The sequence below is a fragment of the Myxocyprinus asiaticus genome, chromosome 42, assembly GCF_019703515.2.
Source record: "Myxocyprinus asiaticus isolate MX2 ecotype Aquarium Trade chromosome 42, UBuf_Myxa_2, whole genome shotgun sequence".
In the NCBI taxonomy this organism is placed as follows: Eukaryota; Metazoa; Chordata; class Actinopteri; order Cypriniformes; family Catostomidae; genus Myxocyprinus; species Myxocyprinus asiaticus.
Genome location: NC_059385.1, coordinates 11798033 through 11942211, shown reverse-complemented (window position 1 = coordinate 11942211; position 144179 = coordinate 11798033). Strand labels below are relative to the sequence as shown.

General features: G+C 38.6%; 5 protein-coding genes across 7 annotated transcripts; all 5 read left to right on the top strand.

Moving 5' to 3' along the window:
- Window positions 1-34208: 34208 nt before the first annotated feature.
- On the top strand, window positions 34209-74526 carry lhfpl6 (LHFPL tetraspan subfamily member 6). The gene is made up of 4 exons (XM_051684441.1): window positions 34209-34429; window positions 36223-36752; window positions 72352-72450; window positions 73529-74526. Exons 2-4 carry the CDS (start codon window positions 36368-36370, stop codon window positions 73645-73647), a joined length of 603 nt encoding a protein of 200 aa, XP_051540401.1. The 5' UTR covers window positions 34209-34429; window positions 36223-36367; the 3' UTR covers window positions 73648-74526.
- Window positions 74527-79087: 4561 nt separating this feature from the next.
- On the top strand, window positions 79088-85757 carry LOC127432904 (cytoskeleton-associated protein 2-like). Its single transcript, XM_051684420.1, has 7 exons — window positions 79088-79221; window positions 79870-79917; window positions 80636-81474; window positions 82714-83047; window positions 83134-83194; window positions 83782-84022; window positions 84401-85757. The coding sequence occupies exons 2-7, from the start codon at window positions 79897-79899 to the stop codon at window positions 84687-84689; spliced, it is 1785 nt and encodes a 594-aa protein (XP_051540380.1). The 5' UTR covers window positions 79088-79221; window positions 79870-79896; the 3' UTR covers window positions 84690-85757.
- Window positions 85758-86306: 549 nt separating this feature from the next.
- On the top strand, window positions 86307-93823 carry LOC127432900 (52 kDa repressor of the inhibitor of the protein kinase-like). Its single transcript, XM_051684414.1, has 5 exons — window positions 86307-86565; window positions 87250-87370; window positions 90131-90211; window positions 90664-90703; window positions 90832-93823. The coding sequence occupies exons 1-5, from the start codon at window positions 86477-86479 to the stop codon at window positions 92721-92723; spliced, it is 2223 nt and encodes a 740-aa protein (XP_051540374.1). The 5' UTR covers window positions 86307-86476; the 3' UTR covers window positions 92724-93823.
- A 389-nt stretch (window positions 93824-94212) lies between these two features.
- LOC127432896 (uncharacterized) lies at window positions 94213-121094 on the top strand. Of its 2 annotated transcripts, XM_051684406.1 has the most exons (15): window positions 94213-94714; window positions 95275-95395; window positions 101206-101313; window positions 103603-103639; window positions 103750-105608; window positions 105720-105747; window positions 106185-107953; window positions 108036-108084; window positions 108366-108409; window positions 109207-109255; window positions 109419-111259; window positions 111456-111492; window positions 112947-113030; window positions 113168-115243; window positions 115478-121094. In XM_051684406.1, the coding sequence occupies exons 1-15, from the start codon at window positions 94626-94628 to the stop codon at window positions 117934-117936; spliced, it is 10650 nt and encodes a 3549-aa protein (XP_051540366.1). In that variant the 5' UTR covers window positions 94213-94625; the 3' UTR covers window positions 117937-121094. The 2 variants fall into 2 exon arrangements, with proteins under 2 accessions (XP_051540366.1, XP_051540365.1); XM_051684405.1 differs by having other exon boundaries at window positions 113168-121093.
- Window positions 121095-128582: 7488 nt separating this feature from the next.
- Window positions 128583-141358, top strand: wnt11 (wingless-type MMTV integration site family, member 11). Of its 2 annotated transcripts, none has more exons than XM_051684434.1 (6): window positions 128583-128805; window positions 130289-130502; window positions 131891-132117; window positions 133962-134242; window positions 135312-135604; window positions 140080-141358. In XM_051684434.1, exons 2-6 carry the CDS (start codon window positions 130420-130422, stop codon window positions 140252-140254), a joined length of 1059 nt encoding a protein of 352 aa, XP_051540394.1. In that variant the 5' UTR covers window positions 128583-128805; window positions 130289-130419; the 3' UTR covers window positions 140255-141358. The 2 variants fall into 2 exon arrangements, with proteins under 2 accessions (XP_051540394.1, XP_051540393.1); XM_051684433.1 differs by having other exon boundaries at window positions 130286-130502.
- The last annotated feature ends 2821 nt before the right edge of the window (window positions 141359-144179 follow it).

Here is a 144179-nt window from a genome sequence, read left to right as displayed (position 1 = left end):
AGCAGACGGAGGCTATATAACACATCTTGCCCCGGCACGGCTCAAGATCCCATATCCCGTCTGCTCGCCAAGGGCGTCCCCCTGCGGTGGCAAAAGCCCAGGCAGCTCCGCCTCAGCCCGAGCCCAGTCCTTGGCCCCAGCATAGAGCACCCCGCAGGAAGCTGACGCCCCCTGCCTCACGGGCTGGCACGAGGACCCGGAAGGCTCCTAAGCGCCACTGAGATGGATGACCCAGGGAGCGGGATGTCTGCTGCAAACCCGGAGATGGTATCCAGACCACTCCATCCCCCGGTGGAGGGCCGGGAGGTAAATCCTTGGTTTCCTTTTCTTTTATGTTCGCCGCACCCCGAACGGGCTGTGGTACCCACATTCTCAATAAAAGAGCAGTTTCCACACTCCCTGGGTCACATAGCTAGTGTTTACAACCGCCGTTATCACGGCAACCGGGCACTGAGCACCTGCGATTTAGACGCCGCGAACGCGGGTTCCCCGCCTTCAAGTGTCCGGTCACACCACACTCACACCCATGGCCAGGTGGTTGTGATGGACTACGAGGTCGGTCAAAAAGTCCCTACTCCCCCGTCGCGACCCCCCCCGACGCCGGGTACATGGAGCAAGGTAAGTGTTTCAGGGGTCCCCTCAGCGCAGCCACGAGTTCAAGATGAAGTGAGGCTCCTCGACGTGGCATCCCCTGCTCCCTCCCACCGCGTGGCCCCACCCACAGGTACGTTAAACGCGATCGTCCCCTTAGTGCCCCTCGCCCGGAGCTTGGATGTATGGCTAGCGCTTTCCAACCCATCGTGGTGGTTGGCCAGGACCATCCGACTTGGCTACACGATTCAGTTTGGCAGGCGCCCGCCCCAGTTCAGCGGCGTCCACTTAACTGCGGTGAAGGGCAAGAAGGCCACCACCTTGCGTGCGTAGATCGCGACCCTTCTGCGCAAGGGCGTGATAGAGCCTGTTCCTCCAGCCGAGATGAAGAAAGGGTTTTACAGCCCTTACTTCATCGTACCGAAGAAAGGTGGTGGGTTGCGGTGAATCTTGGACCTGCGAGTTCTGAACCGGGCCTTGCACAGGCTCCCGTTCAAGATGCTGACGCTAAAGCACCTTTTGGCATGTGTCCTGCATCAAGATTGGTTCACAGCGGTAGACCTGAAGGATGCATACTTTCACGTCTCAGTTCTACCTCGACACAGACCCTTCCTATGGTTTGCTTTCGACGGCCGGGTGTATCAGTACAAGGTCCTCCCCTTCGGCCTGTCCCTGTCCCCTCGCGTCTTCACGAAAGTCACAGAGGCAGCTCTTGCCCCGTTAAGGGAAGTGGGCGTCCGCATACTCAACTACCTCGATGACTGGCTGATTCTAGCTCACTCTCGAGAGTTGCTGTGCACACACAGGGACCTCATGCTCAGGCATCTCAGCCGGCTAGGGCTTCGGGTCAACTGGGAAAAGAGCAAGCTCTCCCCGGTTCAGAGCATCTCTTTTCTCACCATGGAGTTAGACTCAGTCTCGATGCCTGAAGTCATTCAAGCAGAGAACAGCAGTTCCACTGAAACACTTTCAGAGGCTCCTGGGGCATATGGCATCCTCAGTGCCAGTCACGCCACTAGGGTTGATTCATATGAGACCGCTTCAGCACTGGCTTCAGACTCGAGTCCCGAGATGGGCATGGCGCCGCGGCACACATCGCCATCACGCCGATTTGCCGCCACTTGTTCAGCCCTTGGACAGACCTTGCATTTCTATGGGCAGGAGTTCCCCTACAGCAAGTGTCCAGGCGCGTCGTCATTACGACAGACACCACCAAGCGAGGCTGGGGCAATGTGTGCAATGGGCACACAGCCGCTGGCTCCTGGACAGGACCGTGACTGTGTTGGCACATCAACTGCCTCGAGTTGCTGGCAGTATTGCTAGCCCTGAGGAGGCTTTTGCCGTTGATCTGGGGCAAGCATGTGTTGGTCCGGACGGACAACACAGTGACAGTAGTGTTTATAAATTGCCAAGGCGGCTTACGCTCACGTCGCATGTCTCCTCCAATGGAGTCAGCGGCGACTGAGGTCGCTGTGGGCCACTCACATCCCGGGCAACCTCAACGCCACAGTGGATGCGCTGTCACGGCAGGTGACGCTCAGGGGAGAGTGGAGACTCCACCCCCAGGTGGTCCAGCTGATTTGGAGTCGGTTCGGCAAAGCACAATAGACCTATTTGCCTCCCGAGAAATCTCCCACTGCCCGCTCTGGTATTCTCCGATGGGGGCCCCCCTCGGCCCAGATGGTCTGGGAATAATTTCACATTTTTGATATTTCTTACTCATTAGACAAGATATTATTAAAGGGATAGTACCCCCTCCCCCCCCCCCCCCATAAATGAAAATTCTGTTATCACTTTTCATGTTTTATTACTCACCATCATGTTGTTCCAAACCCATTTGACTTTTTACTTCTGTGGAACACAAAGGGTAAATTTTTGAAGAATACCCCTGCCACTACTTTCAGTATAATTAAAGTGAATGAGGACTGTGGCTGTCAAGCTCCAAGCTTTTTGGGCTAACTATTCCTTTAAGTTTGGGCAAATATATAACTTATAGAACATGTCATAAACATGGACTCCACCTGGGATGAGACAGCATTGTTTTACTTGATGATCTCGTATTATCTCCTTAGTAGGTTTGGGAGAGCAGAGTGAGAGCATTACTAATATTGGCCACCTCTTGTGCATCAGTCTAGCTTGCTGTCACCACCCTCTCATCTCTTCCTGCTCTTCAATAACATGATAAGGGCTGATGACGCCTCCTGGACTGGTATCAGGCAGCGTGTTTGTGTGCATATCTGTTTGTGTGTGTGGGTGCGTATGCATGTTTGTCCCACATGGCACAGTGTTGATGTCAATCACCCCAGGTGACAGCCAGGCCTCCACCCTGCATCTCATAAACTCCCGCTGTCTCTCCCTGTTGTCGCACGGGGCTAACTGGGCAGCATGGTGAGAGAGAGGCCCGGGAGAATTGTTGGAGCCTGGCTGTGGCACAGCTTATGGGAATTAATCAGGTTTTCTTGTTGGTCCCACTCTAATGAGGTAAGCAGTGTGTACAGACATGAATTTACACTTTCAGACACTGAGTCTGCAGACGGAAGAAACAAATGATAGATGTTTTGAGAGGAGAAGACAATGGCTATGATGATATATAATGATAGATAGATAGATAGATAGATAGATAGATAGATAGATAGATAGTAATTAATCTACTAATCTAGATACATTACTGGGTAGAAATGGATTACATGTAATCTGGATAATGGAATCATATTACAAAAATCAAGGACTTGTAATTAGAATAAATTACATTTAAAATACACAGTTACTTTTTTATGGATTACATGTTTACATATGAATTTATTGATCCTTCTAATTATTTGTTCTAAATCAGCCTACAGCTAAAATGCATTTGCTAAATCTTCGAAGGTATTTTTGAATGGGGGGGAGAATTGCACACACAGACCTGATACTAGCAACCAGCCATAATTACACTGAAGATGAAGTAGTAATCTGATTGCATTAGTGCTATAGTCAGTTTTAGTTTTACAAATCACTTTTGTACTCAGCATCAAAAATGCACAGTAATGCAGTTTTGCTTTTGTAACAACTCTTGACACTTTTTTGTGACTGTAACTGGTCTGATCTGTTACCACATAAATGGCTTGTGGTTTTTTATTTCACTCAGAAACAGACAAATATAGAGTAAAACAAACACACAAAATCATACCAATTCTATCAGAAAGACTCAAGATTACTGGAATTAATATGAACAAAAAGATATTCTCATCATTTGGTGATGGTTCATCGCTCCTATGCTTGCTTGAACCAACAGGTCCTGCCAGAGGCGATGACGGCAGGGGAGCGAATGTTACACCAGCCCAGGACTGGGACCTAAACTGGTGGTGATGGGGTGGGGGGTGGGTAGTGATAACACAAAAGTATACGAACACTGACCCTGTTTCCACCTGATATTAAGATGCGTCTCGGGTGATCCGATCACATGTGGTCAGGTGAGACACATCGCTGTTTACACCTGGTCGTTTAAATGCATCCTGTGATCGGATTTGGATGGGAGAGACTCTGTTTCATGACAACATATATTAATCACTATGTCAGTGTGTTACTGCATGACATAAAAGCACAACAAAGTCAGAAAAGACAAAGAAAGCATGAAAAAACAGCACGCTATTTCTCCCTGATGCAGCTGAAATTTAATCTAAGCAAAAAAGCAAAATTTCGAGCAGAATTGTCTGTTATTTTAGTGGATTGCCTGTATTAACCTGAGCTGCAGAGGTTCGTGCTTCTCATATGTGTCCCTGCATGTTGGTATCAAACACACTGAAGAAGATCCCTGAAGTTCGGCAAAGTTTAAACACTTGTTTTAAGTGCAGCAGTTGATTGACAGGTGAGGCGAAGTGTTTTGCTGCTGATGGGACTCATACCGGACAGATTAGCATTTACACCTCAAATGTGATGCGTTCACATGTGTATTTGACCACATTCGCATGTGGTTTTTGTAATCCGATCACAAAACGTTTTAGGCCCTGTTTAGACTTGTATTTAGCACTGACCATATGTGATCCAATCACCAAAAAACACATCTTAATACCAGGTGGAAACAGGGTCAACGAGAGTCAGCTGAGCAGACTTATAAAGTGGAGGCTGTATTGTGATTGGATGAGATGCCTGATAGAATGAATCATGAGATCTTCCTGCTAGAACTACGCTTACGCTTACATTTCCCAGATTTGTATTTATTAAGTAAGTTTTCTTTAATGCATTTAACCCTTTCGCATGTACGATCAAACCGGTGTGATTACACTAGGCTGGGCTCAGATGCGTACGATCAAACCAGTGTGATCTGCATTCATGCTGCTGTTTACCAGCAAAATCGGTTGTCATAATGACTGAAGTGGTTGTCATAATCAGAATCAGAATGAGCTTTATTGCCAAGTGTTCTCACATACACAAGGATTTTATTTTTGGTGATAGGAGAAACAAGTGCACACAGAACATTACAGTGAGACACAGAATATAAAACAAGGTAAGAGTATAAATAGACATAAAAATAATAGGACATACACTATATTGCCAAAAGTATTCGCTCATCTGCCTTTAGACGCATATGAACTTAAGTGACATCCCATTCTTAATCCATAGGGTTTAATATGACGTCGGCCCACCCTTTGCAGCTATAACAGCTTCAACTCTTCTGGGAAGGCTTTCCACAAGGTTTAGGAGTGTGTTTATGGGAATTTTTGACCATTCTTCCAGAAGCGCATTTGTGAGGTCAGACACTGATGTTGGACGAGAAGTCCTGGCTCGCAGTCTTCGCTCTAATTCATCCCAAAGGTGCTCTGTCGGGTTGAGGTCAGGACTCTGTGCAGGCCAGTCAAGTTCTTCCACACCAAACTCGCTCATCCATGTCTTTATGGACCTTGCTTTGTGCACTGGTGCGCAGTCATGTTGGAACAAGAAGGGGCCATCCCCAAACTGTTCCCACAAAGTTGGGAGCATGGAATTGTCCAAAATCTCTTGGTATGCTGAAGCATTCAGAGTTCCTTTCACTGGAACTAAGGGGCCAAGCCCAGCTCCTGAAAAACAACCCCACACCATAATCCCCCTCCACCAAAATTCACAGTTGGCACAATGCAGTCAGACAAGTACCGTTCTCCTGGCAACTGCCAAACCCAGACTCATCCATCAGATTGCCAGATGGAGAAGCATGATTCGTCACTCCAGAGAACGCGTCTCCACTGCTCTAGAGTCCAGTGGCGGCGTGCTTTACACCACTGCATCCGACGCTTTGCATTGCACTTGGTGATGTATGGCTTGGATGCAGCTGCTCGGCCATGGAAACCCATTCCATGAAGCTCTCTACACACTGTTCTTGAGCTAATCTGAAGGCCACATGAACTTTGGAGGTCTGTAGCGATTGACTCTGCAGAAAGTTGGCGACCTCTGCGCACTATGCACCTCAGCATACTCTGTCATTTTACGTGGCCTACCACTTCGTGGCTGAGTTGCTGTCATTCCCAATCGCTTCCACTTTGTTATATTACCACTGACAGTTGACTGTGGAATATTTAGTAGTGAGGAAATTTCACGACTGGACTTGTTGCACAGGTGGCATCCTATCACAGTACCACGCTGGAATTCACTGAGCTCCTGAGAGCGGCCCATTCTTTCACAAATGTTTGTAGAAGCAGTCTGCATGCCTAGGTGCTTCATTTTATACACCTGTGGCCATGGAAGTGATTGGAACACCTGAATTTAATTATTTGGATGGGTGAGCGAATACTTTTGGCAATATAGTGTATGACATAATGGCATATGTACATGTGCAAGTGGTAATGTAAGTGCAAGGTAGGGGTATGTACAGTTATTTAATTAAATATGTGAATTTACATATGTACATGAGATATGTATTTACATTATTGCACTATGGGGGAGTCCTGAGGCATTTTAATTGTTCATGAGTAAAATGGCCTGAAGGTAAAAACTGTTCTTGTGCCTGGATGTCCTGGCACTCTGTAGCACCGGCCAGAGGGCAACAGTTCAAAGAGGGAGTGGGTAGGGTGTGTGGGGTCCAGAGTGATTCTACCTGCACATTTCCTCACTCTGTGTGATGGGATTTCTCCAAAGTCCACTATCATCTCCACTGTTTTGTTCGTGTTTAGCTCAAGGTTGTTGTGACTGCACCAGACAGCCAGCTGATCAGACTCCCATCTGTTTGCAGGCTCGTCATCATCGTGGATGAGGCAGATGAAGGCGGTGTCATCTGCAAACTTCAGGAGCTTGACAGTGGGGTCTTTTGCAGTGCAGCCATTCGTGTACAGGGAGAAGAGCAGTGGGGAGAGAACGTATCCCTGAGGAGCACCAGTGCTAATAGTGAGGGTCCGAATGTGAGTTTCCCCAGTCTCACTAGCTGCTACCTATCTGCCAGAAAGCTGGTGATCCACTGATAAGGCATGATTGTATTGAAGGCTGAACTGAAGTCCACAAATAGGATCCTTGCATAAATCCCAGGTCTGCCGAGGTGTAGCAGGATATAATGCAATTGACAGCATCATCCACAGACCTGTTTGTTCAGAAAGCAAACTGAAGGGGGTCCAGTGATGTCCTTTAGGTAGGCCAAAACCAGTCTCTCAAATGACTTCATGACCACAGACTTGAGAGCGACAGGTCTGTGGTCATTAAGTCCTGTGATTTTTTTTTTTTTTTTGGGAACTAGAATGACGGTGAGCGTTTGAAGCAGCAGGGAACTTCACACTGCTCCAGTGATCTATTGAAGATCTTTGTAAAGATGGGGGCCAGTTGACTTTCAGACAGGCACGTGAAACACCATCTGGGCCTGAAGCTTTCCTAGACTTTTGTTTCCGAATGACCGGTACACATCCTCCTCACAGATCATAAGTGCAGCTTGAGTAGCAGGAGGGGGAGGAGGGGGGTTCCAGGAGGTGTTGGTGTGTGTGTGTGTGTGAAGTGAAGATCAGAGCGGGGGAGGGGTGTGAGACTGGGCTTTTCAAACCTGCAGGAAAACACATTCAGTTCATCAACCATTAGTTGACTCTCTACAGATCGAGGGGAGGTGTCTTGTACTTGGCGATGCTTTTTAGGCCTTACCACACAGATGCAGGGTCGATGGCTGAAAACTGTTTTTTCAGCTTTTCAAAGTAGCTTCTTTTAGCCACTCTGATTTCATTAGTAAGTGTGTTCCTGGCCTGGTTGTACAATGTTTTATCCACAATTCTGTAAGCATCCTCTTTGGCACGACGAAGCTGTCTGAGTTTTCCTGTAAACCATGGTTTATTGTTATTGAATGATAAAAATGTCCTAGTAGGGATGCACATATCCTCCCAGAAAGTGATATATGATGCCACAGTATCTGTGAGCTCATCCAGGTCTGTGGCTGCAGCCTCAAAAACACTCCAATCAGTGCAGTCAAAGCAGGCTTGTAGTTCCAGCTCTGCTTCATTGGTCCATCTCTTTACAGTCCTTACTACAGGCTTAGCTGACTATAGTTTCTGCTTGTGGGTTGGGAGAAGATGAACCAGACAGTGATCAGAGAGTCCTAAAGCTGCATATGGGAAAGAACAATATGCATCTTTAACAGTGGTGTAGCAGTAGTCAATAAATTTCTTTCTCTGGTGGGGCATGTGATGTGTTGTTTGTATTTTGGCAGCTCACGGGTGAGGTTAGCTTTATTAAAATCTCCCAGAATAATAATACATGAGTCCGGGAGTTGTTACTCCATGTCTGTGATGTGATCAGCCAGCTGTTGCAATGTTGCATTCACGCATGCTTGTGGCAGGACATAAACACTCACGAGGAAACTAGTAAAACTCCATGGTGAATAAAAAGGCACCTTGATCAAGAGCACCTCTAAATTAGGACAGCACATCTTCTTCAACGCTGTTACATCTGTACACCAACTTTTGTTGATGTAAAAGCATGTTCCACCACCTCTCGTTTTCCCCGATAACTCCACAATGCGATCCGCTCTGAACAGCTGAAAGCTCAGCAGATGTAACACGCTGTTCGGGATGGCTTCACTCAGCCAGGTTTCCGTGAAACACAGAGCAGCGGAGTTACAAAAGTCCTTATTTGTTTGAGTGAACAGAAGCAGTTTGTCCATTTTGTTGGCGAGGGTGTGGACATTCCGCAGATGAATACTCGGCAGCGGAGTCCTAAAGCAGCGTTGATGAAGCTTCACAAGCACACATCTTTTGGATCATTGTAGAGCACCACTGCACCTCCAACTAAGATGTCTAATAAAACATCTGAATAATCAAACACCGGCAAAAAATTATCAGGTATGCTCTGCCAAATATTCAGCAGTTCATCCCGGGTGAAACTGATCAGGAAAGAGTGGCAAAAAACATGACAAACGCCACATAACAAACATAACAATATAACAAACGCATAACAAACGCGGTAATATATAATCTGACCTTCAGTGCACCCACTGTGATATAATCTGTCCTCCAGTGCATCTGCTTTGAAGTGTAAGGTGAGATTTATTTTAATAACAGCGCGCATTAAAGAACTCACACTGGGAGATCCACCAGTACAGGAGAAACTCATGTGCGAAAAGGAAACATTGTGAAAATGCTACAATCTTATCCTTCTCAAATGCATGTGACATCAAATAAACAAGAATTGTGCACATGCAGCGGCAGTCCTGTAATTGTAATACAGGCATGCATTACCTTTAATGTGTGCTGTCCATTATTCTTACCACCTTGTCCATCTTACCTCTTTCACATACTTAATTATGGCTTGATCGTTAAGAGGTTTTTCATTTTCTTTCTCTCTCTCTCTCTCTCTCTCTCTCTCTCTCTGTCTGTCTTTTGCTCACATGTTCTCTCTTTTTCTCATTCACTCTGTCACTCAGCCACTTTTGAATCTGAATTATTATTTTTTTCTGGCTCTTTTGTGATCCATTTTATCTGTCTCTGTTAAGAGTTCTGCATTTTAACCTCACACTGACTTTCTGTATGTTTTATGTTACACTATGATGAGCTTGGCTCTAGTACCTGGACATTTTTGGCAGACATCTCACCAAGCCAAGCAGCCAAGTTTGTTTGTTTGCTCTTAAAGGAATAGTTTACAAATATATACAGTATATTACTCAATTTGCACACCCTCATGTTGTTTTAAACTTTCTTTCTTCTTCCATGGAACCCAAAAGGAGATATTGGGCTGAATGTTGGCCAAACATAGACACCATTCACTTTTATTACATCTTTTTTCCATGCAAACAAAGTGAATGGAGAACACTCTGCCTTTTGTGTTTCACAGAAAAAGAAAGTAATACGGGTTTGGAACAACATGAGAGTGAAAAATTATTACAGAATTTTCATTTTGAGTGAATTATCCTTTTATGTGCATTTATGCGTCAAACAACTTGTTCAGATCCATTTTTTTTTTATATATAACCAACATTCATTTATTAATCCAATTATTTTTATTTTTCTAAATTTCCCCTTGCCTTTAGTTTTACCTCTGGGAGTGAAAGTTTCACAGATAAAGGTGAAAGAGTTCAGTTTCCCACGCTGTCTAGTGTAAACTATGCTGACAGGTTGAACAAATATGCCAAAGCCTTTTCTGATTGCATCACACTCTTAATGGGCTGATGGGGTTCTGCTGTCTATCCCATAGGAGCTCTCAATATATAACTTTTAATCATCATATGTTACCATGGTAACGACACACAAGCACTCCCACACTCTGCAACTTTAGCTAGGTTTAAGGAACATGAAATCCTAGAGGGTGGAATAATAAAAAATAAAAAAAAGATCCTATATGAAAAAAAAAATCTATAATTTATCACGTGTACATTAAACATTGATAGTCAGACTGAACTAAACACGATTTATATTGAGTTTTAGTTCGGCAACTGAATGCATCCTAGAACTTTATTTTTGCTTGTTCTGATACAGGGTTAGGAAAGAAAATTGTGATATATATCTGTTGTGATATAATGATAATTAGTGGTGCTTGCTAAGACAAGAATCACTATAACTTTTGCTCATACTTAGTGTTAGGGATTTGAAAAAAACCCTAATCCAACATATTAAACTTCGGCACATTACTCGTCTCGCACCGTTTGTGCCATGGACATGAATGATACCTCAGATCAAGTGGCTTTTTGAAAAACGTTATGCTATTACTTTTCTAAGCAATCATACTCACACTTTTGACTTAGTGGACAATCAGAAAGATGAAAATGTCCCATAGACTTGCATTGAAAGATGGACAAATCACATCAAGGGACCAAAATACAGTATCTAATACTTGGGAGTGGGCTGTTTTGACTTGGGCCACTAAGCAACCCCCTAACAACCACCCAGAACATCCGCATAGCAACATGCTAAAAACATTATTAACCAAGTAGCAACAACCAGGCAAACACCCTAGCATTGCATTGTGGCACTGAGTTCCACTGGAAATCACCACTCAATTCTTTCTTCAGAAAAAATTCTGGTTACATTGTGCAAGCATTTCTACATGCATTGCCACTGTATAAATGTCTGGAATTGTATGTGTTCATATATACAGTATATGATATATATTCCATTTTAACAATGCAATTCACTCCTCATTATGAGGAACAACTTGCAGCAGTGTTCAACCTGTTTTATTTTTGAGTGAATTGAGTGAATTAGTAATAACTCAGTATGAACACACACAGGCAAGTGATATGCAACACTTTTTGAATCATGCACAGTTTCCCATTCAACCAGGAAATCACAGTCATGCAGAAACCATTACAAATGCTCTGAGCACACAGAGAATGAGTTACCTGCAGGGATGTAAGAATTATTCAATAAGAACAACAAGTTTTAATGAGGGGTGTGGGCCACCTTGCTGTAATGCTGTACTAGATGTAGCTTGCATGCACAGATTCTATGTAACATTTGCATTGTGTCACCTGATCTTCAGAGGGATTAGGCACCAGCTGTGAGACATCACCTAATTACTTTACTTGAGCTGTGGATTACACCCAGATGAGAAGGTCCCACCAGTGGTAAGAGATCTCACCTCTATTTAGGCAGGCCTGGACAGGCCTGTTGCAGACCTGGGACAAAGTAAAGAGTGTCATACCTCCATCTCCTGAGAGTTGTGAGGTGTTTGGTGTTGACAATCACAGTAAAGGGAGTGTTAATGGTCCTTGAAGATGTGTAGTGGTTCTTTTACAAAAGGTTAGTTTTAAAACTCCAAATGTCTCATATATACATACATATATATATATATATATATATATATATATATATATATATATATATATATATATATACTGGTGGCCAAACATTTGGAATAATGTAGAGATTTTGCTGTTTTGGAAGGAAATTAGTACTTTAATTCACCAAAGTGGCATTCAACTGATTACAAAGTATAGTCAGGACATTATTGATGTAAAAAACAGCACCATCACTATTTGAAAAAAGTCAGTTTTGATCAAATCTAGACAGGCCCCGTTTCCAGCAGCCATCACTCCAACACCTTATCCTTGAGTAATCATGCTAAATTGCTAATTTGGTACTAAAAAATCACTTGCCATTATATCAAACACAGTTGAAAGCTATTTGGTTTGTTAAATGAAGCTTAACATTGTCTTTGTGTTTGTTTTTGAGTTGCCACAGTATGCAATCAACTGACATGTCTTAAGGTCAATATTAGGTCAAAAATGGCAAAAAAAGAAACAGCTTTCTCTAGAAACTCGTCAGTCAAACATTGTTTTGAGGAATGAAGGCTATACAATGCTTGAAATTGCCCCAAAAAACTGGAGATTTCATACAAAGGTGTACACTACAGTCTTGCCACAGTATGCAATAGACTGGCATGTCTTAAGGTCAATATTAGGTCAAAAATGGCAAAAAAGAAACAGCTTTCTCTAGAAACTCGTCCAAACTCGTCATCCAATAATAGACAGTATAGTCAGTCATTGTTTTGAGGAATGAAAGCTATACAAATTGCCAAAAAACTGAAGATTTCATACAAAGGTGTACACTACACTCTTCAAAGACAAAGGACAACTGGCTCTAACAAGGACAGAAAGAGATGTGGAAGGCCAGATGTACAACTAAACAAGAGGATAAGTACATCAGAGTCTGATGTAGTTTGAGAAATAGATGTCTCACATGTCCTCAGCTGACAGCTTCATTGAATTCTACCTGCTCAACACCAGTTTCATGTACAACAGTAAAGAGAAGACTCAGGGGTGCAGGCCTTATGGGAAGAATTGTAAAGAAAAGCACACTTTTGAAACAGAAAAACAAAAAGAAAAGGTTAGAGTGGGCAAAGAAACTCAGACATTGGACAACAGATAATTGGAAAAGAGTGTTATGGATCTTAACCCCATTGAGCTTTTGTGGGATCATCTAGACTGTAAGGTGCGTGAGAAGTGCCCAACAAGATAGCCACATCTATGGCTAGTGCTACAAAAATGGGGTGAAATGTCACCTGAGTATCTGGACAAACTGACAGCTAGAATGCCAAGGATCTGCAAAGCTGTCATTGCTGCACATGGAGGATTTTTTTTATGAGAACTCTTTGAAGTAGTTTAAGAAGTTCTGAATTTTTTTTTCCAAATTGTAATAGTAATTTTTCACGTTATTAATGTCCTGACTATACATTGTGATCAGTTGAATGCCACTTTGGTAAATTAAAGTACTAATTTCCTTCCAAAACAGCAAAATCTGTACATTATTCCAAACTTTTGGCCACCAGTGAATATATATATATATATATATATATATATATATATATATATATACATACATACATACAATGTATAAGTTAAGTGCCAGCCCTGCCTAATAAGCGACATTAGCAGCTGCATATGAAAATCTGCATAGGGCCCCCAAAATAGGGCTGGCACTGTGTGTAAACATAAATACCGATTGACTTTTACGTTTTCAACACTGTAAAAATTTATGCTACGAAATTAAGAAATGGCACAATTTATCCTTTAAAAATGCCTATTAAACTTATTTTTTTGATTGGGGGGGGGTTATAATTAATTATGGTTCACTCAAAAATGAAAAATCTATCATTATTTACTCACCCTCATGTTGTTCCAAACTCCTTTTTTTTTTCCTTTTTGCATGGAACACAAACAAATATCCTGGCCACTTTTTTCTATAAAAAGAAAGTGAATGAGGACTCCAAAATGACAAAACAGGACCATAAAATTATCAGATAAGACTGTTATTCACTCAAAATCTTGATATCCTTTGCATGTTAACTGTGAACAAACAAACTGATAAAATGTATGCCTTGAATGTGGCTTTGGATAAAAGTGTCTGCCAAATGTGTAAATGTATCGCAAGGTTTCAGTATTCCTCATCGTAACTTAATTTGAACTATAGTCAAAATTCAAATTTTAGGTATTTGTAATGCAATTTTGACTAGTAAGAATTCACATTGAAGAGATCTACAATGCAATTTTGACTAGTAATAATTTACATTGGAGATATCTGTATCTGTATTTTGACTAGTAAAAATGCAATTCCTACTAGAAAAAGAAATAATAATTATGACTTCCAAATTAAATTGCAGATATCTTTAACTGTAATTCTTACTAGTAAGAACTGCATTTTATTACAGTCAAAACTGAGTTTCAGATATCTTGAATTGAATTACAACTAATGCTGGGGTATTTTAGGCTAATTGTGCTTGCCATATAAATATACACATTATTATACTGCTGTTCCACCTCTAAAATCTGTTTGTAGAATCAAATATACAAATATGTATCTATTTGAGCTCACAACTTAAATTCATTAAATTACAGTACTTGTATTATTCATAGAAATTAGATTAGGAATTTTAGATGCAGTCACTAAACTTTTATTTTTTTTTTGAGTGACCTCTCAGTAATTTTACAGTGCACTAGCCAACGCTTCCAACCCTTAAAACTGTAGAACTTATGCAGTATTGTAAGACTGCAGAATCTGCCTGTAGAAGAACATTCGTTGCTTAAAAGTGCTATTTGTTGCTCTCACTTGGAAAGTAGGTGGGTGGATGTAGCACTTCAAATGCTGTGATATGATGATTTCTCATGTCTGTCTGTCTCCAGCACTCCACTTCTTTCCCGAGAACAAAAACGTGTCTATATAAAAGCACTGCTGGACGGAGAGTGAATTAAGCCAAGCCTGCTCTCCAGTGCCTAATGGAAAGGCCAATAATTGCTCTGTCTGTTAAAAGATACAAAGTGGGAAACATGGGGTAAGAGTGTGCCATTGAAAGTGTGAACAGGAATAAAGGGACTAATCACAAGGGGGGGGATGGGGGGAGGGGGGTTTTACAGCCCTAAAATGGTGTGCTAGTTAAAGGTCAATCTTCATTAGTGTGCTAGTTTTAGCTCATGCAGACCGAGGGCCCGGTCCCTCTCTTCAGATTGTAATTTAGTCTTTATGAGCAAGAGATATTATTTGAATCAAAGGCCATCTAAAAAAAAGCGTGCTGCCAATGTAATAAAGCTGTTACACAATAGTTAATATTCCTTTGTGGATGGCTCAGATAATGCCATCATGTGGTATCGTAATGGTTAATGTTACTCAGAGAAATTACCAAAATGGCTTTGATGTGGCGTTCAGGCTCTTAGGAAGATGGATATTATGAAGGTTATTTTCAGATGTCTTTTTCTCTCGCTCTGAAAGTATTTTGATAAAAGTTATAACTCATAAAGTTGAACACAGAACTACAACTTGAAACTTTAAAAGAATAGCTCACCCAAAAGTGAAAATTCTGTCATCATTTACTTACCCTTGTTTTTTTCCTCCAAACCGAATGACTTCCTTTGTTCCATGTAACACAAAAGAGGATGTTAGGTAGAATGTTAACCTTAGTCACCATTCACTTTTATTGTATAGAAAAAAGGTCCAATAAAAGTGAATGGTGACTATGTTAGGCTAAAATTCTGGAACACAAAAGGAGTTAGGGGCCGTACATCAACAACATTTGTACATCCATTCATGCTGTTTTTCCATTGGCAGACAGATGTCTTTGACCATTGTGCCATGTCTCACTGTTTTTTAAGCATCATGCACGAGTACGCTTTTATGATGCCATGTCATGTTAAAAGTGCAACACCAGCGTTCTCAGTTCTTAGATCAGTGGAACTGCACCAAGCCTTTTTTTTTCAATACGTGTCTGGTGCAAATGGCCACTTATTATAGCAAAATGTTCAAGCTGCTCTTTTACATATAATTAAAGTAAATGGTGTTGACCACACCTGTCGAGCTAGATTTTCAGTGAATAACGGCTTAAATTTCAGTCTGTTCCTATCGTCTGTCAGCTATCATATGGCTTATATAGTAATATATATTTAGAATGTACTGTGTGATTCTTATGGACTACTTTTATGATGCTTTTATGGAGCATTTTTATCCTTTTGGGAGCTTGACAGCCCATTTTCGTTATCCACTTTCATTGCATTGAAGAGAGCAGCATAAAATTCTTCAAAACTTCTTTTGTGCTTCACAGAAGAAAGAAATTCATTCAGGTTTTAATTTGGAATGACATGTTGGTGAGTCAATTATGACAGAATTTTCTTTTTTGGGTGGATAATCCCTTTAAACTTTTTGACCCTGTTTTCTCAGGGAAAAAAGTTGATATTTACATGAGGACATGAAAGGATCCAGTTTTCTTCTACCTGTATCTGCTGTGTCTCTCCAGTTTGACTGTTGTGGTGTATTTTGGTCTGATCAAATTCCGTTGACTGTTGTCTATCCCTTCACTCTCCAGGAAATTGTGTTGAATCTGTGATGTAAGGCAAACTCTCACAAGCTCAGTTTGATTTGATTATGGCTCACCTAATCTAATTTAGGCTTTAATGCTTTTCTCAATTTAATCTTGGCTATCAAAGATGCTCCTTCACTCCTCACTACTGCTACGGGCTGTAAAACCAAGGGCAACGTGCCTTCAAGATCCCCAAGAAAAGAGTTTAAAGCACCAATCCAGACTCATTAAGCCTTAAGGATGAAATGAGACCTCTTATTTATAAGATTTGTGCATACAATATAAGATTACCATTCAGGTAATAGTACATTAAATTGTGTGTATCATAATGGTCAATGTGAAATACGGTAGAAGTCGTCTATGCAGGTGTTGTGTTTTTAATGATATTAACTTTGTTGCAATTAAGTAAGGCTTATCTAAGAAAACCTGTTTGAATGTTGGCCTCTGACTCCAATTAAACACCTTTTTCTCATCACAGCTGAAGAAACAAGAGCAGAAATTTCATTGTGCTCAAGACATGTGTGATCATTTGTATAGCTATCATCTTGTAAAAGAATCTTATTATATCAAAGTCCCTTTCAAGGCTAGTCAGTCCACTAAGCGGCCATCTGTGGAATGTACCCGGGCCACTATTTTTTTATGGATCCAAGCAGCATAAATGTCCACCTCCTTTCTAATTGAATGGGGAAAGAACAAAATCTCCAAAATGATTGGTTAAGATTATGATCAAAGAACATAATTCAGCTCAACAGTAAAATCTGACAACAATGGTATTGTAAATTGTGCTGCTTCAGCTCAGATCACACTAAAAAAACTGCTTTTTCTAATGCGTATGTGCGTTTTCGAGTTGTATCTAAAAGGTGATTTGCTCTTTTATCTGTAAGGAGGGACTTCCTTTTCTTCACCCGCCATATTTGGCACTCAAATTTCTCCCATTAATTTTAATACAAGTGGTCCTTCTGTGGTATTTAATCATTTGCAAACTTAGAAATAATGCACCCAAAAATGAAAATTGCATTTACCCTCATGTAGACTTTCTTCTGTAGAAACACAAAAGGAGATGTTATGCAGAATGTTAGTGACTGACAGCCTGTCACCATTCACTTTCATTGTATGGAAATAAGTGCATTGCAGAATAGATTTTGGCTCCAATTTGGAACATTTGGAACATTTATTTTTAAGAGTGATAGTAGCCTGCAGTTACATTCTCCGTACCGTTACGCGATGTCCACCAGCCTTATAATTGTCCACAATAATAGAGAAACTTGAATCTTGAGCCGTTGACTCAATTTATTTGATTAAGAATAGCGCGTGACTGCAAATAGAGTATGTGTGCTTTGTTCTGCTGAAAATGAGGCAAGATAGTGCTGCGTGAAACAGAAAGCTCTCTCATAAACTTACTGTATGCCAACAATAAAGACGGCACTTTTAGCCAAAGCGCCGCACCTTAAATGCGATTACTGCCAATGAAAATATGATTGCAGATGGAGGTCTCGCCACTGAAGAGTGTTTCTTTCAGCTAGTGAAAATAAACTGACCTATAATCAGATTTCAGCTGTAATTAACATAATGCAGCGGTTGAAACCACTGGAAAGGATTTTAAAATGAACTATTTTCTCATGCAGAATATCAGGCAGCTCCTATGAGGCTTTGGAAGGTTCGTGTTCAACTAAACAGACCCGTTGAACCAACCTAAATGAATATATTATTCAAAGAGTAAAAATCCAGCTTTCTTTGCAATTTCAATTTTTCTTGATGTGTGTAAGAGAATACCTGAGACACATTATGAGCACCAACAGCTTAATACAAATTTGAGAAGATGGGCAAGTAGAACTGGCCAAACCAAAGATCCAGTCTCTCTAAATCTGTCATTCTATTGGGAAGTAACCAACATGATCACACAGGAAGTCGGCATGCTGTTTCCAAGAGTTCTAGTACCCTAGGATCAGCCACACTCTATCAACTCACTGACAAGTGCCGTGCCCATATGCCAAACAACACTTACAGCCACTGGGGGCAGTGTTTCACATTTCGATAAGCACAGAACGATTTCAGCTAAGAAAAGTCAACCCACTGTTTCTGATTTCACTGTGAGATTAGTGTGGAGTAACTCGATTCTTTGAATTTAACACAATGTTACAGGGACATAAAATTTTTTTAAAAAAAAAGTACATACACCATTTTAACATTAAACCCCCAAACCAAATGTACTAATGACTCAAAGTAACTCATTACTTTAGAAACGCTTCGATCTCAGCTTTGCTTCCATCTTCAAAAAAAAAAAAAAAAAAAAAAAATGTGATGAATGTTGTTTTGAATAAATAACTTGGCAAATTAATCAGTTAAATACTAATGTATAATAAACATCTTACAGGCCTTGTGTCAAGCTAGTACTTATTTTCTGTAGATGTTTCATCACTTAATCAAGAAACAGTTTGTTAGAAAATGCAAACATATGTGTCCTGTTTTTTAGGAAATACAGCCTGCGTATAATATTCACAGACACTTTATTGTAAGAACGTTACATCACAAAAGAAGAAAAAGGTTAAAATTGGTTATGTTGGTTGGAGCGTCTGGGTTTGTGGCTGTGAAGTGGCTTCAACTCTCTCCATAACAGCACAAATTGTGTGATTTACATAGCTGTTAAAAACTCCAATGTGGTGAACAGGCATATGTCTGACATATTATTTAAGCTTTTTAGCATGTTTCAGAAGAGATGGAACAAAGGGAGGTTCCATTTGGGTGTGTGAATTCCCCTTTATTATTCTGCAGCTTGGTTGACAGATTGTGAGCCTTCTGAAGGGCAAAGTTTTATAGTGGTTTTGTCTGATCTTAGATTTGGCTTTTGGTGAGTCAGAAATATGGCCACTTTGAGGTACATTTTATGGCTAATTGAACAACCCAAGGTAACAAAATTTGCTAACTCAAGAAATTTGCTGCCGCCTTGTCAAATCAGACTTTGCACAAAGCATGACAGTTTCATATGAACATTCATAAGGCTCTTCTTTTCATATGCACCACAAATGCAAAAAATCACCAGTATCCCATCCATTTCAGTGTGAGGTCTATTATTAATGAAAATCTTTAACCAAATACTCTGGGTACAAATGAAGCAGTAGTTTTGAAGCTAATGCAAACAGAAATGAAACCTGTCTGTACTTTTGTACTTTTTGTGTAGCTCTTGCATAAAATAGCAGGCAAATGGGGTCTGGCTTTTCAGCTAATTAAAGAGTGTAGCGTGACTGGAGATTGAGCTGACAAAGATGAAAGCATTTACTTTCAGTCTTTTACAGCACTGTCCATTGCCGAACATGGAAAAACATGTTTAAAACAAGACCTTTTAGTGAAGGTCAAGGTGTAAGGGTGATTCTATAGATAGGGGTATATTTGACAACAACCAAAAGTCAAAAAGTTGATGTTTGATGTTAAACTTCTTCACTGTACTGCTATATTTTCTAATTGCAAAGCTGGTGACCAAAAAGTTTGAATAATGTACAGATTTTGCTGATTCGGAAGGAAATTGGTACTTTAATTCACCAAAGTGGCATTCAACTGATCACAAAGTATAGTCAGGACATAACTGATGTAAAAAACAGCACCATCACTATTTGAAAAAAGTAATTTTAATAAAATCTAGACAGGCCCCATTTCCAGCAGCCATCACTCCAACACCTTATCCTTGAGTAATCATGCTAAATTGCTAATTTGGTACTAGAAAATCACTTGCCATTATATCAAACACAGTTGAAAGCTATTTGGTTCATTAAATGAAGCTTAGCATTGTCTTTGTGTTTGTTTTTGAGTTGCCACAGTATGCAATAGCATGCAATGCATGTCTTAAGGTCAATATTAGGTCAAAAATGGCAAAAAAGAAACAGCTTTCTCTAGAAACTCGTCCAAACTCGTCCTCCAATAATAGACAGTATAGTCAGTCATTGTTTTGAGGAATGAAGGCTATACAAATTGCCAAAAAACTGAAGATTTCATACAAAGGTGTACACTACAGTCTTCAAAGACAAAGGACAACTGGCTCTAACAAGGACAGAAAGAGATGTGGAAGGCCAGATGTACAACTAAACAAGAGGATAAGTACATCAGAGTCTCTAGTTTGAGAAATAGATGTCTCACATGTCCTCAGCTGACAGCTTCATTGAATTCTACCTGCTCAACACCAGTTTCATGTACAACAGTAAAGAGAAGACTCAGGGGTGCAGGCCTTATGGGAAGAATTGCAAAGAAAAGCACACTTTTGAAACAGAAAAACAAAAAGAAAAGGTTAGAGTGGGCAAAGAAACTCAGACATTGGACAACAGATAATTGAGAAAGAGTGTTATGGATCTTAGCCCCATTGAGCTTTTGTGGGATCATCTAGACTGTAAGGTGCATGAGAAGTGCCCAACAAGATAGCCACATCTATGGCTAGTGCTACAGGAATGGGGTGAAATGTCACCTGAGTATCTGGACAAACTGACAGCTAGAATGCCAAGGATCTGCAAAGCTATCATTGCTGCATCTCCCTCATGCTGCCAAAACAGCTCTGACCCGTCGAAGCATAGACTCCACAAAACCTCTGAAGGTGTCCCGTGGTATCTGGCACAAAGACGTTAGCAGCAGATCCTTTAAGTTGTGTAAGTTGTGAGGTGGGGCCTCCATGAATCAGACTTGTTGGTCCAGCACATCCCATAGATGCTCAATCAAATTGAGATCTGGGGAATTTGGAGGCCAAGTCAACACCTTGAACTCTTTGCCATGTTCCTCAAACCATTCCTGAACAATTTTTGCAGTGTGGCAGGGTGCATTATTCTGCTGAAAGAGGCCACCAGGGAATACTGTTGCCATGAAGGGATGTACGTGGTCTGCAACAATCTTTAGGTAGGTGGTATGTGTCAAAGTAACAACAACATGAATGCCAGGACCCAATATTTCCCAGTAGAATATTACCCAGATCATCACACTGCCTCCACCAGCCTGCCTTCTTCCCATAGTGCATCCTGCTGCCATCTCTTCCTCAGGTAAATGACGCACACGCACCCGGCTGTCCATAAGATCTAAAAGAAAACATGATTCATCAGACCAGGCCACCTTCTTCCATTGCTCCATGGTCCAGTTCTGACGCTCATGTGCCCATTACAGGTGCTTTCGGCAGTGGACAGGGGTCAGCATGGGCACTGTGTCTACGCAACCCCATACGCAGCAAGCTGCGATGCACTGTATGTTCTGACACCTTTCTATCATGGCCAGCATTACATTTTTCAGCAATTTGTGCTACATTAGCTCTTCTGTGGGATCGGACCAGATGGGCTAGACTTCGCTCCCCACGCGCATCAATGAGCCTTGGGCGCCCATGACCCTGTTGTCAGTTCACCAGTTGTCCTTCCTTTGGACCACTTTTGGTAGGTACTAACCACTGCATACCGGGAACAATAATATATATATTCTTTTATATATTATTGAATATATTTAGAATATATTCTTTTTTTTTTTTTTTTTGTTTTTTTTTTTACCCAATTTGGAATGCCCAATTCCCAGTGTATTTTTTAAGTCGTGGTGGCATAGTGATTTGCCTCAATCCAGGTGGCAGAGGATGAATCCCAGTTGCCTCCGCGTCTGAGACCATCAACCTGCGCATCTTATCACGTGGCTTGTTGAGCGTGTTGCTACGGAGACATAGCGCGTGTGGAGGCTTCACCTGGCTGGAGTCACTCAGCACACCCTGGGATTCGAGCTAGCAAACTAGCGAACTAGATAGCCAGCGTCTTTTACCACTGAGCTACCCAGGCCCCCCACCTAATATATTCTTAGCAGATGTCATTGTAACGAGATAATAAATGTTATTCACTTCACCTATATATAATATATATACAGTTGTGCTCACAAGTTTGAATACCCTGGCAGAAATTGTGAAATTTTGGCATTGATTTTGAAAATATGACTGATCATGCAAAAAAACTGTCTTTTATTTAAGGATAGAGATCATATGAAGCCATTTATCATCACATAGTTGTTTGGCTCCTTTTTAAATCATAATGATAACAGAAATCACCCAAATGGCCCTGATAAAAAGTTTACATATCCTTGAATGTTTGGCCTTGTTACAGACACACAAGGTGACACACACAGATTTAAATGGCAATTAAAGGTTAATTTCCCACACCTGTGGCTTTTTAAATTGCAATTAGTGTCTGTGTATAAATAGTCAGTGAGTTTGTTAGCTCTCACTGCACTGAGCAGGCTAGATACTGAGCCATGGGGAGCAGAAAAGAACTGTCAAAAGACCTGTGTGACAAGGTAATGGAACTTTATAAAGATGGAAAAGGATACAAAAATATATCCAAAGCCTTGAAAATGCTAGTCAGTACTGTTCAATCACTAATTAAGAAGTGGAAAATTCGGGGATCTCTTGATACCAAGCCAAGGTCAGGTAGACCAAGAAAGATTTCAGCAACAACTGCCAGAAGAATTGTTCGGGATTCAAAGAAAAACCCACAGGTAACCTTCAGGAGAAATACAAGCTGCTCTGGAAAAAGACGGTGTGGTTGTTTCAAGGAGCACAATGCAACGATACTTGAACAAAAATGAGCTGCATGATCGAGTTGCCAGAAAGAAGCCTTTACTGTGCCAATGCCACAAAAAAGCCGGTTACAATATGCCTGACAACACCTTGACACGCCTCACAGCTTCTGGCACACTGTAATTTGGAGTGACGAGACCAAAATAGAGCTTTATGGTCACAACCATAAGCGCTATGTTTGGAGAGGGGTCAACAAGGCCTATAGTGAAAAGAATACTATCCCCACTGTGAAGCATGGTGGTGGCACACTGAAGTTTTTGGGGTGTGTGAGCTCTAAAGGCACGGGGATTCTTGTGAAAATTGATGGCAAGATGAATGCAGCATGTTATCAGAAAATACTTACAGACAATTTGCATTCTTCTGCACGAAAGCTGTGCATGGGATGTTCTTGGACTTTCCAGCATGACAATGACCCTAAGCACAAGGCCAAGTTGACCCTCCAGTGGTTACAGCAGAAAAAGGTGAAGGTTCTGGAGTGGCCATCACAGTCTCCTGACCTTAATATCATCGAGCCACTCTGGGGAGATCTCAAACGTGCGGTTCATGCAAGACGACCAAGACTTTGCATGACCTGGAGGCATTTTGCCAAGACGAATGGGCAGCTATACCACCTGCAAGAATTTGGGGCCTCATAGACAACTATTACAAAAGACTGCATACTGTCATTGATGCTAAAGGGGGCAATACACAGTATTAAGAACTAAGGGTATGCAGACTTTGGACAGGGGTCATTTCATTTTTTTCTTTGGTGCCATGTTTTGTTTTATGATTGTACCATTCTGTTATAACCTACAGTTGAATATGAATCCCATAAGAAATAAAAGAAATGTGTTTTGCCTGCTCACTCATGTTTTCTTTAAAAATGGTACATATATTACCAATTCTCCAAGGGTATGCAAACTTTTGAGCACAACTGTATATATATATATAAAAATTCTTCCTTTTGAGATATACAATACATTTCATAGCACAGAAGCAGCTTTTCAGTCATTTAAATATTAAAGAGTGTAACAGTTAACAGAATTGGGGTTGCACTTTATTTTACAGTACGAGCACTTTCTGTATACTTACAGTGTACTTACCCAAGAAAGTACTGAATAATATTATATGTACTTAATATGGGTTAAGGATAGGGTTTGGGTTAGGTTTAGGGTTAGTACCTAATAATTACTGTAGTTGTTGTAATTATATAGTACGTAAATGTAGAACAGTACTGTAAATAAAATGGTACCGAAATTATTGACAGAAGTAACATAGTTAACCAGACATGTTATTGACAATCTGAACATTGTTTTATAACATATCAAACATAAGTTACATTTTGTAAAATTTCGGAAACACTGACGCATATACTGTAGGCTTAAATTATGACCAAAAATTAGATGTGAAATCTTATCTTAAAATTAGATAATAATAATGTGAAGAAAAAAAATCATAAATATTATCAGTGGACATCAGATGTAGCCCAAATTATAGAATCACCCTTATATTTTTACATGCTTATGTCCCTCTACAATTCACTCTATAACCAAGGCATCAATTATGTCTTCATCTGAGATGTGCTCTCAAAAAATCGACGTTTACAAGGGTTAAGTTTACCGGTAATTTAATTTGCAAAAAGATTACAAAACTTGCTGTTGAAAAGTGGTGGAATAGTGATGACTCAGATGATGTAATAAATTGTACAAGATGAGTTCAGAAGTGTTGTGCTGACAATTTGTGTTGCAAGAGAAACTTAGCTCCATTTGGTTTCAGAGTCCACAGAGCACCATGGCTGTTTGTAAAAGTATAGAATAGAATATAGAATATAGCAAAAACCTAAATGAATTGAATATGGTGCAAGATTAAAAGGCATGACATTATGTAGCAAGATACTCTGTTAAATAAATGGCAATAGTATTATCCTATCCTCAGTCTATCCATTAGTTCAACTCTTCTCCACAATGGTATCCTCCTAAAACAAATCCAAAATGACAGCAACTCCTCTAAATCCCAACATAACATTAAACACTAACAAGTAACAACACTACTTGTTTAATTTAGCATAGAAATACTTTAAATAACACTTAATTTAAAAATCTACTCCCTCAAATCAGTCCCATGCAAAGCATGCTGTCCGGTTTCAGCAATACATTGATCCAACACATATTATTCACGTAGTCTCAACACAATTGAATTTAGTAAACATGATGATTGTACACAATGAAATTAAGTTGAGACCAAATGCTAAGGAATTGTGTTGCATTAACTCATATTAATTAAGTTAATTGAGCAAGGAGTAAAAATCATTTTGAGTGCACACCATCCGTTAGAAGTCTGAATCCATTTGAACATTTCATAGCAATGTAATCATATCATTTTATGATGATAGTGTTGAAGTTTTCAAGAAGTTAAGGAGGAGTCTAATATCACTTCTGGATCATTCATTACACAGAAAATGGAAAGACAAGTCCAGCGAAAATGTGTATGCCTTGCACAGTATACCTACTATATACTGGGGGGGACTTTGTTTTAGTAGTATGGGTAGCATGCTATTCAAACATAATATAGTCAATCTCACACTGCCACCCACTGGGTTTGAAGGAGGAAATGCACACACTCACTCATGGAGGAAAATCCATGTTAAAGTATTGCTAAAGAGCTCCATCTAGCGGCTTGAGTCAGAGCTAATATCAGCCACATGGTTAGTTTCTGTGTTGATGGTTTTCAGACTAAGCAATAGGCTACTATATGGACAATCCTTTGGACAAACACACAAAGATGACAGTCAATGACTGTCATTTCAATTACTCTTCTTATAGTTCGATCTTGGTCTCACCCAGATGGGTGCCAGATGGGCTGGTTTGAGTATTTCTGTAACTGCTGATCTCCTGGGATTTTTACGCACAACAGTCTCTATAATTTACTTTGAATGGTGCCAAAATCAGAAAACATCCAGTGAGCGGCAGTTCTGTGGATGAAAATGCCTTGTTGATGAGAGAGGTCAACAGAGAATGGCCAGACTGGTTCGAACTGACAAAGTCTATGGTAACTCCGATAACCCCGCTCTGTACAATTATGGTGAGAAGAATGATGCAGGTTGGCGCTGTTTTGGCGGCACGAGAGGGACCTCACAATATCAGGCAGGTGGTTTTAATGTTGTGGCTGATCGGTGAATTATACATGCTATTTCTTACTTGATTTCCATTTGACATTGCTATTTCATGACAACGTGGAAACAACATGGAAGTAAACTATAGCAAGTGTAATACAAGAACAGTATAATTCGGCTGTTGTCATTTGGGTGTACTGCAGTTTGTGCATCTACAGTATTTAGACTCAGAAAATATATATGTGTAGCTTCTGTGTTTCTTATGCATTATGTGTAGCTCAATACTGACGGCCAGTTGCATCTCATGACATTTCAGTGTGGAAGTAATGAATCCTGTTCTATATTTGTTGCATCATCTCTTTGATACTGTATATGAAAAAGAAAACTATATATCAGATATGTTCTTTTTTATTATTTTCTGTTTGTCTTGAAAATGTTTTGAAAATTTATCTGGGCATTTTGTAGATCCATTTCGGATAGATACGTGCTGGGTTGCTAAAGACCCGAGTTTGTAATAATGTTTGGGGAAACAACCATGCGTTTAAGGGTTAAGGAAAGATGGGCCTGGATGTGCATCAGAAAACATGAATTCTAAAAGAGGGCCATTTCCTGAAATTGAACAGACATACTTGAAGCAATAAAACCATCTGCTTGCCCTTGTGTTTACCTTTCTTAGAAGGCATGATGTTTTCAAATGAAAGTTTTCTTTTTATACCTGTGGTGAATTTAAGATAGGAGGCTCTAGTTGTGCAATAGCTTCTGTGAATAAAATAATAATAATAATAATTAAAATCCCCAAGGGATTTAGAGAGATTTTCCTAAAAACCTGTGAATTCAACTCACACTATGTAAAGAGTTGTAATGTTTATAATCTTTCACTAAAAATAATTTATGCTGAAATGCACTAGTACTACACTAGAAATAATACTTTAGACCACTAGATGGCTCCCATTATTTAGAGAGATACCTCAGATCAGCTTAGTCACAGAGACAGCACTCCAAAAAAATAATAATTATAATAATAATTTTGAGATTTTTGTATTTAAGTTTCAGAACAAAATTCCACCAAATTAAATTGAGTAACCTTTAATGAAATAAAATAAAAACAACCCCTAAATTACACAATTCAATTTGAAGGAATTTTGTTATTAAATTGAAATTAATAATCTTAAAAATAGGCTAACACATTTTTTGGAGTGTATTATTAGATTAATTATATGACTAGATTGTTTACTTTTCTTGCTGAAAAGAGAAATATTTGTCAAAACCTGCTTAAATCTGACATTGACATTGCTGTCTGTGCTGCTAAACTAGACCTAAAGACACAGACCTCAAAGCAAGAGCATATTGTAAGATTTTTTTAATGAACAGGATTGCAAAATGAAAAGATACCTTCTAACTTCTAACTTCGCCCGTGGCCAAGCTAAACAAGTACCTTTTAGTTTGTTGTCCCCCCCCCCCCATAATTACATAATGTAATTATGTAGGAGAACTGCTGCCCCACGATTGGCTGAAAAGATAATTGCATGAATATGTAGGTGTAGAGGTGTTTCTACTAAGTGCTCGGCGAGTGTATATGCCCCAATATATTATCAATCATTTTATATATCTGGTAATACAGTATATAGCCATATAGCAGATAAGCTACACTGCAAAAAAAACATTTGTCAGGTAACCAAAAAAAATTTCTTCATGTGGTAACATCAAAATTAACTGTGATTTACAGTAATCTGACTAATTAGCCTATACACCAACATAAGTCATTTTTATGGTTAAGATCAAGTAGAAATAGATCCTTAAGGCAACAATTGCAGGTTACCACTTTTTTTTTTCTGTGTTGATTTACCCCGCTCTGCAATCTCTGCAAAGTTGTCTTTACAATCAGCTCCTAGTTCTGACACATTAACTTACATGAATGAGGCGAGACAATTGACATATGGTGGTATGACAACTGTAATCTTTATTCATTACACTTACCAACAGTGTTGGGTAACTTTACAGTTAAAGCAGAAGTAAAGCATTACTTTATATTTGCATTACTTTTTCCTCACAGCCACTTTCTCTTCTGCTGTGCAATGCATTCCATACAGATAACCCATGCATTCCAAACAAGAGACATTACAGGTCATGCTAGCTACTGTACAACACTCATGCCAAAACAACATAGGAAACAAAGAGATATTTAGAAAGTAGGTCTTCATGTCATATTTATTATAAAGAATCAATAACATGAATATACATGATTTGTTTTTCCATCAACATGGCAGCCAATATGAATAATGAAGAATAACTACTGTCTTACCTAAAGCAGCAAAGTCCAACACTTGAACCTGCATCATATCTGTCACCATGTGCTGTGACCATCGACAATGTCAGTCACCTTAAAATGTTTTTCAAAAGTCAGGATAAAATTCAGTGGGGAATGCCAGCCAAATAAATGAATATTTAGTGAATAAAAGTCATCTCAGTGAACGCTTGTTTTGAGTTGATCAAACTACTTGTTTATTATAAAACAAAAATGTAGAATATTTTTAGAAACTAAGACATTTTCTCTGTGTACACAATCGATGTATAACTTTGCTCAGAGCCACAGATTCAGAGTCTTTTCTCATCCTATTCTCCCAGTTAAGGGGAGCTGTAACGCGGAGCAGTTCGGCTGCATATGTCAGTGAATTGAGCGAGTATTTCACTCTGTGTATCATGTCGTGGCCAGTGGAAGACTAGTCTTATAATCCCTCTGCCTAAACATGTTTACTGATTTTTTAATGCAGCGTGTATTAACACATGAATCAACTGTGTTTCACTCAACTGAATGTTGACCTCATATTACTCTAAAACACGAAATGCACATGCACGTTAGCAAGTTGACTGACAGGCGATTTCTGTATCTAAAAAGTGATTGGCTCTTTTACCTGCAAGGCGGGACTTCCTTTCTACATCCATTGACTGTTGGGTGCTAGAGCTTCTTGGTTGGGCATTCCAGTTTCTCCCATTCATTTAAATAGAAGTGAGTCATCCCTGCTAAACAGTCTCTGGCCTCGCGCTCTATAGAACTACAATGCCCATCATGCACTACATCTCCTCCCCAAAGTTTGCACACATTTACTTCTAATTTCACGCAATACAGGGACAGTAGATGTGTACAAAAGCAACGCATTACTTTATTTAAAAAGTAACTAAAAAGTATTATTATGGTCTAAAATAAAAAATATTGCGTTATTTTACCCGTTACTCAATAAAGTAATCTGATTACATAAATCGTGTTACTTTTATCACATTACCCCCAACACTGCTTACCACTGGTGTTTAGTTGGGAAGCGAGCAGAAGTTGTCTGAGCTACAAAAAGACATCAGGGAGAACAAGAGGGTTATTGTTTGACAGAGGAAAGGGTAAAAATAAATCTGAGTACGCTGTGTGAAGGGCTGTTTCGTCCCTTTCTCCTCTACAGAGTGCTGTGTTAGCGTTTTATGATTTGAGCCTTGTGTTCTGAGGTTCATGGGCAGGACTGTGATTACTGGAGGGTGAATAACAGAGAGCCAGTTGTCTCTATACTTCTCTGTCTGACACTTACTCACTAAATGTATCTGTATCTTGATCTCCCACATCATGTTCAAACAAGGTGTCATCCTTTCTTATCAATAAATTGCCTTCTTCTGAATTATGGCTGAAATCAGTGAAGAAAGGAAGACCAACGATAATCAATTAATGACGTTAGTTGTCAGTCTCAGTGATGGGTTTCTCATGGGGAGAGATCTTTATTATCTTCAAGTATTCACTGTAATGAGATAAAGCTGTGTGTGACTGAGATCTCATTAACTCCTCGTGTGAGATTCTTTGTCAGTAGCAGGTAACAGGCCTGGTGTCTCTATGGACCTAACTTGTCAATTTAAGCAACGTAATGCAGCTAAACCTTGTGAAGAGAGACTATTTAACATGATTTTTTATCAAGTTTTGATAGGTTGCAACAAATGATAACCATCTTGTGTGTGTTTTGGGAGAGAGACAGCGTGCATAATTATAACAGTTGAGTGTAACAAGGGTTTTTGTTCCCTCCGGTCACAAACTGCCATCAAAGCCAGGTGTAGTGGTGATGAGTCAGGTGACTAGCAAGAGATCACACCTAAAACATCCACATGATGTCATTTATGAGGATGGTAAATGTGTCAGCCTGCCACGGAATCATCTAGTACATTTATGATGTAAAGGTGAATTCTAAGGAGCTGAATGCACACTTATATGCACATGAATGCACATGTGATCACCCATGTATGGTGCCTACTGCCTACCTGTCCCTCCCAATACTTGAAGCACACACACACATGTAAAGATCTTGGGTTACAGGGTTCACTGAATATCGAGCTAAAATCAAATCAATCAGATCACTCTAGTGAAAAAAGCAATATGGCCCATGCTAATTGATTTTGTGCTTAATTACTCATAGAGCTAATGGAACCATATCTCCATCAAGACACAAATATCATCAACTGAATTTTTTATATGGATTAGGTAAAGATTCTTATTCCTTGAGTTATGGCCAAATGAATTTGTGTTTGTGTGTATATATTATGTAATTTTATAATAAATATATATTAACAAATAAATGTTTTATAGTAAATATAATCATAAATATATCATTTTATATTTTGGGTGGTTTATGAGGATGACTTTTTAGGTTACAAACTGGTAACTACAAGGGTATTATGCTATAAACGTGATTTATGAAGACATTTCTAGTGTCCCCATAATTCAAATCACTTAAAAAACTTACTAAACAATGTTTTATTGAAAATTTAAAAATGCAGAAAGTTTGTTGTGAGGGTTAGGTTTAGGGGTAGGGTTAGGGTTTGGGGATAGAATCTATAGTTTGTTCAGTATAAGAATCATTATGTCTATGGAGAGTCCTCATAAGGATAGCCGCACCAGCATATGTGTAATATACTTAAGCCAAGTGACAAACAGGTGACAACCGCTGTGAATGTTTGAAACTTGCCCTAGAAACTTAAAGGAATATTTCACCCAAAATGAAAATCTCTCATTATTTACTCACTCCCATGCCATCACAGATTTAAGTAAGACTTTCTTTCATCTGCAGAACACAAATGAAAATTTTTTGAAGAATATCTGTGCAGTGCAGTTCAACAGGGTCCAAAACTTTGAAGCTCAGAAAAGCACATAAAGGCAGCATAAAAGTAATATGACTACAGTGGTTAAATCCATGTCTTCAGAAGTGATATGATAGGAGTGGGTGAGAAACAGATCAATATTCAAAGCCAAAGTTTGTAAGGATAGCCGCACAAACATATGTGTGTGTGTGTGTGTGTGTGTGTGAGTCTGTTTACACATGTATTTATTTTGTCTTTATAAATAAATGTCACATTTGATTAGTCTGCACTGTAGATGTTCATAGCAGTTCACATCAGTCATGCTGCTAAAAGGTCACTTTCGCACTTGTTTTAAATATTAACAGTGGGTTAGCATCTAATACTGAAATAAACTATTTTACAAAGATGAGAAATGGCTGTAAGCATTCACTACAGTTCCGTTGGCAAATAACGCATGAGTCTTTCATGTACTGTAAATTTAAAACGCGACCACATCAAAGTTCTTTGATATGCTAAACCTGACAGCTCATAATCTTGCTAATGAGTGTGATAAGTGAAATATTGCACAATCTTTTCTTTGTGTTGGTGCCAAGACCACCACCGGGAGCAGGATTGTGTGAGTGTGAGTAACATTAATGTAGTGACATGGGAAAAGAGACATCACACTGATACACAAGCATATATAGGCCCAACAAGCACATACTTCAATAAATAGAAGACAATGCAAGATTCAGCAGTGTTGTACTGAGCTTTATGATTATGGACCATGGTCCATTGAGAAGCTAAATGGTCCTTTATCTAAAAGGCTTTATACTCTGTTTCAATAAGATCTTGGTTGGACAGACATTGAGATAATAATGCATGGCTGCCTAGACTAGATTATGTTCTCTCTATGGCTTGACTGAGAGATTTCAGCCCACACTCAGAAAGTTCTGTGTCAACTTTGTGAACTTTGATAAGAGGAATACCCACACTTCTCCTTAAGAGTGAATTTGGATTACCGTATAGCCAAATATATCAGTAGCTAAGCAAGTATGCACTCGTTTAACAGAATCGCTGTACCACAGACTCCTTTTCAAATAATAAGTCTTTTAAGTTGGGATATTTTGTGTGCAAGAAGCCCTGTCCATGAATTCTGCATGACTGCTTATGGCTGCATCACTTTACACAAGGGAATGAAGGAGAGATGGGCTCTCCCAATTTGCATTTCTTATCAGGGTCAGAACAGCTTTAGCATGCAGTGAATCTCTGATGTTTGTTTAAGGTTTATAATAAAATGCATGAAACAGCAGTGATGAGATTGAATACTAAAATATCATTACAGCTACATTAGCCACCAATGCCACCAGAGAGATGTTGCTGACTGGAAATAACATCGCAGGGTGGGTACTATATTAATGGATCTACAAGGAGACTGTCAAACAGGAGGTGTTGACAGGGAACCCTCTCCTCTGTTCCATCCTGAAGGTCGTTGCTGCCCTCAAAGCCACTTTTATATGCAACATCAGTTTTTATGTGCCATTTAGGCAATGTGACAGCATACATGTGATCAATGTACTCGTGACCCTGTAACGTTGGTAGTTTGTATAAATGCTACAAAGACACAGTTCTCTTTTGCATTACATAGGACATTCAAAAGGTCTGAATCAAGACTTGAAAGCTTCGAAATACTGCTAGCTATAACGGTGTTGCATGCGTTTTAATAGCATGCAGAAAACCTGGGGGAAGGGAAAGATTAAACTTGATGTGACATAAACTTCCTAAATGTGAATAATCCATTGCTGGGATCTACTGTTCTATCAGGAAGACTTGCAGACTTGAGTGAAATTCAAGATGACATTTATTTGATGAATATAAAACAGAAAATGTAATGTCTCTCTTTGGCGTATGCCCTGTCTGGCGGTCCAAAGAAGTTGTACTCCGAACCGTGATATCCTGCCGGAGATAGGAGGCAGGGGCGACTCGACTGGTGGTGGTGGGGTGGTGGAGGTTGCCGTGTTAGCACAACTGAAACAGCAATATGAGCAGACTTATAAAGCATTGGCTTACATGTGATTGGCTAGGAGTTACCTAGCTAATGGTGCGATGATGTACAGCTGCTAGTCTTCCCGCTAGAACTACGGTGCGCTTACATTTCTGAGGCAGTGGGCTATTTCCCAATAAACGGTCAACCCTACTACTTGTTAAGGTAATTCTTGGTAGCTGTGATTATTTATCTTTGATTAATCATTGCATTAAAGCTTCTATCAGTGATTCTTTTTAAAACCACACATACAATTTCCTTCGACCTGACAGATACATGTCGAGAAATCACTCTTGTCTATGTGACAGGCTCGGTGCTAAAATCTGTAAACAAGCAAAAACAAGATTGCGGCCCACCCGTGTTAGCCAGTCAGAAAGCTTGAAGGCGGTTCTCTGCCAATGCCGGACGTTTTAAGTCGGGACAACTTCTGTTGGAAATATTTAGAAATTCAATTCCGATGCTGTTGGTCATGCAGAATTTTTTTTTTTTTTTTTTTTTTTTTTACAGCAGTTTTACAGTAAAGTAAACCACAACAATATTTGTGATGTAAAATCTTTTAGTTTCAACTTTTAAAAATTATTTTGTTGCTTTTTTCAACATGTTCTTCCCACACCACACAGAAATGACAATAAACAACTTTGACATTTGATTTTGAATTTTGCTTTAAAGGGATAGCTCAAAGAAAAATGAAAATTCTCTCATCATTTACACACACTCTATAGTAAAAAAAAGAGACTTAAATATTGATTTGTTTCTCACCCAAACCTATAATGTAGCTTCAGAAGACATGGATTTAACCACTGGTGTCTTATGGATTACTTTTATGCTGCCTTTATGTGTTTCATGGAGCTTCAAAGTTCTGCAGACCTACAGAGCTGATATATTCTTCTAGAAAAATGTGTTTGTGTTCGAAGAAAGAAAATCATACATCTGAGATGGCATGAGGGTGAGTAAATGATTAAAGAATTTTCATATTTGGGTGAACTATACCTTTAAAGGTCCTCGTCTTGAGTCCTGCGCCGTCTTGGGAAACGCAAAAAGACTTGCAAGCAAACCAGACCAACCCCTGGGCGGAGAATCCCAAGATTGATGACTCTAGTTGCGCTCTCTCACTTCTTCACACACACACACTCGGTTTGGTCTCGGGCAGAGAGAGGGAGAAACGTGGATGAGTTCGCGGAGTAAGGTGGACTTTAGACATAGCGGATAAGGGGACGAGCGCACGAGTTACTTCAGAGAAGCTCGACTCATGAACGGATAGAAAAATCCGGATATTATACGCTACATTTTCTTCTTTTTATTTTATTTACTCTTTAACAGAAATCAAGTTGAATTGGAGACCGTGAGCGACAGACATGTAAGATATCTCTCGCGAGCTTTACGTGACAGTTTTCTGTCTAACTTTTGACTCTGGTTTCTACATGACAGTCTGTTTTCCTTTATGTTTATATAACATATGTATTTAAATATGCATGTTTATGGCGTTTAAATACCAACACAAACTCTTACCCAAAAAATATACTTAAGCCAAGTGACAAACAGGTGACAACCGCTGTGAATGTTTGAAACTTGCACGAGAAACTTAAAGGAACAGTTCACCCAAAATTAAAATGTCTCATCATTTACTCACTCCCATGCCATCACAGATTTAAGTAAGACTTTATTTCATCTGCAGAACACAATTGAAGATTTTTAGAAGAATATCTGTGCAGTGCAGTTCAACAGGGTCCAAAACTTTGAAGCTCAGAAAAGCACATAAAGGCAGCATAAAAGTAATATGAATACGGTGGTTAAATCCATGTCTTCAGGAGTGATATGATAGGAGTGGGTGAGAAACAGATCAATATTTAAAGGCAAAATTTGTAACTTTTTCTGTGTTAAAATACTTCTAGGCCATTCAAAGGTTAATTTTCTCTAAAACTGTAAGCACTGTGTTTCGGTGGTGCTTTGAAAATTGTTTGTTGAAAATTGACCTGCTTAGATCCACCCCAGTTATGTTTATTTTGTACCTCCTACTCTCTTTTTCTGTGTGTGTGTGTTTGTGTGTGTGTGTACACACAGGAGGTACACACACACACACACACACACAGAAGAAGAGAGTAGGAGGTACACACAATGTTCGGTGGTGCTAGTTACGCAGAAATGTCATCAGCTTTAAGTCCATTTTTTACTATAAATTCTCCTCCCTGCCCAGCAGGTGGCGATATGCACAAAGAATGCAAATTGCCAAAAACAAAAGAAAATGAACTCTTAGGAGAGAAGAGCGCTTAGGAGGGCTGTTTGATAGTGGACCTATCATATCAGTTCTGAAGACATGGATTTAACCATTGGAGTCATATGGATTACTTTAATGCTGCCTTTATGTGCTTTTTGAGCTTCAAAGTTTTGGACCCTGTTCACTTGTATTGTATGGACCAACAGAGCTGAGATACTCTTCTAAAAATATTTGTTTGTGTTCAGCAGATGAAAGAAGGTCATACTCATCACAAAATTGTAAGAGAAGTTTAATTTTTGGGTAAACTATTCCTTTAAGGGAGACCAAGGTTGGATACCTATTAGCACAATATAACTTTATTCATGAATAAATGAAATAACAGAAATATTTTTTGATGTTGATTTTGTCATGTGTCAGTCTGTTTTTTGTTTTTTACTCAAGAATATCCGTAGGGGAAAAAATCCATTCTGTCATTATTTACTCACCCTCATGTTCCAAACCAGTATGATTATGCTTATGCTGTAGAACACAAAAGCAGATGTTAGCGTCAGTCACCATTGCATCTTTTTTAGCATACAATGAAAGTGAATGGTGACTGATGCTAACATTCTGCCTAACGTCTCATTTTGTGTTCCATGAAAGAAAGTAATGCTGGTTTGGAACAGCATGAGGGAGAGTTTCATTTTTGGGTGAATTATCCCCAAGCTTTCATTTGCACCTAGTTGGATTTTCTTCAAGTTTGTTCCACTAGAGATATTCAACAAAGAATGAAATTTGTCAACCATGGTCTTCCTTACATGAGAAAGGGTATTTTTCTCTGATATTTATTTCAGTTGTAAATAATATAAAAGCAACCTTGTCACCTCAGATTTATGGCTGGAGACAGATGTCCCAACGTTTTACTGACATTCCCACACTTTTTACTATTTCCTCAGGTGTAACCTCTCAGGAAGACACTGAGAGGATCTTGGTTGGTGGGCTTAGGAGTTCTTTATGGCAATGCAGAGCACTTAACCTGAAATCAGTGTCTGTTACGTCTATAAACAAGCTTGAGCTGTTGTGCAGCTGGGCAGCTCCAACATGGCATCCAGTCTTACCTGTCCTGGTGTGGTGTGGGCACTGTTGTCCTTCCTTTGTGCGGCTGCATCTTGCGTCGGCTTCTTCATGCCATACTGGCTGCTTGGATCACAGATGGGTAAGCCAGTGTCCTTTGGAACATTCCGGCGCTGTTCATACCCAGTAAGGGATGAAGCGCGTGGTGGGACGGTGATGTTGGAGCAATGTGGACGTTATGCCTCCTTCCAGGGCATCCCAAGTCTGGAGTGGAGGATCTGCACGGTAGCGACAGGGACAGGCTGCGGGCTGCTGCTCCTGGTGGCTCTCACGGCACTGATGGGCTGCTGCGTTACAGATCTCATCTCTCGGACCATTGGACGGGTGGCCGGAGGAATACAGTTTGTGGGGGGTAAGTCCAATTTGGAGATTTGGAGATTGTATGGAATGGATGGATGGACAAATGGTTGGATGGATGAATGAGTGAACAGGTAAATGTATAGATGATCGAGGGATGAGTAGATTGATGGACACCTACTGTTGATGAATGAATGATTGAATGGGCAACTGTCACAGTTTTAAGTAGTGATAGTCCAATATATTGGTCAGACCGATAACTCAGAGGATTTTTGTCTACTTTGAGATATTTTGATACGTGCCCACTTGGCCATGTAATAGAAGCGTTAAAGGAGTATTCTGCTTTCAAAACAAGTTAAGCTCTGTCGACAGCATTTATGGCATAATGGCGATTACCACAAAAAATTAATTTAGACTTGTCTCTTCTTTTCTTTAAAAAAATACAAATTTAGGTTACAGTGGGCACTTACAACGGAAGTTAATGGGGCCAATCTGTAAATGTGTAAATACTCACTGTTTTAAAAAGTTTAGCGATTAATTTTAGTAATAAAATTGCTTACGAACCTTTTCTTTGTAAAGTTATTTCAAATTGTACAACTTTGTTGCTCTGATAACATAACGCCGTAGACCCTATACAATTCACAAGTTTTAATTAATGTAAGCACTTTTATAAATTTATGAGCTTCACATTTCTGCCTTTAAACCTTACAAAAATTGGCCACTTTCACTTCCATTGTAAGTGTCTCGCTGTTGCTTTTTTTTTTTCAAAACAAGGGTGGAACGAGTCTAATTTTTTTTTTTTGTGGTGATCAACATTATGCCACAAATAAAGTCGATTGAGCTTAACTTGTATTGTATTTAGCTAAAATCGGTCTGTGCTTTCCGAAATGCGAAACACTGCCCCCAGTGGCCAAAGCGGTAAGTGTTGCTGGGTGTATGGACATTTGTGAGCTCCATTTTCCAGATGTAAAGTCCATTGAGGGGTGCCAAACTAGGCAAGTTGTGGAGCAAGTTGTTTTTTAGCTGTACAGGCAGTAATACAGGGAAGAGAAATGCATGTTTTATAAACTGAACCCCCCCCCCCGCCAAACCTAAACCTAACCATCAGTGGAGTAAAAATGTTATGTTAGAGGGAAAAATGCAACCTCCTAATAGAGCTCGTCACTGATTATGCTAACACTATTACTTCCTGTATTCAACGCGGTATCCGAACCAGGGTCTCTCACGCTGCTGGCACAACATGCTTCAGGTCGCACCACAAGTGAAGGTATACACACTGGGGCTGATGCAAACATGTCTTATAGGAGATGCCACTTGTCAGTGAGTCGGCATAATGTGGCCGATTCTACGGTACCGGAACTCTAACAACATGCCGACCTTCTGTGTGATCATGTTGGCACAGTTTCTGTTTTAAAAAAATGTTGTAGTGAATTTTATAAATATTGTGTTACATTTTTTACATTTTAGTGTACATGCATACATTTTCCTTGCCATCCTTAACCTATATTATTTTAGCCTATAACGGCTATATATTGACCATTTTCCAATCCGCTCTCTAGATATCATTATTGGCATTGGCCATTGAAAAATCCATATTGGTTGACCACTAGTGTAAGTGTATCTATTGAGGGTTTTGGATGTGTAGATGGGTACCTGGAAATGGATAGCCAGGTGAAACACTGCAGTAAACTTCACAAACACACACTTCTGGTTGTCATCTTCCCTTGATGTAAGTACTATCCATCTCCAGAGGGGGAACGAATAATGATGACATCCTTTAAGTAAACAGCTATGTGCTTGTTTTGACATTCTGTTGCTACGATTCATTCTGTGAGGAGCAGAGACTCTGACCTCTTGTTGATTTGGGCCAAGACACGAAACTGACGTCCTGGTGAAAATCAGCTTGTGTTTGTTTGGAACCAGGACAAACAGTGAAAGGAAAACAAGCGTTTCCTTTCATGTCTTTAAATGTCAAGAGAGAAGACATGTGCGTGGCACATGCGCACGCACACACACACACACACACCCACACACACACACACACACACACACACACACACACATGTTGGTGCAGCTATCATTATGAGGACTCTCCATAGGCATAATGATTTTTATACTGTACGAACTATAGATTCTATCCCCTAACCCTACCCCTAAACCTAACCCTCACAAAAAACTTTCTGCATTTTTACATTTTCAATAAAACATCATTTAGTATGTTTTTTAAGTGATTTGAATTATGGGGACACTAGAAATGTCCTCATAAACCACATTTATAGCATAATACCCTTGTAATTACCAGTTTGCAACCTAAAAAAAGTCCTCGTAAACCACTTAAACCTACCCACACACACATGCACAAACATACACACACACAGAAAAAGAGAGTAGGAGGTACATAATAAATTGCATGACCAATTGCCCCTTATTACTGTGCTTTTTCAAGACCTTTAAAGACCTCATGAAAGCAAAATGTAAGTTTTGTGCCTTGCAGTCAATGTCTATAAGCTCTAAAGCCATATATACTGTATGCATGTGTATACTTAAAAGTTGACGTACATTAACTTTTTAGTAGATACACACATTTAAAAAAAGATTCTCTCTTGAAAATGGAACAAAAAATATTGATGACTCATGTTGCAGTACACAGATTTTTGTCTATTCAAATGCTCACTACAGTGAGAATGTCCATCCACTTCAAATCACCTCCTGCAACCGTTCAGCAAGTAGCAAATCATGGTTCATAGCTGTGAAGTAACTAAAGCCTATTGGCTATTTTAAAAAAGTATGAGCCCTAGGGATGCCGCGGTGTGAGTTTTTGACTGTTAGATTACCGGTTTAACCGGTTTTACAATTATTTGCACATTTTCTTATTATGCAACAGCACTGATGCAAAAAATGCATATCATATCACAATTGAATGTCTTAGTGGGCGTATTTCTGGGGGATATGTGGACGCTAAGGGCAGCCCCACAATAAGAAAACTGATAAACACACAAAAAATAAATAAGAGGTATACAAGAAGAGACTTCTAGGGTGCGACACCGCTTTTGCGCATCCCGAGCTCAGTGATATGTGTAAATTTAAGATTATTGTATAGGTGCGCAACATGTAGTTCACGGCATCCAAGAGTTTTTTCTTCTACATTAGTTTATTAAAGCAATCCGTTGTTTGTCAGACACCCCAACATAAAGAATTGGCAACAGACTCTAGCCTATAAAATTACTCTCCATATCACCTCACAAATAAACCTGTGGATTATGCATAATAATGGGAGCATTGCTTCCAGCAGACAGTTTAAAGTCCGATAATGGCTAAAATTCACAAATATTGTTGAATGTGGTGAATTTGTACAGAAGCAATGCTTGAAATAAAGAGTACGGAAATTTTCAAAGTTTACTTACCTTTTACTCATCTTTTAATTCATCACTTTAAAATCACCATGGCTAAAAATATTAAACTTACTAGTTTGGTGTTGGACGACTAGTGGAACATCATGTCCCATTTGTGGGATGTGCATCTTTCTATGACTTCTGTCTGCATGTTTTTCATCCGTCGTCTTCAGTCAGTCATTTAAATGCTGACAAACAGCCACATTTTTTGGTGGATATGAGTGTGGTAGATGGAATTCCTCTGTTTTATTTTGGAGTTTGTGTGTAGTAGCCCCAGTTTAACTCGAATTGAAAGTTCTTGTTCAGTCCATGTCACCTGGCCAAGCACCACGCAGACACGTCCATAACCATAGCAACTGCTCCAGTACCAACACATGCGCAAGAGTTTTTCACATTTAGGCTTACAAAATCTTACGAATAAATCTTTTATATTATATATTTATATATTATATATAATATTTTTGCCACGTGTAAATAAATATGTCAACACAGGACAGAAAGCTGCATCTCGTCAAGTGATTTCATGTTGTCTTTATGTTTGCAAGGCAGTATCAGAGATGCTTATGAAGCTATCGGCCCTTTCTAATGAGCTGTGTGTAAAGGGAGGGCCGCTTACAAGCCCTAATGACTTACATCATCGTCTCTCCCTTTGTTCTGCCTCTGTGCAATGACTTTGCTCCATCCCAGTGAGAAAAGCTATAAAGGGGTTGATTATATGTGACCTCCCTATGAAGGACCCTTGGCTCCTTCTCGCTTTCATGTCCCTTCACCCTTCTCTTTTTGCTTTGTCTTTATTTTTCCTCGCATACACGGATTGATACACCTGCTTTGCTTTGTGTTTTGTGATGTATTATTCAAGGGCAACAAAATATTTCCTGCATGCACTTTTTCATTGTCCTGGAAAGCAGCCGCTTTGCTTTTATCACTTAATACAGTAAAGCAACAGAGACTCTATCACTTATGCACTGACTAAATTCTGGGACAAGTGCCAGATGCCATATTGGTATATCATGTGTTCAAGTTGCCCTTTTTGAGTGGAAACATTACTCGTTGATAGGTCAGAGTAAGGCGTGTGAAGTGAAGCACTCTATTGTATTCCATTCAGGTTTCCATATCAGTTTTTATTCTAATCTTGGATGATTGAATGGTATGGATACTGCATCCTTCTTTGGCTTGATTAGATTTAACTCTCACACCCGGTGTTTTCCTTCAAAGCATGTTTGTGGACGTCACGCATGCTTGAATTTACAATGGGATTTATTAGGTTTGTCTTGCCACTGTCAGGATCTCAGCCAATGAGAATGCAAGACCTTGAAATTAGTCTTATTCGCTTGAAAAGGCCCGCCGATATGAAGTGGTGGAATCGGGTGTGAAGTGTATTTTCTCAATTACTCTTTAATGTCTTCTTATCACATTATTACAATACTGAGGACATATAATTTCAGAACAACCTCAGCTCCTGGGAGACACTTCTCACTTTGTTATAATGACATTTCCTGATGAGTTTGTTACATTTTCGGAATGCAAAATTGAACTGTTCAGAATTCTCACATGCTTTTTTCTCCCTCACACAGCCTCTTATTTTACTTTCAGAGATGAACCTGTTCTTAACCTGGTCTCTGATACTCTTTCCTTATCTTTCTATTTCCTTTACTTTATACTGTTGCATCAGCTCTTTCTTTAAGTCCCTGTACAGTAAGTGGAGATGAAAAAGAATGCATTCATTAAGTCATATTGGCCCACATTTTTCACATTAGCATGATTTGTTTATATGGTAACACCATGGTTAATTTGTGGTACATGTACCATGGTTTTTAAAACCATGATTAATTTTAGTAAGGGTGTGTTTTTTTTTTTTTTTTTAGTGGAAACCATGGTTTTAAAAACCATATTGTACCACAAACCTTGGTGTGTTACTATAGTAAACTGTAGTAAACATGTAGTAAACGGAATTATTACAATTTTATTTGAATAGTTTTGGTTTTCCAGTATCATTACTATGGTTTTTCTGTAGACAAAATAAATATCATGGTTAAGATGATGGTTATTTTAGTAAAGTTATGATTACATTTTGTAAGGGATGAATAAAGGTATTGCAAGAGAATGCAGAACAATTGTGGAGGAGTGAACAACTTATTGCGAGGGAATGTAAAACCTATTTTGAGGGGATGCAAAACTGTTGTGAGGGGGGAAAAGCTATTTAAGAAAATAAATTCCCTCCCTGTCCTCTAAGGGGCTCCGTACATTGAAAACCTGGAAATATTGGGGAATTTTACGTTTGTGATTATCCTGCCTGGAAAAGTCGTACTTTTTGTTTTAATGAAAAATAATACATTCATAAAAAATCCATAGAAATTTAAATATTTCACAGTTCCTATTTGTGTTTATTGTGCCCCCTTAACTCCATAGTTCACATTATGCTTTCAGTGAGAAACACTTATACAACCTTACTCTGAAGAAAGCACAACCTAAGCCAGGTGACAACAACTGTGTATGAATGAGTGAGCTTTGGAACGTGACGATTCAGTGATCTAGCCTGTGGCAGTCACCTCACTGCAATCTTTCACTTCTCAAACCGTAAACTACAAACAAATACCAAAGAAGTAGGGTCAGTGAGCCTAAACGGCTTGTAAAAAATATGTACTTTGTCTATCTATGTTCGAGTCAAGGACCATGTGCAGCAATACACCTTTTTTTCTCTTATCTTTTGAGTCATCAGGCCGGCAAAGAATGCCAATAATTCTGAACTCTTTTCTAAAGATGTCCTTGACTTTGAATCTGGTCAAAATGAACTGCAATGTTATACAAAATAAGGTTTGCTTTCCCTCTTTTAGCTCAGATGTTAATGATGTCATGTGTGTGTGCATGTGTTGTTGTGTACATTTAAGTGTGGACGGAAGTGTGTGTGTGTCTGAGCAACATGCCATGTGTATTTATGGTTGTGTGGGAACAGCCCTGGCTGAGGGTGTGCGCTGGTTTTAGCTGACCCATGCTGACCTCTGGGTGCTTGGAAAGAGCTGGCTAGAGAGATGGAGAGGAGGTAGAGTGCTGTGAATAAGAAAGACAGCTGCAGCAGCAGGCAGAGACTTACTGACTCCAATATGAGGAGAAGACTGTTAAACATCTCTCACTATTTCACACTGTCAGTTTCTTTTCTGTATAAAGCATTCTGTGGGTCTGTCTATCTGTCAGAAGATTCCGTTGTCCCTTTGGAATGTTTGGAATGTATTGGAATGCTGCCAGAAAATAGGAGAAAAAGAGATGGAGAGAGTGACAAGAAAACCTTTTCCGGTCCCTCACAAAAATCAATGAGAATGTCTTTGGAAGTAGAATCAGATGGTATCTTGTAAACTCACACTGTGACCATTTACATGCATACCAAAATGCTGATTACTCCCAAAAATCAGTTTAATTTAAATTTAGACAAAGCGAGAAATCCACGTTTTCATGACATTTGAAATAATCCCAATAATCGTCAATCGTCTAACCGTGAAGAGGCATGCGCAAAACACTTGCGCACACTGGGCCAGTAAGAATGCCGGTTAAGATGTTTACATGCAATGCGAAATTGGCGTAATGAGTAAAAATCAACCTATGTCGATCAGTTTATTTGTACTCCATTTATTTACACCGATAAAAAAAAACCCTGTTTAATGCATTTACATGACCACACATTGATGGCTAATTAAGCATAATAAGTGTAAGAATGTGCATGTCAACACACTCACTGATGGGTTCAACACCAATTGGTTTTGCCCATTATGATAACAGATATAGGTTTCATACATCCCAGTTTGTTTACTGTTCTTTTTTTAATTTGTTTGCAAAAATAGTAAGCTCACGAAGTGAGGAGAAAAAGTCATTTAACAATTTTTGCATGTGACATTATTTGCAGAACTGATAAGCTCATTTCTGTGGCAATTCTCATTACTGTAATTTGTTTGGTGGTCATGTCTCTTTTACGAATCCATTTTTTTTTGTTCAATGGTGATTCTCCAAAAAGTGTTGGACAATATTTTTTATGTGTAAAAATAATGTCAAAATACAAAAAATTCTTTCAACTTTTTAGTTGAAGAAAATACTGAGCACATTTAATAAATTACATCAGGGATTATTAAATAACATCTTTATCAACTGTGCATTTATATCTAGTATATAGTCACCAAAAAGGTTTCCAGAATCCAATGGAAGGCTACATTTAAAAAAAATAAGTGATTGAGAAGAATCAAAGCAAATGCTTATGTTCAACTACAAAGTGAGATGCCTAATTTTTGCTTGGATTTAAAAACGATGTTGAGTAGATAAAATTTTATTTATTGATAAATTTGTTTTTATTGCAGTGGACATGGCAGGTCCACCATCACTTCGGACATAGTTTGAAGTCAAAAAAGGAACTTTCATTATTTTATCAGAAGTTTTTTAATCACTTTCCACAAAAATGTGTATACTGTGATATACAGTACACATATTGTTATCGACCACAAATGTAAAAATTATCGCAATATAAACATTTGCTTATATCGCTCACCCCTATTTTTAGAGTCTAGTGAAAGTATGCAAATTCGGATGCAGCCAGAGTATGATATTTTATGCTTACGAAAATAAAAAAAAGAGTCATTAGAGGCAGTATTAGAGCTGTTCCATAACGATTTTCTGTTTATGAGCAATTAGCCCTGGTTGAGACTTGCCAGTCTCTGTTCTATCCTGTTTGCAAACACACATGATTTAGGGCATATTTGGGGCCGAAAGAATCATTGCGGCAAACTGTTTGCAAAGATCCAGGGATTTCAGATTCCTCCGAAAACAATGTGCAAGCAGCTGGGCACCATCAGTTAGCTAATCTCATGTTTAAAAAGAAACCTCATGGTTTACAAGAAATGATCCCACCGTGGCTCCTTAAAAAATGACTCAGAAACCGAAGTTCCAACTGGCTGCAACTTTGGCACCTTTGACAAGAATTTACACAACACAGCTGTAAAGATATGTAGGTCACAGCCTCCACTGGTGTTCGTATGTTTACATTCTTGAAAGAAAAACGCTGAACTGCTTGACTTCTTTTTAAGCTCGGCAGTATCTTTGCCTTTGCTTTGCAGTAGGTGGGAATGATATTTTTTTTGCTCACTGTTTTTAGATGGATAAAAAATGCAAAGAAGGATTTTAGGGTGACAGTTTCAGGCCTGCACAGCTAGTAAAACAGGATTTGTGATGTATGCATGAACATGATATGAAATATTTACTAAAATACAGATAGCATGGCATATATACTGGAGTGTTTGGTTGGGATAAAAAGACATGGAATGAATATGGTATGGGTGTGTCAAATATAAAGAAGTTTGTGTTCCATTGTTTTGACTGTAAGTGTGGGTGTGTGGCCAGATAAGCTGGAGTCGGGCAGGCACGTGCTGGAATGGAGAGCTTTCATTCATGAATCATTCATTTTGACTGGGTAAAATTCAACCTTCAAATCCAGTATAATATTTTAGCTTTGATGCATAAATCTTGAAACCAGCTCACATAATTGAAAAAGCCAGTGAATCACGAGAGAGGAATTTTTTTATTTTATTTTTTTAATCCCCTTTTCTCCCAATTTGGAATGCCCAATTCCCACTGCTTAGTAGGTCCTCATGGTGGCACGGTTACTCACCTCAATCCGGGTGGCGGAGGACAAGTCTCAGTTGCCTCTGAATCTGAGACAGTCAATCCGTGCATCTTATCTCGTGGCTCGTTGTGCATGACACCGTGGCGACTCACAGCATGTGGAGGCTCATGCTATTCTCCACGATCCACGCACAACTTACCACGTGCCCCATTGAGAGCGAGAACCACTAATTGCGACCACGAGGAGGTTACCCCATGTGACTCTACCCTCCCTAGCAACCGGGCCAACTTGGTTGCTTAGGAGACCTGGCTGGAGTCACTCAGCACACCCTGGATTCGAACTCGCAACTCCAGGGGTGGTAGTCAGCATCAATACTCGCTGAGCTACCCAGGCCCCCAAAGAGAGTAGATGTTAAAATCATCAGATGCTCAGAATAGCACATGTGAGTGTGTGCAGTGCGTGTACATTTTTCTAAATAGTTTTTCATATTTGCCTGTCTTGCCTGCAACCCATTTTACTTTCACAATGTGACATATTACTGATAACACTGGACATTCAACAAGAACAAGTAGGATGGGACTTATCCTCTGGGAATTGATAGCCTGAAAAGTGGGCATTTGGTGCCAGAATGGAGCCAGACCTAAATGCAAGTGTTGAACACTACATTCATTTGTTGAAACTTCAGCAGCCTTGGTGACATAAGCTGAAAAGGAAAGTTGTTTCAAAGGCGGAGCAAGTTTGACATTTTGATGAAAGATAACGAAGACAAACATTTTGTTCTTTGAAACAATATGCACTGATGAGACGCAATAAGATGAGGAACCTGTATTAAGAAAGTAAATAGGGTCAATTTTGATTTCATCATGACTTAACGGTACATTTTATATCACAAAAGCTTTTTTGATTTCATCCAGAGTGCCAAGAGCTAGAAGTTATTAATTTTCACGAATGCAGACACATGCTCACTTGAACAAAGCCAGCTTTCCATGGATAAGCGAACAAAGGCGCCTCTGTGTTCCGAATCTTTGAGAAGTTCTGTCGCAAACTTGGCTCAGTCCACTTCCAACGCTGCACGGCTCCCTCCCTCAGATTGGAATTCAGGTCTGCATTCTCCTCAGGGCAATCATTCTGGAATGTTCCAGACTTCCAGATGGTCCTCTCAGGTCCACGACTGTGGCGGCACAGACATTCTTTGGCTAAATTAGAGGAAGAAATAAATGGTTTTCTTTCCTAGCTCTGAGATCGCTTCAATAGTGTGGCACATAAAGATTTTTTTTGGGATAAAAGAGAAGAGAAGAGGTTTGATTAACACAGATGGCTTATGCATTTTTGAAGAAAGCTCAGTAGAGAAGCACTTTCGTCTCTGGAGTCTCTTGTGACTTCAACATGGTTTCTCTGTGTCTGTACCATTAGAGACTTGAGGTTTTTTTTTTTTTCTGTTTATTGGTTTCTTGAATTTTAACATTTGTTTGTTCTTTCAAATACACTTTTATACGTATAAATGCCTCTTTCTACCACGGCGCAAGTGCAAATGGGTTCCTCATGAAGGAACTCATCTAATATAATTTTAAAGAGCAAATATACTGAGTGAAATGCAATTTGTCCTAAATGCATTGTTTTCACTAAAGGAATTATGCAAATCAGGCATTGCCGCAAAAAAAAGCCCACAAAATTAGCAACATACTGAACTGTACAGCATCGCTCCACCACGGTGATCCATGCACCTGAATTGACTTACTCTCTCATCTATCCCTTTAATTAATTTCCTCATTCCTGCCCCACCCATTGATTTCATGCAGTTCTTCATAGTGTGATTTAAGCAAGAACAAATTTTTGGAATAATCTTGTATTATGTTCATGAAAACAATGTGAGGCGTTAAGTGAAGTCATGAGCTTGGTTTTTGGAGGCACCAGTGGCCTTTTTGCTTCTCTCTGTCCTTTTCTCTCACCATTTCATTCATCTCTCAATCTCTGGCTGATTGAAATTAGAGTTATGGTCCGTGGAAGTCTGTGGTGGTCTTTAATGGATTGTGATGACAGCACAGCTCTACATCATGTGCATACGACTGATATCAATGGCAGGCCACCAACTTGAGCTGGGCACGGGTGCTGTCAATCATGTTTAGGGATGCAATGCCAAGTTTTATCATGGAATAGCACAGTGTGAACACTTAAGGGTCTACGCAGTCACAGCTGCTCTCCCCTACTGCTTTTTTAAAGGGATAGTTCACACAAAAATGAAAATTCTGTCATCAGTTACTCACCCTCATTTTGTTCCAAACCCTTATGACTTTCTTTCTTCTGTTGAACACAAAAAGAGCAATTTTGCAGTATGTCCAGAGCGCTCTTTTTTTATATAATGAAAGTTAATGTAGGCGGGGGATGCTGAGCTTCAAACATGACATGTTGTCCATACAACTTTTGCACTATATTCAAAGTGTTTTGATATCACACAATAGTTTTGTCTGAGGAAGATTATCAGTGAGTAAAGTCTGAAATTTCAGTCTACTCCTCACACAAAGCTATCATATGACCTCAGGAGACTTGGAATATAGCGCATGAGTCAAATGGACTACTTTAATAGTAATTTTTTGCCTCTGTTCCCATTCACTCTCATTGGGAAATTCATTCTGTGTTCCACAGAAGAAAGATTTTTGGGTGAACTATTATGTAGCCTTGAATAGAAGTTTTTAGTTTAGCTTAGGTACAAACTGAGTTCACATACACAAACACATCTAAACTTATGCACACAGAAACCCTAATAAAAGAAATTGTAATAAAATCCCTTAATGAATCCCACAATCCCATTTTTATCCCCTAATAAAACACTTACCAGTAGCAACAGGTAAGGTTTATCTAGGTGTGATTTATAACTCTTGCAAGATCAAGACCATAAATTTGCTCTTTGAAGCTCAAACAAGTAGGACAAATAATGGTTTTGTAGTGTTCGTGACTGCCTTGTCTGCATTGTCTACGTGCTCTAGCTGTATTCCTTCATGGTACAGTCCATGGGTTAAACCTACAGGCGATCCCTGTCGGGGGTCAGCAGGAGTAAGAAGGTCGTCTGGAGACTGTTGACCCTTTATTGCCCTCTTGCAGACTTCTGTCACAGAATCTTAGTCATGCTATGTCGCTCTTTGTTAAAAGGGTTTTCAGATGAGAGTCGTGCAATTCTCCAGAAAAGTCAGAAGATGGCTTTGAGTGGGACACACACACACACACACACACACACACACACACACACACACACACACACACACACTGTCAGTCTTTTAAAAGTTTTAATCAAATTAATTACATGATATGACAATTAATTAATTAATTAATTGAATTAGTTGCATATATCAGTATTTGCTGAGAAAGGACCCCAAATAAAGATAATCCAATATAAAAATACATAATAATTCAAGAAATTCTAAATATTATACACATAATATAATTATTTTGATATTCAGATTTAAATATACAGAATGTGATTGAAATGGCTATATGTAATATTGTGTCAGACAAGTAAAGCATTGATTAGACAATACGAAAGGTGGCTTAAGAAGTCAGTAGCCTATATTGTTCGAAATGTTCCCATGTCATTGAACACAAGCCTAACATTGGACTACTGTCCACAGCAATCCATTTTGAAACTGAGTTCATTAATATGTCCTGTTCTCGCAGGATGCTTTCTTGCGGTCCGTCTGTGCTATTTTTAATTGATAGTCTGGGTACATGTGTCAGATGGATGCTTTGGTGTGTCTCACTGGTTTTCAGTGTCATAAATGCAGCATTTTTAGGACGCTGCATCAAGTAGTAGTTGGAAAAAAGTAGTTGAAACATGTCTCGAGATTTCTGGATTCTGTCACTGGCTCTCATTCTGTGGCTGTGATGCCTGTGAGTTGCACTGACTGCCCTCTGCTGATGAGGCTTGTAAAAACATGAAGTTACATGTGCTTTAAAGGTATAATTCACCCAAAAATGAACATTCTCTCATCGTTTACTCACCCTCATGCCATCCCAGATGTTTATGACTTTCTTTTTTTCAGCAGATCACAAACAAAGATTTTTAGAAAAATATCTCAGCTCTGTTGGTCCTCACAATGCAAGTGAATGGTGATCAGACCTTTGTAGCTTTAAAAATCACATAAAGGAAACATAAAAGTAATCCATATAACTCCAGGGATTAAATCCATATCTTTAGAAGTGATATAATAGATGTGGGTGAGAAACAGAACATAATTTAAGTCATTTTTACTCTAAATCTCCACTCTCAGATGTGAAAGTGAAACTAAACAGGCACCACATGTAAAAGTTCAGATGTAAAAGTGAAAGTGGAGATTTAGAGTAAAAAAAGGACTTAAGTTTTTATCTGTTTTTCACTCACACCTATTATATCCCTTCTGAAGATATGGATTTAACCACTGGAGTCTTATGGATTACTTTTGTGATTTTTGGAGTTACAAAGGTCTGATCACCATTCACTTGCATTGTAAGGACCAACAGAGCTGAGATATTGTTCTAAAAATCTTTGTTTGTGTTCTGCTGAAGAAAGAAAGTCATACACATCTGGGATGGCATGAGGGTGAGTAAATAAGAGAATTTTCATTTTTGGGTGAAATTAAATTTTTAAGCTTCAGTCACTACAATGGTAGAAAAATACATACTTTTATTATGGAATTTACGTATGGGTTGGGGCATAATTAATTGTGTAATTTTTAAACACTATATTTTTTAAATAATTAGTCTCACTAAATTAATGCTTTAAATTAAATCTAGTCAGATCTTTTCTAATAAGGTTTGTTTAGACAGTGGTGTAAGTTAGTGCTGGGCAATATTGCTAAAAAACTTCCCATCTAACTGTCACTTCATAAACTTTGTGATCACTAAATAAGTTGTTTGTTTTCTCCTCAAATGTACCCTTCTTTTTTATGTTTCAGGTTGTTTACTAGGTTCCTGTTGTGTCCACACTTTGCTGGTTCCTTCTCGTGCAGCAAACTTTAACAAACAGCAGCTAATTCATCACTAAAGCTGCCAAAAGCAGCCAGTCATCCGTGGAAAATTCCATCTGCAACAGCAGGTCTGAGTCGGTGCAGGTCTGTCTCTGTGTTTTCACAGTGTTAGGTTTTGATAAGACAGGACGGCACTTCCTGGCAAAGAGCCTTGATTGGGCTGTTTCATGTGGCAGTACACAAACATCCACCTGCCCACCCACATATAGACACAACAGGATGGCACAATTTTAAGAAATGGAAGTAAATGCTATGCAGAGTTCCAGACTGTAGGTATGTGAGTTCTGGAACTTTTGTCTATTTTTTAATGACCAGTTCACTTGGCAACCCAGACATCAACAATGACATGACAAGCGTGCCAGCAGTAACCCTTCATCCCTGGCAGGCCACTTAAAAGAAAGGCTCTTGTAATTGAGATGTAATTTGCCTAGCTCAGTTATTTATAGACTGAAAATTCTCCAAGTGCGTCGTGGATAAAGTCAGATGAGGAGACGTCAAGTAACTCTATGTGCTAGTGTTTGCTCCCTTGTGGTTTAAAAACATTGAATGGTAAACTGCTAAAGTACTTACAGTATGTTCTTTACTAGTGACAGATGGTTAGATTTATTTCCACTGAGTTTTAAATAGGCATTGCATAATCTTCAGACTAGATGTTTACTTTTCTTTCTTTTTTTAAAGAAAATTTTTAGTACTTGCCCATTGCCTTGGCGTTGCAATGCGTTTACTAAGGTGTTTCAGAGTGGTTGCTAGCGCATTGCTTTTTGTTTGCTACAGAGTTCTAGGTGGTTGCTAGGTGATTACTTACAGTCACCTGCATTGCACTGTGTCATGCAAGCTTTATTGCAGAAGACTTGTTGTTAAAGAAGGTTCCATATACCTCCTGTGCATGATGTGAAAAGTATTGATTATCCATTTTGCAAGTGTGCTGTAATTATATTGTTAAAAAGCAAAATGGCATTCAAAGAACATCTAACTTAAATTTTCATTCAACCTCAGGAAGTGATATTGGATTTGAAATCACTGCATAAGACAGGCTTCATTGGTAATGCAATACTTACATTGATTTCGTTAGGAGAAATGTAGGAGCCAGACAGGAGAGAGAGAGGGATGAAGAGAACAGATCAGAAAAACGATGTTCTTCAGAAGGGAACAAACGAGCCAATGGTTTAATATGTGACATGTTTAGAATTTCTTTTTTTGTAGTTTATGATTGACTGTATGTGTGGACAAGCCATTTTACACTCAAACCCACAGTGCAAGTAGAAATCATTCATTCAGTCTATTAAAAGCAACTGGCCCTGGGTTTTTTAGCTCAACCCACTAAAACTGTGTTTATCTTTGGCTCAACACATTTAGACACACTTTTATAGGAACTGGTTAGCGATGATGACTTTATAAGTGTGTGTTTATGCTCTTGTTTTGTTATTTTGAAGCTTGTGGCTGCATATCTTCCAAATCTGACAATGATTATTTTATCAAAAGTAAGAGCTTGAATGTGCAGTATTTGCTGGTCTCTGTCATGTAGCCCAGGCTAGCTGTTCTCAAAAAGCTCTGAAGATGAAAAAGAAGAGAAGACTGTTAGCCTTTTCTTTAGAGATAAGGCGGGAGACAGCAGTGCTAGGGGCTGTTCACTAAGGACGTGTTCTTGTGTCCATCTGTTGTCCTTTTTAATTGTAATTCTATGTAAGCACAGCCCAGATGGATGTCTTTTACCACTGTGATGCATCTTGCTGTTTTTTCAGCATCACATGTCATTAGATCCATGTTTTTAAGACACTGTTAAAACACCTGCATTCTGTTCCATCACACTGCACTGCGTCTAGCTGTTTTTAAATGTAAGTATGTGTTCTGTGTGACCATCCCCCTACACTCATAAAAGAGTGAGCAGTGTGATGTGAAGGGACAAACACCCAATTATATAGTCCTCCACAGTCAGAAAATGCAACAAAAACACTCAACCTCTCTCATGTTCAATTGCCGGAGTGTTCTAGAATTTTCTGTCTGCACCAGTTGTTCAAGAGGCTACTTCACCGCAAGTTTAACTTTTCAGTTGCATGATTTTTTTCTGTTGTCGTGGCTCACAAGCAAAAAAGGATGAGTCACGGTCACCTTGTATGGCTGAAGGAAAAGACACAGTATTGATCATGACAGGAGAAAGATCAATGAGAAGATAATCACTCTTGACCCCAGTGCCACTGTGACCTGTAAGAGTGCATTGATGCTTCTTTGCACTGATAAAAAATTTATAAAGATGGTGTAACAGTTCATAAAAAGGAGAAAGCAGAAGCCGGGTGAACAGTCGACGTATCAATTATTTTACACTCAAAAAACAAAAAACAGCCTTCCAGAGACAACTTAAATCGGGCTTTCCACCACACACACTAGCACGTCTTTGGGCCCTCCAATATACACGCACACGCACACACACACAAAGGACAGGCGTGTCAGTCTCTCTCTCTCTGTCTTCTCTGGTGTCTGGCTCCCTTTTAAACTCTCCTGCACCCTCACTAGAACAAGAAACATGTGTTAGACTCATTATAAAAAGGTGACAATCCTTACCGTTCTCATCTCCCAATCTCGCTCTCCATTCACACACTAACGTTCCACCACACCCCCCGCCACCACAGATGGATTAAAGAAAATTTTAGTGTGTTCTGGAGTGAGAAATGTCAAAACACAGACCATTTCTAAATGCATAAGCAATGGAATATAAACTAGAGCTCCTGACCGAATATAAACTAGAGCTCCTGATTTTTACCGGTTGGGTAAGATTGTGTGGAAATCGTTGGTGCTCGTGTGGTTGCGACTCGCATCGTGTGAGAGGAATTATGAGTATATAATTTTTTTTTTATATCTAAAATGTTTGGCCACTGTCGGCTTGAATTTGTGAGGTGTGTGCTGTTGAATGAGCACATTTGGAGATCAATCCAGTTGACCAATCAGGAGAAGGTGTTACAATTCACACGATCAATGTTTATGAAGCTTTTACACATTTGGAGAAAATGGTTGTGTTAAAACAATTTATTCACAACCACATCACTGAGAAGGATTCTACAGAAAGTAATGCTGTTCTCTGCTCTTCAAACAAATGCACTTAGATTAAATCCAAGTATAACCGGCAGAAGCGGGGCACGAATTGTCTGCACATTCTTTTTAATCTTGTACATTTCGTGCACTTTATTATCATGCAGTAACTGGCAGCAACACACTAACATTATGACTGATGTATGCAGTCATGAAATCACACAGCCTCCCTTCGAAATCTGAATGTGTCAAATGTCAGACAATATTTTTATTTTTTTTAATCGGCAGATGAGTCTTCAGTTAATGTAGCCCATGGCCATGCCAGTCTTATTTTTATTTCTAAATCACAAGCTACAAGGAATTAAAGGAATCTCCGCCTCTGGCTTTAGGTCTTATAATGAAAAATAGCACGAAAATTCATGTAATTGCTTCGAAATTCGCCAGGTCGTAAAGTCATGTCGTGTACCACTGGATCTGTATGATTATCAGATAAACTGACTCGTAACGTGTGCTGGGGCTTACGACCTCCGGAGTATCAGAACTCGTACCCTGTACGCCCGGCCTTAAGTGCAGAGCTTGGTCGTGAAGTTTTGATATTTTTGCACAAGTATGTGCTAAGTCTAGGCGCAAGTGGGTTGGCAAAATCAATCAGTAATGGGCTGGGACAAGTGCAATTTAATTCTGTGGTTCTTCTCTGGTTATTGCACTGCCTGCATCCTATTATATAGTCCATTCGCTGTCAAACAACATCAATATAAGTGAAGACAGCCCATTTATAAGAATTTGGTAGTGTAAATAGGATGCATGCAATGCATCCCCTGCTCTGTGACTGTATTGCCTTCTTTGCTGCTCTTGACCACGATGTTTGTGTTGTATGTTCTCTGTCTGCCTCTCTGGGACTGTTGGCTCTCATCCTGCTTGCCCATATATCTCAGCTGCCTGAACTATGCTTTGCTTTTATCCCATTATTCATTGTTTTGTAATGAATATTTATTATTAGTTTCTCTGTTTAATATTTTATGTTTAATTTCTGAACAATGTCCTTGAGTTAGGAAAGGCACAATACAAAATAAACATTATTATTATCAATATTATTAATCATTTTGGTCTACTGACACGCAGATAATGACTAGTATTAAAAGTGATAGATAGCCCTTTGATATCATCTGCTGGTGGAATCCCCAAATGCAGGAAATGCAGGAAATTTAGACATTGTGCTGAGATTTGACATGCTTCTCAGATGTCTTAGTGCGACTTCGGAAAATAGCAAATTGCGCTTTGCGCCACTTTATTAACATACTATTTACCCACATTTTGCGCACATACCCACGCACGCCTACTTGTGCTTTGCGTTGCCACGAAAATTGCGTTTAGATTTAGCGCTCTCACGGAAATTTGATAAGCGTCATTGCGTGTAGCTCTGCACTTAGCGCAGTCACAAAAATAGAGCCCAAGATTTAATTTGCTGGCAGTCTTTGCATTACTTGTTCTTAGAATGTTCTGTGATATTTGACAATGCGGGTGTGTGCATTTTTTTTTTACCTCTTTTTAGTGCAGCTTGCTAAGACAAGCATCACTGTTATTATTGTTCATACTTAAACTTTGGCATGTAACTTATTCATCCTACACAGTTTTTGCTGCAAGCATGATACCTCCAATTGTGCTTATTTAAGCAATCTAACTCATGACTTTCACTCACTGGACAATAAAAAACAAAAAACAAACAAACATATATTATGTTGATGGAGCGGCCTTTAGTCATTTCAGTCTTCAATTTCAACCACCCAGAGCAACCGCATAGTAAAGTGTTAAAAACCACTCAGAACACCTTATAAACACATAGCAATGCCCTGGAAACCACCCAACACACCATTGCATAGTAACTTCAGAACATGCTAAAATTTCGTTCTGAAGGAGAGTAGTCCTTAGCGTGTGACATTCTGCATTGAACTCCCCTCCCCCTTACATCTCATTTTAATATTAATACCCCCAAGAAGGATGGTTAATTAATCGCCTCTTGACATCTATCACTATTTCCCATGAATATTAATTTTTCTTCTCTCGCTCTCTATTTGTCTCTCCACCCTTTGGCAGGTCTTTGAAGTCTCTGTTCCTGTTCACTAATGTTTTTTCCCCTGTTCTAATGGAAACCTTTGTTGCCTGAGTCTGTTTTCCACTATAACAGTGTTTCTATTTCCTGATCTGACTTCAGGAATCTGATCTGAAATTTTTTTTATGAAACGAATGGTTCAGACTCGTAAGTTTGTTTGGAGGAGCCACGTTCAAAGCCATTGTAAAATTACTATAAGTACACCTCTGTGACCACCACACATTATATATTAATGCACCAAGTTAAAACGTTGCTTGGCAGCCCACAGTTAGACTATAAACTATTTTGTAGAAGAATTGTCCAATTATTATTATTATTAGTATAATTATTATTTATAAAAATTGGCTATTGCCACTGTTTTGTAAAAGCAATTCACTACTCAGGTCTGTGCATCACTGTGATTTTACCATGGAGTTTTTGCTTGATTTTACCACATTGTGCCTCAGATCATATTACTGAAATACATTGCTTCTCATGGCCTTTTGTTTTATTTTAAGCAGAGGACCGCAAGGGACCCTCTTAAGCCTTTATTGCATTTTATGAGTGAGTTTTTGTCTTATGATATGAGTATCAAACAAATCACAGGAATATTACAAGGGGGAAGGAGAAAATGAAAGAGAAATTGTTTTGGGGTTTTTGTTTTGGGAGCTTAACTGGGATTTTCTTTCCTCTCTCCGAAGTAATGATGACTCTACTTGTGATGCATCTCTCCCAGGCAGTGACTTTGAATTCTCTCTCTCTTTTTTTTTTTATCCCCCTTAGTTGGTAACAGATTTCATTGTTCTGATAAAGAGTAAATTACTCCTCCTGCTTCTAATGAGGAACTTCATTTCACAGTGGCATTTGTCATTGGAACAGTTTTCATGTGATTTTTCACACATTCATCTCCACCTTTACATGTTTTCCATAGCCTTCTTTGATGTCACTACTTTCTCTTTTCCCAGATTTCTGCTCCACTGCTCTTCTATGATCAAAGACTTTTTCTTTTTTAAATCATGTATTGAAAAAGGGAAGATATTAAAAGGGTACAGGCTTTTAAAACATGGCAAAAACCTTACACGTGAGCTCTTAAGATCACATTTTAACAAAATGTAAGGCAGTGACCATAAAATTGAATTGAATTCAAATTGACTTGCTTTAAGGGTTAAGATGCTGGCTGTATAGCAGTCTTTTATGTCAGTCATGTTCTTAATAAATGACAGAAACTTGCTGTCCTATGTACAATTTCAGAGTCAAGTACAGTATTACAGTATACATGGAATAAGTTTCCACTGTTATGCAGACGATACCCAACTTTATATTTCTTCTAAACCCTACGAAAATTTATAATTCTCCAAATTAGCAGTGCGTATCAATGAAATCAAAGATTGGATGGCCAGAAATTTCATTCTATTCAATTCCGACAAAACAGTGGTACAAATTATTGGACCAAAAACGTCTAAAAATAAGCCGCTAAAATATAATTTGACTCTCGATGGATGTACTGTTACGTTGTCTTCTACAGCGAAGAACTTGGGTGTTATATTTGATGCCAGTCTGTCCTTTGATAATCAAATTTCCAATGTTTTTAGAACAGCATTCTTCCACCTCAGAAATATTGCTAATTTACGACACATGCTCTCTGTTGCTGATGCCGAAAAACTAATTCATGTGTTCATGACCTCAAGACTAGATTGTAGTAATGCATTACTGGGAGGATGTCCAGCAAGTTCAATAAATAAACTTCAATTGGTTCAAAATGCAGCTGCCAGAGTGCTGACCAGAACCAAGAAATATGATCATATCAACCCCATTTTATCTTTGTTACATTGGCTACCTGTTAAATTTCATATTATTTTTAAAATTCTGTTAACTACATACAAAGCTTTGAATGGTCTAGCTCCACAGTACTTAAGTGACCTTCTGACATGCTATATTCCATCAGGTTCATTACGATCACAAACTTCTGGCTTGTTAATAGTTCCTAGAATATCAAAATCCACAAAAGGAGGTAGATCCTTTTCCTGTTTGGCTTCTAAACTATGGAATATTCTCCCTAACACTGTTCGGGATGCAGACACACTCACTCAGTTTAAGTCTGGACTAAAGACTCATCTATTTAGCCAGGCATACACCTAATTTATCCATCAACTTACAATTAGGCTGCTTTAGTTAGGTCTGCCGGAACCAGAAACATCTGTCATGATCTATAACTCTGCATAAAATTGCATGACATCTACGCTAATATTATTCTATTGTTTCTATATGAATTCTGAGTTTACCAGAGCCGGCCAGATCCAGCTCCATTCCTGCTTGGTGTCGGACTCCACTGCTGAATGATGACGACTAAATGCAGCCGGTGGTAGCCAGACATCACTTCAGTCTTTTATGATGGACTTCAGAGGATGAACTGATGCCAACTCCAACTGTAAGACATTGGATACTTCATATGACACTGCCTGAACCTTGGACTTAGGATGGACCCCACCGAACCGCACCGAAATGACCTGCCGGTTGAACTGCGATGCACCTCATTGATCTCTGCCTGCATCACCTTTGACTCACAAGGGCAGAATAAAAAAATGGGAGATGGGGTCGACATCTGACCAATCACCATATAGATTATCTGGAAATCCTAGCAGTTTTCTTAATCCTGAAGCATTTTCTCCCCTTATTGGAAGGGCATCATGTTCTTGTGAGAACGGACAACCCTACAGTGGTAGTGTATATAAACCAACAAGGAGGTCTCAGATCACTCCTTCTGCACACACTGGCACGCAAACTGATTCTGTGGGGCAATGCCCACTTCTTATCCCTGAGAGCGACACACATACAGGGTATTTTGAATCGGGGAGCAGATTTGCTGTCGAGGGGCAATCCTCTTTATGGGGAGTGGAGACTGAACAAAGAAGTGGTCGTGCAGATTTGGAGCCAGTTCAACAGTGCAACGGTGGATCTGTTCGCATCTCAAGATAATTGTGGAGGTGGGGGCATGGTCGAGCGCCGATTTGTGAATGTAGAGCTAGACTGGGAGATGAGAGTGGTAAGGAGTTACACCTGTAGGCAAGTTTACTAACAGCTGTTGTGTTGCAGTGAGATGCAAAAGAGGAGGAGAGGAGTGGCACGCGCCATTCTGTGTATGTGTGTAGTTTTGTTGTCAGCACTGAAAAATGTAAAAACAAACTGAATAAATATGGAGAACGGAGAATTCACCTGGCTTCCCACTTCCTCATTGAAGTGAAAAGCAGGAACTTGTTACAGTGGTAAGCCCAGCTCATGGCCCAACGACTTCCGGTCACGAACATCATGGGGTACGCAGACCTAAAGCAGGCCATCTTGCAGCGGGTCGGCCGTAACCCTGAATAACACCAGCAGCACTTCCATACTCTGCCGTACAATGAATGCGGTCACCCGTTTGTCTTTGCCCATCAGTTCCGCGATGCCTGTCGGAGGTGGCTGCTGGCAGAGGATCGCGACACCGAAGCTGTCATCGACCTCATGGAGCATACTGGAGCAGTTCATCGTCCGGTTACAGAAAGGAATGGCCAAGTGGGTCCAGTGTCACCGCCTGGAGTCACTGACAGAGGCAGTTCAGCTGGCTGAGGACCATTTGGCGGCATATCCGGGGGCTGGCGAGCCCCCTGCTCTCGCTCTCTCTATTCTCTCATCTCGCCCTTCCCCCTCCTCTTCACCTTTTCCTATACCTGCACCCCAGAAACGGGGCAGCATTCCGCCAAATCTGGCACCGCATTCTCAGGGATTCCTTAACCCGCCAGCTTCCTCTCTCTCTCTTGCCTCCCCCACAGGTTGGTGACTTCACTGCCAGGGGTGCAGGGGGAAAGCCTGGGCAAGTCTGTTGGCGCTGTGGGGAACCCAGACTTTTTTAGGACCAATGCCAGGCGATGGAGTTAGGGGCGTTGGTTCGGGTCCCTGATGTGCCACAGGCTGCCCCCGATCGAGCAGGGACATACCGGATACCAGTGAGTATTCAAGTGGTTTCAGGATGTAATCAAACCTCTATACACCAATGCTTGGTTCAAGATGAGGCTTTAGATGCATCATGGAGGGTGAGGGTGCGGTGTGTTCATGGGGATGTGCATGAATACCCTTTAGTGGCTGTCACAATTCAATTCTGGGGCCTCACCCATCCACTAATCTTGGGTACCAATTGGCCGGCGTTCCAAACATTATTGAAGGGAATGTGTGTGGATGGGCCCTGCAACAGAGTAATACGTGTGGGGTATGCAGCATGCTGGCTGGGGAGGCGGTGCCGGGGCCATCCTTGTCAGCTCCTCATCAAGATGACGCAAGGGAGGAGTAGGGCTCGACTCTCCCGCCCTTGAGAGGGATTCCCCTAGGGGATTTCCTTCTGGAGCAGATGCAGGACGAAACCTTTATGCATGCCTTTGACTAAGTGAGAGTTATCGATGGGCAACAACTTCAGCCGGCGGTTGCTCTCTCATACCCATATTCCGCTGTTATTAAAGACTGGTTGTATCGGGTGAGGCAGAACCCTCAGTCACAGGAAGGTACAACCCAGTTGTTGGTACCAAAGAGCCGTCGGGAAATGTTATTTTATGTAACACCGGTTCTCTGATAGCATTAAGTGAGGTGTTTCACCAGCTCACCCTCCTTGCTGTGTGAAGCGAGAAAGAGGTGTGCTTGTTTTGAATAATGTAATGACGCTGTGTCGCCCCTTTTATACTGGGAAGCAGAGCCTCCTCCAGACTCAAGTGTTACTTCTGCCAGCCAATAAGGGCTGGCGTAATGTAATAGGGCTTCTAGGAATACGCGGAAGGGGCATATCCCATAGTGAGGCACCTCAATTAATGCTGTCAGAGAACCGGGGTTACACAAGTAACCTATAGTTCTGAAGCTTTCATGTGACTGAGCCGTTGAATGAGCCATGCCCCCTCATTCCAAAAACCCCGCCCTCCAAAGATAATTTTGAGACCAGTACGGAGCAGAAGAGCAGCATTGTTTGTTCCTGTGGCTGTCAAATTCAACAGTGGCACAATAGTGCCTTCAGCTGACAAACATTATGAATCATATCCTCAATGATCTGCTTCAAATAAGAACGAGCAAAATGATTGACAGGTGAAAAGTGTCGATATCCGCGGTCCGCTGACACATTTTTATGTGCTGTTTACAAAGTCTACAGCTGTCACAGAGACCGGTGAGATATCTCATGACACTTATTTCATTAATATCTTTAAGGGAGTAGGAAAAATGTTTTGCATACTTTTCCATGAAAAATCACTTACAACACCTTTACAAAATTCTTTACAATTTAGTAATGATCAGTAATTATTATTATTATTATTATTATTATTATTATTTGCATTGTGGTAATGAAAATGTATATTTAAAACAAATTGAATTGAAAATGTGCTTAATTGTCTTGAAAGTAATGTCACAATTCTAAACATGTGAAATGTGACCAAGACACGTTCTTCGTAGGTTTTGTGAAAATTCATTCACCCATATACAAATTTGCTGGTGGATCATTTGGTGTTAAACTGAGTTTAATTGAAAGCTCCAGAACTCATACAGCTCATAGGTATAATTGTAGCTTCATAAATAATGTATCCAAATTATTTTCAGCTCTTACTTTCAGCATGGCTCGGATATTCTCTTAATCACTTGATGAAATGTTTTATGACACAATTGTAGCGCTTCTCATAGAACAATGGAACTCTGTTCTTTTCCCCAAAACATATCAACTGTCATTTAGCATCTGTTATGAATAATCTGTTGTGGGACTTTTGGGAAGGTTCCTCCCATCAGATCACTTTCTCAGCTCTCTTCTGCTGATTCTCGAATGACGTCCTCTCCTATGTGTGGGAATGTACTCTGTCATAACTGTATCCAGATGTTTTCAATGTTGACTTCAACTAAATCGAATAAACCTCCTGTTCTCTCTGGGGTTAAAAAGAAAAGGAGTACATCTGCTTGAAAAAGTGTAGTTCAGGTGAAATCATTTGGGTTTTGAAAGTAGGACTCTAGAAGTACTTCAAATCATAACCCATTTCCAAAACACCAAAGCTTTGTGCTTCTTCTCTCAAAATGCCTGGCCTATGTACAGCTTAGGATAACAATGTCTTAGCTTTCTCTATTTTATCCTCAATCCTTAATCACTTTCAAGAGTTTGTGGGTGGTCTGGAGAAGTTCTCTGCCATGGTGTGTGCTTTATAAGTGATTTGGACTACCATATCCACCGTATACTGTAGAAGGAGGATATGCCATCTGTCTCTCTCTCTCTCTCTCTCTCTCTCTCTCTCTCTCTCTCTCTCGATATCTTTGGACAAACATTGTGGAAAAAAAAATACTTCTTTGATGCTGAAATTGGGATGCAACCAATCAAATTCTGCAAATAGAAGCAAGTATTGAGTAACACAAATTCATCTTCTTCAGGGTTTGAGGAGATCTGCTTATTTAAAATGCTAGATGATACTTAAGAAGGCAAAAAGTAGTATAGAAATTAAGAAAACTAAAAAAGTTCCAGGTTGTAATGTGGTCCCATTACAATGTTGTCTATGGTAATGTGAATTTAAATAAAGTATAGATGATAGAATCAGTGTGATTGAGAATAAATGTCTAATTTTCCCCACTTCTGATTTTCAGAGGTACAAGTTTTATTGTCGCAACAAAACATAGTATAAGTTAGTATACTTTTTTTCAACACAGTGCATTGGGCCTACAATGTTTAACATGAAACTGGCATTAAATATAAAGTTTGCATCATTCTTAAAAAAGCCCTTAATTTCAGGTTTGGGCATGCTTTGATGATCGGAGTGAATATGATCTTCAACCATATGCTGCTTTAATGGAGCCATCTGTGATCAGATCTTCTTGGCAGAATGTCACATACTAATGTTAATGACAGAGAGAACACAAGAACATGGAGAGTGAGTTTGGTCATATGAAGCCCTTAGGGCTCCATTTCCATAAGTGTCTCATCTAGATGGGTGAGACTAAATCCAAGAACTATCTCTGCTTCAGGGTTGTCATTAGCCAGGAATATTTTGATTTGAAACCTCCTAAAGTTTGTAAACCCATACTTAATTAAAGCATTGTTGGACTGCACTATAATTTAATTATTAACCATTGTGTTTGATCATATAATTAAACCAGTTGTTTTTATTTTAATACAGTGGTCCCATGCAAAGTGCACAAAATGTACTGTGGCGATGCCATGGTTTATTGATGGTATGCCATGGTAAAACCATACTTAATAAGTTCTTTGATAACCATTGTGCTGTTTAACTTAAAGAATATGTATCACATAGATATGGTAAATCCCATAGTACTACAATAACGAAACTACCTTTTAATGGACAAACCATTATGGTAATGCCCTGGTTTAATACCGTGATACTACAATAATAAAACTAAACCATTGGTATTGCCAAACAAACAATGGTATTGCCATCATAATAGTGTCTAAAATGCCATGTTATTACCATGATGGTTTTTGCATGGTATGTTTACCATGGTAATACCATTGTACTTTTTCTTAGGGATGGAAAGTTGTATTTATGAATTGAGTTAAGATGTATTTATTAAAATTGAGTTACTCTTGCAATAGTCTTTAAATATATATATATATATATATATATATATATATATATATGTATATATAGAATTTTTTTTTCTTTCTTTTTTTTTTTTTTTTTTTAAATATTAAATTTGTACTAAAAATGTCAGTGCTTAAGTTTATATGATGGTTCCTGAGTCAGTAGTAAACAGTATGTTCTGCTGATTGACATGGCACCAGGCCTGGAGCCTCATCATCCCTATGCTTAAAATTTTTATACTTAAATTGGTGCTGTCAATTTAGCACGTTAATTTATTAAACATAATTATAAAAAAAAAAATTGACATGTTTAATCATACACACCTCGCCAAACCACACTGAGAGGCAGCTTAATTTGGAGGCTTGTCTCAGCAAATATTGACATGTGGTTAATTGTGATTGATTAATCATGTAATAATTTAGATTACATTTTTATCAATTGACAGCGCTTACTTAAATACATTCAGTGGTCTGTAATCTGTATTGTATAAACCTACATTGCACTGACTATGGCATTAGGATCCTAAGCTAAGTGAATTTATTGCTGTAATCATCAAATCAGCAGAAAATATTTTATCAATAGGAAAAAGTATTGTCTAGTCCAGTAATAGTACAGTCCAAGATATCTGAGCTCTTGAAACAAATGATCAGGCCAGGAGGCTCATCTTTGAGCCAATGCAGCAGTATTCTTCATCCTTCCCAACCTTGGAGTGCATATTTTCCAGAGAAACATAGAGAGAGTGTGAGTTGGTGGGCAAGAGAGAGCAAGAGAGCAGGCAGGGAGCCAGACATCTAGGTCATGAAAGAGCTCTATGATAAACTATACCAAAGCCCTATAAGAACCACCAGCACTGTATAATTTTCTCCCTTCTTAGAAAATTACGGTTATGTCAGGGCAGCGAAATACACTTTTGTGGAATAATGGATTTCAATGTTGAAATGAGAATCAGCTGGGTTTTGTTCTCAATCAGAACCCATGGTAGCCTGCCAAAGGCTTAATAAAGAGAGGCAGATTTATGTTGACATCAAAGGGAGGTGCTAGGTGTCTGACATTTCTTGCCAGCCCGGTGCCAAATGGTACAGAAGAGCAGAAGATGATTGATGCTAAGTGGTAATACCAAAATTTTGAACCTAGAGTATAACTTTCCACAAGCCTTAAACTTGTAGATGACTTTCAAAGTACCCAATTTCTGTATATATATTTTGATTTTAAAATTAGTCTTCATTTCAGAAGAAATGACTTCGTAAAATGCAACAGCTGTCCTTGTACCAGAAAATGTTGTTTTCATATTTTACTCAGCCTAATGTCATCCGTTTTCTCTTTGTGAAAATCTAAGGAAGAATGTCTGAGCTGCTCTTTCACATACAAACAATATATATATATATATATATATATATATATATATATATATATATATATATATATATATATATATATACACAAAAAATACATAGTGATTTATACAGCCAGGCTTCAAAAAGGTAAAAAAAAAAAATGTAGTCTATATGACTTGTGCGCCTACTTCGGAAGACTTGGAATATAGTAGACGAGTCGTAGGAACTATTTTAATGATACTTTGTGGTCGTTTTTGGAGCTCGGTGGTATAAATCATCATCCACTTTAGTTGTATTAAAAACAGCCCAAGATCTCCTTGTGTTTCATGAAAGAAAGAAAAATGGAGTTAAAAGAACTTGAGGTTGAGTAAAAGATGACAGAATTTTCATTTTTGGGTGAACTAGCATTTTATATAGAGTATCACTTATTTCCTATGCTGCCCAATTCCAGAGGAACGGTCATGGGAATCAAACGTGGCAGCAGGGAATTGCCACACAACTGGTAAAAACTAGAATCTGCAGACCTCCATTTCCATATTCCTTTGATGTGAATTCCCCCACACTTTTGACATAAGAGTTTGACTAGACAGAGAGGATGAGGTGACTGATTGCAGTGGAGACTAAAGTGGAATGTTTTTAGACTCTTGTAGGCTGTCGGGATAAGAGATCCGTCTTATCATTATGTGCTAGAGTGTTTACTGAATCCATGAGCTCTATTGTATTTGATGTGAGATGTAAAGTTCAAATTATTCATCTTAGGTTATGAAAGATAAAGAAAACTCCTACCTGTGACCTATTCACAACTAATTTTGCATGCAATGTGACATATTTCCATGTGCAACTGGATCATTTGGAATAACATTCACAAGAAGACCGAACGTGCATTTATAAAGTAAATAGAGTTCATTTTGATTTCATGTTCAGTTAAAAGCTGTTTGAAGGCTGTTTGAATCTGCATTGCTGGTTGCTACTGCACTGCTGTCCCTTCCTCCATTTCACAGCATGCCTTGTTCATGGGGAAACAAACTCTTGAGAAGCCATGAGAACCCCCTATCTGTGCGAACTCGCTGAAAAGTGCTTGCGTTAGTGGCAATCAGAGGTGTTACTCTTAGTGATAAGACGGTTGTCTCAGCTGTCCTGTCTAGTGTCTACATCAAAGAGCCGTCTTAGCGCTGTCATTTGAGGTGTTTTTAGGCTGCATGAGTGCTGTGTAGTGTTGACAGTGGCCATCTGCTGTCGTGAACATTAACTACAGTTGTTTAAGCACATTCTTAGAATACGGCTTACTTTGTCACTTCATTGTTTTCCATATAAGGAGAAGTGGTTTGCCTGTGCGATTTAATGTTTAGTTAACATGAAATCCAAATTGACCCGATATACTTTTTTAATAAGCATCCCTTGTCTTACTGTGCACGATTTATCAGAATCCGGTCCGCCACCTCATTTCATGTGGCCCACAAGCTAATTTCAGAAACGTCGGATGGCAGGTGAACAGAATGTGTCACTGATCAATCAGTTAGCGCTTTTCTTGTGAATATTAATTAACATTCCCCTGTCATCCTTACCTTATTTTTTAAGTGTTTCACGGTCGTGCACATGCTAATTTTTGTAACTTTTCACGCAGTGCTTGTGTACTGCTTCAATCCCATTGGACGAATTCGAGGAAAGGGGCATGGCAGATCCCAGCTAACAAAAAAAGGTCCTCAGAACATCCCCTAAATGGCCTCTACGAACGTCCCACAAACATCCATGTGTAGGGTCCTCTTGCCGTCCTCCGGACGTTCAAGGGGACATTCTCAGGACGTCCATTCTGGACGTTTAGGGGACGTACACAGAGGCCATTTAGGGGACATTCTGAGGACCTTTTTTTGTTAGCTGGGATGATATAGGGACGGTCGCATACTCTGGCCCGGACGAAAATTGGACTTGTAGCGAACGTTCGGAATGTCCTCGGAACGTCTGCCAGCGAATGTTACAAAGCGGACCAAATGCGGACAACCTCGGAACGTATGCCAGCGAACGTTACAAAGCGGACCAAATGCGGACATGTTTTTTTTCCCACTTATTTGACCAGCAAACACAAACTATTTATTATCCAGCCTGATGTCATTATTATACGTAGCTATTTGTACATTAATAATTGTAACATTTAAACATACATGTTTATGTTTAGATAGACGCTAAAACGTACAATATGGACGTTTTGAAAGCATCCAAAACGTAAACGTTTACATATTTACAGCTTTAGAGACATAAAATATTAACAAATCCATTACAAATATATTTGAAATACACTAATTCATTATAAATATATTTATATCAATTAATTATTATATATTGAAACAAAATAAAATAAAATAACATTTTCTACACCAACCCCTAAACATAACCACTTTTCAACCACATAAAAATATAATTTAATATAATTTTAATACAAATTTTAATAAAATTTTAATAAAATATAATTTGGAATAAAATATATTAATTCTATATATATTTTACAGTCGCTAATCCCACCCTACCCCTAAAAATATCTAAACCATATAAAAAACGTAACTGGTAGATAAATGTAATCACAATAATTTATTCCAAAACATAGCTACAGTGGTGTGAAAAAGTGTTTGCCCCCTTCCTGATTTCTTATTTTTTTGCATGTTTGTCACACTTAAATGTTTCAGATCATCAAACAAGTTTAAATATTAGTCAAAGATAACACAAGTAAACACAAAATGCAGTTTTTAAATGAAGGTTGTTATTATTAAGGGAAAACAAAATCCAAACCTACATGGCCCTGTGTGAAAAAGTGTTTGCCCCACCTGTTAAAACATAACTTAACTGTGGTTTATCACACCTGAGTTCAATTTCTCTAGCCACACCCAGGCCTGATTACTGCCACGCCTGTTCTCAATCAAGAAATCACTTAAATAGGACCTGCCTAACAAAGTGAAGTAGACCAAAAGATCTTCAAAAGCTAGACATTATGCCGAGATCCAAAGAAATTCAGGAACAAATGAGAAAGAAAGTAATTGAGATCTATCAGTCTGGAAAAGGTTATAAAGCCATTTCTAAAGCTTTGGGACTCCAGAGAACCACAGTGAGAGCCATTATCCACAAATGGCGAAAACATGGAACAGTGGTGAACCTTCCCAGGAGTGGCCGGCCGACCAAAATTACCCCAAGAGTGCAGCAACGACTCATCCAAGAGGTCAAAAAAGACCCCACAACAACATCCAAAGAACTGCAGGCCTCACTTGCCTCAGTTAAGGTCAGTGTTCATGACTCCACCATAAGAAAGAGACTGGGCAAAAATGGCCTGCATGGCAGAGTTCCAAGACGAAAACCACTGCTGAGCAAAAAGAACATTAAGGCTTGTCTCATTTTTACCAGAAAACATCTTGATGATCCCCAAGACTTTTGGGAAAATACTCTGTGGACTGACGAAACAAAAGTTGAACTTTTTGGAAGGTGTGTGTCCCATTACATCTGGCGTAAAAGTAACACCGCATTTCAGAAAAAGAACATCATACCAACAGTAAAATATGGTGGTGGTAGTGTGATGGTCTGGGGCTGTTTTGCTGCTTCAGGACCTGGAAGACTTGCTGTGATAAATGGAACCATGAATTCTGCTGTCTACCAAAAAATCCTGAGGAGAATGTCCGGCCATCTGTTCGTGACCTCAAGCTGAAGCGAACTTGGGTTCTGTAGCAGGATAATGATCCAAAACACACCAGCAAGTCCACCTCTGAATGGCTGAAGAAAAACAAAATGAAGACTTTGGAGTGGCCTAGTCAAAGTCCTGACCTGAATCCTACTGAGATGCTGTGGCATGACCTTAAAAAGGCAGTTCATGCTCAAAAACCCTCCAATGTGGCTGAATTACAACAATTCTGCAAAGATGAGTGGGCCAAAATTCCTCCACAGCGCTGTAAAAGACTCATTGCAAGTTATCGCAAACACTTGATTGCAGTTGTTGCTGCTAAGGGTGGCCCAACCAGTTATTAGGTTTAGGGGGCAATCACTTTTTCACACAGGGCCATGTAGGTTTGGATTTTGTTTTCCCTTAATAATAACAACCTTCATTTAAAAACTGCATTTTGTGTTTACTTGTGTTATCTTTGACTAATATTTAAACTTGTTTGATGATCTGAAACATTTAAGTGTGACAAACATGCAAAAAAATAAGAAATCAGGAAGGGGGCAAACACTTTTTCACACCACTGTAAATCCAGTACAAAATAGTCCAAAGGGCGGAGCGCTGAATCCGTTATGCTCCCAGCCGGCATACAAGGTACGGAGTGGAATTTAAGTTATTAATCGCTGGAAATCTTTTTCTGATTCACTCTATGAAGGAGCAGTTTCATTCAAACCAAAACATGACGGAACATGACATGTCGCAATTAGTCACGAGACAGACGTGACAGCCAAAGAGCATTCGAAATCGCTACCGTAAAACCCGTGTCGTAATGCTTCTTGAGGTGGCCATTTTTGAATTATGAAAACGAAACCAATGTGGGTTACGACAGGCACTACGGTGGATGGAGATGGAGATCGCTGAATAAAAGGCTTGAATTTGGGTTTATTCCTCATACAAAGCTACCTGAAGATTTGGATCACAGCGAACTAATAAAATAGATTACTTTTATATTGTTTTTTTATTTTATTTTTTTTGCCATATTCTGAAAACTAATTTGGTAGAGCACACTACCTATTATACAGTACTTAGTGCAGACTAGATTTGTAGTATGTTTTTGTTGTGTACACAGTCTAGTGAATACTAGCTTAGTAGTGCACCCTACTTAGTGAGCATTGTGTTTTGTAGTGTATGCTTCCTATTGTAGTGGATACTATTGCATAACAAGTATGGGCACTACTAGAATGCACTTCAACTAGAATGCTCTAAAAAGTATATTAACAATTTTTATACTACTGCTTATTACCAAAAGTGCATACTTATTCTCAGTGTACACTACATAGTGTATACTATCAGTTATATATTACACTATGAAGGGCAAACTACCTTGTGAATACTAGATTTGCATTCTTATTTTAGTAGTGAACATTACCTATTATACACTTTGTGCATGCCAGTTTTGTTGTATGTTTTTCTAGTGCACATGATCTAGTAAAACTAGTTTAGTAGTGCTTCCTAGAATACATTGTGTTTTCTAATGTAGTGTATGCTAGTGCATGATTATAGCAGGCACTGTGAGTATGCATTTTAACTGGAATGCTCTACATAACAAGTATAGTTTTTTAGTACTACTTTCTACCAAAATTCCAAGGTAAAAAAGGTAAGAAGTGTTTGTAACAAAACCGACTACAAAAAACACTACATACTGCAGTGTTTAGGGGATGCTTGTTGACTGAATCTTAAAAATAAGTTTTTATTAGTGTCTGAATAGCTATCTCTTTATCTTATTAAATTTATAGGATTTTCAATGTTTCTAACTTTTTCTGTGATTAAATAACTTTTTCCTGTCACAGTATGGCAGCAGTCCTTTCTTTTATCTCAAATAACTAGAAGAACTGCTGTACTCAGAACTCTAGGACCCTGATAGAAACTTATCTAGGCCATCGCCTGCATCGCCCGCATGCTTTTTGACCCTGCAGGAGCAAAGGTCAAGGCTAACTGAGTGTGGTGCTGCATTCTGCAGGAGTTCATTTTCATTTGATTTCTGCATGCACACATATACTCACACATACATACAAACTCGCCCAATATCAACATACTGATACTCATTTAGTAAAACTAATCAAAACTTTTTTGATTGCTTCTAAATAAAATAACATAAAAGCTTATTTCCTCTCCCTCTCTATTCGTCTGCAAAAAGCTTTTTGAACTGTAGTAGAATGTCATTTTTATAAGTGCCTGACTCAATGTAATGCATTTTCAGTCCCGCTTTGGAGGAAATGGAGAGGAAAAATGAGGCATTTGAAGAATTTTAAAGATAAAAACATTTTGACATGCACATCCTACAGAAGTACTTGTGCCGAAAAACTTACGCTGGAATCAAGTCATTTTATATCCAAAAATGTAATGGATCAAATGGATGGATGAATTAAAAAACAACCTCAATAAAAAGTATGTGTAATTAGTATATTTCAACCAATCAAAGATTTTACTATCAATCAAATTACAGTATATCTAATATATATATATATATATATATATATATATATATATATATATATATATATATATATATATAGAAAATATATCTGAAAGAGCTTCTTTCTAAAACAATAAACCAATCCTCGGTCAGCCAGGGCTTTAGTTTGTTATTGTGGGAGTGCCCCTTGGTTCAATGTTCTGTTCTGTCATTACCAAAAACATCTGAGGACCTGACTCAATTATTGTAACTGAACACAGGGCGAACTGAACATTACCTCATACACATAGTATGCATACTTGATTCAGGAAAAGTACGATTGAAAACTAAGAAGCTCTGTTGTGCCGGAAAAATCGCACTCTCTCCCGCTTGTTGAGGATTAGGGTGCTTCAGCTCACATTTTTCCCAGTTGTCATGTTTGATTACTTGGGTCTCTAGAATACTTGGTTCTGATTGACTAATTACAGCATTCTACAGTCAATATTTTTGTATGATGACAGGTAAACTGTATAATTGATGGTTGTCCCAGGCAACCAATTTCCTAGCTGTAATAATCTCTCGAATCACAGTGCAATCTCTTTCTTCTCCCTTATCACAATAACTTCAACTCTAATCAATATTTCATGCCCTTTTATTTATTTATTTATTTATTTGGTAGGTAGCCATGTAATAAGTGTTGTAATGTACAGTCAGCCTGTCAATATTACAAAATAAACCCCAAGAGAATGGTATTGGATCATTCTGAAGGGGTTTGCTTTGACATAATGACAGACTGACTGTAAAATATCTGTCACATAGGTGCTTTTCTTGGGAACATGTGAACAATTTGCTTCTAAGGTTCTACAGTCTTTATGGCTCTGTCCATAAACTTAGTTTTTTACCAATTGAAGCAAAGACCAAATATGAACCATAATAGAAGGCATCAGTTTAAATGCTAAGAGGTATATTGTTTACCATCCTTTCGTTTTTGTTGTTTTGGTTTGTATTGTTTTAACATTTTATCAGGGATTTAGTGCCCTGTAGATGGGAGATGCCATAATCAAACCACAATTTACTATTTTTCTTGAGGGAATTACATGCCCGTTTATTTCTGCTGAATTCGTAAAAACATAAAAGAGAAAATATGAAAGAATTCCCAAGATACTTGCTCATAAATATAAGCACTCGCTGCATTCATTATCGTATTTTCATGGCTGTTTGGGCCTTGAGCTTAGATGAAAACAAGATTTGTGTTTTATCATCTGTGCGGAGGTGTGTGTTTGCATTTGTTTGTGATGGAGTATCTGTGTCAACTATTGGGAAAAAAATGAGCTAATGATCTGCGTTGTTTTCAGTAAAGCAAATAATAGCTTTGAAACATAAGATAAAATAATGTGAAGTGCTGCTTTTTATGGCTTTAATTTTTTTTTTTTTTTTAGATATTACTCTTCTCCTCACACACCAGGAAACTGTGTGAGCTCTCTTAGTCGTCTTCAATTTCTCTTGCGCACCGACAGTTTATTTGTCCTCTTAATGTCTCTCTTTCTTTGCAGGTTTGCTGATTGGATCTGGATGTGCCCTGTACCCATTAGGGTGGGACAGTGAAGAGGTCAGACAAACCTGCAGCAACAGTTCCGACCAGTTTGATCTTGGTATGTCATGCACATAAATAGGGTTTTGCACCATTCAGAATTTAAGTGAAAATGCCTTTTAAATTACAATTCAGTTGCTGAATTTGAAATGAGGTTGCAAATAGGATGCATAATTGTAATTTAAATTTAAATATTAGGAAATAAAATTAAAATGGAATGAAATTGAAAAGTAAACTGAGAATGCCTTTTAAAGTCCAATTTAATTGCTGAACTTGAATTAAATGATATGCACTTTTTATTTTTTATTTTAATAAGTTCCTTGAGGTTCACTTATAAAATAAGTGTTTTGCACCAAATAATAAATAAACAGTCATATATTTATAAAACATGATTATTTTCCACCCTCATTCAGACCATCTGTCAGAAATGTTTTTTGTGCTGCCACTCCTTTAAGAATTTACAGTAAATTCCCTCTGTTATGATTGGCTCTCTGCTCTTGACAGACCAGCTCTCTCTTTGCCATCTCACTGCTCACCACTACTGGGCAGGGCTATGGAAGTGATAAGGTAAAGCAAGGGCATAGCCAGGAAATTACTTTTGGGTGGGCCTCAGTGAAAATGGATGGGCCAAATGTTTCCAGAAAAGTAGAAAAGTGGCGCATTCAAACAGTTCTTTCACACTTTCAGAAAGCAGAATTTATGCATTGTTTAATTATTTTATAAATATATATTGGAAGTAAAAAATGAATCACTAATATTCTGGGTGGGCCTGGGTCTAATGGAGGTAAAGTAGGCATTGATGTGTTGTTGTGGAGGCGGTCAGATGCAAATGTCTACCACAGTGTGACATCACATTGTGGAGGAAGTAGAGAACAAGTCGTTTTGGCAGCTTGGTTTCAACAAACACCCTTTTTGCAGTGAGCAGGAAGAAATTATTAGTACGTTTTGTTCAATTTCTATAAATTACAATTCAGTAGTGGGGGTGTGGCCAATAATTTTTTTTGATTTCTTTCATTTTCAATTCTTATATCCTGAATTTTGCACAACCCTGATAGAGAGACTTACTATATAATGCAAGCATAGTCTGTTTGTGTTTGTGATTATGCTTTCCAGTAACTGCATTTCTGTGTCTATTTCAGGTTCTTGTGAGATCGGATGGGCATATTACTGCACCGGGGCAGGGGCCGTGGTGGCCATGTTGCTGTGCACATGGATGGCTTGTTTCGCAGGGAAGAAACAGAAGCATTACCCTTACTAAACATTAGGACAAAAAATGAACAGTAGAGAAAACAAACGCCACATATACAGAATGGGCATGATGACTGTCATTCTCAGTTTGAGAGACCTTCTATATTCAGTGTGCTTTCCATCCAAATGCATACCATATACTACAAGAAGACATTATATGACTCTTACAGAAGGGACCATTTTAGATTCCTATGACTGACCTTTGGCCTTGCTTTGGGATTTTTTGCAAAGTGAGCTATTGGGGTTCGGAAGAGAGTAGTGTGATCAAAATGGACCAGTTGTTTTACTCTCCATTTATCTGTGTTATATATGCTTTTTTATTGTGTATATGTAAGTGCAGTATTCATTGTGGTGGCTTAAGTTGTTGTGTTTTGGTACAGTGTGTGTTTTTGTGTATTATAATAACCTATTCTATATTGTGCATTCATTCATATTCTATTGCTGACCTGTTTTTGCCTTAAATATCTCAGCTGCAATAATATACGTCTCAAATGGATTGTGTATTTGCAAAAATCATAATGTATCTTTGACAATATATGTGTCTGATATAATCTTTTGTTTGGCATTGTAGAATTTGACACTTTTATATAACAGATGCATAAATGTCCATTATATTTCACTGCAGTTGTAAATAAATACAGTTTGAACAAGAAAAGTCATAGTTGTTAAGCATAAATAAAAGGATGTCCTTTTAAATTTTACTGTCTTTATTTTCCGAGACAAACTGAACAAAAATATTGATGATTCATCCTGCACTACACAGATCTTTGTTCAATTAAATACTCTCTAGAAAAAGAATGTCCCTCCCCCTGCAAAATGTCAGCAAGTAGCAAAATATATTTAATGTCTGTGACGTAACTAAAGGCAATTAGCTTTTTTAAGGATCAAGCCCTTCAAAATGTCCTGCCCAAACTTACTGTTTCAGCTGAAAGTATGTCAACACAGGGCAGAAAACTGTGCTTCTTAAGTGATTTAATGGGATCTTTAATTATACATTAAAAAATTACATTTTAATGACATTAAAAAAAAAATCTATTTTATTTGTTTGTTTTGTCATTTTTAATGCCAGATATTTAAACCCTACACAGCTTTAACAGAGACGCGGGTAATGTCATTTATAATCTGCATTATCTGTGTATTTTAACCTGAGTGTATGTTTCTCTTTTGGAATGATGGATTGCCTAGTGTTAATTTCCGACAGGGTGATACAGTGCTGAAGTGGTTGCTTGTGGAATGTGAAACCTCATTATCTGCAGGGATCCACACTACGGGCAGATGTAAAAGCTGATCAAACGTTATTGGCGATCTGCTGTTCCCATTTAGCGCTATCAGCAAACTGTCACACACGCAAACACTGCAGTCAGCTGTTGTGTTGGGAAAGAAATGCATACCATATGAGCCTGTCTGAAGAAGATGAACTTTTACTAATAATAACAGTATTTCATCAAACTTCACTCTGGTTCAGCACTTGATTGAGTGCACAAGATAATTCAGTTGCCCTCAAGGCTTTGATTACGTTTAACCTGTCAATAAGAAGAACAGGCCAATGGAGACTCTCAGTAAATGGAAGGGAAACGAAACTCAATGTTACACATCATGGAGTTTTGACAAATGTATTGCTTTGCTACATTTTTTCCCCCACAAGTTCAGCAAAGCCAATAGAATCTAATGGACTAAAAGAAAAACTAGCTGTCTGTATGTATTAAGCTCATCTCAGCACTGCTCTTTGATGCACACTTTTCTCAATAGCTCTTTGATAGAGAAAGCAGAGTCTTATAAGATAGAAAGTCTCATAAGCACAAATCCTCGATTTGTTTCCATAAACAGTATTTGGACACTTATGCCACACTTAAAAATATATGAATGTCACTGCATGAGATAACAAAATATTAAACAAAGTGGCAATGGGTTAAATAAAAAGATGGCCTCAAAGGAATGTTCAATACAAGTTAAGCTCAATCGACAACATTTGTGGCATCATTTTAAGTACCGCAAAAAATTATTTTGACTCTCGTTAATTAAAAAAAGGAAAAATTATGATTACAGTGAGGCACTTGCAAATGGAAGTGAATAGGGCTAGTCTATAAACGTTAAAATACATACAAAAAGTAGTTTCAAAAGTATAGCCACAAGACATCAACATTACACGTTAACATGATTTTAGATTGGTTGTAATAGATTGATTACCAAACGTTTCTGTGTAAAGTTATATCTAATATTACAACTTTGTAGTCATGACAACGTAAGGCTGTTATAACTGTAAACCTCACACTATTTTATCACACTAAAATCACTTTATCATGTATAATGTTTACCTCTTGTAGTTATACTTTCAAAACTGTGTGTATTTTAACGTTTATGGATTGGCCCCATTCACCTTTATTTTCAGTGCCTTTTTTTAAATTACGAGGGATGAGAAGAAATATTTTTTTGTGTGTGTGTGGAAATCAACATTATGCCACAAATGCTGTCGACTGAGCTCAACTTGTGCTGAATCTGGAACATTCCTTTAAGAATGACCCAATTAAGTCTGATTGTACACACAGAAAATGAATTTGGGGTTACTTCTTATCCAACCACTTTCACTTGTTGGTGCCCACTTTATTTGATTTACTTATTTATTTAAGTAAAGTCCACAATGGTGGATACGGTCATTATTAACAAAAATTACCGCATATGTGTAACAAACCTTGCATAATCATGCACTCAGCAGAATATGTCATGAATTAAATATCGGATTCATTAATGTGGACCCCCCAAGGGAAGCAATTTTGAGATCAACAAAGTTAGACTCATAGACCGACAGCTCCTCATTTACTCATTATCACACTGAAGTGAGGAACATTTGACATGCATGCTGTTTAAATGGGTATCTGGGGCACTTGACAGCATGCAACTGTCTGACTGTGGAATCTGCTGCTCCCTAGTGGCTCAATGTGATTTGTTATTCGCTTTCCCTATAAGAACAAGGAGAGGCCTGTTTTGAGAATGCATGAACTGTCTTTGCAGACGATTCACAAGCAATCATTGCACTCAGTAGTTACTAATCAAGAACAGAGGGTTCTGTTCAAAAGGGACTATCTAGCTACCATCCAGATGGCTGAGATGGTTGTGATCAAGCATTCAACTGGCAATGTACCATAATGCAATGACAGAGTAGTTTCTCTGAAAGTGTGCCTTTCACTATAACCCTGTGAAATGGCCATACGTACAGAGATAGCCTGACATCAGTTCAAAACCATTCTGAACCACTAGATGGGAGGAGTTGACACCTTGTATATGCTGGGTTGGCATATACAGTATATCAGTGGTTTTGATATTATAGGACCACCTACACAGTTCCCTTACGACTCAGTACACTTGACATTGCGTTTATACGCATATGGGGAACTGTCTAAGTCCTGACGCACGCCCTTCTCGGCACGCTCGCGCAGTGATGCCAGCCTCTCTAATGTGGATCATGGGAAGAAAATGGTTATGCCCAACTACCCCCTGTGGAGGAGGTGGTAGCAGCACACCTCTGCCCAGCGAGTAACAGGGCATGGAAATCACGCCCCATACATCCTTCCAAACCGTGTCAACAAACGTCCGCACTGGTGGGAAAAGCTTACTCAGCAGCAGGACAAGCTGGATCAGCACTCCATGCAATGGCAGTGCTCCAGGTATTTCAAGCCAAGCTCCTCAAGCAAATGGACGAGCAAGGCTTCGATCCAGAGACATTCAAAGAGCTCCACACCGCTACAGACTTCGCACTGCATGCCACAAAAGTCACTGCGCAGGCCATTGGCAAGTCCATGGGCACCTTGGCTGTTCTGGATTGACATATATGGCTGACCTTCACAGAAATGAATGATAAGTAAAAAGCCACTCTGTTGGATGCTCCAGTGTCTCCAGCCGGCCTATTTGGTGGCTCTGTGAATAAGTTTGCTAAGCGTTACTTCACGACTCGGCAGTCACACACTATGAGACACTTCATGCCCAAACGAAGTATATCACAGCCAGTTCGCCCTCGCTCTGTTTCGAGCCAGCTAAAAGCCCCATACCTGCTGCCTCACTGGCACTGCCCTGGCTTATGAGTCATAGGTAAGACTTGCCCAATTGGTGTTAAAGCACACTCAGCTAGAGGCACGGCCTGCTCATGGGCATGGATGAATGGTGTGTCCTTACAAGAAATATGTTTTGCAGCAGGATGGTCCTCTCAAAGCACATTCGCAAGGTTTTACAACATAGACGTAACATCTCTCTCTTCACAAGTCCTTTCTGTTTAGAGCGCTTGCTATTCATTGGCCAAATATATATACTTATGCTCCTCCCTCTTAGGACAAGCTCCCCATCTTTTACACAACCGCCTGCATTTGACCATTGTAATTTACCATAAGTCACAAGCACTTACATTATAAATAAATTCCTTCCTGACTGGGTTCGTGAAGGAGTTACAGTAATTCATGCTTTATGACTATAGTTCATATATTCATTCTGAGTTCTCCCCTCCTGGCCCAACAAGAGGGTCACTCACTGCGGCATACTAATATCGGTCGCTGTCCCACGAGACTGTGGCGTCATGCTTCCTTTCTGGGAGGTTATGTTGTGTACTGCAGCGTGATGGGATTCTGTTCCACATATGTGTTAATAAACGCAATGTCAAGTGTACTGAGTCATAAGGGAACATCATGGTTACGTACGTAACCTCAGTTCCTTGAGACGAAGGGAACGAAACATTGCGAATGCTAGCCGCACTACAAGACTCAGAATTCTTGAGGTACAAGTCATGCGCTCCTTGTTCTCAGTCAGAAATTCTGAGGAAATGATGTTTGTGCACCTGCTTTTATAGCAGACAGCTTCGCCCCAAAACGGGCGGGGCTCAAACACCATATCCAATGTTAGAATCTTTTAGCGTTCTTGTAGAGAGGTTTCAACTAGGTCGTGTAGGAAGGCACTCCCCATATGCGTTAATAAATGCATGTCTCGTTCCCTTCTCAGGGAACCGAGGTTACGTACGTAACTGAGATGTTTTGATTGGTTCAGAATTGTTTGTTTGAATATTTGAATCTGAATCTTTGTTTTCATACAGCACTTTTGTTTAATGTAATTTTTAGTTAAAAAATTCCAATATCCTCAGATTTTGATAGAAAGTCCAAAGTTTTCTCTCATATAAAATGTCCAGTATTAACATTTAGACCTTTTCTTAAAAAGCTAATGACAACTGCTAACTATGATATAGAATTAAACATAAATGTCACAAGTATGGAATTTAGGGCAACCGAATTCATAAAGGTCCTTTTTTTGAACCAAACACTGAACAGTATTTTGGTTCAAAAACAGCATCACTCCAGTTTTGAGTAAAAGAGGTGGAGCCAGACCGGTTTTAATCACGTGGTTAGAATCAGCCAATACAATTAGTCGGTAGGAGTGACTCACAAACGGTCATCGCCAATCCGCGGCAAAGTCAAATCAGTTTGAAAATGAAAAGCATGCATTCGGTTTGATTGTTTGGGAAAATTCGTTTTCCGCGCTACATATTCAGCGATAAACAGAGATTCTTACATTTGGTTTACCTGACTGTTTTGACAACCCGAATATTAAGGTAAATAGTTGTCATTTTGCCAACCGTCATTAATGACTTTTGAGTCTTAATATTATTTTGGTTCTTGTTGGGGCATGTAGTGTAATGGGCTGTTCACACAGAACACGTTTTTGCGTCCATCCTCACCGTTTTTCACTTGTTTTGCTATAGAAACATGCTTAAGACGTTTTTAGACGCCGTGTCAGTTTGGCAGATGCTGTTAATTTCATCAGACACGCTCAGAAATTAAATCTCGTTCAGAAAATGCTTTGTTAGTGTGTAGATTGTTACCATTGTGAAAGATAAACAGTTTCTTGGTCTTTATGGACAACCTGGAAATTTCCGAACCTGGAAAAATAATAGATATTGATAAAGTCTTGGTCAAAGAGTAATTTCTTTACACAATAATTTTTTATTTATTTATTTTTTTTTTTTTGTAGTTATGCTCCGCGCTCAAATGTTTAATCAGCTTCAAATTCCACATTGAGCGTGTAATCTCTATAAAAAAAATTAATTGTAAAACTGCTATTCAGAAATCATTAATAACTGAAAAACTCATGGTAAGTTATAGAAAGCAATTTGTCAAAGTGTGGGTAACCTGTGTAAACTGCTTGTTGACATTGATCTTTTTGTTAGGATATTATAACAGTGATATCTTATGTTCTGCAGGGGCGATCATCTCTATTGAAGAGAGAAATGGAGCAAGTGGTGAGAAAGGTAATAATTTTCATTGTTAACCTAGTTGGTCAGCAACACTAGATTAAAGGGTTAGTTCTCCCAAACAGGAAAATTCTCTCAATGTACTCACCCTCATGCCATCCTAGATGTGGATAACTTTTTTTTTCTTCAGCAGAACACAGATTTTTTGAAAATATCTCAGCTCTGTTTGTCTATTTGACAAGGAAATGGTGGCCAGAACTTTGACGCACATAAAGGCAGCCTAAAAGTAATCCATATGACTCCAGCGGATAAAAACCTTTCTTCAGAAGCGATATTATGGATTTGTTTGAGGAACAGATCAATATTTAAGTTAAAAAAAAAAAAAAAAATATTAAAAAAGAGCTTTAAATATTCATCTATTGCTCACCCTCACCTATAATATCGCTTCTGAAAACATGGATTGAACCACTGTAGTCGGATGGATTACTTTTATGCTGCCTTTATGTGCTATTTGGAGCTTCAAAGTTCTAGCCACCATTCACTTGCATTGAATGGGCCAAAAGAGCTGAGATATTCTTCTTAAAATCTTCATTGTGTTCTGCAGAAGTAAATCATAACACATCTGGGATGGTATGAGGGTGAGTAAATCACGAGAGAATTTTAATTTTTGGGTAAACTATTCCTTTAACTTTTCTTATTCAGTTAACTTCCCATGTTTACAACAGTAAAATATATGTTGTTTAATTAACCATGCTCTTTAATTATTTCTATTCAGAGTAACAAGGAGAACACCAAACCAGTTTGTGGCCCCAAAAATCAAGTCATCAATAGTATTGTATCAAAACAAAATGTATTAAGTAAATCGGCACCCCTTCAATCCAAGTATGATCTTAAAGAGGGTAATTCTGGAAAAAGCATGAAGGATAAGGATGTTAGGCCAAAGGGCAAAACTAATGATGCTGATCCTGCCAAGCTTAGCACACTTAGCCAGGCCTTCCGTACCCAGCAGTCTGTTAGACACCGTAAGCTTGTGGAAGAAGTTAAAAAAACACCTTCTGCTGTACTTCAGAAGTCCAAACCTGGTATCTATAAGGGGCGTGTGGTACAGTCTAAAATAGACTGTTTCCGGAAACCCAGTGGTGATGTGAAGACCACAAAAAAGAGAGTGATTTCAAAACCTGATGTGACCAGACCAAAAACCGAACTGCCTAAAATCCGGTCCAAGTCTGTTACTGTTCTGCCAGTGTCCACTAGACCCGGACTCAACTCCGCTTTGTCATCTAGACCAAAATCTGTCTCTGATGTTCCACTGCATGTCACTGAAAAATCAGTCCAGATGACTGTTTCCCAAAAACACATACCTTTGAAAGTCCCAGGCTCCATCTCCCAAGCAGTTACCCACAGAGCCTGCATTCCTCCCAGGCCAGTCCCTCTAGCTACAGGGCACTCGGCCATCAGCAAACCTATCCCCATCCCTTCTAAGAAGAAAGAGACAGTGGTACAGAGAGCTAAACCCAAAGCTGTTGTTACCACCACTGAACAGAAAGTCAGAAGGCCTATTGCAAGCAAGATCAGCCAGTACAGAGTGCAAATGGAGACGGCTGAAGAGAGAAGGTGAGATGTTTGCACATTTTTAGAAAGCTTCACCCATGTAATACCTGATCAATTTAAACTGAAGTGTTTGTACTTCAGCCAGTGTAAGGTTATCATTTTAGTGTGAGTATCAGACTGGTGCCAGAGGATTTGTGACCTGCTCCATCATTTTGTCATTTTGACCCAGAAACACGTTTTGAGTTTTACGTAAAAAAAAAAAAAAAAAAGAGTTTCAATCAACATTTAAATTATCATATTTTGGCAATGGTTTGGTCTTTTCAGTGTGTTTCTGGTTTCAGTGACTCAATATGATGTAGCAGGTCACGTATGGTTTAGGACAGTGGATCTTCTCAACTGATTTTGCTTTGGGACCCAGATTTTCCAATGGACATCAAGTGGTGACCAAACATATTAAAAAAACGTAACCTTTTTTTAATGTAGCCTCTTATGTAACCAAGAGTTTTGGAGATGCAGACTTTAAAGCCCCTTATGTACTTGCCCTTATAGTTACAGTGCAATGCCATGTATTAGGACAATGTAGCTAGACTTAATAATAATAATAATAAATTATAGTATTTGTTATGAACAAATAGTTTAGAAATGTTAACAACTGCCACAGTCATAAAAATGAGGTCTAATAGGTTTTACTTATTACATTAGAGTATTTAAAATGAAACTATAACATATTTGACTATCACACTTACTGTTGCTACTGTAAAATCATGATAGATTTGAATGAGGGTGATGTGTAATTTGAAAACCATTATTTTGGTGCATAGCTCAGTGTTGCTCTCTTCCTTCTCAGTGCAGTTTAACATGTCTGGGCTGTCTAATGTTTGTGAGGTTTGTTTGGCCTCTTCTCTATAGTGCTTTAAACTAGAAAATACTCTAGAATTCAAATAGGTTGCATCAGTTGTGTGGTCTGCGGCGCGATATAGAAGTAAATCTGCGCGCCTGATGTGTGCGCCCCAGATATTTGAGCAGAGCAAATCACTGAAGCGAGTGGTTCTCGCAAAACAAGGCTTCAATTGCATCACGAAAATATTGTGTTGCACAATAGGAGCATATTGAATGCATATAAAGTGCAGAACGCGAGAATTAATTTTGCCTAAATTTCCAATGAAGGTAGAGCCATGGCATTGTTCTTTCCTTGCTGACTCGTGACCCAATCCGAACAGATCTTGACCCACCAGTTGAAAAACATGGGTTTAGGATGAATTGATGTCATTCCCTAATGTTTTGTTTGTACTCTCTTGTCAGAGCGAAGCTTGCAGAGTGGCTGGCATCTAAAGGAAAGGCCCTGAAGAGGCCTCCAATCTCAGAAAGGTCTGCAACCCATTCAAACAAACCAGCCCTGCAGCCCAAAACAGGACCAAAAGCCACTGTCATTGCCCAGACTGAGCCAGTCACCCAGACTGAGGCTGTAAATCCAACCTCAGAAATAAAGATGGACATTCGAAGTGAGGATAATAAAGTCCTAGATAACAAAGCAGTGCACTCTAGCAGATCATGTAATATTATGAATACCACATTAGACTTGCTTGACCACAGTGATATGGATCTGCCGATTGACCCAGAGATAAGGATGGAATCGGTAAGAGTGATACTGAAGCTTATTTATTGCTTGCACGTGCCTGTTTACTGACATTTAGTGTAAATCTCTTTTTCTTCAATATGCAGTTGGTGCTCAACTTGTGTGATAAATTGGAGGCAATGGAAACATCCTCATCATGTAAAGATGGTAATTATCATCCAAATTCTTGATCCAAGAATTGCGAAATAAATACTAATATTTCAAGAATAAAATAAGAATGAGTTATACTCATTGAAGTGTTACACATCAAGTGATTGTTCATACATTTTTACCCCTCCTCTTAAAGGTGCTCTCAGTAATTTTTTGAAGTATATCGAAGTATGGTTTACACTGACACTTAGTGGCCTGGATGCTGCATTATTCAAACAGTAGTTTTCAGTTACCAATGCCATTGTAGAAATTCACTATGTAAACCAGGTATTAATTTAATCCATGAATGAAAGTGTCCAGTAACAGGGAGGTTACTGAGATTAAACAAGAAGTATTCAGCTGGTCATGTGATGCTAACATGGCAGCCCCCATGAGGCGCCCATACTCCATGTAGAATAAAATAGCTTTTGTAAGTTTACTGATATGACTGAACTCTTCGTCTCACATGAGTGGTCATGATTTTATACATAGGTTTCAAAATTACTATTTATTTCTTTAGAAGTTAAACTTTTTATATGAGGAAAAAACGTACTGAGTGCACCTTTTAAGGTACAAAAGAGACTGACAAAGCTTTGTTTTGGCAGAGAAAAAAATGGAAGTGCAAGTGGAGGAGAAAGAAACTGATCAAATGTATGAAATTCTGGAGGACGTAGAACTGGAGGAAAAGGAAGACTCGGATAGTGATGTTACAGAAGACTCTAAAGAGGCTGTCGTAAAGGATGAAGATGATGAGGACAGTGAGGATGAGAAAAGCACTACACCTCCAGAGATGGAAGGTGCATCCATTGTGAAGTACAATGTGAAAACTACTCCATATTTGCAAAGGTAAGTAGTAGGGATAATTCACACAAAAATGAAAATTCTGTCATAATTGTTCCAAACCCACAAAACTGACTTCTGTGGAACACAAAAGATGTTTTTTACTCTCAGTCCCCATTCACTTTAATTGCATATTTTTTTCCATACAATAAAAGTGAGTGGTGACTGAAGCAGTTATTTTGCCTAACATCTCCTTTTTGAGAAGTAAAACGGGTTTAGAGCAACATGACTGTGAGTAAATGATGACAGAATTTTCTGTACATTTTTTGGGTACACTATACCTTTAATTGTATGTTCTTAGATTCACTCATGGAAAACTTGTTTTAACATATTTTAATATATTTACTTTGTCTTTATATGTTGTTTTTCTATATGTGCTGTTAGTGTGAAGAAGAAAATTGACTGCGAAACGGCACCAGGCAGTGGCTCGCGACACAAGAGCACCATCAAAGATCTGAAGTTCCTCACACCTGTGCGAAGATCAACACGAATCCAGCGCAAGTCCTCTCGTCTGCCAAATATGCTGAACGAACACGACACCTGTGTGTCCTCACTGGCTGAGCTGGTGCAGCTAGAAGATGCAGACGCAAGTGCGTATATCTATAGAAAAAACACGGCTTTACTGGAAGATCTCCCTGATCAGCCTGGAGACTTAACAAAAGTATGCAGCTAAAGAATGTAATGAAAGGTTGTCAGTTTCAAATGGTGAACCTGAGATTTGGACTTTTATAGCAAACTTAAAGGAATAATTCACCCAAAAATGTAAATTCTCTCATTAACTCACCGTCATATCATCCCTGATGTGTATGACTTTCTTTATTCTGCTGAACACAAATGAAGATTTTTAGAAAATATCTCTGCTCTGTTGGGCCATACAATGCAAGTGAATGGTAAAGCTCCAAAAAGCACATAAAGGCAGAATAAAAGTAATCCACATGATTCCAGTGGTTTAATCTATGTCTTATGAGGCGATCTAATCGATTTTGGCTGAGAAGAGCCTGAAATATAATTCCTGTTTCACTATACATCTTGCTGTTGCAGTCTCTAAGCACGATCATGATTTTAAGCTCGATTACACTTCCTAGTGCTTCATGCATGTGCAGAGCACTAGATGGCATTAGGAAGTGTAATTGAGCTTGAAATCATGATTGCCAAGGAGACTGCTGATGTCAATATTTATAGTGAAAAAGGAGTTATATTTTCATCTGTTCTCAGCCAAAACCGATTGGATCACTTCAGAAGACATGGATTAAACCACTGAAGATATATTGATTACTTTGATGCAGAATTCGTTTGTTTTTTAGCTTAATCATTTTGATCACCATTCACTTGCATCATATGGACCTACAGAGCTGAGTTATTCTTCTAAAAATCTTCATTTGTGTTCTGCAGAAGAAAGTCATACACATCTGGGATGGCATTAGGGTGAATAAATGAGAGAATTTTAATTTTTGGGTAAATAATTCCTTTAACATTTGCATTTTAAATGTTCTATGTGACACTATTAAAGATTTAATATTTAAGTGTTTCTTGCATTGGGCTGCTACATTGAGTAATCTCTGATAACTGAATTAGTAGATTTAACTGCTTAAGAGCTACAATATGTGTAACATTCTTCTATATCCTTGACATTCTAACATAAGGCTCTTTGTGTACTTAACTCATGCAGTATGTATAAAAGGTAATATTTTGAATCATTTTGATTCATTGTATAAACCTGAATAAAGATGTTTTTGCGATGTTTTTTTGAGTGACACTGTTCTGATTTGTTTTGAAGAGTTGTGTATCAAAAGCATGAACAAACCAAATAATTTGTTCTGATGTTCGAAATCTCTGTGCTGCAATTGTTTATTTTTAGCTGTTTTGGATCATTTCTCACTAACAGATGTGTGATTGCATACTGAAAATACAGTAATTCGTCATTTTAACGGGATTGCATGAATCCCTCACTTTTGAGACAAAAATTCATGCATGAATTTAAGTTTTGACCATGTCTTTTTAAAGGCAAGATTGAACATTCACTGTACGGTATATTCATGTAAAATCTTGTTCAATGCGCTGACATAAATTTTAATAAATAGTGTTTTAGTGCAATATAAATGTTTCACCCCGACTTTCATTTTAGTTAGTTTTGATTTCTTATACATGTATTTCCCTTGCTTATTGAAACTGATAAACATTTTTAAACGTGTCCTTTCAAACTCGCGCCAGTTGCTACCTCAAAACGTACGCTGATTGGCTGATGTTTTGAACTCACGATGCACGAGCGAAGCATTGTGGGACGGAGCCGAACCCCAACGCGCTTCTACTCCAGACCACACAAAGCACTAGAGTGCCGGTCAATTTACCGCTTTATTAGTCGCTAATACTACATTTTTGAATCTTTCTGCGTGGAATATCACTCCAGCGATTCAAATGAACGCGATTCGTTGTTAGGATTCGATTCAGAGTGAACGCACGATGCCTAATCTCTGCTCGGCGCTAAACTGCAACAGGACCAGCACAACCTCGGTGCTTGCGTTCTTCAGGTTTCCACGGGACCCGGAGAGGTAAATGACACAGGTTTATATCGTATAACTTCGCCTTAATCAACCAGACGACTGGACTTTGTCTTTAACTTGTATTTAACAGTGCTGACGGCGCATGCAACGCGCAGAACTTCATTGTGACTGTTAGCTCGCTGGCACATGAAAAAAATAAAGCTGAATCTAAACTGTATAGTATACAGAGACTCATATATTAAATAATGTATACATGCTACATAAAGTACTCTTATAGAGCTAGGTGTTGTTTAGCAGGCTGTCCATTCTTTCTTTGGTTTTGTATTGTTCGTAATAATGGTAATGATAATGTTTGTCTGCTAGCTCGACGCGCTATTATAACTAATTTCGGAAGCTGACGCTAATAATTATATCTATAAAGTCTAACTAATAGTTAAGCTAATAGTCAGATTGAATGTACTTATCTGTCTGATGTGATTTATTGATTGCATTATGTATTAGCAGGCAGACGCAAACTACATTTTACAGTACAGCATACAATAAATACAAAAAGTAAAGAAACAATTTATTGCACAAACAATATTACACTGTTATCCAGTACACACAAAGAACACAAATGTATGTTTTGCACATATCAGAGGTATGTATTTCACAGATACAATACGATAACCACACTGTCAGCATAACAGTGTCTTTAACTGTCAACTGTGTGTGTTTATTTTTACTCTCTAGATGTAAGAAATGGGTGGAAAACTGCAATCGGTCAGATCTGAAAGACAAATCACCGGACCATCTAAACAAATACCACAGACTGTGTGCAAGGCACTTTGAACCTAACCTGATATTCAAGTCTGTAAGTGATTTTATTAATCTTTTTGTGTAATCCATTACATGCTTAGTAATTAATTATCTAGGGAGTTGATAAGTAACAACACACCTTTTATTTTTAACATCAAGATTTTGGGTTAAAATGTGTGTACAGTGAAGTAAGACGTTTACATGCACTTAGGTTGAAGTCATTAAAACTAATTTTTTTAAGCACTCCACAGATTTAATATTAGCTAACTATAGTTTTGGCAAGTTGTTTAGGACATCTGCTTTGTGCTTGACACAAGTAATTTTTCAAACAATTGTTTACAGACAGATTGTTTCACTTTTAATGGACTATATCACAATTCCAGTGGGTCAGAAGTTTACATACACTAAGTTAACTGTGCTTTCAGGCAGCTTGGAAAATTCCAGATGATGTCAAGCCTTTAGACAATTAGCTTCTTACAGGAGGTGCACTGAATTGGAGGTGTACCTGTGGATGTATTTTGATGCCTACCTTCAAACTCAGTGCCTCTTGCTTGACATCATGGGAAAATGAGCAAAGACCTCAGAAAAAAATTGTGGACCTCCACTAGTCTGGTTCATCCATTGGGAGTAATTTCCAAATGCCCGAAGGTACTATGTTCATCTATACATCTATAAATAATCTATATTATCTATAAATAATAGTACACAAGTATAAACATCATGGGACCACGCACCCATCATAACGCTCAGGAAGGAGACGCATTCTGTCTCCTAGAGATGAATGTGGTTTGGTGCGAAAAGTGCAAATCAATCTCAGAACAACAGCAAAGGACCTTGTGAAGATGCTGGAGGAAACAGGTAGACAAGTATCTATATCCACAGTAAAACGAGACCTATATCGACATAACCTGAAAGGCTGCTCAGCAAGTTAGAAGCCAATGCTACAAAGCTGCCATAAAAAAGCCAGATTACAGTTTGCAAGAGCACATGGGGACAAAGATCTTACTTTTTGGAGAAATTTCCTCTGGTCTGATGAAACAGAAATTGAACTGTTTGGCCATAATGACCATTGTTATGTTTGGAGGAAAAAGGGTGAGGCTTGCAAGCTGAAGAACACTATCCCAACCGTGAAGCATGGGGGTGATAGCATCATGTTGTCGGGGTGCTTTGCCTGCAGGAGGGACTGGTGCACTTCACAAAATAGATGGCATCATGAGGAAGGAAAATTATGTGGATATATTGAAGCAACATCTCAAGACATCAGACATCAGCCACATCGCAAATGGGTCTTCCAAATGGACAATGACCCCAAGCGTACCTCCAAAGTTGTGGCAAAATGGCTTAAGGACAACAAAGTCAAGGTATTGGAGTGGCCATCACAAAGCCCTGACATCAATCTGATAGAAAATGTGTGGGCAGAACTGAAAAAGCGTGTTCGAGCAAGGAGGCCTACAAATCTGATTCAGTTACACCAGTTCTATCTGGAGGAATGGGCCAAAATTCCAGCAACTTATTGCAATGCTAACAAAGTGTATGTAAACTTCTGACCCACTGAGAATGTGATGAAAGAAATAAAAACTGAAATAAGTAATTCTCTCTACTATTATTCTGACATTTCACAATAAAGTAGTGATCCTAACTGAGCTAAGACAGGGAATGTTTTCTTCGATAAAATGTAAGGAATTGTGAAAAACTGAGGTTAAATGTATTTGGCTAAGTTGTATGTAAACTTCTGACTTCAACTGTATACAGAGGCCCCAAAAAGTATTTGGACACTTAGTCGCACTTAAAAATGTATGTCTTTGCATTAGGCCTAGCTTGTATGTCAAAATATCAAACCAGTGAATTGTTTTTTTTAAATAGCGCATACACTTTTTGTTAGGTTTTAAATTATTAAACAATAAACATTCAGATATTTTAAGTGTGAAGTATGTGTCAGAATAAATTTTGGGGCAACTGGATATATATGGGAAAATGTACAGTATATTTTAATTGCTGTGACCATTTCTATTAAAGGAAAGGTTTTCCAAAAGATTAAAATTATGCCATAATTCATGCCATCCCAGATGTGTATGACTTTCTTTATTCTGCTGAACACCACAGAAGATTTTGAGAAGAATATCTCAGCTCTGCAGTCCCATACTATGCATGTGTATGGTGACCAAAAATTTTAAGCTCCAAAAAGCACAAAGGCAGCGTAAAAGTAATCCATACAACTCCAGTGGTTTAATCCATGTCTTCTGAAGATTTAGCTATGTACGTTTTTTCACTGTACATCTTGCCATTGCAGTCTCTAGGCACGATCATGATTTCAAGCTCGATTACACTTCCTAGTGCTTGACGCATGCACAGAGCGCTAGATGACGCTAGAAAATTTAATTGAGCTTGAAATCATGATTGCCAACGAGACTGCTGATGTCAAGCTTTATAGTGAAAAAGGAGTTATATTTTAGTCTGTTTTGTGTTCTGCCGAAGAAAGAAAGTCATACACATCTGGGATGGCATGAATGATGAGAGAATTTAAATTTTTTAATATTTAACATATAACTTTAACATTTCCCTTCAATTTTAGTAAATGTTTAACTTTATATATAGTTCACTTAAAATCCTGTACTGAAATTATTTTTATTTTTTAAGTATAAAACTACACTAAAACTACATGTATAATAATCATTCAAGAATTTAACAAATTGTGTGAAGTAGTTTTAGATGAAGAAGCATGCATAACACTTTTTGACATATGTCATCTGCCGATCAATAATAAAAAAAAAAATTCTCTAACTTTGTGTGTTACTCATTTTTTATTTTTATCCAGAGCCCTTTCAGGACAGTCCTAAAGAACAATGCGATACCAACTGTATTTGATGATCCTTGCCGCAAACGGTCAAATAAGGAAGTAAGAGTTCTGTATATTTTTATGGGTTGTTAGTCTGTTTATTATGCTTGTCTCTTTAAGTTAAAAGTCACCTTAAATGAAAAGTTCACCCAAAAATGAAAATCCTGTTATCATGTACTCTCCTTGATGTTGTTCCAAACCCTGTATGATTTTTTTCTTCTTCAGAACAGAAAATTAGATGTTAGACAGATTGTTAGGGACTGACAGCCTTAGATACCATTTTCTTTTTCATTGTATTGAAAAAAGATGCAATGAAAGTGAATTGTGACTGTGGCTAACATTCTGCCTTAAATCTCCTGTGTTCCATGGAAGAAAAAGTCATACGAGTTTGGAATAACATGACAGCCAGAAAATAATGACAGACTTTTCATGTTTGGGGGAACTATCCTTTTGATTCTGCCTAAATACTGAATGCGAGTGGTTTACTGAAGATTCTGGTATGTTTTTAACAGACAGAAAATAAGGAAGCCCCTCAAGCAAAGAAGGGTAAATGTGAGTAGTTTTTGTGATTTTTTTTTTTTTTTTTTTTTTTTTTTTTGTGTGTTATTATTCAGAACTTATCTTGCCAATACAACACTGTATGTACCTTTTTTCTAATCAAATTTTCACTCTATTCTCAGCGGAGACCCAAGGTGAAGAAGATATTAGTGACACAACAACCCAAAATATCAATGAAAGCAATAATGATGATGGGGCTGATAGTGGCCCCCAGACTTATGATGAAGAAACGTTGAACAAAGAGTATCTCAAGTCTTTGTTTGATATTATTGTGATGATGGGCACGCAGAACATACCTCTGCATGGGCACTCTGATAAAGAGCCCAAAAGCAAAAGCTTCACTCCCAGCAACTTCCAGGCACTGTTGGAGTACCGCATCAATGCAGGCGATGAATTCCTCAGGAAGAAGTTTGAGATGTCTGCCATAAACTTGGAGTACTGCTCCTCTACTCAGTTACAGCAGATGCTGGAAGTGAGTGAAAATTGTGTCCGTCAAGAGCTGTTAGCTGAAGTTAAAGAGGGACGTTTCTTCTCATTGGTTATTGACAACCTGGTTGAGATAGCCAGAGAGAGCCATCTCCCGTTGTTTGTACGCTTTGTGGACAAGAGCAACTGCCTTCAGGAAGTATTAATTGGGTTCTTGCTTTTTGAAGGAGATGCAGAGGCCATAACAGAGAGGCTTATTGTTGAAGTGACAGAGAAATGTGGCCTGGACATGCAGTATTGCAGAGGGCTGGCGTATTTGTGCTCTGGTGTGTCTGCTATGAAGGTCAAAGCAGTGGCAGCCAGAATATCTGTGTTACACCCGCTAGCCGTCCTCACCCCCTGCTCCAATAGCTCTCTAAACATCTGCCTGGCAAACAGTATGAACCTCACAGGAGTGCATCTTGTCATGTCTACACTGAAAAAGCTGGATGCGTTTTTCAGTAAATCGCCGTTATTGCAGAATCAGTTGGAAAATGCCATTTTGATCTACTACCAGGGAAATGACGAGAAAACCAATGCTCTCAAGGAGGCTTGTTACTCCAAATGGACAGAGCAGCATGATACGTTTGAAGTGGCTGTTGACCTCCTGGAGTCTCTCCTGCTTTGCATGGATAGTGTCCATGACAATGAAGATCACAAATGGAGCAATGAAGTGGCACACAACGCCTTTGTCATATCTGAGGCACTGGCTGATTTCGAATTTGTTATGACGTTAGTTGTGTTGAAAAACACCCTGTCCTTCTCCAGAGCCTTTGGCAAGAATCTTCAAGGCCAAACGAATGAGGTCTTCTTTGCATCTAGCAGTCTAACTGCGGTTCTGCATTCACTGAATGAAGTGTATGAGAATCTTGAGGTCTACCATGAGTTCTGGTTCGAAGAGGCTGTCAACCTGGCTGCAGCCCTTGAAATACCAGTAAAAATACCCAGGCTGTACTTCAGAAAACGACCAAATTCTGGTGAGGAAATCCAACCCGAGACCTACTACAAAGAACACGTCACCATTCCCGTGGTCACTCATGTCATCAAGGAGCTGTCTGAGCTCTTCTCTGAAAATCACCTTAAGGCTTTGAAGTCCTTAACACTTGTTCCTGCCATCATGGGGCAGCTGAAGTTCAACACAGCAGAGGAGACCACTGCAGACATTTACAGGAATGACCTGACAAACCCAGACACCTTTCCTGCAGAGTTGCACTGCTGGAAGATCAAATGGAAGCATGGAACTAAAGATGTTGTACTGCCATCTACCATCTATGAGACACTTCAGCTGTCCGATGTGAAGTTCTTTCCCAACGTGTGTGCTCTCCTGAAAGTCTTGTACAACCTGCCAGTCTTTGCTGTGACAAATGGCCAATACAGCACTGCAAAACAGCGGCTGAAAGCGTATTTGGAAGATACACCTGCGCATCATAGAAATAAGAGTCTGGCCCTGGTTAATATTAACTGTGGCATTCGGCATGATTTGGATGTCATGGTGGAGACATTCCTGAAAATGTATCCAGATAGTGAGCCAACTGAGAAACATGATTGATAACATGAATCAGTTCAGGCTAATATATGGCAGTATGATGACTCAGCTTGTGAATCAGCAGTTTGCAGATATAATTCTGTTACTTTTACTTTTATGCACGGTGATTCAAGATTGGCAGGACTTGAGACTTTTCTTCCTGTCCCAATTTTTTTTATAGTCTTGATATAGTGTTAAATTTAAATTGACTTGAAAACATAAATCTTTTGATGACAAACTTAATCAGTACTCATCAGTCTTGAAATGTTTGTCAAAGGAATAGTACACCCAAAAATGTAAATTCTCTCATCATTTACTCAACCTCATTCCATCCCAGATGTGTATGACTTTCTTTCTTCTGTGGAACAGAATTTTTTTTTTTAGAAGAACATTTCAGCTCTGGAGGTCCATACAATGCAAGTCAACAGGGATGAAATTTCTAAGCTTCAAAAAGCACATAAATAGAGCCTAAAAGTAATCCATATGACTCCAGTGGTTAAATCTGTGCCTTTTTTTTCCTATAAATTTTCCTATGTGCCCAGTAGGTTGGTGATATGCACGAAGAATGCGAATGGCCAAAAACAAAAGAACCCTTAGGAGAGAAGACTGCTTATAAGGGCTGTTTAAATGTGGTGATTTATAGCAAAAAAGGACTTAAATATTGTTCTGTTTCTTACCCACACCTATCATATCACTTAGGAAGACATGGATTCAACCACTGGAGTCTTATGGATCACTTTTTTGCTGCCTTTATGTTCTTTTGAGCTTTAAAGGTTTGGCCATCATTCACTTGCATTGTATGGACTTACAGAGCTGAGATATTCTCCTAAAAATATTTGTGTTCTGCAGATGAAAGAAAATCATACACATCTGGGATGGCATGAGGGTGAGTAAATTATGAGAATTATCATTTTTGGGTCAACTTTTACTTTATTATTAATTAGCAGGCTTTTCCTAATATTTCTTATAATATTTAGCCATCTGTAATACATTTCTGCAAAAATGTTAAATGTTGTGTAAGACTGGGGTCACTCAATATTAAATCAATTGTAGTTTTTTTTCTTTTTTCTTTTTTTTTCTCAGTCTGGTAAAATAAATGTCTTTGAACACTTTTTCTGTGTTATTACTTGCATTATTATGAAATAATGTTTCCCCTGGCATAAAAACTTCTTTATATACTTGATTGACATTTGAATAATTATATTGTGCACAGTGGCATTTGTTTTTGAATATTACATTTTATAAAGCATTGTATTGCCATATGACAAATTAGTCATTTTACAGTTACATTTAGGTGTATTTATCATCCTAAGGCATTTGCATGTCATTGCTGCATTAAAATATAACACATTAAACTACTACATATGTTCCTACACCTACCTAAATAAGTGATAATAATCTTAAAATATGTTTTTCTCATCATAATAGGTATGATATGGTTATTTCCATACCATACCTATGTTATTCAAGAGGTGTGACCTCAATTGTTCATGTGGGTAAAACAAAAAACAACCTTGGCGCCTCGTGGAGAAAGGGAACAATTTGGTTGGAGTTCTCGGACTTTAATACCAGCAGTAACACAGCGTTTACATTACTGGCTAATACTGAGTGTGTGTGAGAAAATGAACTAAAGATGGTGATTGAGTAATTTGCGGGGGGGTGGATCGATCCTCAGTTTAGTCTAAGTATCTGTTTCCGCTCCACATAGGTGTTCTTCCTGGTTGTTGATTAGATTTTGTAGTTGCAACATTTCGGCCTCGAGCAAGTTCCAATAGAATGCACGCGACGATACAAACTAGCAGTCGAGCTTTCGAAAGTGTACCATCTATGTAACGATATTTTTTTTTTTTTTTTTTTGCGATTCGAAGCTTTCCCGTTGCGCTGAAGGATTCGTGCAATGCAGTGTTCCTTTTGATTGAGTCCAAAATGCCCGACTTCTGTGCTGCAGCAAACTGCAATCCGAGTACCGACCAGTCTAACGTTTCCTTCTTCAGGTTCCCGCTGGACCCGGACCGGTGAGTGCAGATTGTTTTGGGAGTAAATGCCATTGTAATGTTTTACTGTTTTTATTTCTAGCCTTACTTAAGGCCAGGGTAAGCAAATTAGCATTATTTGTTAGCTGGTTAGCTTCAGCCCCCCTTTTGCAACGATTCATTGAGTGCATGGCACCCCTTTTCGCAAGCCTATGTTTAATGTGGAATTTAATTAATCTGGGTATGCAACGTTGTGGAGGTTTTTTGAAGTTGGCAGTTATAAAATAATTTTTAGCGTTTCTTCAATGTGATTTTTGTAACTTTTATAGATGTTACTGTAAGCATATGAATCCAGTACACGTTCGCCATCATCAGACCCTTCCCAAAATGGCAGGAATTTAATTCCCTCAGAATACATTCTGTACTACGTACATTGATGGCCGTGCTTTGCTCTGGGTGCCAAACAGGTTATTGGGCTATTTATCTAGTATATGTGAATGATTTCCCCCCGTGATTTATAAAACAATTAGTTAAGGTTTTATTACAGATAGCACATCACTTTTGGTTTTGCACTACTGCAGTAACCACATTTTTATCTTTAGATGTAAACAATGGATAGGAAACTGCCGCAGACCAGATCTGGAAAGCAAAACACCTGAATTTTTACACAGGAACTATAAATTGTGCTCTAAACATTTTGAGACGTCAATGATATGCCAACAAGTAAGTGTGTATGGTTTGGTGTGCATTTTCTGTTTAACATTATTATTATTATTATTATTATTATATATATTTGAAAAGCTTTACCTGGTAATATGTATTTGGTATTAGTGTGTTCTGACTAGATATTCAAACAAAACAAATTAAATTAAATTTATTTCATAGGGGATATTGTGGGGTAAACTGTGTCAGTGGGTAAGCTGTGTAGCCTTAAAGGAATAGTTCACCCAAAAATCAAAATTGTCTCATTTACTCACACTCATGCCATCCCAGATGTGACTGACTTCTGCGGAACACAAAGATGTTTAGACTAATATCTCTGCTCTGTAGTTGGCCCGTGATGACCTTTGATTTGGTCCGCCTTGCCATAGATGACAAGAGGAAAAAAAATAGAAATAAATATATATACACACTCACACACAGTAGTGGCCAAAAATATTGGCACCCTTGGTAAATATGTGCAAAGGCTGTGAAAAATGATCTTTCATTCAAAAAATTCACAAAAATCTAACCTTTAATTGAAGTAAAACATAATTTTTTCCTCATAATTTTGTTCATAATTATTGGCACCCTTTTATTCAATACTTTTTGCAACCCCCTTTGCCAAGATAACAGCTCTTATAATGCCTAATGAGGTTGGAGAATACCTGACAAGGGATCTGAGACCATTCCTCCATACATCTCCACAGATCCTTCAAACTCAGAGGTCCATGTTAGTGGACTCTCCTCTTCAGTTCACCCCACACATTTTCTATGGGGTGGTCAGGGGACTGGGATGGCTATGGCAGAACCTTGATTTTGTGGTCAGTGAACCATTTTTTGTTGATTTTGATGTTTGTTTTGGATCATTGTCCTGCTGGAAGATCCAACCAGGGCCCATTGTAAGCTTTCTGGCAGAGGCAGCCAGGTTTTGATTTTTTTTATCTGTTGGTATTTGATAGAGTCCGTGATACCATGTATCTGAACAAGATGTCCAGGACCTCTGGCAGAAAAACAGCCCTACAACATTCAAGATGCAGCACCACATTTAACCATGGGCACTGGGTACTTCATCTCTGTGTGCGCCAAACCCATCTCTGATGTTTGCTGCCAAAAATCTTTTCTCATATGACCATAGAACCCAGTCACATTTTAAGTTCCAGTAGTGTCTGGCAAACTGAAGACGCTTGAGTTTGTTGTTGGATGAGAGCAGAGGCTTTTTTTCTTGAAACCCTCCCAAATAACTTGTGGTGATGTCTGATTGATGATGAACTAATTTCTGCAATTCTCCAGCTGTGATCCTTGGAGATTCTTTGGCCACTTGAACCATCCTCCTCACTGTGCGTGGAGACAATATAGAAACATGTCCTTTTCCAGGCCAGTTCTTAACATCTTCAGTTGATTGGCATTTCTTAATTATTGCCCTGATGGTGGAAATTGGTATTTTCAATGCTTTGGCTATTTTCATATAGCCACTTCCCATTTTGTGAAGCTCAACAACCTTTTGCCGCACATCAGAACTATATTCTTTAGTCTAACCCACTGTGATTGATGATAAAGGCTGTGTCTCGTTTGGAAGGCTGCATGCTAGGTAGGACATGTCCTTTGAAGGCTGCAGTATACTGAGTGTTCTCCTTTAAACAAATCTCGTTTAAACGAGACGGCCTTCGTAGGACAACGGAACGTAACATGGTTGCTATGACAGCACGCCACTCTTTAACAAGCGCGAGCGCTTTGAGAAGGGAACAAAGTCCCTCTGGAAGTTAATGTATGAGGTACATTTTACGAGAGTTATAATGATGTAAAGAGAAAATAGATTTTGCAGTTGTACTTTTAGTCTAATACTTTATTTTAATTATATAATAATACATATTATATACTCTGCACCCATCTACTGAGGTACTTCAACTTGGGAATTAACATTCCTTGCGTTTGAACATCATGTTTACGGGTAAATTGGCGTAATTGTTTTTAGACATTTCCGTTCAAGCAAAGAATTGTGGGTTGTGAGTGCCCACGAAGGATACACCTCATGCATCCTCTGAATTCGCGTGAAAGGTGGTCGCATTCGAAGGCTGCATTCGAAGTGTTCTACTTGCTTTTCTGAAACAAGACAGCCTTGATGACGTATGCGGCCGAGAAATGTGACCTCCGGAGGATGCATCCTTCCAAACGAGACACAGCCTAAGGGAATTTGGCCTGTGTGTTACTTCATATTTATACCCCTGTGAAACAGGAAGTCATGGCTGAACAATTTCATGTTCCTAGTCACCCAGGTGCACTAAAAAATGTAAAATATGAATGGGAATATACTTCAGTTATATTTCTAGTGGTGTCAGTAATTTTGGCCAACATGTTTTGGAGAAAAATATTTATTTAATAATGAGATATTTCCCCTCTTTCAATTGTTTTACTTCAATTAAAGGTTAGGTTTTTGTGAATGTTTTGAATGAAAGATCAAAAGGATAAACAATGCAGATTTTTTTCACAGCCGCCTTTGCTAATATTTTTGGCCACTACTGTGTGTATATATAAACTCAGCAAAAAAAAAAAGAAACGTCCCTTTTTCAGGACACTGTATTTTAAAGATAATTATGTAAAAATCCAAATAACTTCACAGATCTTTATTGTAAATGGTTTAAACAATGTTTTCCATACTTGTTCAATGAACCAAAAACAATTAATGAACATGCACCTGTGGAACGGTCGTTAAGACACTAACAGCTTACAGATGGTAGGCAATTATGGTCACAGTTGTAAAAACTTAGGACACTAAAGAGGCCTTTCTACTGACTCTGAAAAACACCAAAAGAAAGATGCCCAGGGACCTTCTCATCTGCATGAACGTGCCTTAGGCATGCTGCATGGAGGCATGAGGACTGCAGATGTGGCCAAGGCAATAAATTGCAATGTCTGTACTGTGAGACCCCTAAGACAGTGCTACAGGGAGACAGGAAGGACAGCTGATCATACTCGCAGTGGCAGACCACGAGGAACAACACCTGCACAGAATCGGTACATCCAAATATCACACCTGCGGGACAGGTACAGGATGGCAACAACAACTGCCTGAGTTACACCAGGAACGCACAATCCCTCCATCAGTGCTCAGACTGTCCGCAATAGGCTGAGAGAGGCTGGACTGAGGGCTTGTAGGCCTGTTGTAAGGCAGGTTCTTACCAGACATCATCGGCAACAATGTCGCCTGTGGGCACAAACCCACCTTCACTGGACCAGACAGGACTGGCAAAAGTGCTCTTCACTGACGAGTCGCGTTTTTTTTCTCACCAGGGGTAATGGTTGGACTCGTGTTTATCGTCGAAGGAATGAGCGTTACACCGAGGCCTGTACTCTGGAGCAGGATCGATTTGGAGGTTGAGGGTCGATCATGGTCTGGGGCGGTGTGTCACAGCATCATCGGACTGAGCTTGTTGTCATTGCAGGCAATCTCAATGCTGTGCATTACATGGAAGACATCCTCAACATTACGACAAGCACTATAAGAGAACAGTCCAGTACTCTCAAAAATCCCTTTTCTGCACTGCCAGCTAGACAAAATGCTAATGCAGTAAACTAGTTCTTCATATTTCATCATCATATTCTGACTAAAACCCGTTTTGGGGTGTGCATCATACTGTAATTCGTTTGTCAAACGTGAGGATATCTCATTTACTTGCAACTATCTGCCTAAAAACGGATAGCTGCAAGTTTTTTTTTTAATAACTGTAAGATACAATGCCATATTTCGGCAGGTTCTTAATCATATTTTGGAGTCAATTAAATGAATAGACCTCTCAATTTTTTAATTAGCAGAAATGTGCTTCGTAGCTTTTATTTCCTTTCATAATGTAATGCATTCAGCCTTAATCCATTGCTTCTTAAGAAAAGAAGCAAAAGCACAATTCAGGTTTTTGATATCACAACAGGAAATTCAGTTTTAATGTCAAATAAAAGTAAGCAGGCTAAATGCATTAACTACACAAAAATATTTTACAGCATTGTTTAATTAAATAATCCTATTACATTTGGCAGTCTCAATAAATGGTAATACTGAGTGTAATCCAGGACAATCTGTAGCCTAGGTCTATGATAAGAAATATATTTAATTTCTTCTTTGTCACAAAACAATATCCTACTTGATAGTATTACGTCATGGCATTGTATCTTCATCTCTCCAAAACTGAACAGTGTGTTCAATGTGAGGAGACGCACTGTTCTTAAAGAGACAGTAACCATGTTTTAAGATAGCGCTTGCATTTAGTCGTTTAGCAGACATTTTATCCAAAGTGACTCACAAATGAGAGAGACCCAACATCCATAAAAATTATATTTAAATCAATTATGTGCATTGTGCATGTATAGGACGCTTAATGATTTTAATTTTAGAGTTCTGTGTGTTTTGCAGTATTAATATTTAATTTTAAAATAACAGTTTGATATATGCAACGTTTACATTTGGCCCACTGCCCTCAATCAAGTTTGATTTTTGGCCCTTTATAGGAAAATCTTTGGGCACCTCTGGTCCATACAATGCAAGTGAATTTTGACCAAAATGTTGAAGCACCAAAAAGCACAAAGGTAGCATAAAATTTATCAATATTAATCCAGTGGTTTAATCCATGTCTTCTGAAGCGATCTAATCGGTTTTGGGTGAGAACAGACCCAGATTTATGGTGAAAAAGTTATATTTTGTTCTGTTCTCACCTGAAACTGATTGAATCGCTTAAAAAATTGATTCAACCACTGGAATCATATGGATTACTTTTATACTGCCTTTGCGCTTTTTGGAGCTTCAACATTTTGATCACCTTTCATTTGCATTGTATGGGCCTACGGTGCTGAAATATTCTTCTAAAATCTTCATTTGTGTTCTGCAGAAGAGAGAAAGTCATACACATCTAGGGTGAGAAAATTATGAGAGAATTTATTTTTTGGTGTGCTATTCCTTTAACATAGGAAACTGCACACATTTTGTCATGCCACAATATTTTTAGCAAGAGCCCATTAAATCCAGCTGTTTGTGATAGAAAGATGTTTTTTAAAGTACATTTTCTACATGAACGTAAAATATTCAAAGCAAATCTAGTTGTCAAAGCGAATTTATCCAGGTCCAAATTTATATCATAGACTATTTTGTTAAATTTTTTGGCTAAAGGTTATCCTTGAAGAATTTATTGGTGCATTTTCCTAAAATGGTTTCTGCGTGGTATTCCAGTGTCTTTACTGAACTTTCCACCCAAATGCAGGATATTGTATTGTCATGTTAGAAAATTTTAATTAGGGGCCAAATTTCTACAAAGATTTGGAGGGAGTGCTGGCAAAAACAAACCTGCTTTTCTAAGTAAATGATCAAGGATTCTCCCCCATGAAGTTATGTATAGAAAAAGCTACCTAAGCTTCACAAAGTCTGGGTAACTGCATGGAGAGAGCAGTATTTCATATTTCATTAATTTCCCTGCATGCAACCTTAATGGTTGTTTAGTTTTAGTTTATGCATTCTCCAATGATTCAACTTACCCTTTAACAAAACACAACTTGACCCTGCTAATATGGTGCAAGCTTTTTTATACTTGTAATATTGTAATATTTAAATTATTCAGTGTTAGTTTTATAGCAGACACATAATTGGTATATAAGTTTTACCTCTGTCTAGAGGACAACAAAAAAGTGGCACAGTTTACCCCACTCCTAAAGATGCATAAACCCCTGTTGTACATTGTTGCTAATAATAATAGTGGATAGTATTACTACCAATTATAAGAGTTGTGTATAGGAACAAGGTTAAGTGATTACTGTTAACTAGGAATGTGTAAAACCTCTTTGTTTGATTTAAGAGCGCCCTTAAGTCCATTTTGAAGGAGGATGCAGTTCCTACTTTATTTGACTTTACAACCAACGAGGAGATGGCTCAAAACAGCAGCAGAAAAAGAACAAGAGAGAAAGTGAGTATTTGATTAACACATCATGTTTAGATGCAAAATAGCTTATAATAATGTTTTTTTAATTTAATAGATTAAAATGTTTTTTAAAATTGTAGTCTTATCAATATGGTATTTGCCAATGCCACTCTCAGCTTTGTGTGTGCGCCTGTGCTGATGTTCTGATGTTACTCCTATGCAAAAAAAAAAAAAAATGCAGAAGACAGATTAAAAAATATGTAGGAAAAATAGAGATTTCTTGAATCACAACTAAATGTATTGGTAACATCTGGAGTCCATCCGCATATTCATTGATTTCCAGTTTGGAACTGAAGCTGAGAGAACTCAAGTGCTGAAATATGCAGCGCTAATTAATTCTTCAGGCAAGGACTGCATTCCAGTACAATAGCAGTACAGAGATTTCAAGTTTATTCATTCAACTGCAAAAATATAGTTTCCAAAAAAAAGCCCACAATTTTCTGTCTTTCAGGATGTTTGGGTCTTAAGAACTAGGTCTATTACTACTAGATGATAATAATAACAGCAATGCATGGTCTATAAAACAAAACCAAAATGTGATGAATAGCCTAACAGAGAAATTAACAGCGTTAGATTAAGTTATTATTATAGATTATTTTTTGTTGTTGTTGTAAAGAATGGCACTGTGAACATGACACGGGTCTGTTACTTGTGGTGTTTCTGTTCAGGTGGCTGAAGGGTGTGCAAAATAGAAATAAATTTTTTCTCAGCAAGAACAAAACTAAAAGTGGTTATGGCTGTTAATTTATGCATTAATTTAGCAAACCATATTAATAGGTTGCAGTGTGTTGGTGCAAAGCCTGTTTTTGCTGTGCATAGTGCACCTAATTCAGCAATGTACTGTACACCCATTTATCAATGCAGTCTTTTGCAATATAAGCTTTTATGAAGCAACAAAAAAATAACCATTTTAAAATGGCTATGACTCGATTTGGTAACTCAGAATGTTTGGGTATGCATCAGAAATGCTGTTAGTGTGTGGTTCGTTTAGGCATATATGAACACAGCAATTGCACTCGGATCTGCTCCAAAACAATCAGTCCGAGACCACCTCTGATTGCAAATTAAGTCTGGATTGGTTCACTTGTGGTGAGAATGCAATCCAATCCAACGGACCAATGAATCAAACAATATCCCTATAAAACCATGAAAATACCTGATGGATCTGCGAAGAAGAAATCTGTAGGTCAGCTGGTCACTGTAATTCATCATCAAAATGAGGTTATAGCCTTTTGGTGACTATTAGATATAGTTGCTCGTTTAAAATGGGAGTTGTTTAATAATTCCTGAGGTAATTTTAGTACGATCGCTTCTCTCTTTTGGGTAGCGACAGATACCGGTAGGATGGCATCAGCAACTTTTTGACAGATAAAAACGTGGGTTCACTCTTTCTGTGTGCATGTGTATGTGTTTGTTTGCGGGCATGAGAGGGGGAGAGAGAGCTCCATGACCATGAGGACAGGTCCTCTTTAATGCAGCAATAAACCAAAAGCAACTAATGATGGATAAAAACAAAATAAAAATCATAAACATTTTACATCTCATTTTACAGCACAACCTCTGACTGGAATGCATGTTTTGTACCATGCAGAAACATTTTGCATAATCATGACATAAACAATACTTGAATATTTGTACCTGTTGACACATTTTTACAGGTAAATCATTTTAACCAGTATATCGATGTATGAGCTAGATCCCGGAACAGTGCACAAACATTCTGACCAATGAGTAGACTGCATGCACACGTGACATTTATTGGTCCGTTTAGACATATTCCCTTGTGGGAACGAACCAAACCATGAAGAAAATGCAACTTTGTAAAAATTTTAGCCCCTGTTTTAGAACAGATCAAGCAAGGTACAGGTCCGAACACCCTAAAAGTTCGATTTCAGATTAAAACAATAATTCATCTTTTTAAAATGTTTAGTTTGAAATCATGCCAGTTAATTTTTTTAACAGACCCTGATAATGTGATTGTAGCTAGGCTTCTTCCAGCATCTAAAACATGTTGGTATTTAACATTTTCTCAGCTGACATCTTTCCTTCAAATAGTAAGTTGTGCATTGTGTCATGCATACTTGGAGAGACTGAAAAAGACTGTAGCTCGACTACGCAAAAAGAAAGAGAACCTGCTGTAGCTCAATTATTACTAGTTATGTAAATGTTCTGACTGTAGTTAAGCTGCAGCGCCACTTGTGTGAAACAGGCATGAGAGTGTGTATTACAAACACATATGATCATAAATGTAAGAAAATGTGATTTTATTTTCAGACCGAAGAGGAGACGGTTGTCACAAAGAAAACTAAAGGTAATAATGGATTGTCATTCAGCATTTATGATTCTCTCTTCTTTTGTAATTACACAAGCTCAAAAAAATAAGATTTACTTTTTGTGTGTGTGTGTGTTCTACTTTTTAAGGTACCACAGATAACTCAAAGCTCTCTGAAATAACAGCAGAAGCTGAAGTTAATGTTGAGAGTGACCCTGTTGAGAACATCGAAACGCAAAATCCTCCTTTACATGATGAATCAGAGAAGGAGGATCCTGCTATTTCCAAAGCCAAGGAAACTTTGAAAGACTACTTCAAGGAGACTTTAGCTTTAACTGGTTTCAGCATCTGCAACAATCCAGCTCTCAACTCTGCCAAACCACTGGGAAAAGACCCAGCTGGACCACTCTCTGTCAATGCCATATGTGCAGAGAAGATTGACCGGAGAGAAGTGCTCACCTTAGGAGAGGATGTTATGCGTGAAGAGATTCGCAATGGATTGCGCCTTGCGCGCTTTTTCTCCATACTTCTCGAAGACAAGATAAACACTGAGGGCCAGGACCAGATCCCTGTGTTTGTACGCTCAATGACAGGTGTAGGCTTCCCACAAAAGCACCTTATGGGATTCCTTCCCTGTGACATTGACTCTGACAATCTTTTTCTCATGCTTATATCTGAGATCCGCAATAAGTGGGGCCTGCGAATGGAGCACTGCCGCGGGTTCACATACCTGTCAACCGGTAGCATGTGTCTTAAGTTGAAGGAACTCGCCTGCAGGATGCTGCGGGATTTTCCACAGGTGGTGTTAGCCCCCTCTGACCCTTACGCCTTCAATGTGTGGTTGATTCGCTCCATACCTATCCTTTCAATTCAAGAGGTTGTTGGTACTGTTGAGGAGGTCGCCGCTGTTATTAGGCAGTCTGAAACTCTGGCGAAGAAGCTTGAGGCCAAGATCACTGCTTCATATGGCCACATCAAAGGTGAGGTGGACAGAGTCAAGGATGCTTGCCATAACCATTGGGAATATGGCACCGATGCTTTCCAGACAATGCTTGAAATCTTGGAGCCCGTTTTGAACAGCATTGGAGAGATGTGCACCAGTGCCCTTTCAGATGTAGACGCAGAAACCGTTGAAGCACTTCTAAAGCTTAAAGAGAAGCTAAAGAATTTTAACTTCATTATTACTCTTGTGGTCTTGAAGAGCACATTGTGCTGTGTAAGCATCCTGAACCCCAGTCTCAGGGGAATAATCAGTGTCAGCAGCACTTTACAATACACAATCTCCAACGCCTTAAAGCTTCTCACCAAACATATGCAGGAGATCGCCATTTTTCATAGGAAGTGGTTCTCTGATGCAGTGTGCAGGGCTAAAAAGTTGGGTGTGCCGGTCAGTCTGCCAGTAGATTTGGTGACAAATGGTGAAGATGCAGAGAAAGCCCAGTCCTCATTGGAGGATTACTACAGGGAAGCACTGAGCAAGTTGGTCTTGCAATACCTTGTTGATGAAGTCAAAAGAGTCCTAGGTCCTGAAATGATAAGAATCCTCAGATGGTTGTCATTGGTGCCATCGTACATGGCTGACCACAATTTTAGCATCCGCAAAGACAAAGTTGCTGATGCTAACCTGAATAACTTGGCTCGACCTGACTCCTTTTATGATGAGCTGGGCTGTTGGGAAGTGAAATGGAGGCATGCTAGCAAGCGACGGATTCTTCCCACCAATGTATATGCTACCCTCAAGATCCCAGATATAGGCTTTTACCCAAATATACAGAGCCTGTTGAGGGTGCTGGGTACCATTCCATGTATCAGAGCTGAAGCAGATGTGTATGGGCAGTATGAGATGGTGCTTGACAGGTATCGCTCTTATATGAAGGAGGTACCAGCAGAAAAGAGACTGTGCAATATGGCCTTTGTTTATGTGAATCAAGATGTTCACTTCAGCATTGAGGAAATGGTGGAGGCGTATGTTAAGAAATATCCGGAAATCCTGGAGCAATTGCGTGAGGTAAATGTATTTTTATAATCCTTATGTGTTTTTGAATTTCTGGAGATAAGCAATGGCAAAATCAAACTCAAACTGTCTTCTAACCTTTCTTACTGTCTCGTTTGTCATTAGGATGAAGTGATGGAAGTGCAGCCATCAGGTAAAACTTCCTTTACCTGTGACCTTTTCTCTTTAAAAGTCGTCTGATATTCACAACTACAACATTAATAAAAGGGATAGTAAGCCAAAAATAACAATTCGGTCATTTACTCTGATATTTTTCTAAACACATGACTTTCTACCGTGGAAGACAAAATGAAACGTTTGGCAGAATTTTAGTGTCAGTCACCATTGACTTTCATTGCATCTTTTTTTTTTTTTTTTCTTCCATACAATGAAAGTGATTGGTGTCATTCTGCTGGACATTCTTTTGTGATCCACAGAAGAAAGTCATTTGGGTTTTGTAAGTAAATGATGACAAAATGTAAATTTTTGGATAAACAGTCCCTTTAACTTGAATTGAAATTAATATTTAATTATAAGCAGGTGTGTTGATGACTTTTTGTTTTATTTTGTTTTACTCCAACACCCATACAGTTCCAGAAACCAGTGCAAATGACACTACTAAAGAAGATATGGAAGAACCAAGAGAGATGACTTTAAATATGGAAACTGAGAGACAGAAACTGCCTGAATGTGCAGAAACTGATAAAGAAGCTTTGAAATCTGCATTACAGGCTGCTGTCACTGCAGCCTATTGCAGGCAAAGCAGACAATCCCATGGTGATCAAGATCAAGAAGTGGAATACGTGACCAAATCTGAGATTAATGAAGTCCTTAAAGTGTGTGAGGATGTTGTCAGGGAAAGAATTCTTTCAGAGGTTGGAAATGCATTCTTCTCCCTTTTTATTGACCGTGTTGTCAAGCTTGGAGAGACCGACTACTTACCCATGTTCCTCAGATTTGTTGATAGTTTTGATGTCATGCGCCTTGAGCTTATGGGATTTGTCGAGGTGACTCTGGACACAGAGGACATGTGTGAACGACTTTTTGATGTCATAACTAAAGAGTGGCATCTGGATTTAAGCTACTGTAGGGGTCAAGCTTACCTTGGCTCAGGTGAAGTGTCCTACAAGCTCAAAGCCTTTGCATGCAAAATACAGGAGAAGTATCCACTTGCTATATGCACACACTGCTCATGTTACTCTTTCAATACTTGGTGGTCAAGGTCCGTTCCTGTCGCCGCAATCGTCAGAGCCATAGATACATTAGAGGAGATAGTGTCATTTTTCCGCAGCACTCCTGCCCTTGAGAAACAATTAGATGAAGTCTTAGCCATAGGCCTGAGAGAGAGCTATGAGAAAATCCATGAGCTTCAAGGAAAATTCTGCTCCTCTTGGCTGGAGAAGCATGACTCGTATGAAGTCTTTTCTCAGATTCTAGAGCCTTTGGCAGTGTGTCTCGAAAATATTAGTAACGGCATGCCACAAAAATGGAGTTTGGCAGTATCCAACCGAGCCAAGAGACTGATTCAGTTCATTCGGGACTTTGACTTCATCGTGGCAATGGTTACACTGAAAAATGCCTCGTCCTTCACTAGAGAACTTAGTGCAGCACTACAGAAAGACCATTTTAGTGCTGCCTCACAGCTCTGCCAGATCAGTGGCATTGTGGCCACGCTCAACCGGGTGAAGACCAACATCAAGGTTTTTCATCAAAACTGGTTTGATGAAGCTTGTGCTTTTGCACAAAATATGGGTGTGCAGGTTAAATTGCCTGATAGTGTGACAGTTCCAAGGGACAGCCTCTTGAAGCCAGGTACGTACTACAAAGACACAACTAGTGTCCCTTTAGTTGATCACCTCATAAACATGGTGAAGGACTATTTCTCTGATGACCACAAGGAGGCGCTAAATCTTTTGTCCCTGGTCCCGAGCTCTGTTACGATGAGCTATGTTTTTGAAACTCTCAAGTCAAAACCTCCATTGTACGTCGGTGACCTTCCGGATCCTGACAACTTTTTCACTGAGCTCAGCTGCTGGAAAGTTAAGTGGAAAACAAAAGTGGTTAGTTTAACCATACCAGAGACCATTTTCCAGACTTTGCGCCTACCACTCATGCAGTATTTTGTAAACATCAATACGTTGCTGAAGATTATGTGCGTGTTGCCAAGCACTGCTCTGGAATACTGCGGCGATGTGAAGCGGCATACAATGTATCAAGACTACTTGAGAAACACCTCGCGTAAGGACAGATCACCTTGTTTAGCCATGCTTCAGGTGGGCACAGACTTCAACAGAGACCTAGACAGGATGGTTGCTCAATGCTTAAGGGTCACCCCAAAGACTCTAGAGGGCATATGCCTGGTAAGGATCCATATTTAAATCAGTTTTGAAATGTTTCATTTGCTTTCCAGAGGTGTTTCTAATGTTATTTTTACTCACACAGGACAAAGAATCCAAAACTTTAGTGAGGACTGCTGAAATAAAAATAGAGGGTATGTCATCCAATCTTTTTTGTGTATTCTTTTTTAAGTGTAATAACTAACATCTGAATTATTCTGTCATTTTAATGTAGCTGAAACTTAAAGTTCATCTCTTGGGGAAAAAAATGTCTGAAAGTTTAAAGAAAATGTTTCATGGTAAATTGCAGTATTAATGGAATTTATCAGTGGAATTTGCAGAAATATGCTTAACAGTAATGTTTATATTATCCTAAGCTGACAATATATGGTATCATCAAATCAAATCATTAATGCTCACTTTGCCACCATTGCAGATGACAATCAAGAAGATGGAGTAGAGGTCAGGGACACTGTACAGGTTTGTAAAATGTAATAATTGTGTTAAAGATTGGGATGTGTTATTAAAGGAATGTTCCAGGTTCAATACAAGTTAAGCTCAATCGACAGTGTTTGTGGCATTATGTTGATTAGAACAAAAATGTATTTAGACTCACCCCTCCTTTTCTTTAAAGCAAAAACTGAGGTTACAGTGAGGCACCTAGAATGGAAGTGAATGGATCCAATTTTTGGAGGGTTTAAAGGCAGAAATGTGAAGCTTATAATTTTATAAAATTCTTCTGTTAAATCTCATTATTTGAGATGTAAAGTTGTTTAAATTGTAATTTTTAGTCAGTTTAGGGTTTGTTGACATTGCATCATGGCATCGAAGTTGTAAAATTGGCTATAACTTTACACAGAAAAGGTTAGTAAGCGTTACTCATTTTTACACGCATATCCTTTGTCTTGTGGCTATACTTTTGAAAAAGTGAGTATTTTAACAAACAAATTTGCTCCCGTTCACTTCCGTTGTAAGTGACTCACTGTAACCCAATATTTTTATTTATTTATTTTTTTAAAGGAGGCATGAGTCAAAATGATTTTGTGGTAATCAATTTTATGCCACAAATGCTGTCGAGCTTAACTTGTTTTGAATGTGGAATATTCCTTTAACAGTACTACTACTATCAAGTTGTATATCTTGGCAAATGTTTCAACAGGGAGAACACTGCAGATTGATCTTTTTATTATTATTATTTTAGGTATAAATTTGCTTCATATCAATTGTTAGTTTATGTATTTGTCATTATTGTTCTTACACAGTAATTCTTTTTGCAGGACAGAGACTCCAGGAAACAAGTGATGAATTCACAGATGGCAATCAAAGGTATGTCATTGTTTGGAACTGGCCTTGCAGTGGAGTCCAGGTTTTATTTAACAATAAAACTGTCTTTTTTAAAACTGTCAATCTTAAATGTTAGAAATATTTGTGTTTCATTTTAAGTGCCACATCCATTGTCAGAACTAATGTTTACTCTTCCTTCTTGAAGGAATCGTCCAAGAGGCAGCAGAGTGCATAGAGACACAGCAACAGTCTGAAAACTCAGTTGAAGTGGTGACTGAGGAGCAAAACAAAAAACCTGATGTAGAGGAGCAGACTGTGGATAAGAATTGCCATTCTGTTGAGCCTGCAAACAACATTCAGAACTTTGTAAAAGTCTTCAAACAGGCAGCTATGGTTGCAAGGAGAAACTGCTCATTGATCGACCTCAGTAAACAAGAGCAAGATGATGTTGTTCAGAAGCTTTCATCATGTCATTGGGTTCAGGAAGAAGGGAAGTTGTTTTCAGAGGGGGAAATGCTGCAAAACATTGTGAAAGCCATAAGAGAAACGATCCTCACTGAAGTTCAGGACTCCCCTTTCTTTTCCATCATCATTGATAGAGCTATCTCAGTGGGTGAGGCCAAGTTCCTACCAGTCTTTGTTAGATATGTGAATGACTGCATTCCCAAAGTGGAGCTCATAGGTTTTCTGCCCTTTGATGAAAGTTCTGATGTAAATTTGCAAGCAAAGGCCCTGTCAGCCACTCTTGAGGATGAATGGGGACTTCAGATGGGCTGCTGTCGTGGCCAGTCCATCATGTGCATGGGTACAGGGAGCCAAAGTCTTAGGAAGATGGCCATGGACTTTCTAGAGAGCTATCCGTTAGCTGTGAACACACCAAGTGAGTCTTGTGGACTTGCCTACTGGCTGGCTTTAAGCCTACAGAATGCCTCCATCACAAAGGTTCTAGACATAGCTGAGGATGTGTTACAGTTTTTTGACCAGTCACCTAGACTAGAGAGTGAGCTTGCCAAAACCATGGATGGGCTTCTAAATACCCCGCGTGAAGCACTTGCAGAGATCCCAGAGACCTGCTTGTCCAGATGGAAGAAGAGAGAAGACTTCTTTGATATTCTGGTGGACATGCTGGAGGGAGCCTTGAACTGCTTGGATTTAGTGACCACAAATCCCAGTGGATCATGGAGTAGCAATATGTCGCTGCATGCTCAGACCCTGTCCACAGCTATCAGGCAGGCTGATTTTGTAATTCCCTTAGTGATTTTGAAGAACGCCTGTGCTCCCTTGAGGAACTGCAGCACTGTGTTTCGCTGTGGAAACCCTGCTGATATTATCTGCGAGCTTGAGAAAATTGTGCCAATAATAGATTCTCTAAGCAAGATGTTGGAAAATGCGAGTGCAGTGCATTCTACTTGGTTTGAGGAGGCAGTGGAACTGGCTACTAAGGTCACAGGATCGCTATCATATCCAGAATCTGTCAGTGGCTACAAGTCACCTGAAGTGTTCTACAAGGAAACAGTGAGCTTACCAGTTCTTAATAGTTTGATTGAAGAAATGAAGTTCAATTTCTCAGAGAATCACCTGAAAGCTCTAAAGGTGTTGTCCCTGCTGCCGACCTGTAACCCTCTACCCATTCTCCCAGAATCCACCGATAAATTGCACACCATCTACATGAGTGATCTCCCTGAACCAGAAACAGCTGAGGAAGACATTAACACCTGGGCCACATTATGGAGGGAAAAGTATCAAGATGTTTCTCCTCCCACCTCCATCTCTGAGACATTGCTCCACAATGAAGCCAAAAATCTTCCAAATGTTGCAACACTTCTTAAGCTAGTGGCTGTGTTACCTAGCATTAGCATGGAGTGCGATCTTATGAAGACCACTCTGAACTCCTTGAGGACTTTAGTCAGAGATGGTATCTTCAGTAGGGGTAGTAAGAGCGATGCTGTTGTGCTTCTTATGCATCGCCAGATACTCCAGAGCCTGGATGAGGTGATTGAGAAATGCATGGAGAGTGATCCAGAGAGTCATCAATTTCTTGCTCAGGTATGGTAAAATTCTTTCCAGTAAACCGTTTTCAGTACATCCCTTGCAAAAAATGTAAGTTCAAAAAAGTTTAAGTCACAAGCCATACATGTTGCGAACATTCCTCAACATTAATATTAATACAACTAATAAACTAAGAACAAAAAATTGCCCAGTTCTATTTTAATTTCTATTTTATTTTTATATATATATATAGGTAAAAGCAAGAGCCAATCACCTGAGAATGGAAAGTGGTAAGTAAATCCATCACTTGTATTACCTTTTATCACGAATGGTAAAATTATTTGTTAATAATGTGATCGATTAAGCTTATCAATCCTCGCTTAATTTCAGCACAAATGCATTCAGTAATCATGACAGAAGTTGTTAAGACTGTCTATACAGTAATCCGCTGCTAGAGGGCGCACTACCACTTGCGTGCTGTCTTGTCCTCAACACAGAATAAGAAACAGATGCGCATCCTTCACTTTCTCTTTTATAAAGATGAAGCAGTTTCAGTGTAATCAATCACGGAGCGTTTCTCTATAGATGAACATTGTTTTCTGCATACACTGTGATAGTGTTAAAGTACAGCATGAGAATAAGCACTGTTGAGTCCCTACAATTACGTCAGTGATCACCGTGAGGGCACATTCACCTGACATCTCAGCAGAGAAGCGGTATGTTATGTACTGTGTTTATGCTGCATGTTTGGATTTGACTTAATTTCAAATATAAAAAAATAAGTCAAAAGGTATGAAAGATCCCACGATCCACAACGTGAAGTTTTTATGAACTCCAGTAGCAATCTTCTATACAAGCTATACAACGGTAATTAATTAACAGTAATTAAACAATTTTCAGGTTCATACTAAATGTAGACTAAATGTATTAATGTGCACTGAACTAAGAATATTTTAATTGGAAAATGCTAATACTTTTTCTCCCAATTTGGAATGCCTAATTCCCAATGTGCTTTTTAAGTCCTCGTGGTCGTGTAGTGATTCGCCTCAGTCCGGGTGGCGGAGGACGAATCCCAGTTGTCTCCGCATCTGAGATCGTCAACCCGCACATCTTATCACGTGGCTTGTTGCCACGGAGACATAGCGCGTCTGGAGGCTTCACGCCATCCACCGCGGCAACCATGCTCAACTCACCATGCACCCACCGAGAACGAACCACATTATAGCGATCACTAGGAGGTTACCCCATGTGACTCTGCCCTCCCTAGCAACCGGGCCAATTTGGTTGCTTAGGAGACCTGGCTGGAGTCACTCAGCACGCCCTGGGATTCGAATTAGCGAACTCCAGGGGTGATAGCCAGCGTCTTTTACCACTGAGCTACCCAGGCCCCCCAATACTTGCATTTCTTAAGTGTATTAATTTAAATTGTTTAAACAGTAGGCTACGTGTACGCATTATTTGGAGTCCTCCATGTGCGTTTTGTGGTATTGAGGTTAACGATTATTTGATCTATATTTTCAGCAACATTTATTATGAAAATGTATGAAAATTGACATTAATACATCTAGAAACATTTCTTAATTGATTAATTGTTGATATGTCATTTGTTTGTTCTGTTGCATTTTGAATGGCACAAATGGGCCCTCAATGTATTGTAATCGTAATTGATAGCAATAATGTTATCTTTAGAGGTGGAACTAAGCTGTTTGATTGTATTCTAACACTCTTTCCTATCCATCTTTAGAGGTGATTGCCATGGCTCCACAAGAGATCACTGAGGATACAAATGGTTCTGATTGTCCACAGGTGGCAAAGGATGCTGTTATTGGTCAGTAATTTTCAACAATTAAATGTTTAATATTGAATGAAAACTATTAACAATAACTAAGGGACATTGTTATGAATACCTGTAGATAGTTCTATATTTTTTTTCCTTACATAAACATGTTTCATTCTTTCTTTTAGAAGTTAACTCCGCTGCTTCAGAGGAAATTTCAATGGAAACCAATGGCTCTACTTGTATAGAATTGGCTAAAGATACATCTGTCATAACTACACCTGAGCAACAGTCATCTTTAACACTTGACAGCTCTGATAAACACACAACTGCACTTCAGGTCATCCATGCTTGCAGCTCACTAATAATCAGCACACCTCACCAACCAACAGAATCCATCCAAGATGCCACTAAGCAATCCAAAGCAGTTGAACAAGATAGAACTGGTGAACTGATGGCAGTTCAAGATGTAAATGATGGGTCTGATGTACTTGATCAATGTGGAATTGGTCTGACATTAAGAGAAGATCAAAGTGCATCTAATCAGTTAATGGCTGTGGGTCAAGGTAGAATTGAGAAGTCTGAAATGGAACTGCAAGTTAGAACTGGTCAGTTAGTATCAGTCTATCAAAATGAAACCGATCAACCCATGGAAGTTGATGAGAGTGGAAATGAACAGTTTGTAGCACCAGATCAAGGTGAAACTGACCAGCCAGCAATAAGGGAACAAATAGTACCAGATTCATTCATGGAAGCTGGGCAAGTTAAAACTGATCAGTCTTTAGTAGAAGGCCAAGATGAAGGTTGTCACACTGTAACAGGGTTGGCACATGAAGGTGGAACTGGCCCGTTGGGATCAGGGGATCAAAATGCATCTGTTCAGCTCTCGGCAGTTGGTCATGGCATAAATGATCAGGTGGTGTCAGGGTATCAAAGCGAAAGTGATCAGGTTATGGAAGTTGATCAGAGTGGAGATTATCAGTCTGTTGCAGCAGATCAGGGTGGAACTGATCAACCAGCAACTGAACAAAGTGTAGCTGAGCAGTTAACAGTTGGTCAAGTTGAAACTGGTCAGTCTGTATTAGAAGGTCAGAATGAAGTTTGTCAGATAGTAACTGGGTTAGGAGATGAAGGGGGGAATGCTAAGTTGGTAACATGGGCTCAAATTGGATCTGATCAACTTGTGGCAGTCGATGACTCTAAAAAGGATCAGTCCATTTTAGCAGATAAATATGGAACTGGCCAATCAGTAACTGGAGATAAAAGTGTAGCTGATCAGTTCGTGGCAGTTGGCCAAGTGGAAACTGAACATTCAGTAGTTGCATGTCAGGTTGAGGCTGATCAGACAGAAACCGCAAATGAAGATGAAGCTAGTCGGTTAGTATCAGAGGATCAAAATGAATCTGAGCAGCTTATGTTTGTTGACACTTCAAATGATCAGTCTGTAACAGCAGATCAGATTGTTACTGATCAGTTCATGACAGTTGGTCTAGATAAAACTGTTTATTCTATAGTAGAGCATGAAACTGAGACTGATCAGTCAGAAACGGATTTAGCAAATGTAGGTGCAGTTGATAAATTAGTATCAGGGGAGCAAGGTGGATCTGATCCGCTCATTGTAGTTGTTGACTCTGGAAATGTTCAGTCTGTAACAACAAATCAAAATGGAACTGGTCAGTCAGTAACAGGAGATCAGAGTATAGCTGATCAGTTCATAGTAGTAGGTCAAGTTGAAACTGATAATTCTGTAGTAGAGAGTCAAGAAAAGGCTGGTTTGACAGAAATAGGATTAGCAAATGAAGGTGGAACTGCTCCATTAATATCAGAGGATCAGGGTGGATCTGATCAGCTCATGGAAGTTGACTCTGGAAGTGATCAGTCCATAACAGCAGATCAAAGTAGAATTGGTCAGTCAGTAACAGGAGTTCAGTGTGTAGCTGTTCAATTTATGGCAGTTGAAGTTGAAACCAATCATACTATAGTAGAGAGTCAAGAAAAGGCTGGTCTGACAGAAATGGGATTAGCAAATGAAGGTAGAACTGGTCAGATAGTATCAGGGGATCAAAGTGGATCTGAGCAGATCATGGTAGTTGACTCTGGAAGTGATCAGTCCATAACAGCAGATCAAAATCGAATTGGTCAGTCAATAAGAGGAGAGAAAAATTTTGCTGATCTATTCATGGCACTTGAAGTTGAAACTGATCGTTCTATAGTAAAGGGTCAAGAAAATGTTGGTCAGACAGAAATCGGATTAGCAAACGAAGGTGGAACTGGTCACTCAGTATCAGGGGATCAAAGTGGTTCTGAGCAGCTCATGGTAGTTGACTCTGGAAATGATCAGTGCGTAACAGCAGATCAAAATAAAATTGATAATTCAGTAACAGGAGATCAAAGTGTAGCTGATCTATTTGTGGCAGTTGGTGAAGTTAAAACTGATTGTTCTATAGTAAAGAGTCAAGAAAATGCTGGTCAGACAGAAATCGGATTAGCAAACGAAGGTGGAACTGGTCAGTTAGTATCAGGGGGTCAAAGTGGATCTGAGCAGCTCATGGTAGTTGACTCTGGAAATGATCAGTTTCTAACCGCTGATCAAAGTGGAACCTGTCAGTCAGTAATAGATCAACATATTGCTCTTCCCTTTATGGCAGTTGAAGTTGACACTGATCATTCTATAGTAGAGGGTCAAAATGAGGCTGGCCAGACAGAAATTGGGTTGGCAAATGAAAGTGCTAGTCACTTGGTATCAGATTATCAAATTGGATCTTATCAGCTGATGGTAGTTGATGACTCTGAAAATGACCAGTCTGTAACAGCTGAGCAAAATGGAACTGGTCAGTCAGTAACAGGAGATCAAAGTGTACCTGATCAGTTTGTGGCAGTTGGTCAAGTTGAAACTGATCAGTTTATAGTAGAGGGTCAAAATGAAGCTGGTCAGACAGAAACTGAATTAGTGAATGGAGGTGGAACTGGTCAGTTGGTATCAGATAATCAGTGTGGATCCGATCAGCTCATGGTAGTTGATGAGTCTGGAAATGACCAGTCAGTAAGAGACCAAGTTGCAACTCATCAGCCCACAGTAGAAGGTCTAGGTGGAGCTGGTCAAATGATATCATGGAATCAAAGTGTAACTGATCAGCCCATGGCAGATGAATGCTGTGAAAATGATCAGACTGTAGTTAAAGCTAGAGTTGGAACTAGTCTTTCAAGTACATATAATCAGAGTGTACCTGATCAGTTTGTGTCACTTAGTCAGGATGGAACTGATCAGATTGTACCAGGGAATCTAAGTGGAATTGATCAGGCTCGCCCTGACCAGCCTAAAGTAGCTGCAAAACATGGCACAGAACAGTTCAGTTTAGCAGCTCCAAATGACTCAGAAACTGCAGCAGTACATGCTGACCCTGATCTGCCCTCTATTACTGACCATTCCATACCTGCTTCACATGATATTAATGATCAGTCCTTGCCACATGATATTACTGATCATTCCTCAGCACCAGAAATAGAAGGCACAGACCAGTGTAAAACAACGGTACAGGATGGTGCCAACAAAGTAGCTACCCTGGATGGCACTGGTCCTGCACAAAGAGTTTTGACCCTCTATGATACTGCTGCCCGAGAGGAATTACTCAAAGAACTGTGTGGCATAAAGTACTTTACCATAGTGATTGAAGAAGAGTTGGAAATTGATGGCCAAGCATACATCCCTGTAGGAATACACTACCTTGACAAACAAGATGATCAGTGTGAAAATATATTAGCCTTTATCCCCCTTGTCAAAAACATTACTTCATTTGTGGATACTCTGACCTTTGTTCTCTCTGAAAAGTGGGGTTTAAACTTGGCATTCTGTAGAGGTCAGACTTTGGCAAGACCCAGTGCTTCAGGCTCTCAGATGAGACAGGCTTCAGCTTTGCTTTCCCAGAGACTTTCTCATGCTTTCGGTGTCCTAAACCCTCTTACTCTGAAGGCTTTGACAGCAAGTGCATCCTCCCTAAGAGAGATAATGCATAGTTTTGAGTGCTTGGAGCAGCTGTTAAGGTGGTTCTCTGATGATGTTCAGCGACGGGTAAGGCTAGAGAAAGCTGTTGTACATTTGTTTCAACAGGATGAAAAGGCCAATGAGCTGAAAGCCAAGCTAAGCAGCAATCAATGGGCAATGAGTCATGAGATTCTGGAACATTCTACAGACATTCTAGAAGCCATCATCCTTTGTTTGAATGAAATGAAGGGTGACCATGACAATGAGGCAAATGCAACACAGGCTCAGAGCTTCCTTTCCACCATCCAAAACTTTGATTTCATCTTGACCATTGTGATCATGAAAAACATCTTGAGCCTCACCAAAAACCTATGCCAGAGTCTTCAGGGAAATTCATATGATGTGTATCAAGCTGTTAACAGCCAGCCTGATTTCCTGTCCTCTCTCAGTGAACTTAAGAACCGTATTGACTCTCACCATCAAATCTGGTTTCAAGAGGCATTTGCATTGGCTTCAAAGCTGCAGGCCACAATGTATCTTTCACTACAGCCACCCGTGAATGTGCACTACAGAGAGGACATCAGTAAAAGGACCATTGAGCACTGTATTGCTGAAGTGGAAGGGCTCTCCCAGGATATTCTGTCTGCTCTTCGCTGCTTGCAGGTTGTGCCTTATGTCATGTCCAAAGTGGAAGGATGCTGCAAGGATATTGAGTTTGTCAAGGTTTTCCAGGAGGACCTGCCTGACCCAGACTCCCTCCAGGCTGAGCTGCAGAGGTGGTGGGACAGGTGGCAAGGCCCTATTGCATCTCACCAATACCTGCCCGACACCATTATTGGCACTCTCAAAACTTCTGACATCCAGTCTTTTCCCAACATTTCAACAATTCTCAGGCTTCTGGCAGTCCTGTCCTGCTCCAGTATGCAGAGTAGCTTCAGACAGGGAAAGATAACATCTGAGCTGTATCCTCTGTAGAAGTCTGACCTTAACTGCCCCCAAACAAGGTCTCCATTAGAATGTCATACACTGCTGAATCTTCAGAACAGCTCACTGTATTTTCTAAATTGTAGATCCCATCTGACTGTAGGTTTCAGTACGCTTTTTTAATTAGAAAAATTAATTAGACCTGTGTACTTTTAAGGATAATCACTTTATGGTTTTATTGTTTTTTTTCCTTTTACATAAGTGGCATGGATAAAGCGGACTGCCAGTTGGGACCAATGTCTTGCCAAAAAAAAACAAAAAGAGAAAGAAGAAAAAAAGATGCCCTTTGGGGTGCTTTACTGCTTTGTGCCTTTAATGTAAATACCCTACATAACTGAATCGTCACAAAGAAAAAGTCTGAATGGATGCTTTCACATCAGACTTTTTTGAAATTTCCTAATATCTTCAGGAACTTCAAATCATGTAAATCCTCTAAAATGCATTGGATAAACAAGAACCATGTTTTATCACACTGAATTATGATGGTTGTGTTATGTTGTCAAAATGTCATCCCATGGCACAAACTAAAATGTTCTTTCCCTGTATCATTATGCGTGTTACAGTGGTTGATTTGTTTGCAGTTTTATTTAGATGAATAGATTTTTCTGTAAACATTTCTCCCAGAAGCCCTCCTCATGAAGGAATGAAGGCATTCATATATATTTGACTAAAATAAATAAAATGATTTGAAAAGAAACAGCGTTTACATTTTAACCTCAATTAGCTAGTGTATTTTAAATGATGTCCACAAGATGGCAGTGTTATCCTTTTATGGTTTGTCAAGAGGGCAATTACTGGTTCTTCACTGTATGTGTTCTTTAGCTATGCCCTAATATCTTTTACCTAGATGATGAGTAATGCCCAGTAGGAGCTCCAATAATCAATTTACCATCAGAGAAGTGTTTTCGTATTATATTGTAATATATTAAAGCATTTTACAGTATTTTATTAGTAGTATTTATTTTTTTTCAAAACTAAGGGTAACAATCTTAGTGTGGTTCACCACTTTTTACACCACTTCGTTTTCCCTACTCTCCCACTGAGTCAAAGGTAGTTAATGATTAATGTGTTCACTTCTTAATACCTTTTATTTTTATATTTATTTATATATAAAATGAGTTCATTCTTTTCACAGTTGCTTTGGCCCCCTGTAGCCTGTCGATGATTTGTAGCCATTCTTTAACCCCTTCGTTCATGGACTGCAGATCCATCACAGTACATTGTTTTCAGGAGCAGATTTTGAGATGTCATTGAGAAGCAATCAGTCTCTTATTTCTATGTAATCTTGGACATTTGATTCACCCTTGGGGGCTAGAGTCTTTGACCTTTAAGGGCAATTTCTTGTGATAGCAGCAGTAGATGTGGTTGGAAAGCACAAAAATAAATAAATAAAGCTATTAACAAAACAATGCCACAGTAATTACAACTACAAATCAATCAAGGCCCAGTTTATTTCTTTATTGTGGCAGATGGAATCCATGGATTGCAGTCAAGAGAAAATAAAGGAGTAGCTTTTCTGAAACTAATGAAGATTATTCCAGAGAATGTATCTATTTTCTTTTCTCCCCAGGACTAGACTGGGATAAAAGTGTCTGCCAAATATTTAAATGAATTTTAAGTTTGTGAAATGGATGAATTTTTATAGAAAATGATAGACCGCATGATGGTTTGTACAAAAACTTTTGCATAGTCTAATCTTGCTATGTTGCTGATTGGAAATATGGTTAGACAATAGTGTCCAACATACAAAAGATCCATATGTCCTCTCACGGGCTGCATACAATCTAGAAGAATAACCACTTTAGACCTATCCCAAAATCAATTGCTCATTTGGTCAGTTCTCAAAAGGTTTTTTTTTTTTATGAGAAAGTTTAATAGTGCGTTGACGAGCCAAATCCTTGCCTGTCTTTCATCAACCAATGCGTTATGCATACCACAGAGGTTTTTAATTCTCACCCCATTTTCCACAAGCAATAAATTGTAATTATTAGTGTGATCTGCCAGCCATTGCACTAAAAAGTTGCTTCCAAGATTAATCCAATTTATCATGTCATCTTTAGAAATCACATTCCCCACATCTCAAATGATTGCTGAGTCCAAAGGCACATTGAGGACAAGAGTTGAAACATGCAGAGTCAAGGGGGCTTGTATCGTGTTCCTTACAGCTGCAAAATGGGCTTCCTGTTGTTAGATACTGTAAGATTCAAAGACATTGTTGCCCAGGTAAAGTTTATGGATTATAAGAATTTGTAACATTGAACACCTGACCTATCTTGAGGGATTATTGTTTTTGAATTCTCATTTTTTTGTCAGCCTTTCCAAGGCTAAGAACATGAGGCTTAAAATCCCTGGAGCCATTAACTGCAATGGAAATGCGGAAATACCTTTTCTCTTGTGTACTTGGATTAGTGCATTTCCTCTAACATTCAAAAGCGCTCACTCTGAACATTGATTCTGTGTGTTCTTCTGGAGCATCCTCTGTTCTGATCACACTGAAGATGGCTCATGTATTCTGTCTGTATACCGAAACAGATGCCCTCTCCCTCCTCTCAGAACAAGAGTCTAATTGTGTCTGCTCAGCCCAGTGTGAAAAGTATCTCTCCATGTTCTTTCTGCTCATCCACAAAGCAAACGGATCCGTCTCCTCTGTTGGCTGGGCTGTTTGTAGACTGGATTATGCCTGAGTCCTCCAGACCTCTGGATCTCAGAGACTTTTCTGTATGGCTCTCTTCCAACATCAGCTTTTGACAAACTAAATGGTGAATGCAAAGCAATATGTAATGCAGGATGCTCCTACTTGGAATGCATTTAATTTCTTAGTCTCTTAATTATGATACATTTTGGCTGTGATCTTGTAATCTTTAAAATCAAATATAGTGTCACAGATGTCTGATTAAAAAGTGTTCTTCATTTTAACAGCAGTTTTCCCCTCTGTTTGGTTGCATTACATCGTCTGCTAATCTCCAAGCCAAACTGAGAATTGCCCTAATTGAACTCCTGAGCTTGTTTCCTGCTGGAAGTCAAAGCTGGGCCATGCCGTAGGACCTGTGGCGGTGCATAATCATGTCCATACTCAGCATGGTTTTAACTACACTCCTGAGAGAAACGCAGAGGGCTTAACAGGATTTTATTTCAAGGTTTCCGTGCAGGCAATGCCTAGCCAAAATCTCAAAACCACCAACAAATAACGCATTTGGTTTGAGTTATTCTGATGTTAGATATGTTGGTCAGATCCGGAAACACTGGAATTGTTTTCTCTTTTTTTCTGGTACACTGCATGTATACTGGCGGCCAAAAGTTTGGAATAATGTACATATTTTGCTCTTATGGAAATAAATTGGTACTTTTATTCACCAAAGTGGCATTCAGCTGATCACAATGTATAGTCAGGACATTAATAATGAGAAAAATTACTATTACAATTTGAATTTTTTCAACTTAAACTACTTCAAAGAGTTCTCATTAAAAAAATCCTACACTCGCAGCAATGACAGCTTTGCGGATCCTTGGCATTCTAGCTGTCAGTTTGCCCAGATACTCAGGTGACATTTCACTTCCCGCTTCCTGTAGCACTTTCCATAGATGTGGCTGTCTTGTCGGGCACTTCTCGTGCACCTTACAGTCTAACTGATCTCACAAAAGCTCAATGGGGTTAAGATCCATAACACTCTTTTCCAATTATCTGTTGTCCAATGTCTGTGTTTATTTGCCCATTCTAACCTTTTCTTGTTTCAAAAGTGGCTTTTTCTTTGCAATTCTTCCCATAAGGCCTGCACCCCTGAGTCCTCTCTTTACTGTTGTACATGAAACTGGTGTTGAGCGGGTAGAATTCAGTGAAGCTGTCAGCTGAGGACATGTGAGGCGTCTATTTCTAAAACTAGAGACTCTGATGTTCTTATCCTCTTCCACATCTCTTTCTGTCCTTGTTAGAGCCAGTTGTCCTTTTTCTTTGAAGAGTGTAGTGTACACCTTTGTATGAAATCTTCAGTTTTTTGGCAATTTCAAGTATTGTATATCCTTGACGAGTTTCTAGAGAACACTGTTTCTTTTTTGCCATTTCTGACCTAATATTGACCTTAAGACATGCCAGTCTATTGCATACTCTGGCAACTCAAAAACAAACACAAAGTCAATGTTAAGCTTCATTTAACAAACCAAACAGCTTTCAGCTGTGTTTGATATAATGGCAAGTGATTTTCTAGTACCAAATTAGCAATTTTGCATGATTACTCAAGGATAAGGTGTTGGAGTGATGGCTGCTGGAAATGGGGCCTGTATAGATGTGATTAAAAATGACTTTTTTTCAAATAGTGATGGTGCTGTTTTTTACATCAGTAATGTCCTGACTATACTTTTTGATCAGTTGAATGCTACTTTGGTGAATTAAAGTACCAATTTCCTTCCGAAACAGCAAAATCTCTACATTATTCCAAACTTTTGGCCGCAAGTGTACATCTAGACCTTAAGCTGTGAGTTTTTAAGCAGTTTTAATGTTTCAGCTTTCTTCCCAATGCTCTAACTGAACTTGAGTGTACTTGAAAACTGAAGTGGACATATCCTTGACAGATTGATATGGCTAATAGAAGTCTTGAAATATCTGTGTGTGCTTTTTGGCCCTCTAATTTAAATAAAGATTATTAGGCAAGTGTGTCACTGATTAATTTGGTTGCTTTTTTGAGAATTTGAGGTCTGAGTGCCTTCCGATATATGAATAATGCCTTGCTGTTAGAGTGGAGGGCAAGTAGGATTATCCTGTGATTTGGAGTGATTAGGTTACCACTCCTGGCAGCTTTTTCTCCCTACTATGCTTTCAGACTGGGGTGTCCGTAGTTCTTATAACCAATCCTGGTGCTCTGGTTTCTTTTTCTTTAATCCTGCAGCAGGCTTATTGATCAAAAACAGATGTGTCGGTACAGTTTATCTATTGTTCTACTTGTTACCTCATTCTACCCTGTTAATCTCCACTGGCTTAGTAGATCAGTGTTCATCTAGACCCAAAGCTTTGCCAAGTCTGTGCCCTTACCACCCAGATGGCTCACTCCATTCTTTCAATGGTTCAAATTCCAACCAATCGCTAAATCTCCCGAAACAGATATTCAGTAATTATAAATCTTGAGGCTTTTATAATTGATACTCTTAACCATTGTTTTGTATATTCTTTTGAAATGGAATTGAACAGTACATTTGAGCTGTTTTTTTATTTTTTATAGGTATTCATGAAATGTTATGATTATGGTGTTATTGGTTTGAGGCCAACAGTATCCATTCCTCTAGCTCTTGTAATGATGCAAAGTGCGCTTTGATCTAGCTTTTACTAAGAATGCAGTAACAGCATGTACTCTGCCTGCTGTCTCATTTGCAATGACAGTGGTTATATCTCATCTGTATAAACCTTTATAACTTCCCCGCGCTGGTTGATGAGCAGCTTCTTTTGATCTTGTTTTGAGCATAAAATTCTCTTACGACAAGTACGTCCCTCATGACCGATAAAGTTGATGTGATACTGATTTCATCTCATCTGTATCGCCTGTCCCAGCATTCTCCTTGGCAGATGGGTTGAGACTTTGATGTTGTACTCTGGGAAAAATCACCCTCTCAGATGCAAACAGGACAACACAGACACATAAGGCAATATCTGTGAGGCCTTTCATATTCCTGCTGTGTGTAGCTGTAGCTTAATTCTCCTTCTATGTTTCATGCTGGCTTGTGAACAAGCATCCATTGTTCCTCCCCCTTCACTTCCATGTCTTTCCCACCTATTTTATTTACAAACGGAGAGATCAAACCTCACACTGCTAAAATGCTGCAGTTGCAAGCCACCGAACACTGGGTTCCCTGCTCAAGAGTGTTAATAATTATAGAAGGTATCACAATAAGAGTCATTTAACAAGTTTTGTAATTTTCCAAATCAGTTTGCATAGAACTATATCTTAGAGACTTTGAAGTTGCAAATGTTACCAGACTCCAATAGCAAAAGACAAACGGGTGCATGTTCCCATACAGTGAGACAAGTCACTTGTGTTTTTGAAAGTACCTCCCATCTGGTACATGAAAGGGGCCATCGCCTTCAAAGAGGAGAAAGAGAGCCAGTCCTAAACAAATGGTCCCTTTCTGAATAACAGGTCCAAGCTTCTCTTTAAACAGTCTGACTTGGATGCTGAACGTTTTCTCTCAAGGTTCTCCTGCTGAGTGTGACTGTCCCGGTGTTTTTACAACGAAAAGCACCTGAGAACACACAAACCCAGACACGAAACCATAGTCCATGCGTCTGTTGTGCACCAGAATAAAGAATGGAAAAATGTTTTAATATTGTTTTTACATAAAATCAAAATCTTTATTGTGAGATAGAGTGCAGTTTTTTTTATGCTGTGTATGTGTGTAAACTTCCTAATATGTTCTCCAAAACAGTCATTGTTTAGATCCAGGCCATTTGAACTTTAGCACCACCATGCTTGCAACAGAAACAAAACCTCAAGATGCTGGCATGCTGACATAAGCTGTTTGTCAGGTCTCTCTTCGTTCAGCCTATTAAATCACAATTTGTTTTTATGAGATTGCCTAATTAAAACAGGTTTCAAAAGAGCAGCCAAAACAAAGGTTATCCCATCTTAACTTAAATAAACTGCTTGGACATGGTGCTGCTGCCAAAATGATGCATTTCCTTTTAGTTTAAACAGCCAGTCAACGACAGACTCTCCATCATAGCACAGCAGACAGCACCAAACAGGCGCTGCCGCCTTTTTGTGTCTTGAACGAATGGATCCTTTATTTGTTGGAGACACAGCTGCAGAACAATGTTTCAAATCACATCGGTGTGCTTTGTTTGCACTGTGTAGATGTATGCCTGAAAGGGGTAATGATTCCCTTCATTCTTTTCAGAGTAATGCATTCGTACAGTATACTCTATGCCAGAGCAATGTGTCTCACTTTTTCTATTACAAATCTGGCTTTCTATATAGTTTACTGAAATAATAATTTGATCATTTCTATTATTTCATTTTGATTTTAGGTGGTCATAGCATGGAGTCAATTTTCAGATGTAAAAGAAAATTCATACTTGAACATATTCTGTGATAACCCTTTAATACACATTAAACAATATGTGCCTATTATTAGATATATTTATTATATTTATATGTTTGTTAGGTAACAGTAAACCAGTTTCAGAGAATTGTTCATGTACCCCACAAGCATGAATGTGATACAACTCATGAAGTGCATGACAGTATATTATGTATTTGTATAATGAGTACCTGTACATTTTTTTGCAATAGGCCATTTGCATTGAGACATTTTAATTAGATTTATCAATTAGGTTACATTACACAGTAATGAAATAAAACCTTGGGATAATAAAGATAATACGGTTACCTGTGAGTGATTATTAGAATAATTACAGGTTTCAATATAATAAGCCATTTATTTTGAAAACTTAAGATATTGTTCAACCACTTACAAAATTGCTTTGCCATCAAAAATGTTATTAGTTCATGTTATTTTAATGCAATTCCTAAGGACTGAGACGTGCCGCTCAGAAATAGCAGAGTTCCAGCTCTGCGCTGCTGACAGTCGCTGAGACAGAAGACAGCTGTGAGCAGGGCAGAGACCTGAGACATCAGGGGACGGGGGCACTGTGTCCCTGTACTCCTTCAACAAGCTTATAATGAATGATCTGAATATCTGTCAGGGTAAATGGTGCTATGTGTCTGATGATGTCTCAGATAGAAGACAAATAGCGTGGACCAGTTGGCACAGCACAGCTGCTGCATATGATTCATAATGCAAACGCTAAATCATTAGTCTCAGTAAAGGCATTGAACTTCACACATGGATACCCACCACAAAATGTCTACAATTACTAAATCGAGTTACCATTTCAGAGGAGAAATTTCCAAAAAACACATTTTCTCATTCAAAGCACATGTATTTTTCTGCTCCATGCATAATTTCAGTTATATAAACTGAAGTAGCTTTCATGCCCTCCTAAGGCTATATAAGATGCTCCGTGCTGGCAGATCAAAGTGGCTGTGGTGTTGATCCTAGTACGGGGAGGAATTGAGAGCCTGCATGTTAAAACCTCAACACAGATGCACAGGGGATGTCACAGCGTTGGTTGGTCAGTCTTCAGTCCTGTTTGACCTGATACTAAGAGTTCATGCCCATTCACAGCTCACTGACACTAGATGCTTTTCACCTCCCTAGCAAAGTATAGTTTTCACATATTCACCATCATGCTACTCTGGCGACACACACACACACTCTCTAAAGAGCTCTAAAGAGATGTGAATTTACTGTGAATATTTTTCTTGATTACTTCCTTAACTTCCTAAATTTGTGTATGCATGTTTTCATCTTTTTTTCCCCCATAAAATGAAAGTAAATGGTGACTGAGGCTGCCATTCTGCCTAATTTATCCTTTTGTTTTCCACGAAAAAAGTCATCAGGGTGAGTAAATGATGACAGTTCCATTTTAGGGTGAACTATCCCTTTTACAATAATAAATAAGGCAAATTAGTGTTTCAACATGCATGTAATGAGAGATTAACTGAAGACGTATTTACTGATGTTACTATCCATCCTTCATTCTTAGAATTCATTGAAACCCGAATTCTCTCATCATTGGTCAGTGGATTTATTCATGGCCAAAGTCTATTGTCTGCAGCATTTCCGCACTCCACCCGCCTTTAGTGAAACAATTCATATATTTGCTTTCCCATCGCATTGGGTGGAGATTAGAGCTCCACGGGCATTTCACATTATATTGAGCTGAAACGGCGCAGCTTGGCAGCGAATGGAAATATCATGCTTCGGCAATTGTCAGTGGAAAGTGGTACCTCTAAGAATATCAGATTAGCTCTAAATACACACCCTGTCACTTTTCTGTTATTCACCACTTTGGTATCACCTGTGAGAGGATTACTTTATTAGATTATTTCTTAAATCAATTAAACTAAAATAGTTGTGCCTTCAGTTTCCAATATCATGCCTTGCTCACAGGTCTAACAGAAGTCAATGGCATAAGATTGTGTGACATTTGCTGTTCCATATTGCTTATGTAACAGAACATATGAGAAGAGGCATTCGGCAGGTCAATCAAGGTTATGGTGCATGATTTTTTAGACAGTTGATGATGAGTGGTGCCTGTGATTAACTCATGATCTCCTCAGGTAAATTAAAGTTAATAAGTAAAACACATTCACTCAGTTTCTTTTTGTTTTGATATTGAGGAGCATCAGAGCATAGGCCAACCCTTATTCAAACATTTGCTTTTATGTCTCTTAGAAAAAGTGCATAATTTAAAAACAAAGCAGACATAAAGTATTGCTCATTTAGTAGAAAGGATGTTGGCAATAGCTGTTTTGACCTTATTATTTTAAGGCTGCACTGTGCTTAATAATATAAACTAATCCCCCAGATTTATTTATTTTTGTCTTTTCATATCCAGTGTATTGACCTTATTATGTTTTTTTTTTTTTTTTTTTTGCACTGTATTGATGTCGTTTCTTGTTTTTTCCTCTTTCTTTCCCTCTCTTTTGTCTGATTTTTTTTTCTTACATACTGTACGTATACACACACTTAACCACAACATCAGCGGAAGTGCCTGCTTTATATAAAACAGTACTGTTAACAGTGGAAAAAGTCTTAATGATTGTATTTTAATTGCGTCATTATTTGAAAATTGGGTTGTGTGGTGTATTTTACAGGGGAAAGTTGTGAGTGTTACGGAATTCACTGCAGGAGGTGTTTTGGACCAGAGAGAGTCAGGTTAATAAGAGAAGCATATGGCCAAAGAACATCTTGACTTTTATTGCACCATAGACACTATTAAAATGACAGTTACCTTAAATGGTAAAAATATTAACTTGGCCATTGTGTGTGGTGAATTCTGTAATAAATGGACACACATGTTGGCCAATTAGTCATTCTATAAAAATATTTTCTCAACACGTTTATATTTATTATTAGCAATCTGTAATGATAATGAATCCTTTAATTGGCTCTTTTATACTTCTTGATAGGCCAAAAATAACAAGAGAATTTAATAGCTCATTATTATAAATTAGGAAATATCTTTGCTCAGGTGTGGACTTCAATGGGCTACTGGGAGTATTTCAGAAGGTAATATAATTTATTGTGTGAAATGCAGAAGAACCTTTTTCATAGAGTGGCTAATAAGAAACGTGCATCAGGACGTATTCATCACGTTGAAATCATTATTATCGTGCTTGGAATGTTGCCTTGATTTTGGAGTGGCCAACATGGACGCGTACAGCACTGTAAAATTGGGGAATCCCTGGCTTACAGCCGCAGAGCCTACTTAATTTTATGGGCCGTCCAAATACTAGAATTTCCAACATTTTAGCGAATTACGGGATTTTATTTCCTGAAATTGATGGACCCCTGATTTTAATTCCATTTTTGCTCTAACGCACTTGACATTAGAAGTAATTGCAAATAACCCTAAAAACCCCTGTCAACTGAAGTCACAAGTAGCGAGATGTGTGAGTGTCACAGATTTTCAAAGTTTTCTTTGGCTTAGAAACCCTAACCACTTTGTTATTATGCTAATGGCCCCAGACATCAGCGCGAGATCAAAGTGGCGCGCGCGCACATAAAGTCTCGCACTCCGGCTCCACAGTCAGTTCAACAGATTCCACAGCGCGAGCAGCACTGCACTAGAGATCTCATTGTAGTTGGACTTTTGCATGATGCTTTCTCATTCGGACTTTCCTCAGTCACAAAAAACGGATTAACGGACCTTTTGATATTCGTCGAGAGAACTGGATTTATAAGCAGCAACACTTTTGGATTACTTTATTCAGGCGGCGATTTGTTGGCGTCAGTCTCCGTTTGATAAAGGTGAGGATAAAAGTGGACTCCCGTGTTATTGTGCGCAAAGTTTGTGGTAGGTGTGAGAAAATCGTTTATTACGTTTAGTTGCATTAATTCTTAACTTATACTTACCCACAAAATGTTTCAGTTTTTAATGTCTAAATATCGTCCCTGGCTCGTGATGCAAATTAAAGGTAATTATCGGGCAATAATCTGGATAGTACCTGGGTTGTATGCCACACAGTTTCCCCCGAACGTTTTATATATATATATATATATATATATATATATATATATATATATATATATATATATATGTGTGTGTGTGTGTGTGTGTGTGTGTGTGTGTGTGTGTGTGTATATATATATATATATATATATAAATGTGTGTGTGTTTTGTTTTTTGTTTTGCGAGGTGAAAATACAGAGTTTAAAGTAAAAAATCTAGAGATGTTGCAGCCTGCAAGAGAACAGCTAAAAATGGTTTGCAGTGTTATTGCTTTTGTTGCATTAGTATAACAAAAAGATGCAACTATTCTTTTCGATTTCTAAGTAGTTATTACCAATATCTACGTTTATAGCACCATTATAGATATACTCATGTAAATGCATATACTCATGCTATATATGACACAAAAGCTTTAAGAAAAATGTAATTCTTTAGAGTCCGGATAGCTGACCTTGCAAATGGGACTTACAGGTTTACCATAGATAATGCATAAGACATAAATTACAGTTTTTGTTTCCAACGGGCAGTGTTCTTTTTATAGTTAGTAATGTACAATATAAAAAGTAGGAGTGATATAGCTGTTGTGATTGTTATAGTAGCTACTTGGATTTGTAATTTTTTTTTTTTTTTTTTTTTTTTTTTTTTTTGGGTAGGCCAATAGCCAGCAGGGAAAACGAATAAAAACAAAAACAAATCTTGCAATCTGGACAATCGCTGTCTGTAAGTGAACTCATATTGCCTGAGGCCCAGACAGCATGTCCACTGGGAGGTAGTATCTGTTTATTGCCCTCCTATTCCAGCAGATGGAATAATCGGAAAATATTTGATAACATTCCCAAAACTGCAACGCCCCATATTTGTTCAGAAATGTGCGCGCACAGTATTAGAATACTTGGTATCATAAAAATTACAGTATGCAATTAGCCCTCAAAAAAAGTACATTTATTGTTAATCTTTAGCTATTTGCTTTTTCCTTGTCCTCCTTGACTATTACTCACGCGAAGGTAGAATTCTAAACTTTAAATACACTTTATTTTATTTTATTTTTTATCCCCGACAACAGCAATTATATTACAGTTATAAAATAATAACAATTAATGGGTGCTGTATTTAAAGGCTAAATAAAGGCTTTTAAATAAAACAAACTCTTAAGTAGCCTAGATATCAAGTGCGCAGTGCATAGCGACCATAATGTTATAATGAGTATAACATTAAACTATAAAATTCACTATATGTAATCTTTCTCTGATGGTGGATTTTTTTCCTTTACCTTTAAAGCAGGAGAGGGGCAGAAAGAAGGAATCAGTGCCATGGCTTTTGGCTTTTAATTGTAAGTGTGCCAAAAAGCGGTGAGGTCAGCGCGCGCACCTGCATCACTTTCTTCACATCGAGCTGGATCTTTATTCTACAGTATGAAGCGAATCTTCCCTTCACTGCCGCTCTGTCTCCTCACATTCCTGCTCCTGTCACAGCAGTGCACGGGAATCAGATGGCTGTGAGTTGCTCTTTTCTCTGAAACTGTTTGAAATGCATATAAGATGTTTTATTTGAGCTAATGTATTAGTCAAACGTGCAACATGAATAGGTCATTTAAAATGGGATTAGGAAGCGTCTTGTTATGAAATAGTGTCTTTTAAAAGTAGCCTAGAGAGAAACATCAACTTAAATGTGAAAAGAAGCTTCATAGAATTAATTCCATTAAAATAATTATACTGTTAAATTCAGTTCATGACAACACAAATTTTCTGGCTATTGTGATTTCTGCAGTGTTCTTTATTCACATGTTCTTACTTTTGCATTGCCATGGAAAACATGATAGTGGAGGAATTGGGACATAAAGGAGCCATTTTGCATGAGCAAACCTCTGGTAAAGGTTTCTGTAGTCTTGATATTGCATGGCAAGAAATGCAAAACAGATACCGCTATAAACACCTGTGTTCCCTGGATAACAAAGAAGAAAGGTGTGTGTGTGTATGTTTGAGTATGTGCGTAGGTTAAGACAGGGGTCTGTCAGTCACAGCATATCATGGAACATAAAGTGGCGGCCCCTAATCTGAAACAGGCAAAGGTAGAGGGCATTAGTTAGTTCTCACGAATGGTGATCCGTGTGAGTTTTTTGTAAAAAGAGTGGGTAGAAAAGAATTCTACAAGTTAAACGACAAACTGAAATTAATATTGTCTGTTTTTACATTTTCTGACACAAAAGCTTTGCAATAGCAGAGAAAGTTTCTTGCAACTTAACAATTTCAGTATGTTAGATCATGTTTAATTTTTTTCCTGCAATGTCTTAACCTTGCAAAAAATGTTCGTGTTCAAGAATGAATCTTCTGGCATTGTCTGACAGCTACTTTACCATGGTACATTCAGTCATGTTTTAACTATTTTCCAAATCATCTTGTGGATAAACAGTTCTTTCCATTGGCAATTACTCTTTGGTGCCGTTCTTGCTTCCAAGCGATGCCGGAATAACCCCTTCTTCCATTTAGGTCTAATCTTGATTGATTATCTCTGGGAAGGGGTTGTTGTTTGCATGCCTTTGTGAGCCAGACACTGAACAATTTTAGCCCGCAGCTTAAATGCATGCAAGAATGTTTATGCAAATGCTTTTAAACAAAGTTGATATTTTAGAGCTGGCTTTAAACGTATTTATTTGATTTTGGTTGATCCAATCACTTGCTCCCTATTCCAACTCAGCACTATTATGTCCACAAATATTTTGATCCCTTTTCACATCACCGTAATCATTTTAATCACTTTTCAAGCGTATTTTAACTTCTAATGTAAAGTTTAATTAAACAGCTCTAGCACAAATTACATTTAAATGAATATATACACTTTGCAAACATCCAGCATTAATTAAAACATATACCCGTCCTTATTCAGGGCACTATCGCAGACCTCACAACACATCAACAAGACCCAGCACTGCAAGACGTTGCCAGGGCTCGTCTCCTCTCAGGCGCAACTCTGTAGGAGCAACCTGGAACTCATGCAAACCATCATCCAAGCAGCACGGGAGGTTAAGAAGGTCTGCCAAAAGACCTTTGCAGACATGCGCTGGAACTGTTCCTCTATTGATGCTCCAAAATACCTCCCAGACCTGGAGCGGGGTGAGATATTGAAGGAAATCATGTCCAAAAGATGGCGAAAGAGTTGTTTTTTGCTTTTCCAATCTCTGTCTGCATTTTGTGTGGGGCAATGCTGAAATGTATCCCATAGAGGACAAAAGGTACTTGTATACATGTGGCATTGTTCTGTACTCAACAAGTCACAAGAAGCACACACCTCCCAAAAACATAATACAGACGCACAACTAGAAAAACATATTGAACAAAAATGCAGCAAAGTTGGCTTACTGTTGCTCTCAAATAAACTTTTATTCTCACCAAAAACGCATTTGGTAAGGATTAAAGTTTTTCTGGGAGCAACAGTGTGCTGACTTTGCAGCGTTATTGTTCTGTACTCTGCCCTACAAAGGCAAAACAAAGTAACTGCACCAAAACTAAAACAAAGAAAATGGCTCCAAAGTTTTTTGATTGCCCAACCAAATGTGGATTATCAAACGTTCACTTTCTATTTTCTTTGAATCTGAGCAGAGTTGAACTAAACCCATCTGTCAACCGAGAATCTTATTCTCAGGGACAAGATTTATATCATGACTCAATTTTGACAAAATGTATACTTACTACGTTTTGCTTTTATTGCTGTTCTGTGCTGACACTGTAAGTTGCCCTAAATTTAGAAGAAGGGCCTCTGTCCATCCATTGTCAGTCCCTTTAAGGCAACTGAAATGACCACACAGTTCTCTTTATACCAGAGTGTGGTCTCCTTTCAGGTCGTAATAGGTCTAAGAAACCCATCTAATTGTTGAGGGAAAAGTTTATGAGGGCAATGATTTAGAAGGCAGCCTACAGTGATCTTTAAACATTCTCGCTCTGGGTAGCGCAGAGTATGCCAGTTAGACACCACTATTCCCTTTAAGTGCCTTACTGCATGATAAAAGACATCGTACCCCTGCCCACAGAATTCTTGTGCTGGGCTCTTCTTTCTCAAGCTCTGTTTGATGTGAGGCTTCACGGTGGAGTAACGTTTACTGTGAGGGCTAACAATAGAATCCATTCTATTTCAATGAGAGATGCTATTCAGTTAGTCAGTCAGTAATTGACAGGGAATTGCTTTTTTGCAGTCTGTTCTGGTTTCAGAGCTCACATTCCATCTAGACTTTTTACCCCTAGAGCATAGACATATCATTTTTATCTGTCAACCAATTAAAAAAAAAAATGTAAATGAATTTGGTAGTCAAGCTGTGACTTTCGGTTAATAAAAGGAATATCTTTTTTCCCTTCCTGATTTCCCTGTGGATTTATGATGTGGTGTCATGTCCTAAATTTCCACGCAACTCCGAAACTTTGACATGACATACATGCACACAACTATGCTTTGACGTGATTAAATTGTCCTCCCTATTTATTATAAATTATAAGAGCTTTTACTGTGACCCAAAATGCCGGAGATGGTCATACTAAATCTGGTTGAAGTTCTAGACCTCTCGCTGTGAGAGAACTGTATGACATCCTTCACTGTTGACCATTTACATTTGTCAAGAGTTAAACCAGGCTTAAAACACTCCTGCCTCTCATAAGTGCTCTGCTAAGGAGACAGCCTTTCATGTACCTTGTTTAGGGTCAAGCTGAGCCTCTCCTGTTTCCACACCTATTATCTTGTCATGACATATGTGCACTGTGTGAACAGTTCCATAATCTCCACTATTATCCTTTCATATTGCAGTCTAACGGGTTGGGTGTTTTCTCATGTTGCTTTACTTTTCTCTAAGTAGTCCACCATGGAGGAAAAAAAGACAAATATATGGAGGATTCACAATGTTATTTTTTGATATCAGCAAATTCTTCTAATCCATTTTAATTTATTATATCTCACTTTCTCGGTGTCCTAGGAACGAGGGAATCTGCATTTGTATACGCACTCTCCGCAGCAGCTATAAGCCACACTATAGCACGTGCGTGCACCTCTGGGGACCTGAGGTTGTGCTCATGTGGTCCAATTCCAGGTGAAATTCCCGAGCCAGGGTACAGGTGGGGTGGCTGTGCCGATAACCTTCACTACGGTCTCCTGATGGGCTCCAAGTTTTCCGATGCCCCCATGAAGATGAAAAAGAAATCAGGCTTACATGCCAACAAGCTGATGCATCTCCACAACAGCGAAGTGGGCAGACAGGTAAAGGACACCTCATAGTAACCCTACAACATCACTGATTTAATGCAAAAGCCAAAGTCACATGATTAAATCTGGACTAAATTTAGTTTTCCAGGCAATCCTCTTCAACTTCTACACAGATACAAAACGTCAAATTACAATTATAGCATGTGGAAATTGACAAAGCGATAAGCTCACATGCCTTTCTTGCAATCTGATTTTTTATTTGGTTTCTACTGGTTTAGTTGTTGAATCTCTGCTGGTTTTAGTATATTGGTCCAAAATCTAGCTCCACAGCTGTATATTAAAGTTCAAATGTGTTCTGATTGGTTGTGATTTTATCCCTTTACATTTCACTTTCAGTAAGGCCAGATTAATTACTAGAAAGTTTTTTGCAGTGCACATTGTTCTATATATATATATATATATATATAATTATTATTATTTAATTTTTTTATAAAATTTGAGTTGAGTTTAATGTCATATTTAGGGCTGAAAAATTAATAGAAATAAAATCAAAATCACAATATAATGTAGTGCCATTATCAAACCAGGCTACGATTTAATTAAATAGAGAGTCAGCACGTGCTGCTCGCTGCACTTACACTATGCCTCTGTTCTTCCTTCAGTGTTCCACCAAAATAAAAGTTACCGCCAAAATAAAGGCTTTAGGGTTTAACTCGACTGCAAAGCTATGTCGCATGCAAGTGTAAATTAGTACATAAATATTCTACAGTTTTATAATGATTAAAAATAGTAATATACAAAAATATATTTCCATAATAATTCCTTAATAATAACATATTTTTGGGTTAAAAAAAATAATGATGAAAAGTTTTATGAGACACTATCACAAAGTGGACAAAAACAAGCTGATGTGAACCTGTATTTAGTCTGGTTCTTTTTAAGAGGACTCAAATGTGAACACCCTTTCTTTAACAATATTTCTTCTGGCAGTACAGCATGTTCGCCCATGACTTCATTTTGGTCAAAAGGAACACTTACTAGGTTTTTTAACCTAGCTCTTGTCATATTGTCATTTCAATAATCTATTTATATGAATTTACTTCACCATTTTCTCTCTATACAGGCTTTGCGAGATGCTCTGGTCATGAAGTGCAAGTGCCACGGTGTTTCTGGTTCTTGCTCCATTCGGACCTGTTGGAGAGGCTTACAGGACCTAAAAGATATCGCCATGGACCTGAAGACCAAGTACTTGTCAGCTACTAAGGTGGTTCATCGGCCCATGGGCACACGCAAGCAACTCGTCCCCAAAGACATCGACATCCGGCCAGTCCGAGAGAACGAGCTGGTTTATCTGCAGAGTTCACCTGATTACTGTATGAAGAATGACAAGATGGGATCTTTTGGAACTCAGGACAGGTGATACTAATTAATCAATAACATATTTAAATCTTGTCTGAGGAGCTCGTGAGTTAAAAAGATTTTGGAATTTTGTAAAAATTGATTTATTAAGATTCCAGAATGGTTATATGATTGCAGTGTTGTAAAACCAAAGAACAGTGTGTGCTTTGTATTTTATGTTCGTTCATGCCATAGTGCCAGTCATTAAGTCGTTTGTAGTAGGGATACACACAAATACATGAACTGTAACTTGATTTTTTTTTTCAACTTTAAAACATCTGACACTGATCAAATTCCAGTAACAACTGCCTAAATGTGGCCTCATTTTTAAGTTCATCGTGAACTTAAATTCACCTACTTCACCCTGTGCTGGCACCATTTTGTTTTGAAAAGCCCTAACAAACCTGGGAGGCTCTGAGACCAGTCTTTGTGTGCACACACTCACACATGTCTCTGACATGTCCAAAGTGACTGTGTCCTCTTTACTGTTATCAGAGTCTGTCTGAGAGTAATGCTGCTATTCACAGAGCTAAGAGCTCTCAGCTGATACCAACACTGCACACAGAGATTAACATGACAATGAATTCTTCCTGCTTATTTCCTATTGCTTTATCAGTGGAGACTCAGGTGTAGATATAATAAGAATAGTGTAAATTTTGCTTCCTTGCTTTTGTTATCTTTGCCTGTTAATGTGCTCTGTGTCGTGTTTGGTTTAGCTATACAGTATGGAACTATTGGCTCATATGACTTTGCATGCAACATTTAATTTGCACGGTTCATATGAAATTTCCACAAGTATGTACAGTCCACTTTACATTGTTCCTAGCAACACAACGTTGTGCAATCACTATAACATGCAACATTTTGTGGCTTATCTCTTTTATTAAACGGTTATAGATTGTCGGCTGTATACAGTTGCGAGGCAACTATAGAATGCATATGTGCGGGTATATTGTAAAAGTTTCAAACAGTTTAGAATGTGGCTAATGCTCATCCAATTCGATTTTGGCAATATCCATTTTATAATTATAATTATAACACTCAATATTTACCTGAACACTGAAAGAATTTAGGCATTGCTATTAAAAGTCAGTGGAAAGATAGTCTAGAGACACACAGAGTGCATCCTCAGCTATAGTCCTGATAAGCCCACTCACACGTGCTCTTTGTTCTTATATTTAGTGCTTTACACTTGGTCACAAGGCACTCGTGTGTTTTGTTACCATTGGAGAATGTCAATGTGTGTCACACTTGTTGCTACCATGGTGGTCTCTGGAATATAAGGGTGCTAAGCACCTCTGTTTAACCTACTAAAAACAACCTGTACCTGCTTGATAAACATGTGACTACAATGTCTGTTGTCCTCAAAATTAATTAGGCTTTGTTTTGACATGTTCTGCAGAAGGTCAGTTAAAATAATACCATGCTATGAGGGTGAATTTCACAAAACCTCTCAAGAACATGTCACTTCAACATATTTCACTTCAAAAATCAAAAGAAATAAAGAAATATATTTTGCTTAAGATATTTAAGAAAATTAAGACAATTTTAGGAACATTAAGATTTTTTCCCTTATGATAAAATTTTAACAACACTTAAGCACACTATCCCTAAATTCTCCTAACAGTAATGTGAAAAATAAATAATTAAATAAATAAAAATCTAATTTTCATTACTGTAATGTGAGAAACATAATGATTTATTTATTTAGTATTTTACATTTAGTATTTTACATTTACATTACAAGTATTTGTTAAGCTGCCTTTATTTTTTCTAAAAAAACATTTATTAAATTTTTTTGACTGTAATGCAGTAAAAAAAAGTATGTTTTGGAGTCATGATCATCTAATAAGAATCATCATTGAGAATAGTAAAAATTACAAAAAATTAAAACATCTGGGCGCATTATAGTAAAGAGAATTTGGGGGCAAAATGTGCTTAATTGTCAAAAATAATATAATAATATAAAAATATTAACACTTTTTTTTGTTTTTAATTGTGGGGTGAAACGTGATTTGGGCATGTTTTCATGAGATTCACCCATGAAGCCTTAAAACAGGGGTCAGGAAGCTGCTATCATTGCCCCTTCATTGTGACTTGGAGAGTCTTAAGATAAAGAGTCATGAGTGTTACCCTATCTATAGAGCTGCAGAGATGGTGTAACTTCCAATCTGATGTGGTGTTGAGAGACGAGTAGAGACTAAATGACAAGATAGAACATATCTCATCTCTCTCATCTGGTTACATTAATGACAATGTTCCCCATGCTGTTTTGTGAGCCACAACGCTGCTATTAATGAAATTGGTGCATTAGAAGTTCAGATGGAATAACATCCCAAAGGCTTAGAGATGATCAGTATCACTAAAGAAACAAGCACTGTGGTCTTCTCTGAACGAGAGAGAGAGAGCTATTTAAGAGATGTGTTTCCACTTTAGGGTAAAATGAGAAGTTCTGCTCACAGCCGTTAAAGTGTAAAACTGATCTGAAATCCAGATCACTTTTGAAAATATTAGGAGGTTTGGAGCGAAAGTTGGACTGATTTTTCAAGCCGTACTAAAAAAAAACAAACCTTATTTAATTTAGACTTTGATTTAAAAATAAAAAGTTCTAATACTCTTTATCTTAATTATTTGAACTTTAATTCAGAATTGGAACTTGGAATTTTAGAACTTGGAGCAGCCCACTATTGGAACATATGCTACACATTGAGACCTGACTCTGTGCCCTCTCAGCATTGACCTACGAGAGAGTTTTTCTTTAGTAATAGCTTTGTCCCCGTTTTAAATAACAGCATTCTTCACCTTACTCTCCTTCTCATTGCAGCCATCCCTACTGTCTGTCTCTCATCACCCTGGCCATTAACACCACACAATTATAAAACAATGCACTTACGCGAAGAGGGCTACACAGAGGCAGACCCCTAGTGTATAGAGCGTGATTTATAACAGGGCTATTCTTTGCTTACTTAAGATGCCTTAGGCTTCAGTAAATGAAGTCTTCTACAGCATCCACTCCTGGTAGACTTAAATCCTAAAAAATGTTCCCTCGTTACAAATCAACCGGCTTTTAAATGAGCTATAAGAAGGTTTAGTGCTTTTGGTTTAATATGTGGCTGAGCTAAATGTTTACTTTGGTGGTTGCATATGGTTTAAAAAGAGGCTTATGTTCAGCAATCTGTCCCGTGGTGACCGAGAAAAGTTTGGGTGTCTATTTGTGCAAGTGTATTTTTAAAGACATGTTCTTGAAGTTTCATGAGCAAAGCCGTTTGGGTGGTGATGTCTTGGTTTTATGGTGGTACAGCATGTACCACATGTTTTCCTGTAAAATATCTAAATATCCATGCCGGTTTCTTGACAAATCGTAATAAAAGGTGGTGAAATCATTAGAAATTGTACAGTTTAGCTTGTACAAAAACGTACAACATTTACTCCCATAGAGAAAAACAAACAAATCAACGAACGTTGTTATTACGATTTGTCCTAAGTTTAACCCCTAAAACAAACCTTAACCTAACCATGTCTAGACCCTTACAAAAAACCTAACTATGATTTTAATAGGGAATTAACTTTCGTGTACCATGGAAGAAAGAAAACATTGGCCTTTGGAACGAGACGAGGGAAGCGTACTACAGTTTATTGACATATTATTAATTTGCATTGCATAAACAAATATGGAATGAGTAACCACATTTGTTCACAGACGATTATGTTATTAGAATAAAGTGTTGAATAGGGGACTAGCTGAAATTTGATGGCTGTATTGCATCGATTTGAAATTCTGTTTGATGATTGGTTGATGTAAAAGTTGTATCTTTCCTTATGAGCCAAGTTGTATGATATCTTTCGATTTTGCCATCTTGTACGAATTATTACGAGTTGGCATGAGACTATAGATGTGTTCACGTCATGTTGGAACTACCGTAATCACGAGATTCTGACTTGTAAAAGCGCTCATATCTTCGTAGAACTCATAAATACCAGTTTCTATGAAAGCTCCGACTTGACAGTCATGACGTCATGTAAAAAGTACCAGTATTGTAGCAGTTAAAGGTAGTGAACACATTTATGTTGATATTCCATTTTTATTATAGTCAGCGTTACCCGGAGTGCTTTCTTTGTTCTTAAACATTTAACAACATATAGAGGTGAATTCATGTAGTGGTATTTTGCTGTTATTAAGTGTTGCCACAGAAACAAATAATTTCAGAGGTTCCAGGACGTGAACAGCTCCAAGTAAAATATCTGATTTGCCATCTCGTAATTACAGTAATTCCGACACGACGTGAACAAAGCATATGTTGAAATATTCTTCAAAAATAAATCTCACAAAATTTTGTTCAATTTCTCTGAAAACAAGACTTAATATCTTATATAATTTTGCCTCTTAAATAAATGTGTCTTGTTTTAAGGATGTTTAGATATTTGTACTGGAAAACCAGATGAAAAGGATTTTTATCTTCTCTTATAATCTCCACCTTTTTTTTCTACTGCAGGCAATGCAATAAGACCTCCATCGGCAGCGACAGCTGTGATCTGATGTGCTGTGGCAGAGGCTACAACCCCTACACAGAGAGAGTCGTGGAACGCTGCCATTGCAAATACCATTGGTGCTGCTATGTCACATGCAAGAAGTGCGAGAGAACTGTGGAGAGATATGTGTGCAAATGAGTCGGTTCTCCATCTCTGCATTCAACAGCAAGAACTACAGAGATCCAGTCACTTTGTGCCAATTCTCAACTAAACTATCCAAAATTCAACTGAAAAGGTCTAGAATCAACTCATTTGAAGATCTGGAATGCTCTCTACTCATTTTAACTGGACTATAATAAGCTGAAAATTCCAAGACTTGAGTGTGTTCTAGATTTGTTCAGAGCATAACTTTTTGTGTAGAGCATAACTTTTGTCCACCTAACTTCTCTGGCCACAGATAACCAAAGCACTATGTTACCAACAAGGCTTACGTTTTGTCTTATGCATTTCCAGCTTGTATAATTTTGAGGAGAAATTGTTTATTTTTGGCTTTATGAAGATTTATTAAGAAACATCAACACTGGGCTTCATGTTTCACAGCACAAATGAATACGATTTCCATGAAAATGCCCAGTTATTGGTTTCACCGTCCTCAAGAGGGGTTTTCCTCATTTTTTCTTTTAACATGAAAACATATGCTCCTTTATCTGGATCTTAAAGTCTATTTTCTTACACAGTACCTGGGTCTCTTCTTTTAAAGGTACATTTTCCCTGTTTTGTCAAGAAATTGATTTTCAGCACTCTTCTTAGAACTATTCTTTGGAATCGGTCGAAGTTCCAAAGGATTTCACATTCCGAGTTCTAAAGGATTCAGACCTCAATCTAAGATGGTACTCTTCTTTTACAAGTCAAGACTTTTTATAAGACTGAAAACATAAAGAAAGTGCTGAACATGCAAAGGGAACTTCAAATAGAGCTCTTGGATGAGGAACTGTGAAATGGCTTCCATCTCTTGGTTCTTATACTTCAGTTCTAAGCGTTTAGAGGGATAATACCTGCATTTATCCCACATATATCTGCAAAGACTATTGGATTATATGTGTTGTGCCTTGTTACATTTTTACCCAACGTAAAAGAAAATGCAGGCATTCATATGCCAAAACGTCTGAGCATGTGAACAGAGTATGTGGGTCACCCATTACGCCGTGAACCACTTATCTGTGGATGTACATACTGTCATTTTTGTATGCTGAATTAAAAAAGAAATATTTATAAACTAATTAAAAATCTTTACCATTTAAACCTGCGAGACTCCTTTTCTTCTTCATTCCAAGTTACATTCGCTTCCATGCCATATTGAGCAAGACTGATTGCAAAAACAGAACAACACTGGCCAATTGTTTCTTAACCGTTATTTCCTAAGTTTTAGTAGAGTTGTCATTAGTTTAAGTTACTGGTCTTGAACAAATAACAATTTAGCACAATTACACATGACACTGGTATAAATCATCTAACACTTGTCATTGCTCCGATTAAAGAGACAAGGACTGGTCTCTTAAACTCAAAAACCCTGGGAAAGTGTTTGTTTGGACACCCATACCCTAATAAACAGCAGTGTAGTGCCTTAGTGCTTGGCACAATGGGCTCCACTCTTTCCAGTGTTTAACTGTCCATTACTCATAGGCCAGTGAGTAAGACTCTTGTTTTATTCGAGTTTTACAACAACAGAGAAGGTGACGTAGACATGGAATGAAGCATTCTGTTATAATAGACGAAAAGAAAACAATTCAGGCTTAATTCTGGCTCTATCCTAATTACTTTCAAATTTCTCATGTAATTGGTTCTCATGGTATGACCAGAGCGGAAAGGGATTTTCAGGGGTTAGCGTTAAGACAAGCCTCTTGGCATTAGTTCTGTTTTAACACTTTAAGGTCATGAGCACCACCCAGCGAGCACATGTTAGCCATGTCGACAGAGATTGTCAGAGCACGAACTTGGGGTAAGAAAACAGACAATGCACCACCAGCCAGGGAGGCCAGTTAAACAGAGGCGCAATCATTGCTTCATTAGAGCTTTAGAGGTTTTACAGTCTTTTGGTTTGTTTACAGCTGTATTCACCTCTGCCAGAAATCAGTGTGGGTGTGATTAGCACATATTTTTGAGAGGATTTTAATTATAAAAGTGCACATTTTGTATAGAGAGCAGATCTGCATTGTAAACTGGCCAAGCAGTTATCATTGACTCATATGGATTTTTCATGCCAAGACTGCACTTGGGCCAAGAACAATGCTGGTGTTTTCATACATGCCGAGGAAAACCCTGTAACAGAAAGTAATTTGTAAAAAGGGAGACTACTGAGAAGGAAACATCCTGTTCATACATCAGATTTCAAGTCAATTACAATTTAAATACAATTTCAGATAGTAGCAGCTACAGCAGCTCATTACACACTGCACTCCCAACAGGAGTTGAGTCTTTCAACAAAGATTAGAGGTATTATTATAAATCTCTATTACTTGGCTAATCTGAAAGTCATGAGTCTAAGCAACAGATATAGAATGTAAATAAAGTCCTAAACACCCCATGAAATGGCTTAACAAGTGCAGGTTTCTTTTCAGTGTTGACATATTGCCTGTTGAAACAGGAAGCTTGAGCGAGATGTAACGAAAGAGCTCATCCTTTTAGACAGCCAATGGACCCTTTTCACAGATTGTGATGATACATTTCTGCCTTGATTTAGCAGCGTAAATCTAGCACGTTTATATATTTATTTATTTTTTAAATTATTTAATGTAAATGTATAACATTATTCTTTGTATTCTCATTGTAGACATCATATAATTGGACAATAAATAAAAAAAAAAAAAAAAAAAAAATTATAAATATATATATATATACCTCTCTGATAAGATTACTCATCAGTATTTATGGTCCATTTTCCCAGAAGAGAATGACAGTAAAATGTGTATATTTTAATTTTTAAATACTTGTGTCATATTTTTAAAGGGATGATAGCTGGTGGTTGCATATATATATATATATATATATATATAAAACTGCGGACTTTTAGAAAGTAAAGTCTTGTTAATACATTTTTCACACACTAATTTGTTTTTAATTTGTCTACTAACAATGTCCAACAGTGTATGTACGTGCATTGCAGAAAAGTTATGTAATTTTTTCTGAAAGTCATAAAAACTTTTCCCTAAAGTGTCACTTCCATTACATCTCAAATTCTGTATTGTGCTATGTGGTGGAAATGATGATGATGGCAATGACATTTTTAATGTTTTTGAAATAAAAGGCAGACTCCTTTGATAAGTCTAATTTCAAAGCTAATTTCATGTATCCTAAATACACATAATTTGTTTTTCAAGCATGCTCTTTGCTGACACTTTGTCGACTTGGTTAACAAGTACTCACCTTTACACTCAAAAACCAAAAAAACCCAAAAAACTTTACTATGGGCAAACTTGTTAACTGTGGGCCTTCTGTAATTGTGAAATTTTTTTTAGAAACTATTTTCACAAAATAAATATTGAAATGGATCATGTTTATTTAATTCCTTGTTTAGATCATCATATATTTAAATGCCATAATCTATGTTTTTATAATGGATTTTCATAGTTTAACATTGAAAATCTGTATCTGGGACAAAGCTAAAACAGTGAAATCTGTACATATAAAGGCCCTTGCACACCAAATGTGAATTTTCGCCGCAATTAACATTTTGATTCGAAACAATGGATTCCTTACAAACCATTCACACCTGGAGCGAACATACGCGCTGAATCGTGCGCTTACAAAGCAAGGCTTTTTTTTACTGCGAGTGTCAATTTTTTTTCTTCACTGGGCGATGAAATGCCCTGAACATTAAAAATGAGCTTTGGATCACTTGTCAGAAACCGTTGCAGTTACCAAACACAGCGCAACAGATGGCGCTAAAAAACAGAAAGCTGTTTTGACCAACAACATTAAACGCTGAAGGAAATCCTGAACCAGCAGTGAGGAATTATATTTCATTTGCATCAAATGATATTGTTGCATCACTGCCTTTCATCCCCTTTAAAAATGATCTGATCTTATGTGTATTGTCTTCGTAATTTTATCCATATTGCTGCAT

Bases quoted from the DNA above. Each gene is read 5' to 3' on its own strand.
- LOC127432900 (XM_051684414.1), top strand. From the start codon at position 86,477: ATGCCTAATCTCTGCTCGGCGCTAAACTGCAACAGGACCAGCACAACC. The intron at 90,212-90,663 runs GTAAGAGTTCTG...TGTTTTTAACAG, and splicing joins GCAAACGGTCAAATAAGGAA to ACAGAAAATAAGGAAGCCCC. The intron at 90,704-90,831 runs GTGAGTAGTTTT...CTCTATTCTCAG, and splicing joins TCAAGCAAAGAAGGGTAAAT to CGGAGACCCAAGGTGAAGAA.
- LOC127432904 (XM_051684420.1), top strand. From the start codon at position 79,897: ATGGAGCAAGTGGTGAGAAAG. The intron at 79,918-80,635 runs GTAATAATTTTC...ATTTCTATTCAG, and splicing joins TGGAGCAAGTGGTGAGAAAG to AGTAACAAGGAGAACACCAA. The intron at 83,048-83,133 runs GTAAGAGTGATA...TTCAATATGCAG, and splicing joins CAGAGATAAGGATGGAATCG to TTGGTGCTCAACTTGTGTGA.
- lhfpl6 (XM_051684441.1), top strand. From the start codon at position 36,368: ATGGCATCCAGTCTTACCTGTCCTGGTGTGGTGTGGGCACTGTTGTCC. The intron at 36,753-72,351 runs GTAAGTCCAATT...CTTTCTTTGCAG, and splicing joins AGGAATACAGTTTGTGGGGG to GTTTGCTGATTGGATCTGGA. The intron at 72,451-73,528 runs GTATGTCATGCA...TGTCTATTTCAG, and splicing joins TTCCGACCAGTTTGATCTTG to GTTCTTGTGAGATCGGATGG.
- wnt11 (XM_051684434.1), top strand. From the start codon at position 130,420: ATGAAGCGAATCTTCCCTTCACTGCCGCTCTGTCTCCTCACATTCCTG. The intron at 132,118-133,961 runs GTGAGATATTGA...TCGGTGTCCTAG, and splicing joins CCTCCCAGACCTGGAGCGGG to GAACGAGGGAATCTGCATTT. The intron at 134,243-135,311 runs GTAAAGGACACC...CTCTCTATACAG, and splicing joins ACAGCGAAGTGGGCAGACAG to GCTTTGCGAGATGCTCTGGT.
- LOC127432896 (XM_051684405.1), top strand. From the start codon at position 94,626: ATGCCCGACTTCTGTGCTGCAGCAAACTGCAATCCGAGTACCGACCAG. The intron at 94,715-95,274 runs GTGAGTGCAGAT...TTTTATCTTTAG, and splicing joins TTCCCGCTGGACCCGGACCG to ATGTAAACAATGGATAGGAA. The intron at 113,031-113,167 runs GTCAGTAATTTT...TCTTTCTTTTAG, and splicing joins GGCAAAGGATGCTGTTATTG to AAGTTAACTCCGCTGCTTCA.